General features: G+C 41.6%; 3 protein-coding genes, 3 long non-coding RNA genes, 10 other non-coding genes and 2 pseudogenes across 20 annotated transcripts; 10 read left to right on the top strand and 8 right to left on the bottom strand.

The window, feature by feature from the left end:
- The first annotated feature begins 24,201 nt into the window (after nucleotides 1-24,201).
- Nucleotides 24,202-26,275, top strand: LOC116680977 (uncharacterized). Its single transcript, XM_032509556.1, has 5 exons — nucleotides 24,202-24,304; nucleotides 24,473-24,747; nucleotides 25,203-25,393; nucleotides 25,566-25,701; nucleotides 26,122-26,275. The coding sequence occupies exons 1-5, from the start codon at nucleotides 24,215-24,217 to the stop codon at nucleotides 26,273-26,275; spliced, it is 846 nt and encodes a 281-aa protein (XP_032365447.1). The 5' UTR covers nucleotides 24,202-24,214.
- A 4,805-nt stretch (nucleotides 26,276-31,080) lies between these two features.
- On the top strand, nucleotides 31,081-32,978 carry LOC116680976 (uncharacterized). The gene is made up of 4 exons (XM_032509555.1): nucleotides 31,081-31,270; nucleotides 31,753-31,900; nucleotides 32,404-32,608; nucleotides 32,698-32,978. The coding sequence occupies exons 1-4, from the start codon at nucleotides 31,119-31,121 to the stop codon at nucleotides 32,976-32,978; spliced, it is 786 nt and encodes a 261-aa protein (XP_032365446.1). The 5' UTR covers nucleotides 31,081-31,118.
- A 7,429-nt stretch (nucleotides 32,979-40,407) lies between these two features.
- Nucleotides 40,408-88,043, top strand: LOC116680978 (NLR family CARD domain-containing protein 3). Of its 5 annotated transcripts, XM_032509557.1 has the most exons (16): nucleotides 40,408-40,425; nucleotides 41,340-41,462; nucleotides 41,542-41,676; nucleotides 42,504-42,605; nucleotides 57,475-57,579; nucleotides 72,932-73,054; nucleotides 73,150-73,296; nucleotides 74,028-74,129; nucleotides 74,297-74,375; nucleotides 74,487-74,715; nucleotides 74,871-76,632; nucleotides 80,654-80,827; nucleotides 82,059-82,232; nucleotides 82,487-82,660; nucleotides 87,246-87,292; nucleotides 87,416-88,043. In XM_032509557.1, exons 2-16 carry the CDS (start codon nucleotides 41,374-41,376, stop codon nucleotides 87,955-87,957), a joined length of 3,984 nt encoding a protein of 1,327 aa, XP_032365448.1. In that variant the 5' UTR covers nucleotides 40,408-40,425; nucleotides 41,340-41,373; the 3' UTR covers nucleotides 87,958-88,043. The 5 variants fall into 5 exon arrangements, with proteins under 5 accessions (XP_032365448.1, XP_032365451.1, XP_032365452.1 ...); XM_032509560.1 differs by lacking the exons at nucleotides 40,408-40,425; nucleotides 41,340-41,462; nucleotides 41,542-41,676; ... (1 more) ...; nucleotides 57,475-57,579; nucleotides 72,932-73,054 and adding exons at nucleotides 54,602-54,622; nucleotides 56,263-56,385; XM_032509561.1 differs by lacking the exons at nucleotides 40,408-40,425; nucleotides 41,340-41,462; nucleotides 41,542-41,676; nucleotides 42,504-42,605; nucleotides 57,475-57,579 and adding an exon at nucleotides 54,611-54,622.
- On the bottom strand, nucleotides 42,782-46,315 carry LOC116680981 (uncharacterized). The gene is made up of 3 exons (XR_004329937.1): nucleotides 46,229-46,315; nucleotides 46,056-46,057; nucleotides 42,782-42,792 (listed from the first exon to the last, which is right to left on the bottom strand). It is a non-coding gene; the product is annotated as an uncharacterized LOC116680981 (long non-coding RNA).
- On the bottom strand, nucleotides 48,080-59,769 carry LOC116680980 (uncharacterized). Its single transcript, XR_004329936.1, has 3 exons — nucleotides 59,639-59,769; nucleotides 57,840-57,846; nucleotides 48,080-48,106 (listed from the first exon to the last, which is right to left on the bottom strand). It is a non-coding gene; the product is annotated as an uncharacterized LOC116680980 (long non-coding RNA).
- On the top strand, nucleotides 57,977-58,453 carry LOC116680979 (uncharacterized). The gene is made up of 2 exons (XR_004329935.1): nucleotides 57,977-58,161; nucleotides 58,313-58,453. It is a non-coding gene; the product is annotated as an uncharacterized LOC116680979 (long non-coding RNA).
- A 10,317-nt stretch (nucleotides 88,044-98,360) lies between the features above and the next one.
- trnaq-uug (transfer RNA glutamine (anticodon UUG)) lies at nucleotides 98,361-98,432 on the top strand. Its single transcript has one exon. It is a non-coding gene; the product is annotated as a tRNA-Gln (tRNA).
- A 1,658-nt stretch (nucleotides 98,433-100,090) lies between these two features.
- trnat-agu (transfer RNA threonine (anticodon AGU)) lies at nucleotides 100,091-100,164 on the top strand. Its single transcript has one exon. It is a non-coding gene; the product is annotated as a tRNA-Thr (tRNA).
- Nucleotides 100,165-102,335: 2,171 nt separating this feature from the next.
- Nucleotides 102,336-102,417, bottom strand: trnas-uga (transfer RNA serine (anticodon UGA)). The gene has a single exon. It is a non-coding gene; the product is annotated as a tRNA-Ser (tRNA).
- A 1,359-nt stretch (nucleotides 102,418-103,776) lies between these two features.
- Nucleotides 103,777-103,858, bottom strand: trnal-aag (transfer RNA leucine (anticodon AAG)). Its single transcript has one exon. It is a non-coding gene; the product is annotated as a tRNA-Leu (tRNA).
- A 7,526-nt stretch (nucleotides 103,859-111,384) lies between these two features.
- trnal-aag (transfer RNA leucine (anticodon AAG)) lies at nucleotides 111,385-111,466 on the bottom strand. The gene has a single exon. It is a non-coding gene; the product is annotated as a tRNA-Leu (tRNA).
- Nucleotides 111,467-112,210: 744 nt separating this feature from the next.
- On the bottom strand, nucleotides 112,211-112,332 carry LOC116680994 (uncharacterized; annotated as a pseudogene).
- A 14,185-nt stretch (nucleotides 112,333-126,517) lies between these two features.
- Nucleotides 126,518-126,589, bottom strand: trnac-gca (transfer RNA cysteine (anticodon GCA)). The gene has a single exon. It is a non-coding gene; the product is annotated as a tRNA-Cys (tRNA).
- Nucleotides 126,590-129,416: 2,827 nt separating this feature from the next.
- On the bottom strand, nucleotides 129,417-129,488 carry trnaa-cgc (transfer RNA alanine (anticodon CGC)). The gene has a single exon. It is a non-coding gene; the product is annotated as a tRNA-Ala (tRNA).
- A 3,498-nt stretch (nucleotides 129,489-132,986) lies between these two features.
- LOC116680996 (uncharacterized) lies at nucleotides 132,987-133,108 on the top strand (annotated as a pseudogene).
- A 727-nt stretch (nucleotides 133,109-133,835) lies between these two features.
- Nucleotides 133,836-133,917, top strand: trnal-aag (transfer RNA leucine (anticodon AAG)). The gene has a single exon. It is a non-coding gene; the product is annotated as a tRNA-Leu (tRNA).
- A 7,211-nt stretch (nucleotides 133,918-141,128) lies between these two features.
- On the top strand, nucleotides 141,129-141,210 carry trnal-aag (transfer RNA leucine (anticodon AAG)). Its single transcript has one exon. It is a non-coding gene; the product is annotated as a tRNA-Leu (tRNA).
- Nucleotides 141,211-142,572: 1,362 nt separating this feature from the next.
- On the top strand, nucleotides 142,573-142,654 carry trnas-uga (transfer RNA serine (anticodon UGA)). Its single transcript has one exon. It is a non-coding gene; the product is annotated as a tRNA-Ser (tRNA).
- The last annotated feature ends 1,525 nt before the right edge of the window (nucleotides 142,655-144,179 follow it).

Raw genomic sequence — 144,179 nt, 5'->3', positions numbered from 1 at the left:
CTCGTTGGTCCCTGAAGAGACATCAGGTGGAGGCAGTATAAACAGTATATACATCAGGTGAAGGCAGTATAAACAGTATATACATCAGGTGGAGGCAGTATAAACAGTATATACATCAGGTGGAGGCAGTAACAGCAGATACGTTTTAACATTAGCGTTACGCCACTCATAACGTTACCTGCAGACAATCAGCTGATCGCTGTTTTGCTGAGCTAACGCTCACATCAGATTGTGTCCAACTTGTTAAGATCATACATCTAACACTAAAATCGTCTACAACGGGACGAAAGTTTAACACAAACAACAGTATACTACAACACATGTAACGTTAGCTTATAACTTATTTGCCAATATGGTTAAACTGCCGCTGTTAGCTAGCTAAGGTTGGCTTGCTAGCACGTCAAATTACGGTACTAATAAACGTTATAATTCGTGGTACAAAAATTATTATCGACTGTAAAATTAACCAAGTATACATATACAAGTGGCTTAGCGTTATATGTATAGCAAAAAGACTCATGTTCAACTTTGTATTGCTCCGTCGGTCTCGCTGTCGCGTCTTCGGCCGCCGCTATCTAGTTTTTCAACGGTTGTTAGCTCCGCCCCTTCCGCTACGTAGCCAAGATGGCGACCGTTGAGTGTGGAAAGTGTCCATCCATCTACACTTAACTCTGTGACCGGTTTGAGTGCACCATCCGGGTATTTTAAGTGCACTGCATTTGACCGCACTTCGACAATGTGAACGCACTATGTACTCAAATAGTTAGTATTTAGTACAGAAGTGCGCGATTTGAGACACAGCCATAGACAGGTAAAGACATGGACCAACAGGTCCCGTTGTTTCCATGGAGACCAGTGAAGTCTATTAGAAGCTCTGGGCGTTACTGCGCAGCCTCCAACTGAGCTTGAAGACGTAGATGTGACGTGAGCAACCTGTCTGAAAGCTGTAAGTCTTCTGGTAGCTGTGCAAGAGAAATCTCAATCATTCCCAATCAGCAGAGACGGAGAGGTAGGTATATGTTAGGAGATAACATAGGTACAGGCTAATTACTGCTAACTAACATGCTAGGTAACATTAAGGTGACCAGATTTCTCAGACAAAATCCGGGGACATTTTCTGCTCAGAAGCGGATTTACCTCCAAAACACGTCATGTTTTTACTTTAAAAAAAACTTAAAAAGGAGACACTAAACCTAGAGCTGCCCCCCCAGGTCTGATCCTAGACTCCCCCCTGCTGCTACTTCATACTCCACTCCACTCCACCTCAGACGGGAATGTTTCAAGATAAAAAGTCTTAATATTTCAAAATAGAAAGTCCTAATAGTCCTAATATTTCAAGATAAAAAGTCTAATATTTCATAATGTTGTAATGTTTACTGAACTACATTTATCTGACAGCTTTTGCTTTATTGCCCAAGGCTTGTTTCTGCAACAGCTCATTGAGAATCAGATACAATAAAAACTATTGAGGACATATTTCCCTTTGACATTGATGCAGTATTAAACGAGATCGCTGCAATGGAAGTTAATAGGATAATTGTCCAGCTTGTATTTACGTTCATAAAAGTGCTTGTTTAGCTGCTAACAGACTCAGATTAATATTCTAAGTGTCTGACAACACAAAGGATTTATAAGGAGGTAGACCTTTCTGTTAAAGATTAAGATCCTTCTTTAAACCTGAAAGTCCGCGAAATTGCTTGGCTAAACCCACCAGACTCCATGTAAATAATCAGTGATTTTAGCATCGTAAAACCCGGTTTCTAAAACATCCTGAGCTGTCTGGAGCGACTATCGGCTCCGTTTTGTCAGTATTTTCTTTTCTTTCATTCCATTTCGGGTCTGTCAGTCACAGTGAAAACCGGGGACATTTCTGGGGACAGATCCAGCCGGGGACAGATCGCCAAAATCGGGGACTGTCCCCGGAAACCGGGGACGTCTGGTCACCCTAGGTAACATAAACATAGGCACAGGCTAATTACTGCTAACTAACATGCTAGTTTCCATTAACATAGGCACATGTTACTGCTAACTAACATGCTAGGTAGCATTAACATAGACACAGGCTAATTACTGCTAACTAACATGGTAGTTAACACTAACATAGACACAGGCTAATTACTGCTAACTAACATACTAGTTAACATTTAACATAGACACAGGCTAATTACTGCTAACAGGCTAGTAAACATAAACATAGGCACAGGCTAATTACTGCTAACTAACATGGTAGTTAACACTAACATAGACCAGGCTAATTACTGCTAACAGGCTAGTTAACATTAACATAGACACAGGCTAATTACTGCTAGCTAACATGCTAGTTAACATTACCATAGACACAGGCTAATACTGCTAACTAAATGCTAGTTAACATAGGGTTGTGTGTGTGATTCTGGGTGCTGGTGCTTCATTCCCTGTAATGAGTTATTTTGTGGTTTTTAAACGTATCCTGACAGGATTGTTAATGTTAAAATGTTGTTTAACTCTTAAAGGGGAGTTCCTCCTAAAAACTCTACAGAGTATTATAAAAGGAATGTATTATAAGTTGAACTATTATCCCAGGGTATGATGGTTCATGTTTTGACTCTGAAGTTGTTTGAATATTTTTCCAGCCAAAGAGGGTTTATGATTTCCATGATGACATTAGTATAATGGGGGAGTTTTGGAGGTAGAAAGAAGAGATATATATATTATTGAAACGGTACAGTAAGGGTGATATTTATTTTGGTAAGGACGAGACTATTTCTGGGAATTTGAGTGTGGAAGATTTTGCCCACTGAAAAATGGGGAGTAAAGAAAATGGTGTTCCGGTTCTTAAATTGAAGTGAAACATGTTTCCACGAGGGGAATGTTTGTTGTTGAGGACTGTTTTATGCTTTGTGTTTGGGAGAATTTGTAATAAACAGAGATTTGGAGACGAGGATGGCGGTTCGTTCTCTCACTCACTGACTCCGTGATTCTGCTTTCCAGGGTTTCTCCTATGAGAGTTAAGTAGTGAACCCCAATCAAGGAAAATCATTTGTTACCCCGGTTACTCAATTTGAAACCACCGCCTTGGGGCAGACGTCAAGCTGGAGACCGGAGCAGGAAAGAAGGAGGAAGAGGAAGAGGAGGAGCAGCCTGCAGCAGTGAAGGAGGAAGAGGAGGAGCTTGCATCAGTGAAGGAGGAAGAGGAGGAGCTTGCATCAGTGAAGGAGGAAGAGGAGGAGCTTGCAGGAGTGAAGGAGGAAGAGGAGGAGTATGTGGTGGAGAAGGTTTTGGACCGCAGAGTGGTGGAGGGAAGAGTGGAGTTTCTGCTGAAATGGAAGGGGTTCTCAGAGTAAGTATGAGGTAGAATAATAATGCTTGGTGTTCTGGTCTGAGATATATAATATATATTTACATATTGCAAATAAGTGTCAGCATGGTACAGAGGTGGGTAGAGTAGCCAAAAATTGTACTCAAGTAAAAGTACTGTTACTTCAGAATAATATGACTCAAGTAAAAGTAAAAGTAGTCATCCAAAATAATTACTTGATAAGAGTAAAAAAGTACTTGATGAAAAAACTACTCAAGTAGTGAGTAACTGTTGAGTAACGTCTGTATTTCTTAACACAAGCATCAATTAGACATACAAGATATAAAAATAATCATCTTTAGGCAAATTATAGTTCATCCAATCAATAAAATTAAGTTAAATTAATTTATAATTACAAAATAGCTTACTTAAGAGACTTGTCCATCAAATTTGGAGGATACTGCATGTGTAAAACATACTTTATGTAACCTAAAAGACAAACATCACTTTTCCACAGCAAAAACTAAAACCACCGCTACGTCTCCTCAGGTTAGAGGTTGAGTTGTTGACCGGTCACATGACGTTTGATTGTGAGTCTTTGCTTTGCTACGACTGTAAGCTAACCTGTCCCGCTGCTGAAACGAGTATGGTCACGTGACTGCACACAACGTGTGATTGGTTAAGCACAGTCACGGGTAGAGCCTTCAGCGGAAGACTCTCTCTGTCAAAATAAAACATTAAAATGAGACGTACGCTGGGGTAAAAACAATGAAGCGTAGTAACGAGCTCATTGGAGCTAATGTAGCGGAGTAAGAGTACCGGTTATTTTCACTAATCTACTCAAGTAAAAGTAGTGATTTAAAACTACTCCTAGAAGTACAATTTTTTCAAAACTTACTCAAGTAAATGTAACGGAGTAAATGTAAACTCGTTACTACCCACCTCTGGCATGGTATCATGCCCTCAAAGTTAAAGTTTTGGTATTATGACACTACGTTGCCAGACCCACAAATAACCTTACAAGATGGCAATAGAAAAAAGGAAAATAGGAATGATAATTAGCGTGAGAATGGATTGTCTAAAAACAAAGTGTGAGGAGAGTTCTTCTGTCTGCACTCACCTTTCCAGTGAGGAGAACACAATGGGAGCCACAAGACAACTGGACTGGACCTTATCACCGAGTACATGCAGAACCACAAGGAAAGGAGGAGAAGAAGAAGAAGGGGGCAAGAGGAAAGGTGTCAGGGAGGAGGAGGTGAGTGAAAGAAAAAAGGGTACTCCAGACTGAAGAGTCCCAGAAATCTAATCTCAATATAACAAATGTACACAGAGGGTTTCACAAATGTCTTTTAGGATTTATATATATACCGTTATTTCCTCAAAGAAAAACCGGTAGTCAATTAAACTGCGGCCCTCTGATAGTGGCCGGGGGGGCAACATGGATAAATAAAGGCCGGGGAAAAATCAGTGAGGATAATCTCCTCGGTGCCTTTCTCATAATGTGCAGTCAAATTTATCGTAATGTACATTTCTACCAATTTAACTTAACAGATTCAACAATATATTCACACTTTCTTTTTCTGGATTATGGTTCTCATGTAAAGTATTTTTTGACCCAATTTAGATTTTTGATCTTATTAAGCTAATTAGCTTGATTTCAGTGCAGGGGGGTCGGAGGACAAACTGTCCCCGGCTCCTAGACCCAAAAAGAACAGTTTCTCTCTCATCAGTCCCAGAATGTTTGCTCCATTCTCCGTTGGCCAGTCAATGTGTCCTTTGGTTGTTTCCCACGTCGGTCAGGCTTGGATGCCATTTCAAGGCATTTGAAATGATTTGGCAGAGCAGCTTATAATCTTCTGCACTTCTGTTTCCCTCTCATATCAACTTTTTAATCAAAGTCTCTGTTCCTCAGAGCAATGTCTGGAACGAGCCATTTTGCTGAGTATTTCAGTGTGAAATGCACCAGCATGCACAACATGTTCTTCCTTCCTTCCTTAAATATGTATATACAGTATATAGATTAAATATGGGCCATAACTGACACCTGTTTCTTCACAGCTCACTAATTAAACACAAGACTGCTATTATTTTGAACATGCTCCTTTCAATTACAGGTTCAATTCCACAGAATGAGCAGCATTCATGTCAGGACTGTTGGTTTTCTAGGACTCTACAACACTTACTAGTAAATGATTTGCCATGTAGAAATATCACTTTTACCAAAAAATAGGTTTTATGAGTTTAGTGATGCTTTTATTTTGAACACAACTGTACATCAAAACTATTTTTCTAAACATCCATGACCACGACATATGCGCCTGTGTTTTTCAGAAGCGTCAGTGATGCTCAGCAGTTTTATTCCAGAGCACAGCAGAAAGCTCTGCTGAGCTTCAGAATACTTGAGGAAATGGAGCTTGTGTGGACAATACCACATTACACTACCATATTACTTATTTACACCATACAAGTTTGATTTATCAAAAACAACAACCTAAAACAAAAGCTCAACTGGTGCCCCTCATTGCTAATGCCTATCAGGAACAATGGTTCCAATTTACTTTACTGGAGAAGAGCTGTTCCAGCAACATGAAGACAACACGGTAACCCCTACAGATTAGATTAGATTCAACTTTATTGTCATAACACATGTACAGGTACAAGGCAACGAAATGCAGGTTGGGTCTAACCAGAAGTGCAATAGCAGTAAGTGCAGGATATACAATGGTTCATAAGTGCAGGACATGGATATGTACTGAATAAAATAGAAATGAATACTATTATAAACAGAATTTTACAGATAGATTTTTCCTATGACTATATATATAGATAACAAGTATTGTGAGCAAGATTTACAGCTGAATATACAGGTGGATATTACTATAAGTAGAAATTGTACAGATATACAATGAACATAATATACTAATGGTTTACAGAGTTACAGGTGAATATACCATGAATATATATAGACGGCTATTATGGACAGAATTTTACAGATAGTATATATAATAGTTAGGCTAAAATGAGCTGTATAACAATGTTTAAAGGTAGTGCAAATAAAGTTTGGGCAGAAACTATCCGAATTAAAGTGCAGTGGAAAGTAATTTCATATTACAGTTAAAGTACGGTATTGCAGATGTATATGTAAACAATTGGTACTGTAATAAACAGTCAGCAGTGCAAATTGAAATACCAGTCAAGGTAAGTAGTGCAAAAAAGATGCATATATAACAGTTGTTACTATAGTAACAGTCAGCAGTGCAGGTGAACATATAGTATTGCAGATAACAAAATGGAGGCAGGTGTGAGGAGGGAGAGGAGAGTCTATCAGTATATGAGGGGAGTGGGATCAGTGAGGATTAGAGTTCAATAAAGAGACTGCTCTGGGGAAAAAACTGTTCTTTAGTCTGCTGGTCCTGGTCCGGAGGACCCTGAAACGCCTGCCGGAGGGCAGGAGAGAACAGTCTGTGGGCTGGGTGAGAGGAGTCCTTCAGGATGCTGCGAGCTCGATGCAGACAGCGTTTCTCTGGATGTGCTCGATGGCGGGTAGTGGAGTCCCAGTGATGGCGGTAGTGGAGTCCCGGTGATGCGCTGGGCGGTTTTCACCACCCGCTGCAGTGCCTTGCGCTCTGCCACAGAACAGCTCCCATACCACACTGTGCACAGTGGTCAGGATGTTCTATAGCACAGCGATAGAAGTTCACCAGGATAGTTGAGTAAAGCTGATTCTTCCTCAGTGTCCTCAGGAAGAAAAGGCGCTGGTGAGCCTTCTTGACCAGGCAGGAGGTGTTGGTTGACCAGGACATGTTCGCCGAGATGTGGATCCCCATGGCCCCAGTGCCATGGAAACTTCATCCTCTGTGCTCCTATTGCTACGGTCGGCAAACTGGTGTGAGTCCAATGTTGATGGTAGCGAGTCTTTTAGGTGTGCCAGGACCAGCCGCTCAAAGCACTTCATTACGATGGGTGTGAATTCTACATTGCCGTAGTCGTTAAGACACTTTGGGCTGGAGTGTTTTGGCACTGGCACAATGGAAGTGCATTTAAAGCATGTTGGTACAGCTGCTTGGGCCAGAGACAGGTTGAAGATGTCTGTAAAAACCCCAGGGAGCTACTCCGCACATGCCCTGAGTACGCGTCCAGGGATGTTATCCGGTCCAGCAGTCTTGTGCGTGCTGATCCTGCTCAGTGCCTTGCGACATCTGTGGAGGAGAGTGTGATGGGGGGGTGGTCGGCTGAGGGTTTGAGCTTGTTGGCAGTTTCTCTGTTGTCTCTTTCAAAGCGAGCATAAAAGTCATTAAGCTCGTTCAGGAAGTCATTGACATCAGTAGCTGCGGGGTGGAGGAGTGGGTTTGTAGTCATGATGGCCTGAAAGCCCTGCCCATGCGTCAAGGGTCAGCGTTGGAAAAGTGTCCTCTATCTTCAGCTTGTAGCAGTGCTTGGCCTCTTTGATGCCCCTTTTCAGATTTGCTCTGGATGTGCTATAGGCCTGTGCGTCTCCTGATCTGAAGGCAGTATTGCGTCTTCAATAGGAGTCGCACTTTCCAGTTCATCCATGGCATCTGATTTGGGTATGTGGTGATCTCCTTCTGGGTTGTAACTTGTCTATGGTGGTGTTATATAATCCAGTACAGAGGAGGTGTAGCAGTCAATGTCCGTGTGAGAGCCACTGGTGGCTTGAGTAGCAAACGTACTCAGTCTGTGTGTTGAAACCTTTCCTGAAGTGATGAATCTGCTCCGGCAGGCCCAACCTTGATGGTCTTCACTGATGGCTTCACGCGATTGATGAGGTGCATATTTGGGGTGAGGAACCAGATACCAGTGAAAGCTAAAAATCTGTGGGAATATGTTATATTTACAACTTTTCCAGTACTAAAATCCCGGATGATCCCCATTTGTTACCGGCTGGCTAAAGGTTGGCAACAAAATGGAGGCCACACATAAATTGATCTTCTGCTTCTGGCGAGAGCAGACGGTTTTTTCCTCCTCTCCCCTCTTATCTTAGCTTGGCTCCTTCCCAGTCTGTCTACCCTGTCTTGTGGAATCTCTTTTTCTCTTTTCTCTTTGTCCCCTGCCCGCTGTTTTCCTGAAACATTCGAAATGGAATGATTAACTGGTCACTCAGCGCCATTGACAAGATTTTTTTCATCTAAACATGCTTCTCCGGGGGCCACAATGTCCGAGTGGAACGTTCCCTGCAGGCTACGCTCGCGATTCCTGGGGGATTGGCAGGTGGTCTGCCTGGACGTTCTCACTGTGGAAGACGTTGAAGATATTTGGATAATTGGAATTCTGTTGGTGGGGCTCCTGATCATCGGCCTTGGGGTCTCGCTGACCTATCGTAAAATTGGTAACACAGCCGCCAGCAAATTACCCACAAGCTGTCTGGGGAAACTTATGACGCTGAGGTCGGTGACAATGAGTGATGGACATTGATTCGGATAATTCTACCGAGTCAACCTAATTGGACTGCAACTGATCAACTACCCGCACCCCCCTCCCCGAAACCCTTCAACCGAGCAGGAAAACCACCAGCAGCTGGCCATTCTATTTCGTCCGTGCTCTGGTTATCTCTTCAAGGCCACGCCGATGAACTGAGCTTTTAACAACACAGACAGTTTGATGCTCACATTGGCACCAAAACTCATTATCTCACACACCCACATACACTCCCTCCCCATCCCGCCCCACATCCATATGTCTGCCTCAATTTTGTGTATCTCACACCCCCTCTATATGCCACTTCAAAAAATTCCTTCATGTATCCACATGAACTGTGTGTTGTCTTGTGCATTACATTGTGATGTTTGTATTACCATGTTGCTGTCAGCATATATCGTTTTCAGGGGTGCATGTGGCGGCGCTTGTATTAGCAGTATTGCATGCTCCGAACGGTATTTTGTTGCCTTGTACATGTGTAATGACAATAAAGTGATCTATCTATCTATCTAAAAGTAGTTTATCACAACTAACGAACACCGGATGTTACATTTTTAAGAAGGTAATTAGTCAGTCAAACAATGTTCCATAGACATGCTCTAAATGTTGTTTCTAGTTTAAGATGGAGTTCTACAGCATGGCACCTCACTAACGCACTCTCTTGGTTTTTCTCTGTTGATAGAAACGGAGAGGAAGAGGAGTCAGACGTCACCGCTGTCAGCACTGTGACAAATCATTCACAACATCAAGATATTTAAAGATTCATCAGAGAGTTCACACTGGTGAGAAGCCTTACAGCTGTGATCAATGTGGGGCAGCTTTCACACAACAGAGTGCCCTGACAAGACATCAACGCATTCACACTGGAGAGAAACTGTACAGCTGTGATCAATGTGGGGAAACCTTTCTCGTGGTGATGCCCTTAAAGCTCACCAGCGCATTCACACTGGAGAGAAGCCGTACAGCTGTGAACAATGTGGGGAAACCTTTTCTCATAGTAGTTACCTTATAATACATCAACGCATTCACACTGAAGAGAAGCCGTACAGCTGTGAACAATGTGGAAAACCTTACTAATATTAGTCACCTTAAAAGACACCAGCGCATTCACACTGGAGAGAAGCCGTACTGGTGTGAACAATGTGGGGAAACGTTTTCTCAGCATAGTAACCTTAAAAATCACCAGCGTATTCACACTGGAGAGAAGCCGTACAGCTGAAGAATGTGGGGAAACCTTTTCTTTGAAGCGTAACCTTGAAACTCACCAGCGCATTCACACTGGAGAGAAGCCGTACTGGTGTGAACAGTGTGGGGAAACCTTTTCTCAGAGTGGTAGCCTTAAAAGACACCAGCGCGTTCACACTGCCTCGTTGTGAACATGTTTCAGAGCCAAGCTGTTTCCTCCTCCTCATGCCCTGATAGCTGTGTTGTTATATTCTGATCTTCTCTCCACATTGAAGGCTGACCAGCAGTAACTTTATCTTCTGATCAACATGTATGTTATTGTGGATCAGCTGGACTGTTTTCTGCCTGTCCTCAGAACCCTTTACCATTTAGGCACCAGAATCGGCGCCTGAACCCGTCATGTTAAATATATTTTTTAAATGTATATGTTTAAATAAAAAAAAAGGGAGCACAACAAGACAGCCAGCAACATTTAAGAACAGCTTGTTTATTTCTATATGGTCCAAATTAAATGTAAAAAAAATTGTAATAACAAATTTCTCCAGTAAATTGCTGCTAAATGACAAAAACAACCACTAGATGGAAAAACGCAGTGCTGGTGTTTCAGTAGCACCGAAATCCCCGTTACTATTCGGTCTGATAGATACCGGGTGTTAAGGCTCCAGTGCCGTACTAGAACCAGGTTTCAGTACCCAACCCTAACCACAATGTACCCACCGTGGGAAGGAGAAGGCCCAAAGGAGAAACATTAAGACGTTTAAAGATGTTTTGGTTGGAAAACGTAGACATGTTTGAAACTTTTTGATTTTGTAAATTTTCTTCTCATCTCTAGAAACATACTTTTTTTTGGCTGACAGGAAGTCAGTGTAATTTTTATTGATATTGGGATTTGGGACGCAACTATGAAAAGTTGGAAGTTTACAAAAAAAGCAAATAAAATATTTGTGTAAATTGGTCCTCTCATCATTACCAGCAACACGAAGTTGGCCATTTTTAATTGTACGCTCTCAAGTTATTGTTGTTTTGTAGTTAAAATAAAATAAATTAAACGAGGCATCATACTGATTATTTGTGACTCGATATGGTGGATTTATCCTTCCTGCCGTTTCTGTGTTTAAACTCCTTGATAAGAGAACGTTTCCATCCACTAAAAGTGCTGAAAGACTCAGATTATTATTCTAAGTGTGTGACAACATTATGGGATGGATCCCTACAGAGTTAGAGCATTTAGTTAGAAAAATAAAGTGATATAGCAAATTGTCTCAATGATTATTTTATCAATAAAATAAATAATCTTAAAAATACTACACAGCTACACAACACGGATTTGTCAAAAACATTGATAAATAAGATCATGGAAAGTAAAACATGTAGCTTCTGATGAATTGTAAAACAAACCACCTGGTGGGGACTATGTTGAATATAAGTGGATTAAGCCAATAGTTTCAATCATTGTTCCCACTATTGCTCATATAATTTTATATGTGTTTTATGGAAAATATATGTCTGCAAGCATGGAAGATATGTAAAGTTGTGCCAATACCAAAGAATAAGAAAATGCCTTTCTCTGGATCAAACAGTAGACCAATAAGCTTATTACCAATTCTCGGTAAAATAATGGAAAGAATTGTTTATGAACAGATTCAGTTTTATTTTTTAAATAATTTAGTTAGTTTTTCAGCTTGCATACATACAGAGGAAAACACTCAACTGCCACTGCCCTGGATCAGATGGTTTATGACTGGTTTAAGGATATGGACGAGAGGAAAATAATAGGTGTTGTGGTGCTTGATTTTACTGCAGCATTTGATATAATTGACCACAACTTACTGTTAAAAAAATTGGAATATTATGGTTTTTAACAAAACGTATTATGGAAGGAAAGTTATTTGACTGATAGGAGACAATTAGTTTACTTTAATGGAAGTTTTTCAGGCTTGTGGAACATGGAGATCCTCAAGGAAGTTGTCTTGGGCCACTCCTTTACACAATCTTTACTAATGATTTACCATCTGTTTTAGATAAAGCGAGCATTTCAATGTTTTGCTGATGAGTCTACTATATATTTATCAGGAACTGATATTGGTGATCTAAATACTAAACTACAGAGAGAGTTACAGTCAGTGGTGGCCTGGATCAGGAGTAACAAACTGATTCTCAATAGCTCTAAAACTACTAGTTTAGTGGTTTGAACTTGTTTTTTTTTTATGTTCCAAACCGAAACTTGAACTCAGTATAGAGCAAACTTCTGTAGAGCAAAGAGAAGAGGCTAAACTTTTGGGTGTGATAATTGAATATAGATTGTGTTGGGACAAACACATTCAGAAGCTGGTAACTAAAATGGGCAACACCTTGTCAGTTATTAAAAGGTGTGCAAACATCTTCACACCACAGATAGGTAAAAAAGTCCTTCAGGTTTTGTTTTTTTCACGTATGGATTACTGTTCAGTGTTGTGGTCCAGCACTTCAGCAATTAATAAGAAAAAATTACAAATGATTAAGAATAAAGCTGCACGTGTGACTCTCTTGTGTGGGTTTAGATCAAATCTTGATAACATGCATGAACAACCCTCATGGTTTAAAGTTAAAAATATATTTGTGTATTCGGTAATGTTTTTTTTTACATAACGTTATAACAAAAAAAACACCTTACTTTATACAGAAACTATCCTTTAGTACTGTTACCAGTGGTGTAGTGGTAAAAAAAGAGGTGGGTATACTATAAATTCTGTGATCTGGTGGACCATGATCACCGCTAAGGTGGGCCACGGCCTACCGGTGCATCCTGATGACATTGCTATAGGTAATTTATCACTGGTGGTTCCCTCATAGGTTGCACAATCAGTATTCAGTTCATACATTAACTGAAGTTCTTGTTAAAAAGACTCAAGAAGGAATTATATGGTTGAAATCTATAAAGTTACTAAATGACAAAACAGAGACAAAAATAAACAAAAATATGTGTAAAATATTCACATTTAACAATCTGGAATCAAAGACCTTGTTACTTTTGTCTTAAAAAAATTACTCAAACCCACTAATCGATAATCAAATAGTGGTGATTACGTTTATTATATATATATACTATATATAATTATATATATACAGTGGTGTGAAAAAGTGTTTGCCCCCTTCCTCATTTCCTGTTCTTTGCATGTTTGTCACACTTAAGTGTTTCGGAACATCAAACCAATTTAAACAATGTCAAGGACAACACAAGTAAAACAAAATGCAATTTGTAAATGAAGGTGTTTATTATTAAAGGTGAAAAAAATCCAAACCATCAGGGCCCTGTGTGAAAAAGTGATTGCCCCTAAACTAATACTGGTCGGGCCACCCGTAGCAGCAACAACTGCCAACCCAAGCGTTTGCGATAACGTGCAATGAGGCTTTTACAGCGTCCTGGAGGAATTTTGGCCCCCCTCATCTTTGCAGAATCGTCCTAATTCAGTTAATTAGAGGGTTTCGAGCATGAACGGCCTTTTAAGGTCATACAACAAAAATCTCATAGGGATTTCAGGTCAGGACTTTGGCTAGGCCACTCCAAAGCTTCATTTTGTTTTTCTTCAGCCATTCGGTGGTGGACTTGCTGGTGTGTTTAGGATCATTGTCCTGCTGCAGAACCCAAGTTCGTTCAGCTTGAGTACACAAACAGATGGTCGGACATTACTTCAGGATCTCTGGTGGACAGCAGAATTCATAGTTCCTTTTATCACGGCAAGTCTTCCAGGTCCTGAAGCAGCCAACAGCCCCAGACCCATCACAACTACCACCACCATATTTACTGTTGGTATAATGTTCTTTTTATGAAAGCAGTGTTCCTTCTACGCCAGATATACTTGGACACACCACTTCCAAAGAGTTCCACTTTGTCTCATCGGTCCACAGAAGTTGTCCCAAAAGTCTTGGGGATCATCAAGATGTGTTGTGGAGAAATTGAGACGAGCTTGATGTTCTTTTGCTCAGCAGTGGTTTTCTCTTTGGAACTCTGCCATGCAGGCATTTTTGCCCAGTCTTTTCCTGATGGTGGAGGCATGAACGCTGACCTAAACTGAGGCAAGTGAGGCCTGCAGTCTCTTGGACGTTGTTGTGGGGTCTTTGTGACCTCTTGAGGAGTCGTCGCTGCGCTCTTGGGATAATTGGGGCGGCCGGCCACTCCTGGGAAGGTCACCACTGTTCCATGTCTTCGCCATTTGTGGATAATGGCTCTCACTGTGGTTCGCTGGATTCCAAAGCTTTGGAAATGCTCTTTAAACCCTTTCCAGACTGATAGATCTCATTACTTTCTTTCTCAATTGTTCTGAATTCTTTGGGTCTCGGCATGATGTGTAGCTTTTAAGGATCTTCTGGTGGAACTTACTGTGTCAAGCATCTATATTAAGTGATGCCTTGATTGTGAACAGGTGTGGCAATAATCAGGCCTGGGTGTGGCTAGAGAAATGAAACTCAGGTGTGGACAACCAGTTATAGTATGTTTTAACAAGGGGGGCAATCACTTTTCACACCAGGGCCATGATGGTTTGGATTTTTTTCACCTTTAATAAGAAACACCTTCATTTACAAATTGCCTTTGTGTTTTACTTGTGTTGTCCTTGACTATTGTTTAAATTGGTTTGATGTTCCGAAACACTTAAGTGTGACAAACATGCAAAGGAACAGGAAATGAGGAAGGGGGCAAACACTTTTTCACACCACTGTATATATATATATATATATATATATATCTATATATATATATATATTAATATATATATATATATATAAAAACCCCATTAATTTCTCCAAGAATTTAGATTATCAGCCATAATGTATAAACCATCCGAGGTAGACTGACCCAGTTTCTGCTCCTGATGAAGCTAGAAGTCTGTATGATTTCAACCTTTTAACATTATAAGGAAAACCTACATTACCCACAATCCTAAGCATAACAGCAACGTTTCTGATGGCACAACTTGCTGTTACCATAGAAACGTTTACCGTACCCGTAAACCGTGAACAGCTAGAGCGACAACAATAACTAGCTAGCTGACTAGCAAAGGGAGCTTCTTGTCACTAACTTTCAGTGGCCAGAGAATGAAATAACATCCAGTTATTTATCAGACAATATATCCTGAATTTCACTAATGGGAAAATGTAGCTAGGTAACCTGCAACTTCATGTCTGAAAGGGGTAGGCTAACCTAATCAATGCCGTTGCTTTTTGAGTCAGTGGAACATTGAGAAAACAGAAACATTCAGTTGAGTACTGTTTTCCGAGCTCACTCACTTTCGGCTTCTGTCCGAGACCGTTTGCTGGCATCAGGAGGAGGGCTGCTGTCTTGGCAGCGCTTAAAAAAATGACGGATATCCATTTTTAAAACCCATTCATCATTAACTACATGAGACATGTAGCCTAATGTAGGAAAGTGTGAGTGACAAATCTTTGACTTTTGCTTCCTACTTGATGTTCTAAGCCCCCAACGTCGACTTCAAGGTAGCGCTGCAACCGGGACTTCAAGGTACCCAACCATTGCCCAATCCTAGTACCTTCCAGGTAGCGCAGCCTGGAAGGCAACGTTGGGGGCTCTATACCCCAAACACCGCAAGAGATCGGCCATGCGATTGACAGACGATCTGCCCCAATACAGCCACATTATACGGTGCAGAACTCAGGCATTTCCACTCTCTAAAACACAACCACCCAACGTGGGGCTTGAATCTACGACCTTGAGATTTAGGCTGTGTCTCAAATCGCGCACTTCTGTACTAAATACTAACTATTTGAGTACATAGTGTGTTCACATTGTCGAAGTGCGGTCAAATGAAGTGTACTTAAAATACCCGGATGGTGCACTCAAACCGGTCACAAAGTTAAGTGTAGATGGATGGACACTTTCCACACTCAACGGTCGCCATTGGCTACGTAGCGGAAGGGGCGGAGCTAACAACCGTTGAAAAACTTTTGACAGCGGCGGCCGAAGACGCGATAGCGAGAAGACGGAGCAATACAAAGTTGAACGGAGTCCTTTTTGCTACCTAAATAAAGCCACTTGTAAATATATATTTGGTTAATTTTACCAGTCGATAATCATTTTTGTACCCGAATTATAACGTTTATTAGTACCGTAATTTGACGTGCTAGCAAGCCAACCTTAGTTAGCTAACAGCGGCAGTTTAACCATATTGGCAAATAAGTATAAGCTAACGTTACATGTGTTGTAGTATACTGTTGTTTGTGTTAACTTTTGTCCCATTGTAGACGATTTTAGTGTTAGATGTATGATCTTAACAAGTTGTACATAATCCGACGTGAGCGTTAGCTCAGCGAAATAGCGATCAGCTGATTGCCAGTAACGTTAACAGTAGCGAATGTTAAAACGTATCCACTGTTTCTGCCTCCACCTGATGTATATCCTGTATATACTGCCTCCCCTGATGATTGTCCTGCATAACCCGTCTCTTCAGGGACAAACGAGGAATAGAGGGCCGTCATTTAGGGGTGACGATGGCCATCAGACCGTAGAAGGATCCCCTGGAGAGTCTGGAATCCCCCCTCATATCCCTGTCCCCATCAGACTACGGCCTGGGGGGAGCCTGCAGAACTACAAGCACATTTTAAATAAAATTATATTAAACAGTATTTAACTTGTTTCTTTTGTATTACACGTGCATGACTGTAGCAAACAATAATGAATATAAAGGAATGGGTCTATTTAAATGTCAATTCTGTTACCTCTGCTTTCACTATTGTATTGTCACTGTATGAAGACCATTTAGAACAAAAATACAACTTATATAAAAAGATGTAATGATGGTTTGTCTATTAGGTAAGTTGTAAGGGGTAATGCTTCATAACAACAGTCTTATCTATGGGCAACAATGTCCTCATGAAAACGTTGAGATTAAAATGAACAGTAACGTAATGAATGAATATTTACTTATTTTTTAGAGCAAAACATAAGCACTAACAAGAGAGACTTAGACTTAGACTTAGACTTCTCTTTATTTATCCTTTTGGGATGACTCCCGCAAGGAAATTGAAAATTCCAGCACCAGTTTTAGCAAGAAAGAAACAAATTAAAAAAATAGATTAAAAAAAAGAAAAGAAAGAGTATAAAGACAACAAAATAACAATAATGATAATAACAACAATAAGAACATTTGTCAAATAAAACAAAACAAAAGACCATAAATATTATTAAAGTGTCAGTGTTGAGTCCAGTATTGAAGTGATAAAGTGACTAGGTGTGCGTGTATGTATGTATGTATGTTTACTGTGTATGCATGTATGTATATATGTATGTATATATGTATGTATATATGTATGTATGTATGTATATATGTATGTATATATGTATGTATATATGTATGTATGTGTGTATGTATGTATGTATATATGTATGTATGTATGTGTGTATGTGTGTATGTATGTATGTATGTATTGTCCTCTCTGCCTATTTCCTCCTCCCCCCTAGTGAGGAGTTGTAGAGTCTGATGGCATGAGGGACAAAGGAGTCCTTGAGTCGTTGGTCCGGCTTGGGAAGGAGCAGCCTTCCAATGAACCGGCTCCTCTGGGTGCTGATGACGGTGTGCAGGGGGTGGCTGGATTTCAGTAATAGCCAGCAGTTTGTCCAATGTCCTCTTCTCTGCCACCGTCACCAGTGAGTCCAGCTTCATGCGACCACAGAGCCGGCCCGCCTGATCAGTTTGTCCAGCTGTGGGGTGTCCTTCTTTGATATGCTGCCCCCCAGCACACCACGTGTAGAAGAGGACACTGGTGACCACAGACTGGTAGAACATCCACAGCAGTTTGCTGCAGATGTTAAAGGAGCGCAGCCTCCTCAGGAAGTACAGCCGGCTCTGGTCTTCCTGTACAGGTGGCTGCTGTTTGTTGTCCAGTCCAGTTTGTTGTCCAGCCACAGCCCGAGGTATTTGTATGATTGGGACTGCCTCCACCTCAACTCCCTCCAACAGGACTGGTTGCGGTTTTGGTCTGGACCTCCCAAAATCAACGACCAGCTCCTTGTTTTAGAGGTGTTGAGCTGTAGGCAGTTAGTGCGACACCAGAGAGCAAAGTCCCCCACCAGATCCGATACTCCTCATCCCCTGTCCCCCGAATATTACGATACAGTTGTGTGTACTGTTTTCAGCTAATGGGGGGGTGACATGACGGCGGTGTCGCAGTTGTCATCCTGGCGTGACACGGAGCAAATATATCACATTTACTTTTGTTAAAATATCAAAAACAAAGCAGAAATTATTTTTCGCCAAACACAATAGCAGACTGGAATGCTCTCCCTGGTGAAATTCCCAATTGTACAGAAGAAGAAGGGATGAAATGTGATCGTCATTTCCGGTAAGTGCACATGGAAGTGCGTGATTTGAGACAACACTCCTCTGTCAAAATTTACGCACTATGCAAGATAGTACGTAGTGCACGAAGTGTACTTCTGTAAGTGCACTAAGGGAAGTGCGCGATTTGAGACACAGCCGTAAATTCATTTACATGTTAGGGGGAAAGACTAAAAATAGAATCTGGATCTGTGAATTCTCACAGAATCACAACGGAATTCATATCTTGCTAATGAGTCAGAATCTTAACCTGGAGTCCCAGTCTGTCATAATAATCATATATATGATGTTTTAGGCCTATTGGCAGACATCCATTTAAAATGTAGCCATTACCATATAAAGACGTGTTCTCCATGTTCACTGAAGTTCCTCAGCGTGCTCCAGGTAGCTTTGCATAAAGAATTCGCAAGGCTACTTTTATACTTTAATTTCCAAGCCTGTAGCCTTTGTTACTTTTAGTTGAGTAAAGAAGTTTAATCAGTACTTCCACTTTTACCGGAGTATTCTTTAACACAAGTATCTGTACTTCTACTGAAGTACGGAAAGTGAGTACTTTTGCCATCTCTGCTTAAATTTGACCAATAACCGGAGTCTCCCACGACTTCAACTAATCCTAGCAGTCCCATGTGCCAGACTTTGTCTCAGTATGTGACACAATTGGTGGATGCAGGAAAAACTGAAGATGTGACATACAGGATGACCTAAACTGAAAACAGCTATGCTCATGTAAGTGCAATGATACATTGAATTCTAACAAATACTTTAGCAAACTATAGGAATGTGCCTGAGGCCAGGTGAGGAATTAATATAACAAGCCACATGTTGAAATTTGAGTCATTCAATAAATTGTCTTACATCTTCCAGCCATTTTATACCAACAATCGCAGCATCTTGAGACTTTTTGGTAAAGTTACTAGGAAAATTTAGCTTAGCGTAAATTCTCTTTAGCTCAAACATGTCCTTTTAATTTTTAAAGGACTTAAAAAGATATTGCAAGATAATTTTTTTTTATACAAAAGCTCCCATAGAAATAAGGCATTTTGGGGCTGCAATACTTGCCCAAAAGACCAAAATTCTGGAGGGACTGATGTGTGCCTCTGCTTAAAAGTACAATATATGACCCATTGCCCCACATGTTTATACTGAGCACAATGTGATATTTTGCAGGTCTATGGTACTGTGTGCACTTCCATGTGTTAAAGCACAATGTTTGCATTACTTGAGGTAGTTTGCAGCTGCCTTTTGTATGATTTTTTAGTGGGGGGCTGTGTATGTGTGCAGGTTTTTTTAGTGGGGCTTCATGTGTGCTCAGCTGCTGTAAAGCATAATAATGCTCATTGCACCACCAGGTCATAATTAACCCAGGAATACCACATTCTAAGAATTTAAACCCCATAATTCAGTTAAATTAGTAATTTTACTTGCAAAAAGCATCATTGAGAAAACACCCATGTTATTTTTAATAGAAACTCATTTTCTGATAAAGAAACCTAGTCAAATTTGATTCTAAGACATGGGGAAAACAAGCTTTAAACTGAGACTCATCGCCCAACGTCAGGTTGGCAGAGGGCACAGACGTCAGGTTGGCGGGCTGATCGCCCAACGTCACGTTGGAGGAGCGAACAGACGTCAGGAGAACAGGGTGATCGCTCAACGTCAGGTTGGTGGAGGGAACAGATGTCTGGTTGGCGGGCTGCTCTCTGGAAATCAGGTTGATTTTGAGCTTTTTGAGTTCATTCCGGACCAATTTTACATCTGCAAGTTTGTGAATAGCTGCCTCAGCTTCCACTTCATTGGTTTCCAGTTGTGCTGAAAAATATGTGGAAATTGTTAAGTTCCAACTACCCTTGACGTTAATACTGTAAAGAATTTACCATTAAGGCTGTTTTTTATTAAAAGTAAAGCAAGTATTAAGACTACCTTGTAAGACTTGATTGCCCAAAACATTTAATTGGTAATTAGTCCAGTGGAGTTAATTTACAACATTACAGACTAATGAGATTAACCTAGCACAGCAGTTGTATTCATGTGCTGCATTTACTTGGTTTGAGAAATTCCACGATCTCTATAGAGCTACCTTAGCTGTTCTGTTGCCTTTAAGAGCAAATAGCCACACAATATAAAAACAGTTTAATTTTAAGTTATTTTTTGGTTAACTGTTGGACACTTGCAATATTAGACAATACGGTGTGAGTGATAGGCCGAGATCCGTAAGCACCAATTGTTGTATTCTTTAAATATATAAATGTCTGAATAATTTTAGAAGCCAGCTGTATGCCCACTCAATATAGCTTAAACATGGGTTGAATCCCCAATCCAAAAGCCAGACATCTTAACCTTAATTTACTACATTGTGCCACAAAGAACCTCAGCTGTAAACACAATTGCAGCATTTTCCCACTAGGGTTTCATAGAACCTGCTCACCTTCTTTAGCAGCTTGGATCAACTCGGACTCCATTGACTGGAGAAGTGCAAAGGCTCTCTTTGTGGAGATATCATTGAGAGACACATCTGTGGCACAAAATAAATTCAGTTAGTGTCCGTAAGTAGCTCTTGAAATATTCTGTGACTAACGTTCTTACCTCTAATCATTCTCCTCTGCAGCTCATCATCATGTCTTTCATTTGTGCCGCCAACTGGCAAACTCAAGCCTAAGGACAATGCAATTGCTGTTAATCAAATGTATCTGCTGTTTGACGCCACATGTCATGAACTTGTTCCAGCTAAATTTCATTTCAGTAATTGACCCTACTCTTTACATTTGCTATACTCAACTACATATTTGAATACGAGCTTCAAACAGAAGAAATGTAACAACCTTTGTTAATCCAAACAGTCAGCACACAAACAACAAAGACCCAAACAGCTGCCATCGCTCCAGTCACCAAGAGAAACTGGTTCCTGTGCTACATGCCAGGTTAAAACCATCATGCAGGTAGCACAGCTGTTGCTGATCAGCTCTAATTGGCTCTCTCTGCAGAGTCAGTGCTAGTTGAGATTCAGCCCATGAAAAATGGAAATTTGGAAGCAAAGGACAGTTATAGACTACATTGTAAAGAAAGTCCAGGAAGTTGTGTTTTTTACAAGAAAGAAAGTCAATGATGTTTGTCTGAAGTTGTGTAATCAAAGATTACAAGGGGAAAAAACCTTTACATTTTGGGATCTTGGTTATAATATATCATATCAATAACACTGAAGATGAATGTATTGAATACCATGAGATGTCTAAGAGGCACTGTTTGGGGAGCTGGGCAGTTGCTATAAAGAATTTTACTTTAATGAGAAGAGTACTAGATTGAATATAATGAAATGAAAAACTTTCAACTAAAAAAAATCAACAATAATAACCCCTCTTAAGGTATCAATGTTGCAATGGCCATTTTTGGTCTTTATTTATAGAGGACACGATCATTGTGTTTGATACGTCCAATTCAGTTTGTATGCAGTTACCTTATGTAGGCCTGTGAGAGCGTTTCAGTAGTGTGTGTGAGAGAGTTTCAGTAGTCTGTGAGAGTGTTTCAGTAGTGTGTGTGAGAGCATTTCAGTAGTGTGTGTGAGAGAGTTTCAGTAGTCTGTGTGAGCGTTTCAGTAGTGTGTGTTAGTGTTTCATTAGTGTGTGTGTGTTTCAGTAGTGTGTGAGAGCGTTTCAGTAGTGTGTGTTAGTGTTTCATTAGTGTGTGTTAGTGTTTCATTAGTGTGTGTGAGAGCGTTTCAGTAGTGTGTGAGAGGGCGTTTCAGTAGTGTGTGTGAGAGCGTTTCAGTAATGTGTGTGAGAGGGCGTTTCAGTAGTGTGTGTGAGAGCGTTTCAGTAGTGTGTGTGAGAGCGTTTCAGTAGTGTGTGTGAGAGCGTTTCAGTAGTGTGTGAGAGCGTTTCAGTAGTGTGTGTGAGAGTGTTTCAGTAGTGTGTGTGAGAGCGTTTCAGTAGGTGTGTGAGAGCGTTTCAGTAGTGTGTGTGAGAGCGTTTCAGTAGTGTGTGTGAGAGCGTTTCAGTAGTGTGTGTGAGAGCGTTTCAGTAGTGTGTGTGAGTGTTTCAGTAGTGTGTGTGAGAGTGTTTCAGTAGTGTGTGTGAGAGCGTTTCAGTAGTGTGTGTGAGAGTGTTTCAGTAGTGTGTGTGAGAGTGTTTCAGTAGTGTGTGTGAGAGTGTTTCAGTAGTGTGTGTGAGAGCGTTTCAGTAGTGTGTGTGAGAGTGTTTCAGTAGTGTGTGAGAGTGTTTCAGTAGTGTGTGTGAGAGCGTTTCAGTAGTGTGTGTGAGAGCGTTCAGTAGTGTGTGTGAGAGCGTTTCAGTAGTGTGTGTGAGAGCGTTTCAGTAGTGTGTGTGAGAGCGTTTCAGTAGTGTGTGTGAGAGCGTTTCAGTAGTGTGTGTGAGAGCGTTTCAGTAGTGTGTGTGAGAGCGTTTTAGTAGTGTGTGTGAGAGTGTTTCAGTAGTGTGTGTGAGAGTGTTTCAGTAGTGTGTGTGAGAGTGTTTCAGTAGTGTGTGTGAGAGCGTTTCAGTAGTGTGTGTGAGAGCGTTTCAGTAGTGTGTGTGAGAGTGTTTCAGTAGTGTGTGAGAGTGTTTCAGTAGTGTGTGTGAGAGTGTTTCAGTAGTGTGTGTGAGAGCGTTTCAGTAGTGTGTGTGAGAGCGTTTCAGTAGTGTGTGTGAGAGCGTTTCAGTAGTGTGTGTGAGAGCGTTTCAGTAGTGTGTGTGAGAGCGTTTCAGTAGTGTGTGTGAGAGCGTTTCAGTAGTGTGTGTGAGAGTGTTTCAGTAGTGTGTGTCTCCCCCCTTCACATCTTCGGCTGTCCTCTCCGTCTAATAAAAGGATGAAAACCCTGAAAAAATAAATTAAAAAAAAAGATGTTCATAATGGTAAAATTGTTAAAAAATTCAAATAAAAACCTTTGAAGGTTCAGTAATTAACCTCCAACTGTCAGCCACTGGTTTCTGGTGTAAATGCGCCCTCTGGTGGTGATTAACAGGAACTACAAGAAGAGCTAGAGACACGTTATGTCAAGTTAGTCCTCTAATTTTATTTTAAATGCATCAACTTAAAGATAATTAATCTATTAAAGTAGTAAAATTTTAATATTACCCTTTTGATATGTTGTTAATGGCAAAATCATTACTTAATTCATAAAATAAAACCTTTGAAGGTTCAGTAATTAATCTCTAACTGTCAGCCACTGGTTTTTGGTGTAAATGCGCCCTCTGGTGGTGATAAACAGGAACCACAAGCAGAACTGCCACCACATTTATTTAGCCTAAAATCGATCAACTAAAAGATTTTGAATATAATAAAGTAGTAAACGTGTAATATTCGTCATTTAAGATGTTCAAAATCTTTTAATTGATCGATTTTAGGCTAAATAAATGTGGTGGCAGCTCTGGTTGTAGTTCCTGTTTATCACCACCAGAGGGCGCATTTACACCAGAAACCAGTGGCTGACAGTTGGAAGTTAATTACAGAACCTTCAAAGGTTTTTTTTATGAATTTTTTAACAACTTTACCATTATGAACATCGTTTTTTTTTTAAAGTTTTTTTTTCAGGTTTTCATCCTTTTATTAGACGGAGAGAACACCCTAAAAGATGTGAAGGGGGGAGAGAGAGAGGGGGAGAGACATGGGTCCGTGTACTTAGCGGCCAACGGATTTTCGTTTTGAAATGAAAAAAACAAAAACAAAAAACAGCCAGAATCCGTGTATCATTCGTTCTTTTCATATTCAATTGAGGTTCCAAAATCGGAAAATGAAAACATGGTTTGTTATTTCGTTATTCGTATATGAATCTGAAACAAAAAACGAATAACGGGTTATTTCGATTTTTTGCCCAGATCAAAAATAGGAAATTAAATAACGGGCCCGGACCCGATTTTGATTTTTATATTTAATTTGTTCGAGTTGTGTGAACCGGAAGTTATTATTGTCTCGTTAGCTTGATTCATTTCTTCAGGTTAACCAAACGTTAGCCTCATAGTCCGTTAACGGTCTATGGTTAGCCTTCAAAACCATCATGGAGAGTTTCATCTTGTTCAGAGGAAGTAAACGGGTGACTGTCAAGGAAAACGACATGACTACAGAAAAAATCGCCAGGATCTTCCAGGTAACTTATTGTTTGCATCTAATAAGTTGTATTTATTCTGTAAAATCCCACTGACGTAACGTTAACTGTTAGCTAACGTGACATTTTAATTTATGACAAACGTTAGCTTAAGCTATGCCCTACTAACGTTGTACTGAAACCCTTCCTTCATTGTTTACATTTGCAAAGGTACATGGCCCCAGTCTCTATATTACTGATGACAGTAATATAGCTCTATTTCCTGGGCCTGATGGCCATTTTAGCACTTTAGACCTTACAGTAAGGGGGCATTACGAGGTGCACGGCGGGAGCAGCGTGGAGGACTCAGCTCCCGGCGTCAGCAGTGTGCCAGTAACACACAACCCTACCCGCTTTTCTTTCCACCGCCCACCCAGCGCTGCCACAGGTTCTGCTGCACGGGCTTCAGCAAATCCACGAGCTACTCTGACAAAAACATTCCAAAGGTGACAAATAAAACTTAGCAACACACCAATATTAAGAGTATGTTATACGATTACAGTTGTGTCCGAGGCAATGCTCTGCTTGTTATGCTAGCTAAAACTACGTGCAGACTTATAACATTTATTTCACAAGTGTGACTTTAGCATATTTGAGACATTTTGCAGATAAGATTTATTGTACAGCTCAATAAAATGTACAAAGTCTTTGTCAATAAGACTCCCCAAAGTACACTAAGATTTAGGAGTGCACCGATTAAAAGTTAGGTCTTCCTGAAAGAATTTACACTGAGCTACATATCTGCAGAAGAATGAGCTTTCAATGGAATGTTTACATTATGTTATCAAGTCACTGTACTATATTTGCATAATTCACTTGGATGCATTTGATATACTTGTCTGTATTATGAATATGGCCTAAACAATGAGTAAAATAATTGTGTTCTATTATCAATATACAGGACCATCTTCATCGCTGAGCTTGTTGATGGCAAGTTGGAGACTAGCACAACACTGACTGTGCGTTTCTCGGAATTTGAGGCTTCTGTTATGTGCATCCAAAACAAAGTCAATGACGCCCTTGAACAAGAGGATTCACGCATCCTCACTGACGGCCAGGGAAACAAAATCTTGGACTCGGAAGGAACCAGAGGTATAGCTGAAGACTTTGTATTGTTCATATAAAAGAAATTTGAAATAGTACATATAAATCCAGCATGCTTTTTTGCCTCAAATAAACTTATTTGTAGTAGGAGTTATTGCCCATCTGCTGAGACATGTCATTCCATTTGCACAATTAATGGACTATACTTTTTTCTATACAGGATCATCATTTTGGAAGCAAAATGCAAGGAAAGTATTTGCTGTGCAGGAAGAACACTTCTTGCAGTTACAAGCTAGTAAAAAGAGGAGACTGAGTTACTTGATTTGGAAAATGCACATTATTATGGTTGCATATTTGTATGTTCTCGTAAATTCATAGGTGAGGAGTAACTGTAAGATTTTTTGCCAATTTAGGCCTCATTACAAATAGTCACAAATTGTTCCAGGGAAAGACTTTATAGAGAATCTCATACACAACAATTTACTTGACTGATTTTGGTGTAGATGTTGCAATTCTTCTGTCAAGTTTCTAGGACTGCATGAGATTTAGGGTCGATATTATTGATGTATTTGGATTTTGTTTAATGTGTTAATCAAAGATAATTCTGAATAACAAATTAGAATCCCAGATTAATGGAAGTAACAGCAGGTAATATTGGGCATAAAACCATCTGGCTATTAAACACAAGGTCTACAATGACCATAGTAGCTATTGACAGGGTTAAAATGGTTGCATTTATTGGATATTTAATTTGCTTTTTGTATATTCTGCTTTAGTTGCAGTCGACGAGAAGATACAGGCCTCGATGGCGTTTTTGACAGAATTGAAGAGGTGGTCCTGGCAGCCCAGGGACTGCAAGAAGTGTCCACTACAATGAAGGAGCTGGTGGAGTTTGCAATTCCACCGCAGAACAAAACTGTCCCTGACTGAGGCCAAGCATCAGCTGTTAGAGATGCCTTTGCCTGTATTGTCTGCAAAAGTACATTTTACTTATATTTATATTGTTTTCTTTAAAAAACTGTATTACCCATAATTCAGAAGTTGTTAAAAAAACATACACTTTGCATTGTCTTATTTAGCAACAAATGACATTGATAATTAGATAAATATGGAAAATCCCAGGTCAGGTGTTCTACAACCACAAATGTGGATACAGTAAATAAATAGATGATACCATAGACAAAGTTTAGTCTATATACACATATATAAGTACAACTAATTAACTCTTTCCATGATGAACATAGACCAAATATAGCAATTCATTTCAATCAAATACTGTAGTTTTTACAACTGTTTTCTGATTTAAATTGGCAGGTCCAGTGGTTGAGCCCATGGTTTCATTGTGCTGCCAAAGCCTTGTTGGTTGTAGGAGCTGCATTGAAGAGTGGCAGAATAATTCTACCTTTTGCCCAAAATGTCGAGCTGATGATTTTGGTGACAACATTCAAAAACTAAGTGGACTTTCTGATGCATTGGATGCATTGGGAAGCATACTGTGGGAGTAATACTGTGCAATCATGCATAATTGAACTGTTCTTTGTGTTCAATTTCAATTCAGTTGTGTAACATGTCAATTCTACAGCTTAACCTTTTTTTTCTACAGCTAAAACCTTTTTTGCTCATATTTCAATAGTGTGAAAGCTAAGGTAGAATCACAGATTTGTACTATTTCATGTTGTATATTTTCCTAAATTGTTTGCATTTGGAGACTCTTGAAATATTGTACATTAATTAGGCTATTCACAATAGTGTAGTTTTGTCACTTGTGTTCTTTTTCTCCTTGAATGTTGTAGACATGTTGAGTCTACAGTTAAAGCACTTTCATGCATGTACTTTTACAAGGTTATTTTAGTTTTCATACCCATGTTTCAATGATGTGAAAGCTAAGTTACAATCTCAAATTTGCACTTTTGTTTTATATTTTTCAGAATTTAAGTTACCATAGTTTAAATTAAGCATAAAAAGTCTGTCCTTTTGGCAATACTGATGCAATACTTTGTCATTGAATGCAATATATTATTTCAACCAAAAAAGTTCAATACAACAGAGTTTAAAGCAAAGGTTTATTGTCAAATTATTCAACTGGCAAGTTGTGGGTACAGTGGCAGCTAAATACGATTTTTAATTAAATCTGTATGCCTAGGGTTTTTTTTTTTTTAATGGTTAGGGTTATCATTTTTTGCCTTTACCCACTTAGTCATATCTACATTACTGAAGATTATTTATCTTAAATCTTATTGTAAAGATATTTTGACAAAGCACCCATTGTCAACCCTATAATATCGCCACATTGTCATTGAGGTATTAGTACAAGAATATTGCGATATCTGATTTTCTTCATATTGCCCAGCCCTAACATTGCAATTCAGTTACTTTTTTCAGGCATATCTTTGGGTAATATTTATGAGGTACAACAAGGCATCTTGGAAAGGTGTATAGTCATTGTTACCACATGATTAAAAAGAAGAGAGATGTCTGGGTAGTTTTCTGCAAAGTCTTGTTCTGCATGACATCTATCCTCCTCAGATGAAAATGGGTCAGTTCCAAAACTGACACCCAAGTCAGCGAGGATCCAAACTCCTGCTCATACATGTTTGCCACAACAGAGGCATTGGGCAGCAGCTCTCCAGAGATTTTAGCAGGACAGCCACCTGCTGCAAGTTCATTGGTATCCCACGTCCTAAAACAAGGAAACAAATAAAGCCATGCCATTTATGCTGTATGTGCTTGGAGTGTGAAAATAATTGCTTCAAAGTGTTGTACGTATTCCGTTTAGCATACTTGGGATCCTGTGTGCATTCCACGATTGCACCACTCTGCCTAGTCCAATTTGGCTTAATTGACATGTCAGGTTTGAAATGCAGAATTTAGTCATATTGTCCTCCATGTTGAGGACTTCTTGGTCCAGCAGATGTACCAGGGCCTGTTTCAATGGGTAGTTAACGCGATTGTTCACTTCAGGCCAAATCCTTTCCACTCGAAGATTCTGTTAAACACAAAACACGATTTCAGATGGAATGAAAATGTAATAGATTATAGATTAGTTTGGGAAATGAATTCCCATTTTAAATGCTTTCACTCCTTATTTGCTAAAAAAATAAATGTGTTTGACTATATTAGTTGTACTGTTTGTCCATATGTACAATGATGTACAAAAACCTCACCCTTGTAGATGTTGTTTGAAGGTATGGTGGGGGTTTCGGTCAACCCTGCTAGGGTTGTGTCTATGTCTTGACAGCATCTCTTGCATGTACAAGCACATGTAAAACTCCCTGCCATGGTCGACTCTGAGTTGGTCCCACATCCCATGGTTAACCACTGCAGATCTGGGATAAAACAATGTGTACATGTGCAATGGGCTGCACTGAACTTAACTGATCATTACATTCAATGAAGAGAGAATATACATTGCACAGAAAATATGACAAAAACATTGGTTCTGAATGTATTCACCTGTAAACTTCCTCATATATGACAAGGTTGTTTTTTACTGGCATGGTGGCATTGGCAACAATTTTGCTGCTGTAGCCATCAACTGCCACTACGTGTGTCGCTCCAAACATCACAAGCTTCTCGTTTTGGTCCAGGTGAAATTTATGGCCCATATATTCCGCATGATACGGGATGGGATTTAGATTACGAGCACCCTGAAGACATTTTTCATATTTTGAGCGCAGAATATTCATGTACCATTTCTACATCAAAGAAATTCTTGCAGTATATGTATGCAACATCATGTACTGTAGGCCTACTTCATTCTTAGCATATAACTTACCTGGCGTCGGAATTCGTGGTATGGCTGATGAATTTCTCTGAGGATTTTGCCAACTCGACATTCTCCGGCGTGCACTCCCATTGAAGACAGATAGCCAGTCATGAACTTGCGGCCATATGATGGGCCTGTCTGTTAAGAAAAATACAGTTCGCTACAACATTTGAAAGACGGGCAGGATATATAATGTGAAAACCTAAATATGAAAAAACTTACTTCATATATTGATCCAACCACAGCCCTCTCCAGTTCTGTTTCCGATACATGTCTTTTTCGCTTAAGGTTGTGCTGAACACAGAATCTTCTCACACTCATTTCAGAACATCGCTGGATACCCATCTGCTGCAGCTTTGTGGAAATCTCTACGTGTGTCTTGCCAGTTTCAAATAAGTCTTTAATTAAATCAGCATATGGCTCCAGTGCGGCCATGGTGTCGATACGAAATTACTAAAGAAATACTGAGTCATTAACTTACAATCACTAAGGTTTTCCAGGCTTCTTTTAACAGTTTTTCAAATTGCGGCAAACTTCCGAGGGCAACACACGAAGAAGACAATAATAACTTCCGGTTCACACAACTCGAACAAATTAAATATCAAAATCGGGTCCGGGCCCGTTATTTAATTTCCTATTTTTGATCTGGGCAAAAAAATCGAAATAACCCGTTATTCGTTTTTTTGTATCAGATTCATATACGAATAACGAAATAACGAACCATGTTTTCATTATCCGATTTTGGAACCTCAATTGAATATGAAAAGAACGAATGATACACGGATTGTTTTCGGTGAGTGTATGTTTTGGTCATTCGATTTTCATTTCATGAACAGGTATTAAAAAACAAAAAACGATTGGTTATTTGATTTTTGTTTTAAAAAACAAAATTGAAAATTGAAATATAAAGCATTTTTCCTTTTCATGGTCAAAAACGGATGAGCGAAATTAAAAAAATATGTTTGATTTTAATTTTCTATTTCCTACAACAAAACACATATTCACTTGAAAACAGAAACAAAAAAAGGCCTGTTTTTTCATATTCTCAGACCGGATGTTTTCATACGGCAAGAACATTCGCGCGAAAACAGTCTAATTGCTGGTGTAACGTTACCAGCGTTGCTTTTAGCCCACGCTAAAATGGCTTTGGATCCATACGCTGATGTAATTTTAGACATGGCGAAACAAGGCCTGTCATCTGCAGAAATCTCTGCACGCATACAACAGGAGAGTGGGGACGCAAGAGGATTTTCTGCAAGAAATGTGAGGAGATTTTGCGCTGAAAATGGCTCAAGCTTGATGGGACTCCCAGACGAACATTTGGAGTTGGAGGTGGCAAAAGCTATAACCGAGGTATGAACCTGCTATATTTTCCTTTTGCTACTGATTTGTGTGTGTGTGTGTGTGCGTGTGTGTTAGCGCGCGCGTGCGTGCGTATGTGTGTGCGTGTTTGTGTGTGTGAGTGTGTGTGTGTGTGTGTGTGTGTGTGAGTGAGTGAGAGAAATGGATGGAGAGAGTGATTGAAAAAAGAGTAGGCCTACTTGCATACACATAAACAGCACTTATAAATCCCATCACAAGAACACCCACATGCATATTGCATACCTATTTTAATGATAAACATATCAGCTAATATGATTGTGGAATATTAAAATCATGTTAATTTGTTATTTTCTAGACGGGACCCACATATGGAAGAAGGATGTTAAAGGGGTATCTTGCCATAAAAGGAATGAATGCTGCTGAGACACGAATTGGATCAGTGCTCAGAACTATACATCAGCCTTACCATGAAGCAAGACGACAGGTATGTTACAGCCTCAGCCGTAACATTTTATATCTTCAAACTTGTGGAATTTATGTGTGTTGTTTTAGTGTTTGTTTAATTGTCAATATTTAGTTTGTATAAGAAAAAATATACTGTCCACAGTATATGTATATAATGTGATTGTCTTCCTCTTTTAGGGTGCCCGCAATCTCAACCCCAAACCATATCAAGCTGACTACATGGGTCACAAGGTTCATTTGGACCAAAATGAAAAACTTGCTATGTTTGGGGTCACCCATGTTTTAGCCATCGATGGCTTCAGCAAAAAGGTCGTTGGTCATTCTACAATGCCTATAAAAAACAACCTTGCCATTTATGAAGATGTTTTCAGGTAATAGCCAATGTTCTTTGCGGGCACTAAAGGTTATGTAATTTCTTCAAGACAGTGTTTGTTGGGAATTTTATCAATATTATGATATGAGACTATAAATGGTCTGGGACTTGGATATTGTAATAACCATGATATGACATAAGTGCAGTCTCTTTTGGGTTTTACAGTAAGAGCATGGTTCAATCACACATTTTTCACTAGTCATTTACCTTAAACCCACTTATCAAATTAAATTATGCTTTTCAGAAATTGGAGAGAAAAGAGTGGCTGCAAATAATGTAACAAAATAACAAATATTGCTCCCAAATAAATTAAGACTATCCCTTAAATAGTTGTAAAATATTGCATTTAGTCAATATGTCTAAATGAGCATTGCTGGAAATCTACATTGTTATGGACCGTATTATAGTGTGAATAAATTATTTGTATAATGAAGCTTGAAAAGTTTTGCACAAATTAGAACCCACTCTTCCATCCATTAGGCCTGCTGTACTTACCTATGGGATGTGGGACCAGGTGCGAGTAGATCATGGAAAGGAGTTTTATTTGACCCTCTTCATGCAGGAGCTGCTGTCTTCTCATCGCCACAATCAGGAGAGAAGACCTTATTTACAGACTTCATCCACAAGGGTACAGTTCAATTGTTTGTGTGGTTGCTTCAGTAACACACTACTTGTACTTTATACATTATTGTATGATTACTATTGAGTTTGCTTCAGCAGCAAATTCTAAATTTTAGGGTAAACATAGCTTTAACTTTGGCCCAGAGCAGCTTTCTTTTTTTAAATGTGGTTACAGCTCAACACTAAACTACTGCAGAAGGAACCACATTGGAGTTTATCCAAACTTTAGATTGTAGATACTTCATGAGCCTTGTTTTTTGTGAGTCCATTTGGGAAAAGGTTCTTTTAAGCAGAACTGGTAAGACTAAATTGACTAGATCAGCGGTCAATTTGCATGTCCAGTTAGGTGGACGGTATGTTTATGTAAGTATAATGACAACTGAGTTGGTAAATATACAGATTTCCATCTCCATAATAAACATATTTTAAGCAATGGGACTTAAATATTGTATCAATTTTTCTTTAACCCACCAGAACAAATTGACTGACAAATTGTTGTGGCAATTTTAGAACCATGTAGTTGAACGAGTCTGGCCTGAGGTGAACAATCGTGTCAATTATCCCCTGAAGACAGCCCTTCTGCAGTTGGTGGATCAAGAGGAACTAGACATGGAAGACAACCTTGTGAGATACTGTGTGTCCAGCCTGACTGGCCAGTTGTGCCAGATTAGTCTTACAAGAATGGTTGAGTCATGGAATGCTCACAGAATTCCAGGTAATATAAACCAGTGCTGCAAAGATTAAAATAATTACAACAGACATTCACAAGTTTTAAGACTAACAGTATGTTCTTTTATTTTACAGGTAAAGGTATACCGGATAATTTGGCTGCCAGTGGGTGTCCAAAAAAAATACCACAGGAGCTGTTGCCTCATTCAGTTGAAGCAGCAGACCTCTACAAAGAACAGCTGGGATCTTCACTGACAACCCATTCTACTTTTGGAGTTGATCCATTTTTAACTGAACAGGACAAACTTGCAGTCGAGAATCAGTTTGCAGAGAAATATCCAGACATTTCAAACTTGTTCTCTAGAGCAGTTAACATGATTTTGCTCCATACAAAGAGGCGTTGCTCTATCTCGTAACAATACTCAGCGTAATGTGTGAAAAAACTTTGCTCTATTTGAACTACAGAATGTAATTACTGACAAGAGCAATGACTTGGTAGCAATGGGTGTTTGGTAACAACTGTTTAAATCAGTAAAACAGTGATGTCTATAAGAACAGTAGTCACATTTTCAACAAAAACAATTTCACATCACTTGTACAAGAACTCTGACCGACACATTGAATTGATAAAACAAACGTAAACACAACATTCCTATTTGTGAGTATAAAGTGTAAAATCTTACTCCTCTTCAAAAAGGGATCTCAGAACAGAAAATGCCTCTGACAGACCATTAACCTGAAGTATGTTGTTGCCTGCTGTGTTCTCTCTGCATTTAGCACAGTGCACAGACGTCTCCTGCCACTGTTCCACACACGCTTTGCAACCAATAATGCTTCGACAATACAGTGTGAAGACTGGCTCCTCGATGAACTCTAAAAAACAAAATATTTGTCTTTCTCATTTATCCCGTCTGTCCTCAAAGTTTTCGTGATGTATTGAATGATCGCGTTTTATTTTTACTGAACAAGTGAACAACTTTAGTGTTTAAACATTACACTTTGTTTTTGTAACATTATACCATGAGCTGTTACAAAAAGGTTTGCATCAGTAGATGCAGATGAGACAGCTGATCTTGGGTAGAGAATGTAAAAAATGATTTGTATTTGGAAATCTCAAATTCTGTCACACAAAATAAAATGGATCCAGAATTATCTTTCATGTGGGACAATCTCTTTTGCATACTTACTCATACAAACAACACAGCAGAATCCTTGCTTGATGGTCTGTAGCTGTGGTTGATTCAGGATTACTCTCTGAGTGGCAGCCAGGTTGGTGAGCTCTCTGATTGCTGCAGTGACATCTGGTAGGCTCTGGAATGCCAGCACAAGCTCTTCTAATTTCTCAGTGACCTCTCCAATACCTGTAGCTTTGTCATCTTTTCGGCTGTTACAAGGGAAAAAATGTTAATAAATATGTACTGGTTGTTTTATTGCAGCTTTGGTTGACTGTGGTGGGGTGGAAGCCTAACCTTTTGTTTGAAAAAGTTAGAAAAGGGGAAAGAAACAACAACTTAATAACAAAAGCAAGGGTTTTATTTATGAATGTCGCTTGGCAAAGTCAGGGCAGCTACTTATGTAATTCATCTGTTCAAAACAAGACACTTGTCTAACACAAAACAAAAAGCAGAGGGTTGGGGATGAGCTCAAATTCTATCTCAGATTATTGGACTAATAAAAAAAAGTTGACAGGCTCTCAGACACCCTGATAGCCAATAAATCTCTGGCCCAAACATTATAGAAGTCACTGTACAGAAGTGGATAGGGTAGGCCAACGGGTTGATTTAAAAAAAAAAAAAAAAATGTAATAGTCACAATAGTAACAAAAGGCAAGAGTAAGTGTACATTAACATTTAAAAACACAATGCATTTCAATGTTTGTACAAAAAGATTAATATTATTGTTTAAAGTAACATGTCAACACGTTGGGACTTTAGCTTATTCACTGTTTCCCCCAGATTATTATTTTGTCACTTATTGGAAGCGTAGGATAGATGGAGCTGGTTACCTCCAGGATCTGTGCTAAGCTAGGCTAGTGGTGGGGCCGTCAGACAGAGTTGGCACACGCACAGAGATGAAAAGGTATATATACCCTTATCTAACTCTGGTGGATACGGTGAATAGACAAAGTCCCAATAAGTCACTGTGTTCCTTTAAGATTACCTCAGTCGCCTCCTTTTTTACCCTGCAACTCCTGGAATTCCTGTTCTTGCACAGCAAGAATCTTCCGTGCATTCTGTTTCCAGTAGTGTGAACCTTTTGAAATAGGTGTGGAAACCAGGAAAACACACATTACAACTTAGGTGGATAGTTCAGTCATGTGTAATTATGTATCATCTAATCTTCAAGAAACTAAATGTCACCCACCGGTTGTTCCTTCAGACTCCAAAATAGCATTACCCTGGGCATCAGTCAGTACCATAGGGTCATAGCTTCCAATGGCATCTTGTACTTTTCCTATGATCCCTTGAAGATTAGCCTCACATTCCAAAAACCTGACCACCACCATTCTGCTGGGAATCAACCTCCCACCAACGACCTCAGCCAGGTACAGTGATCTGGAACAGGTCATTTATAAACCTGGCAATGGTTAATGGTCATGTATTTTGTTACCAACAATAACCATATTGTCACTTGAGAGAGTCAGGGGGAAAATTAATGTACATAATGTAAATGAAATGCGAAAGTACTATTCAATGCTATTACAAAACAGCTACAAAGGAGACAAAGAATGGCAACTGTAGTTGATATGAGCATATCAAATGTTAAATAACTATGGGTGTTTTTTAATGAAATTACATTTACATGTTTATTTATTTCCTATCCTGTCACCCAATTAGAACATTATAAAATATAAATCATACCACTGTTATTTAATAACCAATTTAGGACAAACATTACCTTTGAATGTTTTAGTGACTGCTCTGGGGAGGCTGAGACAGTTGAACTCGCAGTAGTCGAAGGTGTTCGCATGAATGCGAAACGTTGGCCCGTGCTAACATTAGTTGAGCTGATGAGGCGTCCTCGTCCTCACCGTGAACCTCATAATGACCTCTTGCAGTAAGGTCGAATGAGCTGAACACGCCAGATGCTCCCGGAAACAACGCCACATTTGCATCGTTAGTTAGGTACAAACTACGAGTTGAGACCTGTAAGAAAGTGTACATTACAAAACCCTCAGTGTATTTTCTTCAGTGAATGCTGAAAGTAAAACTTCTCCAAATTCTAAATGTCTAAATTACGTTTAAATAAGGCTAACGATTAGCGTTAACGATCGAAACAGCTCGTCTAAGGTCAGGTTAACAGGCTAACCCTCAGAGACTGATGTCATAGCCTAGAGAACATACAGTGGTGTGAAAAAGTGTTTGCCCCCTTCCTCATTTCCTGTTCCTTTGTATGTTTGTCACACTTAAGTGTTTCGGAACATCAAACCAATTTAAACAATAGTCAAGGACAACACAAGTAAACACAAAATGCAATTTGTAAATGAAGGTGTTTATTATTAAAGGTGAAAAAAAATCCAAACCATCATGGCCCTGTGTGAAAAAGTGATTGCCCCCCTTGTTAAAACATACTATAACTGTGGTTGTCCACACCTGAGTTCAATTTCTCTAGCCACACCCAGGCCTGATTATTGCCACACCTGTTCACAATCAAGGCATCACTTAAATAGGAGCTGCTTGACACAGTGAGGTCCACCAGAAGATCCTTAAAAGCTACACATCATACCGAGACCCAAAGAAATTCAGGAACAATTGAGAAAGAAAGTAATTGAGATCTATCAGTCTGGAAAGGGTTATAAAGCCATTTCCAAAGCTTTGTGAATCCAGCGAACCACAGTGAGAGCCATTATCCACAAATGGCGAAGACATGGAACAGTGGTGAATCTTCCCAGGAGTGGCCGCCGCCCAAAATTACCCCAAGAGCGCAGCAACGACTCATCCAAGAGGTCACAAAAGACCCCACAACAACGTCCAAAGAACTGCAGGCCTCACTTGCCTCAGTTAAGGTCAGCGTTCATGCCTCCACCATCAGGAAAAGACTGGGCGAAAATGGCCTGCATGGCAGAGTTCCAAGGAGAAAACCACTGCTGAGCAAAAAGAACATCAAAGCTCGTCTCAATTTCTCCACAACACATCTTGATGATCCCCAAGACTTTTGGGACAACATTCTGTGGACCGATGAGACAAAAGAACTCTTTGGAAGGTGTGTGTCCAAGTATATCTGGCGTAGAAGGAACACTGCATTTCATAAAAAGAACATTATACCAACAGTAAAATATGGTGGTGGTGGTAGTGTGATGGTCTGGGGCTGTTTTTGCTGCTTCAGGACCTGGAAGACTTGCCGTGATAAAAGGAACTATGAATTCTGCTGTCTACCAAGAGATCCTGAAGGAGAATGTCCGACCATCTGTTTGTGTACTCAAGCTGAAACGAACTTGGGTTCTGCAGCAGGACAATGATCCTAAACACACCAGCAGTCCACCACCGAATGGCTGAAGAAAAACAAAATGAAGACTTTGGAGTGGCCTAGCCAAAGTCCTGACCTGAATCCTATTGAGATGTTGTGGTATGACCTTAAAAAGGCCGTTCATGCTCGAAAACCTTCTAATGTAACTGAATTAGGACAATTTTGCTAAGATGAGTGGCCAAATTCCTCCAGGACGCTGTAAAAGCCTCATTGCACGTTATCGCAAACGCTTGGTTGCAGTTGTTGCTGCTAAGGTGGCCCAACCAGTATTAGGTTTAGGGGGCATCACTTTTTCACACAGGGCCATGATGGTTTAGATTTTTTTTTCACCTTTAATAATAAACACCTTCATTTACAATTGCATTTTGTGTTTACTTGTGTTGTCCTTGACTATTGTTTAAATTGGTTTGATGTTCCGAACACTTAAGTGTGACAAACATGCAAAGGAACAGGAAATGAGGAAGGGGGCAAACACTTTTTCACACCACTGTACGTATCTTTTACCTGAAATATGCGACTAAGTTTTTCTCCAGTCATGTCTTCTTCCCTGAGACACACTCGTTTATTGTTCCTGAAAACTATGTACTGGTCCATTTCTATCTAACGTAGAAAGTAACAATTTTTAATTTGAACAGAAATATGTGTCACGCTAGCTAGGTGAGCGTTACACATGAAGCAGCCTCTTCTCACTACACGGCGGCATCAGTCTCATTGGCCCTTTTGCGACAACATCCGGTCCGAAAATATGAAAAAACAGGCCCTTTTTTGTTTCTGTTTTCTAGTGATTATATGTTTTGTTGTATGAAATAGAAAATCAAAATCAAATTTTTTTTTTAAATTTCGCTCATCCGTTTTTGACCATGAAAAGGAAAAATGCTTTGTATTTCAATTTTCAATTTTGTATTTTAAAACGAAAGTCAAATAACCACTCGTTTTTTGTTTTTTAATACCTGTTCATGAAATGAAAATTGAATGACCAAAACATACACGGACCTTTAATGTTTTGTGAAATGTGTCAATATTGTATTTCATCATTAGTAAAACCAAAGATTAAGTTCATTATGCTTAAATCGCTGCATTTCGCCACATCCATTAAGGTTTCTAGTCCCTCTTCGGACATCGTATTAAATGAGTTGGGTAGTGGACGGTTGGAGACTGGGTGGAGTTAAACGTTTGACCCCGCCCCTCAACGTTTAACCCCGCCCACATTGAGGTCTTGAGGTCAGTCAGGGGTACATGCAGCCAGCAGCCAGATATAGGAAACTTACTCAGTGTGTTGTCACACAGAGCCCAGAGAAAAGAAAACTGCTGAAACAATTCTGAACACTGGATAATCTGATTTTGTCTCACAGGGATTTTTTCTAAATATGTCTAGCTCATTATTTTACACTTTGGCCATGTTTAACATAAACATCTGGCATTGTAACATCATAGATATGACAGAAAACACAGAAAAGCTTAAAAGGTCTCCTTTAACAAATAGAATAAATCAAAAGGGTTTCTGGGCTCCATTCTAACATAAATTAATAGTATATACTGTAATATAAAATGTCAATGTGGAAATTTAAGCAAATCCATATAAAATTACTGAACGAATATCTTTTGCTGTCAATTGTCACTAATTGCACCTACTTTTAGTCATCTTTTTACCGTATCAAACCTTAATACTTAGATTTAGCTTTTAATAATTCAATATTTGTGAATATATGATACATTCTGATAGTGTTTTTACAAACTCATGTGAAAACATACATTTTCTTTTGTGTGTGTAATTACAGTGATTATGGCTGTTTTAAATGACAGAAACTGAATTTTTACAGTTTAAAAAATGCTTATAGACATTTTTACACTGACTAAAAAAGCAATTTTCCAAGGTATTTGTTTTCAAAATAATGAATTTTTCCATAATTTTACGAGGTATTCGTATTCTATGTAACATGACAGAAAAAATACTTTTTGTTGCTGTTAATTACCACTAATTCTATCAACTTTTAGCTGTGTTTTTACAGTAGAAAACTTAAAAAAAAACAGTTTTATCTTATTAACTCAACACACAGGGTGAAAAGAGGAGCTGCAGTAATGTGCAGTAAAACAAATATATGGTGTTTTCTGAAAATTAAACCATGTAAACCTCTTCTGATATAACCTCTAAATACAATTATGAACCTGAACATGAGCAGAATATGAGCACTTTAAAGGTGTTTGATTGAGAGGTGGAGCAGGGACCGAGAGAGAAGCCATTACATGTTGGAGAGGACCCAAATAACGGGGAGCAGTTCTTTACTTTCAATAACATTGTGAGATGAGAGAGCATTTGTGCTGCATTCATGTGGTGTGGGAATAATAACCAGTGTCCCCCACTGGGAAAGTCATGTGAACTTCCCCTCCAGTGGGTTAATATTGTGAAATAGATCCCGGCTTGGCAGAGGTCTGAGGTCTCCGAGGCTCCTTCTGCTTTAATCATGTGTTAGTGGGCGCGCCCCAGATGAAAAGAGGGAACTGAGAATAAAACCTCCATTTGGATCTCTGAGGGAAACACGACACACCTTAAAGCACCGGAGAGACGGCTGTTAACTGTAAGTACTGCTTCTCACCTTTTCTCTTATATTACAGTACATCTCATCATTGTTCTTTAGCTACATGTCACTTAGTTGTAGTGGGGCGTCATTTCACAGAGCTTTCATAACAAAAATAAGAACAGTCATACCGGAGTTGAAGTGGAACAGAACTAACTGCAGACAGGCGTCCAGCAACGTTGATTAATCACTAAAATGATCATATATCAGTGTTTCCTGTTTTGTTTAAAATAACTGTTTCTGAGACATTCTCAGTGGCAATAATAATTAACTCTAACTTTAACTCTATCCATAAGTAAGACAATGACAAATGTATGACTCTTATGGTTATGGGTTTCATACCCGTTCTGTAATTTAACACCTAAAAGCTAAAATCCTATCAGTCAGGGTCTAACTGATGTTAGTTTAGGGGCCTTCATGTGAAAAGGTTAGTGAACCACAGCATGAGGCAACTGTCTGCGGTTAGTTCACGTGTCAACAGTGTGATTCCAGAAGTGAAAGTCCCATTAATGTTCTCTGTAAGGATTTAGATCAGCAGCCATGATATCTCAACCAGCAGAGGAACTCTACCAACGAAGCTAACCCGACCACCTCCAGCTGATTTCTGAGGCCCCGTTTTTCATTTGATTTTATTCTTTTAATTCATCCACGTTAAGATAAAAGATGGCCGCCATACAAGGTAACATCCATACAGAGTGAAAGACATGGACACAGACACAGAGACCAGTGAAGTCAATTAGAAGCTTTTCATGTGATGGCTGTCCCGCCTCCAACTGAGCTTGAAGACGTAGATGTGACGTGAGCAACCTGTCTGAAAGCTGTGCAAGAGAAATCTCAATCATTCCCAATCAACAGAGACGAGCTGTCCATGAGCGTAGGAGCAGGAGCAAAACATTGCTGAAAGATTTTGTTCCGATGCTTTTCATGGACGCTCTACGGCCTTCTCCCTTAACTGTATGCCTCCACGTCCCCCCGATTGCCTTCAAGCTTCTCCTGATTATACGGTAATTTATCAGTGGGTACATTTTTAGAAAAACGTCTGCTACGGCGCAATAATGTGAGATACAAGGTAACGGAGCCTTATTACATTGTTGTGTTTCTTTAGAAATATACAATGGAAAAAAAAGAGTCTTTAAACGCTTGAGATGTAAAGTTTTTTGCTGTCAAAGTGACACCATAATGAATGGGAGTTAATGGGTTGCTAATGGCCGGTGATTGCTTGTTAACCTCAGAATCTCCCCATAGGAGATTTCTGGACGCTCGCTTACCCTCTTGGTGACATCCAGCTCTGATTCCCATGAAGCAGTAAAATCCTCCAAACAGCTCCATGAGGCCATCTAGTGGACTGATAGAAGTAGAGCAGCTGGTGGCAGCATCCTCTGCTCTGATTCGTCCTCACCACTGACCAATGAGAACCAACAGCATCTTCTCTGTCCAATAACAAACCACTATTGATCCATGTGTTGATCAGTTCTCTGTGTTGAGTGAATGAAATGGGATTATGTGATGAGAAGAGGTCTCAGTAAATCCCAGAGTTCATCATATTTTCTAACTACTTCTTTAGTCTGAGCAACAGTCCAACGAGCCAAAAGGATTCAACTGACACTGATATGACTCAGAGAGAAGCAGCCAATCGGAGGACAGCTGCTGATATTTGGCTTTTTTCCAGGAGTAATGATGTGAGGGATGAATGAGTGATGTTGTGCTGATGAGTGATTGGACTGCTGCTCTCAGTGTTTCCTCTCCAGATGAAGGTGTGGACTCTGCTATGAGTCAGTGTGAGGACAGAGAGGAGGGAGTCCCTCCCCCTAAACCCCCTCTGTGGGGGGACCATGACAGGCAGACCAAAGCTCAGAGGTGAGAGGACCATCTCTAACTGTCCACCCATCCATCCATCATCATTCACACTCAAAGCTCTGTGTGTGTTGTGTTTCAGCCCAGAGAAGCAGCACGGACCTGGACCTGGTCCTGGATCCAGACCCGGAACTGGACCTGGACCCAGCTGTGTGTCCTTTAAGAGTGACGACTCAAATATATTGTATATTAACTTCAAACAAAGATATGACAATAAGTACGTATTTTTATTTGATTTGATTAATTTAATAGTATTGAGAATGCCTTATGAACAGACATCATATCCAATCGAGGATAAAAACACAATAAATTTAGGACTTATTTCCATTGTAGTCCTCAATGTGGATCTAAGTTATGTTCAGTAACACGTCCATCATGTCAGTTATTAAGAACATTTTTGCATAGTATGCAAAGATTTTTAAGTTAGATATTATTTCACGAAGAATTTTCCTTAAATACCTTACTAACTTTATTTTCATAGCACAGAGTACCGGGACCGTTACAACTAAATGTCATTAAGCTTCTAACCACAAGAGCAAAAATCAGTAAAGTGCAGCGTGATGTCCAGAATATATACCAATGAGAGACGCTAATAGTTTAAAGCACTGGACCAACGGGCCACCAATGCTCTTAAATTCTATGTTTGGGGGGACATTTGGGAGCTTACATTAGCTAACGTCGATGGAAACACACATGTATCAGAACATGTTTAGACAAATCTTGAGTAGCTCCAACACTGTCGAGGGCTACCGATCTAGTTCTGCCATCTGGAAGTGCTCGTACATATGATCCCAATCTGACATTAGCATTATTATTCGACCATCACGGTCACCCTCCAGCATCACGTTCAAGCCTGTGCTGCACACGACACTGAATACAACTTTAAGACATGTCTAAATTAAATATTGATCATGGATCATACACAACGTTAACAAGAACTTCCTGGATACAACTATACTGTACAGTAGGTGTAACACACCACTGACAGGTTTGGTTTCAGTGTGTTATGGGTGCAGTGCAGAATTCATCTTGTGTTTCTATCAGGAGGAGTCTGGAAGTACCTGAACCCAGCTGTGTGTCCATGAAGAGTGACGGGTCTATGGATGAACCTTTTTGCTTCAAAGACGGACGCTCTGTTGATCAAAGGTGAGCAGAAGTTACATTTTAAAGTACAGTTCATTCAAGTTATTCATTTTGCAGTTACTGTACACCGGTCTACTACAAACATAATATCTATTTAAACTTAACTGCAATATATACTGCTTCACTGGAATTGTGCATTTGACAATACATAACTTTAAAGGTAAAAATAGAAAAGGACTCTCAGCTGAAACTCACTGCTCTGACATGACATCTCTTCCTCTTTTTATTAGATTTGAATCAACTTTATTGTCCTAACACAGAGGACAGGTACTGAGACAACTAAATGTACTTTAGCTTCTAACCAGGTACCCAGGCCGCTAGATTTGGGGCCAAAGAACATTTTTGGTGGCCCGAAATGCAAACTTATTTAAAAACAATGCAGACAATGCAATTCTCTGGCTTTCTGACTCAAGTACACGTTAACAGTCTGCATTTATTAGGGGGGTGATCACAGGATACCTTACATCACGATGCAGTATACGGCTCACCATACTGATAATATCACTATATACAGCAATTCTGCAATAATCAATATATTGCTGACAATTCTTTCATGACACATCAAGATATCGGTCTAGCAAATGGTTAAATGATGATTAGATGTAGGCTAACACTAATCTGTAGCTAGCTTATTCACTACGGACATTAAGCCAACAGGTTAATACCACTCAGACTAGAGGCTACCCCTCTTTCTTTGTGAAAAACTGGCTTACAGTTTGACCCCCTTACCTTTGTCTTTCTTCTCTCTCTTTACTTTTTTGAAAACCCGGTTTTGATTTAACTTTAATTGGCAACATTGCCCTTGCTGTAGTTCTGGGGCATCTGCCACTCCCAGATGTGAGTCAAGTGCAGATTTGAGTCACACATGCTGATATTTAAACGGTTTACGGCATAACTGTCATACTGAAATTTGTGAAATCCATGAAGTAAGAAAATGTTCTCATTACAAACAATAACAGAAGATGGAAATCCTTTCAAAAGAGTTGTAGCTATCTATGGTTGTTGACAACCTTGTTGTGTTGGATGCTAGCTTGTAGCCAGCAGTGAACCAACGTCATTAAGTAGGTCCATTTTTACTGTGTTGACATTGACAAAACTCTCGTTAGCATCTTATATGCTACTCGTCGCAAAGTGATTCATGCACGCCCCAAATCTGATGAACTGAGGGCGCTGAGGCAGGAACAAATCATTTCATGCAGCTAAAGGGGGGTGGTCGGTCAATATGGATGTTTACATCATCTTTGGTTAATGGGGATATTTAACTTTTACTGCCAAAAACAAAGAGATCATTAAATTCATTATATTTGAAACATGTATGTATGTGTGTGTATGTGTGTGTGTGTGTGTGTGTATATTTATATATGTACGTATTAGGGGTGATCCGATCCCCCCCCCCGCCTACAAACACGCTCGGATCAATCTCACACACACAGAACAAGGAGAAATGCGCTCTCTCTCTCTCTCTCTCTCTCTCTCTTTCTCTCTCTCTCTCTCGCTCGCTCGCTCTCGTGCTCCCGCTCCGTCAGGCAGGCAGTCGGGTCTGCGGATCTGTTCCGTTAACGTGTAGGGTTTCTTCAGCTTCAGGTTTGTTTTTATCTTTGGTTTGTAGTACTTACATAGTAACCAGTAGATTTCTGGTGAACGTGGGGTTTGTAGTCCTTACATAGTAACCAGTAGATTTCTGGTGAACGTGGGGTTTGTAGTCCTTACATAGTAACCAGTAGATTTCTGGTGAACGTGGGTTTAAGACATGCTGCTTGGTTTAAATGCAACTCCTGTTGCGTCTCTGCCATCGGAGATTTTTTATTTTTTTTACTGTCAGCTACCCCCCGCCCCCTCTCTCTCTGTGTCTCTTTTTACTCTCTCACACACACACACACACACACACACACACACACACACACACACACACACACACACACACACATATACCTGGTGTGGAAATAAAAAAATCACACTGATCATAAAAAAATAAAAAGTTAAAAAAAGAAAGTTATATTGAGTATGAAAACTCTTGTTCATTACATTTTACTTCATAATTGCAACCGCATGTGTTGTATTCATTGTTGCAAAACTTTCTGTATATAGTTTGTTTGTTACCATGACAACACCATTGATCTGAAGCTCGATGCTGTCATGTAAATAGTTTTCAAATCAGCAATAAATATAACAATTTCTGATCAACTCATATCAATTGCATGCTTAAATAACATACCGGTTAAAGCCCCGCCCATTTCAAGAGAACCCGACCCACTTTCGGGTTAAATCTGACCACTTCCGGTTTAGGCCCCGCCCAGTCCGAGTACGGATCCGGATACAGATAATTCATGTGGTAAACAGATACAGATAATGCTGTACTCGCTCATCCCTAGTATGTATATATATACACACACACACACACACACATGTCCCATCTGGGACATTTTCAGCGTCAAAGACTTCATTTTCTTCATTCTGATAAACTTTAATCAACAAATTTACTGTGGAAATACCTTTATTTAGCCATTGCAGAGATAGAAAACAATTCTAAATTTATCAAAAATATAATGGAAAGTGTGTAGATGTGTGTCATTGGGCATATTTAAGTGGCTATAAGAACTGTGGATATACCAGACACTTTGAATATCATAAAGAGTTAATATACTGACATATAGGTTATTAGCACCTAAGTATAAATCTGTTGAGCAGAAAGGGAACAGCAATCCAAGGAAACAAACAAGTACATCACACATTATGCATTTATATAGAAACTCTCTCAAACAGACCTTAATGTAATACAGCAGACAGAAAAACAGGGAAAAGTAATTTTTCATTTTAAACTGCTTTTCAGGATGCAGCAGCAGAAACTAGTTTCCCCTGGACCTGGACCTGGACCTGCATCAGGACCAGGATCTGGACCTAGCTGTGTGTCCATGAAGAGTGACCGGTCTAAGAGTGCGATTATTAACTTTAAAGTTGGACAACCTGCTGATGGAAGGTTAGTATCTGACTCTTAGAAGATGGATTTGCTGTCTAACTTCATCTTTTCCCATGTTATGTTGGTGTAAAGCTTTTCCAGCAGATGGTAATGTGATAGCTGTGTTCAGGGTGGTCCTGTCAGCAATGTAGGCGCGTGTATGGGAGGTAGCCGCTGTTCAGACCGCAGCCGTTCTTGTCTAATGACCCATCTGGAAGCTCAGAGGATCAACTCCATTGCCGTGGTCAAGGCAGTCTTGGTGTTTTAAGCCTTACCCTACAGGATAATATATGACATCATCCTTAATGTGTTGTGGTGTGGACCTTTGTTCAGGTGGCCCAAACACCCTTGATCAGACCCCTTAGATAAATCCCTTCTGGTCCACCAGCATCTGGATCTCTCAGCTGCCTCTGATCTGATCCTGAAGCCAGCCATTAAAGCCTCTTCATCCTACATCCACAATTACACAACGAGTTTGCCATCCCCTCCTCTGAGACAGCTCTAACATCTCATGAGGTTTCATAACATCAACAGTGCCTGCTGCATCCATTTCAAATGGAAGTCTCTGTTACAAGTTTCAGGTTGATTCTAGGCCTTACTGACACCAAGTTACAGAGGCTAGAATGGAGGTTTGAGACATTAAATGTTTCTAAACATGACATTCCTCCACAGAGTGGACCAGGAGAGCTCAGAGGGTTCCAGTGGTCCGTCTGCCCGGCAGCATCAAACCCACCTGGACTCCATCTTTATGGTCTGTACATGGACAACAACTACTTTTACATCTATTCTGTCCAACATGGATCTGATGTGTGCTTCCATGATTTCACTTTGATTTGGTCATTGATATAATCTTCTGTTCCAGCTGCTGGAGGACAACATCATCACTTTTGTGAAGAACGAGCTGACAAAGATCCAGAAGTTTCTCAGTACAGATTACCCAAAATGCTTATCGAGTCAGAGAAAGGGTGAGGAGGTGTTGGACGTTGAGGATGAAGAGCAGAGGAGGAGGAGCAGAGGGGCATTTCTGAAGATCACACTGCACTTCCTGAGGGGAATGAAGCAGGAGGAGCTGGCTGAGCGTCTGCAGAGCAGTAAGAGGATTTCTCTAAAGAGTTAACATGCTGGATGAACGGGATATTTGTCTCAAAATATTTAACAAATATAATCATGTACTCATTCTCTGAGGAAATGTTGAATAATGTTCTTTGTCTGAATGATCTTCTTTGTTGTGTGTTCATTCAGGAAGTTATATTGGAGTTTGTAAGCGTAAACTCAAATCTAACCAGCAGAAGACGTTCCAGTGTGTGTTTGAGGGGATTGCTAAAGCAGGAAACCCAACCCTTCTGAATCAGATGTTCACAGAGATCTACCTCATGGAGGGAGGGGCTGCAGAGGTCAATGATGAACATGAGGTCAGACAGATTGAAACAGCATCCAGGAAACCAGACAGACCAGAAACAACAATCAGACAAGAAGACATCTTTAAAACCCCACCTGGAAGAGATGAACCAATCAGAACAGTGATGACAACGGGAGTGGCTGGCATCGGGAAAACAGTCTTAACACAGAAGTTCACTCTGGACTGGGCTGAAGGCAAAGCCAACCAGGACATCCAGTTCATATTCCCATTCACCTTCAGAGAGCTGAATGTGCTGAAAGAGAGAAAGTTCAGCTTGGTGGAACTTGTTGATTACTTCTTTAGTGAAACCAAAGAAGCAGGAATCAGCAGGTTTGAAGAGGTCCAAGTGGTCTTCATCTTTGACGGTCTGGATGAGTGTCGACTTCCTCTGGACTTCCTCAACACTGAGATCCTGACTAATGTTACAGAGTCCACCTCAGTGGGTGTGCTGCTGACAAACCTCATCAGGGGGAAACTGCTTCCCTCTGCTCGCCTCTGGATAACCACACGACCCGCAGCAGCCAATCAGATCCCCCCTGGGTGTGTTGACATGGTGACAGAGGTCAAAGGGTTCACTGACGCCCAGAAGAAGCAGTACTTCAGGAAGAGATTCAGAGATAAGGAGCAGGCCAGCAGAATCATCTCCCACATCAAGAGATCACGAAGCCTCCACATCATGTGCCACATCCCAGTCTTCTGCTGGATCACTGCTACAGTTCTGGAGAAGGTGTTGAAGACCAGAGAGGGAGAAGAGCTGCCCAAGACCCTGACTGAGATGTACATCCATTTTCTAGTGGTTCAGTCCAAAGTGAAGAACATCAAGTATGATGGAGGAGCTGAGACGGATCGAACCTGGAGTCCAGAGAGCAGGAAGATGGTGGAGTCTCTGGGAAAACTGGCTTTTGAGCAGCTGCAGAAAGGCAACCTGATCTTCTATGAATCAGATCTGACAGAGTGTGGCATCGATATCAGAGCAGCCTCAGTGTGCTCAGGAGTGTTCACACAGATCTTTAAAGAGGAGAGTGGACTGTACCAGGACAAGGTGTTCAGCTTCGTCCATCTGAGTGTTCAGGAGTTTCTGGCTGCTCTTCATGTCTATCTGACCTTCACCAACTCTGGAGTCAACCTGCTGGCAGAAGAACAAACAACCTCACGCCAGTGGTTTCTTTTTAGAAACAAACCCGATCCAACATGTTTCTACCAGACTGTTGTGGATAAGGCTTTACAGAGTCCAAATGGACACCTGGACTTGTTCCTCCGCTTTCTCCTGGGTCTTTCATTGCAGACCAATCAGCGTCTCCTACCAGGTCTGATGGCACAGACAGGAAGTAGCTCAAAGACCAATCAGAAAACAGTGGAGTATGTCAAGAAGAAGATCAGTGAGAATCTGTCTGCAGAGAGAAGCATCAATCTGTTCCACTGTCTGAATGAACTGAATGATCGTTCTCTAGTGAAGCAGATCCAACAGTCCCTGAGTTCAGGAAGTCTCTCCACAGATAAACTGTCTCCTGCTCAGTGGTCAGCTCTGGTCTTCATCTTACTGTCATCAGAAGAAGATCTGGACGTGTTTGACCTGAAGAAATACTCTGCTTCAGAGGAGGCTCTTCTGAGGCTGCTGCCAGTGGTCAAAGCCTCCAAAAAAGCTCTGTAGGTGCACTCACAGCAGTCCAGATTAACTGGAGTTTTCCTCATTCACAAAAAATCTCTAATTTCTTTTCATATTTCTATTTTTTATCTTCAGACTGAGTGGCTGTAACCTGACAGAGAGAAGCTGTGAAGCTCTGTCTTCAGTTCTCAGCTCCCAGTCCTCTAGTCTGAGAGCGCTGGACCTGAGTAACAACAACCTGCAGGATTCAGGAGTGGAGCTGGTGTCAGCTGGACTGAAGAGTCCACACTGCAGACTGGAAACTCTCAGGTTAGTGTACTGGTCTTTAACAATGCAACATTATTATTATTATTATTCTGTTTTAATTGTGGTAACAATATTGTACAGAAAGGGTTACCTGACTCAGCTGCTTGTCAACAGTATGTCTTGGCTCACGGCCCGTAAACTTGACTTGAATATTTGTTTTTTGCCAATGATACAATAATTATTTTGAATCTTTACCTCACTTGAAATTATATCCAGTTCAATATGAGGGTTATCGCAACTGTGTTGAATAGACTATGCAGGAATTACTCTGTATGTGTGTGTTGTGTGTGTGTGTGTGTGTGTGTACGTGTGTGTACATGTATGTGTAGTCTGTCAGGCTGTCTGGTCTCAGTGGAAGGCTTTACTTCTCTAGCCTCAGCTCTGAGCTCCAACCCCTCCCATCTGAGAGTGCTGGACTTGAGCTACAATCATCTAGGAGACTCAGGAGTGAAGCTGCTGTCAGCTGGACTTAAGGATCCACACTGGAGACTGGACACTCTCAGGTATGGACAGATGGACAACACTGTCCCTCTGTCTCTAACTGATGAACTCTGGCTGGTTCATGTTTAATGGAGGATTTGAGCAATTTTCTAATTTTCTCTCCGTCTCTTAAGCCAGTGATAGCAAGGGACAAGAATCAGCTCAGCCAACCCAAACAAGAGAAATAAGAAAGAGAATAATTAGAAAATGTTGTTAGCAATGATAAATAACACAAAAATATGAATGTCATTTCTAACTTGTGATTGGGTGTGCAGCCTAAACACTCACACTCTGACAGACCCAAGTAGGCTTAAGTGAGGTGAATAAGTGCCACATGTAATTTGAAAGAGAAGGGAGAGATAACAATAAACGAGAAATTAATCTACAGGTGGATACATATCTGAGACCCTTTTACATTTTGAATTGTCACATATGGTTACTAGTCCTGTCATCCATTCATCCATCTTCATCCGCTTATCTGGTATCGGGTTGCAGGGGCAGCAACTCTAGCAGGGAACCCCAAACTTCCCTTTCCCGAGCCACATCAAGCTCCGACTGGGGGATCCCGAGTCGTTCCCAGGCCAGGTTGGAGATATAATCTCTCCACCTAGTCCTGGGTCTTCCCATAGGCCTCCTCCCAGCTGGACATCCCTCCACCTAGTCCTGGGTCTTCCCCAAGGCTTCCTCCCAGCTGGACGTGCCTGGAACACCTCCCTAGGGAGGCGCCCAGAAGGCCTCCTTACCAGATGCCTGAACCACCTTAACTGGCTCCTTTCGACACAAAGGAGCAGCAGCTCTACTCCAAGCTGCTCTCGGATGACTGAGGTTCTCACCCTATCTCTAAGGGAGATGCCAGCGGAAAGGAAACCCATTTCGGCTGTTTGTACCCTGGATCCCGTTCTTTCGGTCATGACCCAGCCTTCATGACCATATGTGAGGGTAGGAACGAACACTGACTGGTAGATCGAGAGCTTTGCCTTCTGGCTCAGCTCCCTATTCATCACAACAGTGCGATAAACTGAGTGTAATACCGCACCCGCTGCTCCGATTCTCTGACCAATCTCACGCTCTGTGGTCCCCTCACTCACGAGACCCCAAGGAATTTAAACTCCTTCACTTGGGGTGAGGACTCACTCCCTACCTGAAGAAAGCACTCCATCGGTTTCCTGCTGAGAACCATGGCCTCAGATTTAGAGGTGCTGATCCTCATCCCAGCCGCTTCACACTCGGCTGCAAACCAAACGAGTGAGTGCTGGAGGTCACAGACCAATGATGCCATCAGGACCACATTATTTGCAAAAAGCAGCGATGAGATCCTGAGACCACCGAACTCCAACCCCTCCCCCTTACTAGTACTGGTTATTACTTATTGATTAGACTGACTTTGTGTTTATGGTCAAGTAGGCTTAAATGATTTGGTCATCCCATAGAGGGACAAGTCACCGTTATATCTCCAGAATAAAAGTAATACATATTGTGCTGCTACAAACGTGGACATTACATATTTTTGTTATTCATAGTATGAGCTTGGGTGGGGTGTAGGGTGTCACGCAGTGAGTGAAGGTGTATGAAGTTGATTCTGACTTTGTTTCTTCCTGCAGGACGGACCATGGTGGACCACAGAGACTGAGACCTGGTCTGAGGAAGTGTGAGTATGTTTAAAGTTTGAGACCCAGCTAGAGTTTTTCACATTTTGCCCTGGTCAATGAAAACTAGCTTAAAGCCAGTTGGTGGACCCACAACCCTCTGATGTTCATTCACACTCAGTTACCTTTGAGATTTGATGATTAAAGGTCTGAACTGAGTGCTAAATGTCAGCTATTTGGTGGGGGGTTAAATGACTTTCTCCCTTGATGGACACAGCTGTCAAACCTCTTTCAACCCTGCAGTCACTTTCCATCACTAGACAGACGATTGTGTTTTTCAGTAAGTAGAAGACAGCAGGGCTGCACCATTATGGCCAAAATGCTAATCATGATTATTTTTGATCCATATTCAGATCATGATTATTTGTTTATTTTAACCATAACACATTTTATTGCCACATAAAGCAGTTTTAATAGTCAATAGTCTATTTTTCATTCGTGCTTACTTGCTTGTGTGTTATTGTCTTTTTTATTGCTGTTGCTGCTATGCTGCTACTGTAACGACAGAATTTCCCCGTTGTGGGATGAATAAAGTATAATCTAATCTAATCTTATAATTTAAATGCAAAACAGGGTTTCCTTCCCAGATTGAAATATACAGCTGCAATACATGTTAACATGGAAATAAATAGCCTAGGAATTATTTAAAAAAAAATTATCTCTCTCTTTTGCTCTCTTTCTTTCCCTCCCTCCCCCCTCTCTTACGCTCTGTCTCTCTTTCTCACTCTCTCTTTTATTCCCCATGAGGAAATAAAGCAGAATATTCCTGACATGCTGACTCTCATGTTCAATAACTGGATTGTTGAAGTTAAAGTTTGTTAAACATCAATCACAGCTCAACAAGAAATGAATATTTTAATGATTTTCTTTCAGTTATTGTCAGTAAAGTTGTTAATAAATGATCAGATGATAACCTGCAGCTGTATTGTGTCTTGTTCTCTCCATCAGATGTCTGTGAACTGGAACTGGACACAATCTCAGTAAACAGAAGACTCAAACTATCGGACAACAACAGGAAGGTGACATATGTGGAGGAGGATCAGTCATATCCTGATCATCCAGAAAGGTTTGAGTCCTCGTATCCTCAGCTGCTGTGTAGAGATGGTCTGACTGGTCGCTGTTACTGGGAGGTCGAGAAGAGAGGAGGGGTTGATATATCAGTGAGTTACAGAGGAATCAGAAGGAAAGGAAACAGTAGAGACTGTGTGTTTGGATATAATGATCAGTCCTGGAGTCTGAGCTGCTCTGATGATGGTTACTCTGTCTGTCACAATAACATAGTAACAGTCCTCACGTCCTCCTCTGTCTTTGGTAGAGTAGCAGTGTATGTGGACGTTCCTGCTGGCTCTCTGTCCTTCTACACAGTCTCCTCTGACTCACTGATCCACCTCCACACCTTCAACACCACATTCACTCAGCCTCTCTATCCTGGGTTTACGGTCTGGTCTGGTTCCTCAGTGTCTCTGTGTCCTCTGCTGGACTGAGAGTCTCTCCTGGGGACGTAAACCCTGACTGAAGATCATCTGCTGAAATCAAAGTTCAGTCTGTTCACACTCCAGACCAAACATGAAGACTTTGTGCCTATAAATCACATGCCAATTTAACCCTTGGAGCCCATCTATCTCTACGCTCCTTTTCACACCCAATCCCAAACTTTCACTTGTTTAGTCGTCCACAACTGGTTGGTTCTCTGCAGATTTAAAAACAAGCCAACCAATAAAAAACTTAGCAGAAAGTTCTGGTTGAAAAGAAAACATTCACTACTTCTGAGTGTCAGCCTGAAAACGGTAGAAGCTCGGCTCCTTAAGAAGTGAATTAAGTTGTAAACAAACAGAAGTTTGAGTAGTAAAGGGGCTGGGAAAACATTTCATAACAATGACAATAACATTTTTGATATTGCATGGTGGAGAGAAAGTGCCGGTCCCTGAGTGGCAGAACGGACAGTGGCTCCATCTGGAGAATGCAGGTTCTGAAGAGATCGCAGTGGGAATGCTAGAGCCTATGAAAGATGGGAAACTTTGGAAAGTGGGATTGGAGTTTCTCAGAAAATGCATGAATGAGCAGCTAGCAGTTGGAAATGTATGAACATTTGTCAACTTTGAACATGTAGTCCATCAGTTCTGTAAGTGGGACAGCAATGCCTGCTAAACGGTGAACGTTTAAAATAATGAATTCATTTGATACCATCTTCTATTTCATGTGTAGTGAATGTTTGTCATGTAGAAATCTTCAGGATTGATCTAATTTGGACTCTGACAGGGAGCAGCATGGATCCAGTCCGCTAGCAGCTGTTGCTGTATTATGCTTTGTGTCTTATTGTGTCTTATTGTCTTTGTCATATCATTTCATCATGCTGTTTCATTAAAGCTTTTGTTGATTGTCAACTGGACCTCTAGCCTCTCTCCTTCCTCATCACATCAAAGACCACGTGGTAGTTTTTCAGAGACGAGGGAGACAAACCAGACTAGATCCAACGTGCTGTTTGGTTTAAATTTGCTGTCTCATTATGAGTCTCTTGCTGAGTCAGGTTAACTTCAGCTCAGATTCATTAGTCTTCTTCCTTACTCTTCAGTTTTTCTCCTAGTTTTCCAAATTATTTTCCCATCACTACACTACATGACAACATGAGGGTTAAAAGATTATCTTTCTTGGTTTTTGAGAGGTGGCGAGCCGAGTCCCTTGCTCCACATTTGCATACAGTAGCCTGGATTCATCTTTATGCAGATGGATCAAATATTTCAACCCCAAAATGCATCAAACCACTGAGCAGCTTCTAGAGAATCTACCGGTATATGTGGGGGTGGAACGGCATCAAATGGGACACACACAGTTTTTCTGATGCACACCCACATTAGCTTTTTCTGGCTCCACTAGTGGTCCAACCAGTCAGAATGCTTACTTTATTAATGAAGCAAGGACACGCACGCACACACACACACAAACACACACACCCTCTGGTTAATGATGAGAAACTGCGTCACTTCACTTTGTCTGTTGAAGTTGAAGCTCCTTTTCTACACAGACCTGCTGAGGACAGAAGACAGCTGCACACTGATGAAGTCCATGGCTGAAAGTTCAGTAAGTGGAGTTGTGATTGGTCGAGATGACGTCTTTGATTGTTGTGGTTGGAGAAACGGTTGAATTGATGGTGAATGTGTGATTGTTTAAAGCTGGGAGACAAGATGGCCGCCTGTGTGAGCGGGCAGAGAGAAGTCCAGATGAAGGAGAAGGAGGAGAGTTGAGTCTGATCTGGGGTCTGTTAGGCCGGGTGGGGGGGGGGGGGGGGGGGGGTTCAACACTGAGAGAAAACAGCTGAGGATAAAATCTCACCTGCTATTATCAATCCTTTCCCTCTTTATTTGACCCAACTTTCTCTAGTGGTTGGATGTGTTTGTGTTCATGTTTTCTCTCATTGGTCAGCACCTTGGAGTAGAGTTTGGGCTTTTTTATCTTCCACAACATGTCTTCTTTCAAACGAGTGGAGAGAAACCATTTATCTGATTCCACTTTGTCCATTTGTCTGTAGATTTCCCCTATATTCACCAAAATTTAGCATTAGATAATGGCTCATTTTCATGTTGAAACACATGGGAGAAAACCTGGAATCCAAAACCTAATAGTGTTAATGTGAGTAATGCGCTGGGGAAGTTTTCTGTTGATATGTTGAAGTAGTGTCTCCCCTTAATGACAGCAGCCATTTCAACAGGCACACAGCTTTCTATCTAGTATTATCTTGCACCTTTCTACATGTTTTCTAATAAGAAAAGAATATTACTTGTAGTTGAGCTGTCAAATTCCAACCAGTGTCTTTGTTTGATGGTATTTTATTGTAGAATATTTTCTATTTTATTGTAATTTAATGAGAACTGTTTTGAGTGTGTTATTTTCATGGTGAACATTAATCAGCAGATTGTAGTAGATATTTTATTAATTCAGCTGTTGGAGCCACTTTTCTCCTTTAGGCTGTTCTGTGTTAAAGAGGAGCTCAGCAAGAGACACGGTGTTCAGAAAACATGATTCCTCGTGTGCTTCGAGTCCTCGCTGTAGAAACAACCAAAGATAAAATTACAGTCTAAAGGTTGGTTGGCTTTAGTCAGTTGTGGAACGAAGGAAAACCAGTTTACAGGAGGGAGGGGAAGAGAGAGATGGAGGAGAGGAGAGAGGAGGAAGAAAGACATTGAGAAGGGTAGAAGGAGTAGAGGAAGGAGGAAGGAGGAAGGGAGAGGAGGGAGGAGGAGAGACAGGGAGGAAGGGAGGAGAGAGGAGGAAGAAAGGGAGGAGGGGAAGATGAGGAGGGAGGGGAGGCTGAGGGAGATGAATGGAGGAGGAGAAGAGAGAGGAGGAAGGGGTGATCAGGCAGGAAGAGGAAATTAGTAAGAGTGAGGACCTCCGGTCAAAAGATGGCCGTCACCCAAAGTGACATCAGAGCCGTCTCCGGAGAGCCTGTTCACTGCCTATCTTACTCCCTATTAAGCCCCATTGTACCAACCCGGAAGTTTCCCCAGAGTGGACGTTCTCCCTTTATTAGAGATTCTCTGGTGACATCCAGCTCTGAGTCCCATGAAGCAGTAAAATCCTCCAAACAGCTCCATGAGGCCATCTAGAGGACTGATAGAAGTAGAGCATCTGGTGGCAGCTTCCTCTGCTCTGATTCGTCCTCACCACTGACCAATGAGAACCAGCAGCATCTTCTCTGTCCAATAACAAACCTCTATTGATCCATGTCTTGATCAGTTCTATCAGAGTTCATCATGTTTTGCAACACCTCTCACCCCCTACATGACACTGTGGGGTCCCTGAGCAGCTCCTTCAGCAGCAGACTGATACACCCATGGTGTAAGAAGGAGAGGTACCGCAGGTCCTTCATCATGGCCGCTGTCAGACTCTACGACACCTGCACTACCTGATAATGTTGTAGTTTCTGTTCCTTTTTTTCTCCCATCTACACCACACACTTTCTGTTTATCTTTATTATCGATATTTTTTTTTTTGCTGTTATTGAAGAAAATGCTGCTGCTGTAATAAGGAAATTTCCTTGTTGTGGGATGAATAAAGTATAATCTAATCTAATCTAATCTTTTCTAACTGCTTCTTTAGTCTGAGCATCAGTCCAACGAGCCAAAAGAATTCAACTGACACTGATATGACTCAGAGAGAAGCAGCCAATCAGAGGACAGCTGCTGATATTTGGCTTTTTTCCAGGAGTAATGATGTGAGGGATGAATGAGTGATGATGTGCTGATGAATGATTGGACTGCTGCTCTCAGTGTTTCCACTCCAGATGAAGGTGTGGACTCTGCTATGAGTCAGTGTGAGGACAGAGAGGAGGGAGTCCCTCCCCCTAAACCCCCTCTGTGTGGGGACCATGACAGGCAGACCAAAGCTCAGAGGTGAGAGGACCATCTCTAACTGTCCGCCACTTAGATTACTCCACCATCCATCCATCATCATTCACACTCAGAGCTCTGTGTGTGTTGTGTTTCAGCCCAGAGAAGCAGCACGGACCTGGACCTGGTCTTGGACCTGAATCTGGACCTGGACCCAGCTGTGTGTCCTTCAAGAGTGACGACTCAAAGGACCTTGTTACTGATTTTAAACAAAGATATGGCAAAAAGTAAGTAGTTTTATTTTTATATTATTTGATTAATTTAATTGCTAGAATTAGAATTAGATAGAAATTGTAAGAATGCCTTACACATAAACAGACATCATATTCAATCGAGGATAAAAACACAATAAATTTAGGACTTATTTCCATTGTGGTCATCAATGTGATTGTAAATTGTGTTCAGTAACACATCCATGTCAATAATTTAAAAAAAAAAGTTTTGCGTTGTATTCAAACAATTTAATTTAGATATTATTTCACAAAGAATTTTCCTTAAATAACCTACTAATTTTAATTTCACTGAGTACCGGGACCGTTACAACTAAATGTCACTAAGCTTCTAACCACAAGAGCAAAAATCAGTAAAGTATAGAGTTATGTCCAGAATATATACCAAGGAAAGATGCTAATAGTTTAAAGCACTGGACCAACGGGCCACCAATGCTCTCAATTTCTATGTTTGGTGGGACATTTGGGAGCTGACATTTGCTAACGTTGATGGAAAAAAACCATATGTATTAGAACGTGGTTAGACAAATCTTGAGTAGCTACAACACTGTCGAGGGCTACCTAGTTAGCTATCTTGTTCTGCCATCTGGAAGTGCTCGTACATATGATCCCAATCTGACATTAGCATTACTATTCCACCATCACGGTCCCCCCACAGCATCATGTTCAAGCCTGTGCTGCACACGACACTGAATACAGCTTTAAGACATGTCTAAATTAAATATTGATCATGGATCATACACAATGTTAACAAGACCTTCCTGGATACAACTATACTGTACAGTAGGTGTAACACACCACTGACAGGTTTGGTCTCAGTGTGTTGTGGGTGCAGTGCAGAATTTATCTTGTGTTTCATCTGGAGGAATCTGGAAGAACCTGAACCCAGCTGTGTGTCCATGAAGAGTGACGGGTCTATGGGTGAACCTTTATGCTTCAAAGATGGACGCCACTCTGTTGATCAAAGGTGAGGATTTCAAACTGATACGCAGCAGGACTAGTAAAGGTGGACCACTACAGGGAGTCCTCTAATTCACTGTTAACATCCAAACATCACTTAATGGACCTTTACCTTGTGTGTGTCTCTTTGTGGACAGACATGATGTGAGCTAATTCTTCCTGATTTGTCCACAGAGTGGACCAAGAGAGCTCAGAGGGTCCCAGTGGTCAGCCTGCCCAGCAGCATCAAACCCACCTGGACTCCATCTTTATGGTCTGTATATGGACAACAACACTTTTTTACATCTATTCTGTCCAACATGGATCTGATGTGTGCATCCTTGATTTCACTTTAATTTGGTCCTTCATATATCTTCTGTTCCGCTGCTGGAGACGACATTGTCACTTTTGTGAAGAACGAGCTGCAGAAGATCCAGAAGGTTCTGAGTCCAGGTTACCCAGAATGCTTAAAGAGTGAGAGGAGGATGAGGAGGTGTTGAACTGTGAGGATGAAGAGCAGAGAGGAGCAGCAGAGAGGCATTTCTGAAGATCACACTGCACTTCCTAAGGAGAATGAAGCAGGAGGAGCTGGCTGACCGTCTGCAGAGCAGTAAGAGGGTTTCTCTAAAGAGTTAACATGCTGGATGGACGGGATATTTGTATCAAAAACATTTACAAAATATATTTATGTACTCGTTCTCTGAGGAAATGTTAATCATGTTCTATGTCTGAATGATCTTCTTTGTTGTGTGTTCATTCAGGAAGTCATTGTGGAGTTTGTAAGCGTAAACTCAAATCTAACCAGCAGAAGACGTTCCAGTGTGTGTTTGAGGGGATTGCTAAAGCAGGAAACCCAACCCTTCTGAATCAGATGTTCACAGATCTACATCATGGAGGGAGGGGCTGCAGAGGTCAATGATGAACATGAGGTCGACAGTTGAAACAGCATCCAGAAACCAGACAGACCAGAAACAACATCAGACAAGAAGACATCTTTAAAGCCCCACCTGGAAGAGATGAACCAATCAGAGCAGTGATGACAAAGGGAGTGGCTGGCATCGGGAAAACGTCTTAACACAGAAGTTCACTCTGGACTGGGCTGAAGGCAAAGCCAACAGGACATCCAGTTCATTTCCCATTCACCTTCAGAGAGCTGAATGTGCTGAAAGAGAGACAGTTCAGCTTGGTGGAACTTGTTGATTACTTCTTTAGTGAAACCAAAGAAGCAGGAATCAGCAGGTTTGAAGAGGGGCCAGGCTGTCTTCATCTTTGACGGTCTGGATGAGTGTCGACTTCCTCTGGACTTCCTCAACACTGAGATCCTGAATGATGTTACAGAGTCCACCTCAGTGGATGTGCTGCTGACAAACCTCATCAGGGGAAAACTGCTTCCATCTGCTCACCTCTGGATAACCACACGACCTGCAGCAGCCAATCAGATCCATCCTGGGTGTGTTGACATGGTGACAGAGGTCAGAGGGTTCACTGATGCACAGAAGGAGAAGTACTTCAGGAAGAGATTCAGAGATGAGGAGCAGGCCAGCAGGATCATCTCCCACATCAAGAGATCAAGAAGCCTCCACATCATGTGTCACATCCCAGTCTTCTGCTGGATCACTGCTACAGTTCTGGAGGACATGTTGAAGACCAGAGAGGGAGGAGAGCTGCCCAAGACCCTGACTGAAATGTACATTCACTTCCTGGTGGTTCAGGCCAAAGTGAAGAACATCAAGTATGATGGAGGAGCTGAGACAGATCCACACTGGAGTCCAGAGAACAGGAAGATGATCGAGTCTCTGGGAAAACTTGCTTTTGAGCAGCTGCAGAAAGGGAACCTAATCTTCTATGAATCAGACCTGACAGAGTGTGGCATCGATATCAGAGCAGCCTCAGTGTGTTCAGGAGTGTTCACACAGATCTTTAAAGAGGAGAGTGGACTGTACCAGGACAAGGTGTTCAGCTTCGTCCATCTGAGTGTTCAGGAGTTCCTGGCTGCTCTTCATGTCTATCTGACTTTCATCAACTCTGGAGTCAACCTGCTGGCAGAAGAACAAAAAACCTCCAAGCTGTCTAGAGTCTTCAGAGACAAAACAAGTTTCTACCAGAGTGCTGTGGACAAGGCCTTACAAAGTCCAAATGGACACCTGGACTTGTTCCTCCGCTTCCTCCTGGGTCTTTCACTGCAAACAAATCAGAGTCTCCTACGAGGTCTGCTGACACAGAAAGGAAGTAGCTCAAAGACCAATCAGAAAACAGTGGATTACATCAAGAAGAAGATCAGTGAGAATCTGTCTGCAGAGAGAAGCATCAATCTGTTCCACTGTCTGAATGAACTGAATGATGGTTCTCTAGTGGAGGAGATCCAACAGTCCCTGAGTTCAGGAAGTCTCTCCACAGATAAACTGTCTCCTGCTCAGTGGTCAGCTCTGGTCTTCATCTTACTGTCATCAGAAGACGATCTGGACGGTTTGACCTGAAGAAATACTCTGCTTCAGAAGAAGCTCTTCTGAGGCTGCTGCCAGTGGTCAAAGCTTCCAACAAAGCTCTGTACGTGCACACCAGCTATTCAGATTAAATGGAGTTTTCCTCATTCTCAAAAAAGTATCTGTAATTGTTTTGTCATTTCTATTTTTATCTTCAGACTGAGTGGCTGTGAGCTGTCAGAGAGAAGCTGTGAAGCTCTGTCCTCAGTTCTCAGCTCCCAGTCTCTAGTCTGAGATATTTGGACCTGAGTAAAACACCTGCAGGATTCAGGAGTGGAGCTAGTGTCAGTTGGACTGAAGAGTCCCACTGTACATTGGAAATTCTCAGGTTAGTGTACTGTTATTTGAAAATTATGACCACTTTAGTTCTTTCTTTTTCTTATTTTATTAACCTCTTTAGAAACACTTAAAAAATACTGCTTTTCTTGGCTAAATTTTACCCCCAAAAAAGTGATACAGTTCTCACATCCTTTTGCCCTCTGGGATGACCCTGAGGTCATTGGGAAGTTAACACACTCATTTTTTGTTTCTAGTGTCAGGGTGACACTAGCTCTTACTGACACAGAGCTAAAGAGGTTAGATAGAGAATTTCTATTTCCGTCCAAGTAAATCATCTGTAAAATTATAAAAAAAAACACAACTGTAAGCATATTACATGGGCTATATACAAAAATAGTACCATAGCACACGTTTCAACTTAAAACAGAAAAATAATTTTTAAAATTGCTTTTATATGAATTTATTTCTACAGATATGTCTGTGCGTTTTTCTTATTTCTAAAAAAGCCAAAAAAGTGCAAAATAAAAACTTCTGAAATACCAAAACACATCCATATCACTCACACACATACATGAAAATATACATACGTAAATTTTAGAAATAAGTTATTATAATTTAATGAAAGGGTCAAATGCCGTAAGAAGGCCTTATTTTTGCTTTGACACAGCTGGAGCCATCACAGGGTAAATATTTTCTGGTCAAGTTAGGTATCAATCAACTTGTCTTCTTATTGGCTACACAGGGAGGCCGGTTTCATAACATTTAGTTGTAATTGGATGGAATAGCTGTCAATCTTTCCCAGGTTCCTCCTCTGTAAACCCTGCGACTTGATTGGCTTCCATAAGGGATAACTCAGGTTACAGTAAATGGATTGGCTGAAAAAAGCTGTCACTCAATTCCTTAGGATTCAGCCTATTCGGCTGTCTAAAAAGATACAGTGTGGCAGCCTCAGGGCAGACGGCAGGAGCGATCAAAATCCAAACATTATGGACTGTTCAGCTTTGTTTAAAAGGAAACTCGGACAGAATCTACAAGATTGTGAGGGGACCAGCTCGTTTTGGATTAAAAGGATTGGATGTACTTATTCTTTGAACTGTTGGCGATGTAGGAAAAAAGTTTATGGCAATTTCACCGCTGTGTATAAAGACACGAGGAAACAGGTAGGGATGCACGCTTGACTTTAGACAGAAACGGTGCAGAATTTTTCTGTTTCTTACTTCATAACGAAAGTGTGTGGGCTTAATGGAATCATGAGACTTTAAACTTCTAATGAGGTGCTGCATGAGCGTGTTTATGAAGATTTAATGCTTGCAATTTATGAGTGAAGAAAATGTTGTCTCCTAAAAATGGAGAAAACGTTCTGTCAGCGGGACCGTGCTGGCAAAGTTAATAATAAAATGGACTGGCTGAATATTATTTCAGACTGAGTGGCTGTTACCTGTCAGAGAGAAGCTGTGAAGCTCTGTCCTCAGTTTCTCAGCTCCCAGTTCTCTAGTCTGAGAGAGCTGGACCTGAGTAACAACAACCTTCAGGATTCAGAGTGGAGCTGGTGTCTCCTGGACTAAACAGTCCACACTGTACACTTGAAACTCTCAGGTGAGTGTACTCTTATATGCATATTAATGTCTCTACCTGTGAGAATACCTGTTAGACTCTCAGGTTAGTATACCACTATTGAAAAGGATGACCCTCTGATCTGTTATTTTTTCATATTAATAATTGAATAAACTTATTATCTGATTGATTTCAGACTAAGTGGCTGTAACCTGTCAGAGAGAAGCTGTGAAGCTCTGCCCTCAGTTCTCAGCTCCCAGTCTCCTAGTCTAAGAGAGCTGGACCTGAGTAACAACAACCTGCAAGATTCAGGAGTAGAGCTGGTGTCAGCTGGACTGAAGAGTCCACACTGCAGACTGGAAACTCTCAGGTTAGTGTACTGCTCTTTAAAAAAGCAAATTTAACATTTTCTTATGCTGTGTTAAATGTGGTAACAATATTGCACTGAAAGGATTAGCTGACTCAGCAACTTGTCAACAGTATGTCTTGGTTCACAGCACGTAAACTTGACTTGAATGTGCCGTTTTGGTAAATGACACAACATGATTATTTTTTAATCTTTACCACACTTGAAATTGTATTCAGTTTAATTTGAGGGTTATCACAACTATGTGAATATACTGTGCAGGAATTACACTGTGTGTGGTGTGTGTGTGTGTGTGTGTGTGTGTGTGTGTGTGTGTGTGTGTGTGTGTGTGTGTGTGTGTGTGTGGTGTGTAGTCTCTCAGGGTGTCTGGTCTCAGAGGAAGGCTGTACTTCTCTGTTGTCAGCTCTGCGCTCCAACCCCTCCCATCTGAGAGTGCTGGACCTGAGCTACAATCATCCAGGAGACTCAGGAGTGAAGCTGCTGTCAGCTGGACTTAAGGATCCACACTGGAGACTGGACACTCTCAGGTATGGACAGATGGACAACCCTGTTCCTCTGTCTCTAACTGAAGAACTCTGGCGGGTTCAAGTTTAATTGAGGGTTTGAGCAATTTTCAAATTTTCTGTCCGTTTTCTAAAACCAGTGATAGAAAGGAACAAGAATCGGCTCAGTCAACCCAAACAAGAGTTAAGAAAATGTGCCAATAGCCAATGAAAAAAAGGCAGAACATGAATGGTGTTTCTAACTTGTAATTGGGTGGGTAGCCTAAACACTCACACTCTGACAGACCCAAGTAGGCGTAAGTGAGGTGAATAAGTGTCACATGTACATTGAAAGAGGAGAGAGAGATGTGGTAGGCTGAGCCCAGATAGAGGGACAAGTCACCGTAATATCTCCCAAATAAAAGTAATACATGTGCTTTATAGACGAATGTGGACATTACATATTATTGTTATTCATCGTGTGAGTGTGGGTGCGGGGGTGTAAGGCCTCACACCGTGAGTTAAGGTGTATGAAGTTGATTTCGACTTTGTTTCTTCCTGCAGGACGGACCATGGTGGACCACAGAGACTGAGACCTGGTCTGAGGAAGTGTGAGTGTGTTTAAAGTTTGAGACCCAGCTAGAGTTTTTCACATCTGGCCCTGGTCACTGAAAACTGCTTTTATTTTATTTTTAACTCTCTCTCTCTATCTTTCTCCCTCTCCCTCTCTGTCTCCCTTCCTTTCTCTCTCCCTTTCCCGCTATTTCTTCCCCACCCTCCTCTCCTCCTCTCTCTCTGCCTCTGTCTTTGTCTCCTTCTCTCCCTCTCTCTCAAACCTTTTTAGTAAAAATTGTGCTATATAAATGAGTGTATTGGATTGAAGGAGGAAATCAACTAAATCTTGTGATATAGGCCACGCCCATTTCCGCCTAGACTTTTATGTGTGAAAAATTACGATATATTGAAAATCAACTTTTTCAAACTCCTCGTAGACCGTGCAATGGATCTGCACAAAACTTGGTGTATATCATCTCCAGACCGACTTGACAAAAAGTTTTATAGAATGGAAAGTGTAAACAAATTTGTGTAGTGTGGTGGAAGTTTCTTGTACAGCGAGGGAGGAATTTGGTTTGAAGATGAGACCTTGTTTAAACAGAATAAAGACAGGCTGCAAACTGAATCAAAGTTTAGTCTCCGATGAAAGTTTAATTGTTTTCTGCAGAGAACAATCAAAATGACAAGAACAGCTCTCACAATGACAAAGTTACAGAGTGACAACAGTTCTGTGTGAATACAATCAGTAATACACTTCTTTATATCCATTGCCCCCAGAGGAAAAAATAAACTTGTTTGGAAAAGAGTTTAATCTTAAACATAACGATTAGTGGGACTCAGGCAGACAGTTGGAGCTCTTACGTATTTCTGAATCTAACCCTCATGCGTCACGTTTCTTGACCGGTCATTCTATCTTAGCTGAGAAAGAACATCTTGTCTCTTTGGATAGGCTATGGTCTCGACCTGGGACCTGGGACCGGACCTGCTATGATAAACACCGTTCTAGGCAACTGTTTCTGTCAGACCTTAGGCTATTTGTCCTTGGAGGACAAATGCAAAGTCATAACATATCAAGCTGTCTCTACAAGAAGATCACACTGAGGACAGATACAGAAGTCATACACTCTCAGAGGCATTGGAGAAAAATTAAAATGAAAATCATTGGTTAAATGTAATTTCCATTACAGTAGCTAACTATGAAAACACAGACTTTGCCATATCTCGGCCAAAATAAAAGCTGTCAAAGCCAAACTTTAGAATTTTCCTTGCTATGACTCTCCGAAACAAAAACTCCAGGCTCTAAAACAAATTTCACAAGAAATTGACCACTAGGGGGCGCTACAAACACAAAAAGTTTATTTCTCATGAACCGCTCATCTGAACTTTATAAATTTGATAGGTACCATCTAGGGCCAATCTTGAGGCGGTCCTTACAGTGGGATACTGATTGGTTGAAGTAGGAGTGGCCTATGGGCCCCACGTTTCGATTAACCACTGACACTAAAGTGATTTACTTGAAATTAACAGGGTAGATGTACAATGGGTAGCTGACCTGACTTACCAAATATTACACATGGTGGCCTACAATGACGTCAACATGTTTTTGCCTGTAACTCCCGCAATTCACATCACACATTAAAAATCTTTAGATTCAAGTGTCACTGAATCTCCTGATATAGGCCACGCCCATTTCTGATCACAATTCTTTTCACAATAAATGCGAAACCAACTTTTTTAACTTGTGCTAGGCCGTGCCACTGATCATTTACAGATGGCCAGTACAAAAAGTTATTCACAGAATTTTGCTACGTTAACATATGCGCATTTTATGACCAAACTTTCTGTAGCAAACCAACAAAAAACATATCATATCTCGGCCAAATAAACAGCAATATTATTATTATTTAATTACATCAACACATAACTGGGGTGGGTTCACCATGCCTCCCAATGCTCTGTACCAAATTTGGTAAAGATTGGCCATTAGGGGGCGCTATAATCAACGTTTATGGTTTGTCTAAAAACTCATTGCATTGCAATATCTCTGCCACAGTAAATGCTATCAATACCAAACATGTGATGATTGTTTGACATGCTGCTCGGAGGCTCTGTACCAAATTTGGTAAAGATAGGCCATCAGGGGGCGCTTTAATCAACGTAGACCATTTTGGGCCATTTTATCCCTTCTGAGGTCGAGTGCGTTGTACGTGACGCCAAACGGCACTTCTGATTCATAATTTATAACTTAATAATATAACTAGTAGAAACATACTTATGATTCAAAAATGTATAACTTAATAATATAACTAGTAGAAACATACTGTCTTTTGGTGCTAAAAGCTAACAGCGGCCCCGTTCTGCCGATGTCTTTGTTGTCTTCCCATCCCTTACAGAAGGTTTTGTATCGAGCCTAGAAGCCCAGAGTCGTTCGGGGTCATTGTGCTATTAATCCGTTACTGTGCGCCTCTCCATATTTCCTGACGTTTTTTCCCCCCCCCCCCCCCGCCGGTTTCACTTTGGGTTCCACTTTCGTGCGCTCCCCGGGTTGTTGGGGACGACTTGCGTGGACCCCGTCGTAACTGCTTGCAGTTCTAGTTTTGTTTCAAATCTTTTGATTGAAGATGAAGAACTTAGAAAAGTTCAAAAAGTTCTCTCCGTCTCTCTCTCCCTCTGTCTCTCTCTTCCTCTCTCTCTGTCTCTCTCTCTCTCCAAAGTCTCTCTCTCTCTTCCTCTCCCTCTGCCTCACTCTCTTTCTGTCTGTCTCTCTCTCCCCCTTCCTCTCTCCCTCTCTGTCTCTCTCTCCCCCTCTCTCTCTCTCTCACTCTCTCTCTCCCTCTCTTTCTGTCTGTCTCTCTGTCTTCCTCTCTCCCTCTCCCTCTCTGTCTCTGCCTCTCCCTTTCCCTCTCTTTCTCTCCCTCTGTCTCTCGCTCCCTCTCTCTTTCCCAACTCTGCGTCTCTCTCTCCCTCCCTCCCCCCTCTCTCTCTCTTTCTGGCTCTCCCTCTCTGTCTCTCTTTTATTCCACACAAGGAAGTACAGCACAATATTACTGAGTTCTGAATATCTTGTTCTCTCCATCAGATGTCTGTGAACTGGAACTGGACACAAACACAGTACACAGAGGACTCAAACTGTCTGACAACAACAGGAAGGTGACATATTTGGGAGAGGATCAGTCATATCCTGATCATCCAGAGAGGTTTGAGTGCTGGCCTCAGCTGCTGTGTAGAGATGTCTGACTGGTCGCTGTTACTGGGAGGTCCAGACCAGAGGATGGTTTCTATAGCAGTGAGTTACAGAGGAATCAGAAGGAGAGGAAGCAGTAAAGACTGTGTGTTTGGATATAATGATCAGTCCTGGAGTCTGATCTGCTATGATGATCGCTACTCTGTCGGTCACAATAACTTAGTAACAGACCTCACGTCCTCCTCTGTCTCTAACAGAGTAGCTGTGTATGGGACGTTCCTGCTGGCTCTCTGTCCTTCTACACAGTCTCCTCTGACTCACTGATCCCCTCCACACCTTCAACACCACATTCACTCAGCCTCACTATCCTGGGTTTGGGGTCTGTTCTGGTTCCTCAGTGTCTCTGTGTCCTCTGCAGGACTGAGAGTCTCTCCTGTGGACAGAAACCCTGACTGAAGATCAGCTGCTGAAATCAAAGTTCAGTCTGTTCTCCATCACACACTCCAGACCAAACATGAAGAATTTGTGCCTATAAATCACATGTCAATTTCACCCTTGGAGCCCATCTATCTCTACGCTCCTTTCACACCCAATCCAAACTTTCACTTGTTTAGTCGTCCACAACTGGTTAGTTCTCTGCAGATTAAAAACAAGCCACCGATAAAATTACTTTTGTTTACAGGAAGAGTTCCTTGAAATTGACACGGCCTCTAAGTTAAGGAAAAGGTGTGGGGTGGGCGGGACAACAACGGGTTAGGTTCAGGAAAAGAAGAACGGGACACGATCCCCGGTCCCCTCTGTGAAAGTCCTGTGTTGTTTGACCCATCCACCCCCCCAAAACAACCTCCCAATGCAGATTTCAGGCTTTCATACTACTGGCTACCGTTGTGGCCCATCACACTACGCCTTCTTCTCCTTGACTTTCCTTTGGCGTTGTTTTCCGTGGGGCCACCACCACCTAATGCGCTGGTAACAGTTCTGTGAGACCAGGCTTGATTGTGTTGAAACTTGAGACAAATTGTCTGATTAGATAACGCTGTTTGAGAAACAATGATTGATGGCAATCTAATGGAAGACTGATTCATATCTTATTGGAAATTTATAGTTCTCAGTTAATATATTAATACCATATTGTTGGTGAACTTGAGGTTATCTTTGTTTGTCTGATGTTGCTGGGAGAAGCTTCTCCTTATATTGCTATTCATAATGTGCTAACGATGACTACAATGAAAATTAATTTGAAAATGTCCTTACTTAGAGTAATGGAAATTTCCTTTTGGGTTTTTTCTTTTAAAGGTTATCAACCTATTAGTAATTCTTCTACTGCTTATACATACCATCACCTATGAACTGAAATCCATGTTAAACACACTAAACTGGAATTAAATAAAGAAATCAGAAGATATTTGAGTTGTCCCTTGAGTCCTTCAGTCCTTAAATAAGCCTTTTTCAGGTTTGGCCAAAGAGCCGGGGTGGGAACTTCATAACTTGACATATATATTTTGTAGAGCCATCTGGTGAGTATACTTTGCTTTCGTCACCTTTGAGCTCCCTGGCTGTGTTCTCAGGTGTTTCCAATCATCAGACGTTTGTAGTCATGATGTCAACAAAGGAGCCATTTTGTGCCGATACGCGTGGGTTGCTACCCAGTTCTATTTGGAATGTAATATTTTGATATGAAATAGCCAATGCAATAAAGGTTTTTTAATTGTTTGAAAAGAAGAGTGCCTTGGAGCCTTTCTTTTAAATAGGATGCCAACTGTGGTGTTGACCAATGAAATGACCCCCGCCCCGTTGAGGGTGCGTTCGCTTTATGTTAGAACGTCTGCTGTGGGCGGCTGCTCTGTAACATGGTTTATTTCCCCTCTCTGTCCATTGATTTATTATTATGTCAACAATATGCACAGAATGGTGGACAGACTTTCACTTGCACCCATCAGGAAACAGGAGAAAACTTTGAAGTGGAACGTATGAAGTTATGTCTACAACTACGAGAGTGAAGAAAATGAGTAACATAACTTAGCATATGATGCTAGCATATAGCTTAGCTTGATGTTAATGAACAAATATTGTAAATATATATAATATAATTTTTTCTTTATTGTTTAGCTAGATTGAACGACAGATGATGGACAGTATGTGTATATGTGATGTCTCCACTTTGTATTTTTTCCTCATTTCAGTAACCATGTTCCTGGGATTTGTCTAATTTCATGTTAGAGACAGTGGTAAAACCTAAACTGTAATATAACTGAAAGAACACAAGAAACTGGATTGTTTGTCAGCTTTAGCATCACTGTTGTGTGTTCATCAGAATTTAGTCTTCATTACTTCAAAATTGAATACCCAATTGAAAGTGTTGAAGGTGATAGGTCAAAGCAGTTCTGTGAGCTTGTCTGTATGATTGCATTATGCTGGTACTGTATGTGTGGAGCTTAAAAGCCTGAAAGAGGGTCCTAGGCCGACAGGGATGGGGGACCCGGGGATCTAGCGTTTGAGTGGCGTGCCCTGAGTCCATTTGAGACGGATGGTAAAAAATGTTAAATCTTAAAGTCATTAGTTGGTGAAAGAGTTGACCGGGTAAACTTGTATAAATGTTGTTTATGAGATGTGAAAGAGTCAACCAAGTTTTAACCTGATACATTAAAAATGGAAAGAGATTTTGAAAGAGTCGACCAGGTTACAGGAGAAAGTGTTGATGAAATAGTTGACCAGGTTTAGAATCCTGATGACAACAGAGTTTTAGTCCCGGGGGGGGGACGGAGGAGGAGAAACTAAGACTTTTTGAAAGCCAGGGTACCAACTGGGAGGGAGTAGGGCCTGGTAAACTCACTATGCTGCCACGGGGGACGTGAGTCCCATGGAAAGACCCCTCAGTCTTTTCTCCTGGCCATAGTCTAGAAATATAGGAAATAATTTGATAGCCTATAGTCACGTTGTGGAAAAAGTTCCACTAAGGACATTGTACAGAAGCCTGATGTAAATAATTTGTTGTGGTGGTGGAATTTGTGTGTTTTGGGATTGGTAGCATGAAATAAGATAACTTCCATCCATCCATCCATCTTCATCCGCTTATCCGGTATCGGGTCGCAGGGGCAGCAGCTCCAGCAGGGGACCCCAAACTTTCCTTTCCCGAGCCACATCAACCAGCTCCGACTGGGGGATCCCGAGGCGTTCCCAGGCCAGGTTGGAGATATAATCTCTCCACCTAGTCCTGGGTCTTCCCCAAGGTCTCCTCCCAGTTGGACGTGCCTGGAACACCTCCCTAGGGAGGTGCCCAGGAGGCATCCTTACCAGATGCCCGAACCACCTCAACTAGCTCCTTTCAACGTGAAGGAGCAGCGGCTCTACTCCGAGCTCCTCTCAGATGACTGAGCTTCTCACCCTATCTCTAAGGGAGACGCCAGCCACCCTCCTGAGGAAACCCATTTCGGCCGCTTGTACCCTTGTAAATAAGATAACTTCATTGTAAATAATTAAACAAACAACTAATTTAACAAAAGTTGAAATTGGGAGCTTGTAGAAGGCGGTTCCAGCAGTGGTGATTGGGACTTTAAATAACTCATTGGATGAATATTTGATTTGTTGAATTGGGAGCAAGCAAGCTCAAGTAAAGTGGTTTTAAACAGAAAAAGCGTTCAGAAGCCTATTCTGTAGTAACTGGATAATGTGGGGGGGATGTTTTAACTTAAAAAACTTAGCAGAAAGTTCTGGTTGAAAAGAAAACATTCACTACTTCTGAGTGTCGGCCTTAAAACGGTAGAAGCTCGGCTCCTTAAGAAGTGAATTAAGTTGGAAAAAAACTGTGGAACGGGGCTGGGAAAACATTTCATAACAATGACAATAACAATTTTTGATATTGCATGGTGGAGAGAAAATGCCGGTCCCTGAGTGGCAGAACAGACAGTGGCTCCATCTGGAGAATGCAGGTTCTGAAGAGATCTCGGTGGGAATGCTAGAGCCTTTGAAAGATGGGAAACTTTGGAAAGTGGGATTGGAGTTTCTCAGAAAATGCATGAATGAGCAGCTTGCAGTTGGAAATGTATGAACATGTATGAACACTTTAAACATGAAGTCCATCAGTTCTGTTGTGGGACAACAATGCCTGCTAAACGGTGAACATTTAAAATAATGATTTCATTTGATTCCATCTTCTATTTCATGTGTAGTGAATGTTTGTCATGTAGAAATCTTCAGGACTGATCTAATGGGACTTTGACAGGGAGCAGCATGGATCCAGTCCGCTGTCGGCTGTTATTATGTTTTATGTCTTATTGTCTTTGTCATATCATTTCATCATGCTGTTTTATTAAAGCTTTTGTTGATTCTCAACTGGACCTCTAGCCTCTCTCCTTCCTCATCACATCAAAGACCACGTGGTAGTTTTTCAGAGACGAGGGAGACAAACCAGACTAGATCCAACATGCTGATTGGTTTAAATTTGCTGTCTCATTATGAGTCTCTTGTTGAGTCAGGTTAACTTCAGCTCAGATTCATTAGTCTTCTTCCTTTCTCTTCAGTTTTTCTCCTAGTTTTCCAAATCATTTCCCCATCACTACACTACATGACAACATGAGGGTTAAAAGATTTTCTTTCTTGGTTTTTGAGAGGTGGCGAGCCGAGTCCCTCGCTCCACATTTTCATACAATAGCCTGGATTCACCTTTATGCAGATGGATCAAATATTTCGACCCCAAAAAGCATCAAACCACTCAGCAGCATCCAGAGAATCTACAGATATATGTGGGGGTGGAACGGCATCAAATGGGACACACCCAGTTTTTCGAATGCACACCCACATTAGCTTTTTCTGGCTCCACTAGTGGTCCAACCAGTCAGAATGCATACTTTCATAGGGAAGTAAGGACACACACACACACACACACACACACACACACACACACACACACACACACACACACACATACTCTGATTAATGATAATAAACTGCGTCACTTCACTTGGTCTGTTGAAGTTGAAGCTCCTTTTCTACACAGACCTGCTGAGGACAGAAGAGAGCTGCACACTGATGAAGTCCATGGCATCCAAAAGCTCCTAGTGTTAATGTGAGTAATGAGCTGGGGAAGTTTTCTGTTTATATGTTGAAGTAGTGTTTCCCCTTAATGACAGCAGCCATTTCAACAGTCACACAGCTTTCTATCTAGTATTATCTTGCACCTTTCTACATGTTTTCTAATAAGAAAAGAATATTACTTGTAGTTGAGCTGTCAAATTCCAACCAGTGTGTTTGATGGTATTTTATTGTAGAATATTTCCTATTTTATTGTAATTTAATGAGAACTGTTTTGAACGTTTTCTTTTCATGGTGCACATTGATCAGCAGATTTTAGTAGATCTTTTATTAATTCAGCTGTCAGAGCCACTTTTCTCCTTTAGGCTGTTCTGTGTTAAAGAGGAGCTCAAAAAGAGACACGCTGCTCTGAAAACATGATTCCTCGTGTGCTTCGAGTCCTCGCTGTAGAAACAACCAAAGGTCAAATTACAGTCTAAAGGTTGGTTGGATTTAGTCAGTGGTGGAACGAAGGAAAACCTGTTTACAGGAGGGAGGAGGGAGAGGAAGAGAAAGATGAAGGAGGGAGGGAGGAGGAGAGACAGGGAGGGAGGGAGGAGGGAGGAGGGGAAGATAAGGGGGTAGGGGGGAGAGAGGAGGAAGAAAGAGATGAAGAGAGGGAGGAGGGGAAGATGAGGAGGTAGGGCATGATGAGGCTTAGAGATGGTGGAAGGGAGGAGGAGGAGAGAGAGGAGGAAGGGAGGATCAGACAGGGGGAGGAGATTAGTAAGAGGGAGGACCTCCAGTGGTCACTGTGAGTAACTACACCTCCTCCAGCTGATTTCTGCAACTTCTCTGGTTTCATTCTCTTGACTCATCTGAATATCAAGATCAAAGATGGCCGCCACCCAAAGAGCTTGTTCACTCCCTATTAAGCCCCATTGTTCCAACCCGGAAGTTTCCTTAGAGTGGACGTTCTCCTTTATTAGACATTCTCTGGTGACATCCAGCTCTGAGTCCCATGAAGCAGTAAAATCCTCCAAACAGCTCCATGAGGACATCTAGTGGACTGATAGAAGTAGAGCATCTGGTGGCAGCTTTCTCTGCTCTGATTCGTTCTCACCACTGACCAATGAGAACCAGCAGCATCTTCTCTGTCCAATAACAACAATAACAAACAACTATTGATCCATGTGTTGATCAGTTCTCTGTGTTGAGTGAAAGAAATGTGATCATGTGATGAGAAAAGGCCTCAGTAGTTCCCAGAGTTCATCGTGTTTTCTAACTGCTTCTTTAGTCTGAGCAACAGTCCAACGAGCCAATAGGATTCAACTGACACTGACATGACTCAGAGAGAAGCAGCCAATCAGAAAAAGCTGATAATATTTGGCTTTTTTCCAGGAGAAATGATGTGAGAGATGAATGAGTGATGTTGTGCTGATGAATGATTGGACTGCTGCTCTCAGTGTTTCCACTCCAGATGAAGGTGTGGACTCTGCTATGAGTCAGTGTGAGGACAGAGAGGAGGGAGTCTCTCCCCCTAAACCCCCTCTGTGTGGGGACCATGACAGGCAGACCAAAGCTCAGAGGTGAGAGGACCTTCTCTAACTGTCCGCCACTTAGATTACTCCACCATCCATCCATCATCATTTACACTCAAAGCTCTGTGTGTGTTGTGATTCAGCCCAGAGAAGCAGCACGGACATGGACCTGGTCCTGGACCTGGACCCAGACCCAGACCCACACCTGGATCTGGACCCAGTTGTGCGTCCTTCAAGAGTGATGACTCAAAGGAGTTTTTTATTGATTTTAAACAAGGATATGACAAAAAGTAGGTAGTTTTATTTTTATATTTTTTGATTACATTTTATTGTATTAAGAATGCCTTACACATGAACAGACGTCATATTCAGTCGACGATAAAAACACAAATTCCAGGATTTATTTCCATTGTGGTCCTCACTGTAATGTAAATTGTGTTCAGTAACACGTCCATAATGTAAGTAATTAAACACATTTGTTGCACTGTATTCCAAGAGTTTTAAATTAGATATTATTTCAAGTGCAAAGTGATGTCCAGAATATATACCAAGGAAAGATGCTAATAGTTTAAAGCACTGGACCAACGGGCCACCGATGCTCTTAATTTCTATGTTTGGTGGGACATTTGGGAGCTGACATTTGCTAACGTTGATGGAAATAAACCATATGTATTAGAACGTGGTTAGACAAATCTTGAGTAGCTCCAACACTGTCGAGGGTTACCGATCTAGTTCTGCCACCTGGAAGTGCTCGTATATATGATCCTAATCTGACCTTAGCATTACTATTCCACCATCATGGTCCCCCCCACAGCATCATGTTCAAGCCTGTGCTGCACACGGCACTAAATACAGCTTTAAAACATGTCTAAATTAAATATTGATCATGGATCATACACAATGTTAACAAGACCTTCCTGGATACAACTATACTGTACAGTAGGTGTAATACACCACTGACAGGTTTGGTTTCAGTGTGTTCTGGGTGCAGTGCAGAATTTATCTTGTGTTTCATCTGGAGGAATCTGGAAGAACCTGAACCCATCTGTGTGTCCATGAAGAGTGACGGGTCTATGAGTGAACCTTTGTGCTTCAAAAATGGACGCCACTCTGTTGATCAAAGGTGAGGATTTCAAACTGATACCCAAGAGGACTAGTAAAGGTGGACCACTACAGGGAGTCCTCTGATTCACTGTTAACATCCAAACATCACTTCATGGACCTTTACCTTGTGTTTGTCTCTGTGTGGACAGACATGATGAGAGCTAATTCTTCCTTATTCCTCCACAGAGTTGACCAGGAGACCTCAGGGGGTCCCAGTGGTCAGTCTGCCCAGAAGCATCAAACCCACCTGGACTCCATCTTTATGGTCTGTATATGTACAACAACTACTTTTACATCTATTCTGTCCAACATTGATCTGATGTGTGCTTCCATGATTTCACTTTGATTTGGTCCTTTATATAAACTTCTGTTCCAGCTGCTGGAGGACGACATTGTCACTTTTGTGAAGAATGAGCTGAAGAAGATCCAGAAGGTTCTGAGTCCAGATTACCCAGAATACTTAGAGAGTCAGAGGGAGGATGAGGAGGTTTTGGAGGGTGAGGATGAAGAGCAGAGGAGGAGCAGCAGAGAGGCATTTCTGAAGATCACACTGCACTTCCTGAGGAGAATGAAGCAGGAGGAGCTGGCTGACCGTCTGCAGAGCAGTAAGAGGATTTCTCTAAAGAGTTAACATGCTGGATGAACGGGATATTTGTATCAAAATATTTAACAAAATCTATTCATGTACTCATTCTCTGAGGAAGTGTTTAATCATGTTCTTTTTCTTAATGAACTTCTTGTTCGTTGTGTGTTCATTCAGGAAGTCATTGTGGAGTTTGTAAACGTAAACTCAAATCTAACCAGCAGAAGACGTTCCAGTGTGTTTTTGAGGGGATTGCTAAAGCAGGAAACCCAACCCTTCTGAATCAGATGTTCACAGAGATCTACCTCATGGAGGGAGGGGCTGCAGAGGTCAATGATGAACATGAGGTCAGACAGATTGAAACAGCATCCAGGAAACCAGACAGACCAGAAACAACAATCAGACAAGAAGAAATCTTTAAAGCCCCACCTGGAAGAGATGAACCAATCAGAACCGTGATGACAACGGGAGTGGCCGGCATCGGGAAAACAGTCTTAACACAGAAGTTCCCTTTGGACTGGGCTGAAGACAAAGCCAACCAGGACATCCAGTTCATATTCCCATTCACCTTCAGAGAGCTGAATGTGCTGAAAGAGAGAAAGTTCAGCTTGGTGGAACTTGTTGATTACTTCTTTAGTGAAACCAAAGAAGCAGGAATCTGCCGGTTTGAAGAGGTCGTGTTCATCTTTGACGGTCTGGATGAGTGTCGACTTCCTCTGGACTTCCTCAACACTGAGATCCTGACTGATGTTACAGAGCCCACCTCAGTGGGTGTGCTGCTGACAAACCTCATCAGGCGGAATCTGCTTCCCTCTGCTCGTCTCTGGATAACCACACGACCTGCAGCAGCCAATCAGATCCCTGCTGGGTGTGTTGACATGGTGACAGAGGTCAGAGGGTTCACTGATGCACAGAAGGAGGAGTACTTCAGGAAGAGATTCAAAAATGAGGAGCAGGCCAGCAGAACCATCTCCCACATCAAGAGATCACGAAGCCTCCACATCATGTGCCACATCCCAGTCTTCTGCTGGATCACTGCTACAGTTCTGGAGGACGTGTTGAAGACCAGAGAGGGAGGAGAGCTGCCCAAGACCCTGACTGAGATGTACATCCACTTCCTGGTGGTTCAGTCCAAAGTGAAGAACATCAAGTATGATGGAGGAGCTGAGACAGATCCACACTGGAGTCCAGAGACCAGGAAGATGATGGAGTCTCTGGGAAAACTGGCTTTTGAGCAGCTGCAGAAAGGCAACCTGATCTTCTATGAATCAGACCTGACAGAGTGTGGCATCGATATCGCAGCAGCATCAGTGGTCTCAGGAGTGTTCACACAGATCTTTAAAGAGGAGAGAGGACTGTACCAGGACAAGGTGTTCAGCTTCGTCCATCTGAGTGTTCAGGAGTTTCTGGCTGCTCTTCATGTCCATCTGACCTTCACCAACTCTGGAGTCAACCTGCTGGCAGAAGAACTAACATCATCAACACAGTTCTACCAGAGTGCTGTGGACAAGGCCTTACAGAGTCCTAATGGACACCTGGACTTGTTCCTCCGCTTCCTCCTGGGTCTTTCACTAAAGACAAATCAGACTCTCCTACGAGGTCTGCTGACACAGACAGGAAGTAGATCAAAGACCAATCAGGAAACAGTGGAGTACATCAAGGAGAAGATGGATGAGGATCTGTCTGCAGAGAGAAACATCAATCTGTTCCACTGTCTGAATGAACTGAATGATCGTTCTCTAGTGGAGCAGATCCAATGGTACCTGAGATCAGGAAGTCTCTCCACACACAAACTGTCTCCTGCTGAGTGGTCAGCTCTGGTCTTCATCTTACTGTCATCAGAAGAAGATCTGGATGTGTTTGACCTGAAGAAATACTCTGCTTCAGAGGAGGCTCTTCTGAGGCTGCTGCCAGTGGCCAAAGCCTCCAAAAAAGCTCTGTTAGTGGGATTTATGTATCTCTAAATAATCTGCTATCTTTCAACAGGTGTTAAATATAAACTAGTTCTGTCGTATGATTCAAATATTTTATCCTGATTAATTGCATTAAAGGAGAAATCCAGTCAATTTCAACATGTAGCTCGATTATTTTTAATGTGTAGTGCTGTCAGTAGCGAGACAAATGAAAACAATCGGTGCAGTCTACACAGAGTTATCCTCCTGCTAGAGTTAGCATCCAACAGGCTTAAACATGACATGTTTTTATCCTCTACACACGCTTAACATGTCACTACCAGTGCCTAGCCATGTGGTGTTATTGCTTCCAAAAAAACACAGGGAATTTGACTGCAGTAGATGTGACAGAAAGGCATAAATGTTGTGACAATGCTCTTCACCAGAAAACTGGAAATGAACAGAGGTGTGTGCATTATTATTATTATACTGAATTAACAGAACTTTCATGCCTTTCTGTCACATCTACAGCAGTTAAATTCACTGTGATCATTCTGAAGGAATAGCTGCACGTGACTAGGCAGTGGTAGTGACATTTTGAGCATGTTTAGAAGCTAAAAACACATTTAGAACTTGACATGTTAAAGCCTGTTGGTGCTAACTCTAGCAGGAGGATAACACGGTGTACACTGCACCGATTGGTTTCATTTGTCTCTACTGACTGCACTACACTTTTTTTTTTTAAACACCGCTACATGTTAAAATCAACTGGAATTCTCCTTTAACATCATAGTTATCTCAACATTGATGTCACATGTTTATCTATTCTACATGTCATTTGATTTATTTTTGTTCCATTATTTCTTCTCATTTTAATGCTCTTATCAACATGGAAAAGTGGATTGGCTCGCTTTGTGCAAATGATTTTTTTAAATTGAAAACAACATTGGCATATAGCCTACTGTAGTGTTCAATTTCACACTAACATTCCCACTTAGAGGCAAGGCAAGGCAGCTTTATTTTGTAGCACATTTCAGCAACAGGGCAATTCAAAGTGCTTTACACAAAAAAGTAAAAAAAAAAAAGTTAAAAGATAAAAACAGATAAAACACAAGAATAAACAGTTAAAAATAAAAAATGAAAACCGATAAAACACAAGAGTAAAAGTTACAGTGCAGTATAAGAAATTAAACATTTAAGAAATTAACATAATTTAAAGAAAGGCAACATCAAAAAGAAAGGTCTTCAGCCTTGATTTAAAAGAACTGAGAGTTGCAGCGGATCTACAGGTTTCTGGGAGTTTATTCCAGATATGAGGAGCATAGAAACTGAATGCTGCTTCACCCTGTTTAGTTCTGACTCTGGGGACAGAAAGTAGACCTGTCCCAGATGACCTGAGAGGTCTGGGGGGTCATAGTGTAGTAGCAGATCAGAAATGTATTTTGGCCCTAAACCATTTAGTGATTTATAAACTAGCAAAAGTACTTTGAAATCAATTCTTTGAGGTACAGGAAGCCAGTGTAAAGACTTCAGAACTGGAGTGATGTGATCCAGTCTCCTGGTCTTAGTGAGGACCCGAGCAGCAGCGTTCTGAATCAGCTGCAGCTGTCTGATTGATTTTTAGGGAGACCTGTAAAGACCCCGTTACAGTAGTCAAGTCCACTGAAGATGAAAGCATGGACAAGTTTTTCCAAATCCTGTTGACACATAAGTCCTTTAACCCTTGATGTATTCTTAAGGTGATATCAGGCTGACTTTGTAGTAAAATTCAGGTCTGAGTCCATGACTACACCAAGATTTCTGGCTTTGTCTGTTGTTTTTAACATTGTTGTTTGAAGCTGAGCGCAGACTTTTAATCGCTCCTCTTTTGCTCCAAAAACAACCACCTCAGTTTTTCCTTCATTTAATTTAAGAAAGTTCTGGCACATCCAGCCATTAATTTGTTCAATGCACTTAGTCAGTTTTTGGATTGGACTATAGTCCCCTGGCGATAAGGTTATGTAAATTTGTGTGTCGTCCGCATAACTATGGTTACTTATTTTGTTGTTTTCCATAATCTGGGCCAGTGGAAGCATGTAGATGTTAAACAGAAGAGGCCCCAGAATGGAGCCTCGGGGAACTCCGCACGTCATATTTATATGCTCAGATGTATAATTACCTATTGACACAAAGTAATCCCAATTCTGTAGGTAGGATTCAAACCAGTTTAGTACTAAGCCAGAAAGGCCAACGCAGTTTTCCAATCGGTCTAGTAATATGTCGTGGTCGACCGTGTCAAATGCAGCACTGAGATCAAGTAATACTAAGACTGAAATTTTGCCATTATCTGTGTTAAGGTGGATGTGATTAAAGACTTTGACAAGAGCCGTCTCAGTGCTGTGGTGTGGTCGGAAACCTGACTGAAAGGTATCAAAACTGTTGCTTAGTGACAAGAAATGGTTGAGTTGTTGAAAAACTGCGTTTTCAATGATTTTACTTAAAAACGGAAGGTTTGATATCGGCCTATAGTTGCTCATTAGTGACGTGTCTAGATTGTTCTTTTTTAAGAGTGGCTTGATTACTGCAGTTTTCAGGGCCTGTGGAAAGATACCTGAAAAAAGAGACGTGTTCACAATCTGTAGAAGATCAGAGGCCAAACAATTCAAAACATTTTTGAAAACACCCGTTGGTAGAATATCAAGGCAACAGGAGGAAGTTTTCAGATGTTGTACAATGTCCTCCAGGTTTTTATGGTTGATTGTATGAAATTCTCTCATATTGGAACTAGTTTTGCTTGAGCACTGTGACAACACATATCCTGTACTTGATATGGAGGCACTGACTGTTTGTCTAATCTTGTGAACTTTGTCTTTGAAGAAGGATGCAGTCATTGCAGGCCTTGGTAGATAACAGTTCAGATGCTACGGGTACTGGAGGGTTTGTTAAACTATCGACAGTAGCAAACAAACCACATGAATTTTTATTGTTTCTAGAGATAATATCAGAGAAGAAGGACCTTCTTGCATTCCTCAGTTCCAAATTATAAATGCGAAGTCTCTCTTTATAGGTGTTATAATGGACCAGGAGGTTATTTTTTCGCCACCTTCATTCAGCTTTTCGACACTCTCTTTTTTTTGTTCTCACTAGGAAGGACATTTCTCCATGAAGATCTTTTCTTACCAGAGACAACTGTGTCCCTTATTGTGCGTGGGCTCTGTCACATGCTGAGTCAGTCCATAGTTCTCAAAAACACAACACAGTTTTTTGGTCCCCCTGTCCTGGGGGTTGTCAACATGAATGTTAAAATCACCCGCAATGATTACACAATCAAAGTTAGTGCACATTATAGACAGCAGTTCAGTGAAGTCATCAATGAAAGTCGCACAATATTTAGGTGGCCTGTAGATGTTTAGAAATATCGCTTGAGGGGAAGACCTTAACTGAAGAGCCACATATTCAAAAGCAAAATTTCCATAACATAGTTGCGTACAGTGGAATGAGTCATTAAACAAAATGACGACTCCACCTCCTTTCTTATTCACTCTATTTACGCTCATAAAACTGAAGTTAGGGGGAGCTGACTCGATGAGAACAGCAGCGCTGTTGTTATGGTCTAACCAGGTTTCAGTTAAAAACATAAAATCTACATTGTGATTAATAATAAAATCGTTGATTAAAAATGATGTTCCTGCCAAAGACCTGACGTTTAGTAAAGCTAGTGTTAGTGTGTTTTCATTTTTTAGGACAGGATGTGGCTGACGAGGAATTGATGCTAAATTTGCTAAGGTTGCAGTTAAGTGCTTATTTGCCATTCTTTTCCTATTACCTATCACAACATAAATTGAGGAAGAATTGAATCCACAGGGCCCGGGCTTGTCTTGGAAAGAGTCATGAGTGTCACTAGTCGTGCAGCCTAGGCCCGGCACATATCAGAGCAAAAAAACTACAAAGTTTGCTAGGCCAAAAATAAAGTTAATCTTGCGATATAATAACTGACGCCGTTAAAATGGGTTTGCGTTAACAAATAATAACGCGTTTAACTGACAGCACTAATGTAAACAATTTGTTTCCTTCCTGTGGTCTCTCCAGGCTGAGTGGCTGTAACCTGTCAGAGAGAAGCTGTGAAGCTCTGTCCTCAGTTCTCAGCTCCCAGTCCTCTAGTCTGAGAGAGCTGGACCTGAGTAACAACAACCTGCAGGATTCAGGAGGGAAGCTGATCTCTGATGGACTGAAGAGTCCACACTGCACAATGGAGACTCTCAGGTCAGACCAACAACAATAATCTTTGAAAACACAGTACTGAAAATACTTTGGGACAACAAGTGAATGTTTCCAAAGGATTTTATTTTGATTCAGAATCATTTCATAAAGAATGAATAATGAACTGTGGCTGAGATCCAGAAATCATTCATTTTAATATCATGTGACTTTGTTTATTCCTGATTATACACCAAGTAGATCCAACCAGACAATCTGATTGGTCATCTACACATTTAGAACATACTCAAATCAGCATGACAACCCACCCAGAGACATTGGAGCACACCTGGTGCATCACATGAAATATTACTTTGCCATTTCCATGGCAACATTGTAACTTCCAGAGCTGAGTCAAAGAAACAGTAACGTTAGCCCACAACATTGATACAAGGTATTGTTTTGTTGTTATTTTGATTCAAATGGAGGACTTTGTTTTGATGAATGGTTGGAAGAAGATGATACGTGAATCATTGGATGAAACAACATTTTAACACTCTGGAGATAACTGTTACTGGAATAGTTTGGATCACATCAGCTGTTGGATCACATCAGCTGTTTGATCACATCAGCTGTTGGATCACATCAGCTGTTGTACCACATCAGCTGTTGGACCACATCAGCTGTTGATCACATCAGCTGTTAGGATCACATCAGCTGTTTGATTACATCAGCTGTTGGACCACATCAGCTGTTTGGACGACATCAGCTATTTGGATCACATCAGCTGTTGGGATCACATCAGCTGTTGGGATCACATCAGCTGTGTAGATATTTTAGTTATAACCAGATTAAGTTAACCAAGCAGTTTGGTGTTCATATGTGCGGTAGTTATTACATTTTGGAATATTCCACGATATCTACAGTTACAAAGCTAACGTTAGCTTAAGATGACTGGCTGACTAACGTTTAACACGGAGGGACTACACATCCTCTTTGTTGGTTTTCTTTATTTTGAGAGTGAATTGCCCCACAATATGAATCCAGTTTGATAATAACTTGTATTTAATTGGTAACCGTTGTTGTTTAATCTCTTCTTACATAAAAGGGTTTGATTTGATGTCATTAATCTTGTTTAGTTTGAACAACAGGCTTGCTTATTCTTGTTAATACATTTCCATCTACACATGCCACCCTTCCAAGACCTCTAGTCCACCCCCCTTGCCCCCCCCATTTAATAGTTTCTACATCCTCCACTGAATATAAACAACTTGATTCCTTCCTGTTGTCTCTCCAGGCTGAGTCTCTGTAACCTGTCAGAGAGAAGCTGTGAAGCTCTGTCCTCAGTTCTCAGCTCCCAGTCCTCTAGTCTGAGAGAGCTGGACCTGAGTAACAACAACCTGCAGGATTCAGGATTGAAGCTGATCTCTGATGGACTGAGGAGTCCACACTGCACACTGGAGACTCTCAAGTCAGGATTCATTAACCCATTCAACTGATGACCATTTAAACTCTGACTAACTTTAGTTGGTAAACAGTTGACGTGTAGCTTTGTGTCTGTTGATATGATAAACTTTAGCAGTAGTTTTGAGACTCAATAATTAAATACCACAGATTATTCTAAATCTGGACTAAAATGTACCTGGACAACAAACAAAGAAAGAACTAGCTCATGGCTCCACGTGTTGACAGAGGCTTCCTGTGTGTTGTTCTGTGTGTTTCCAGTCTGTCAGGCTGTCTGATATCAGAGGAAGGCTGTTCTTCTCTGGACTCAGCTCTGAGCTCCAACCCCTCCCATCTGAGAGAACTGGACCTGAGCTACAACCATCCAGGAGACTCAGGAGTGAAGCTGCTGTCAGCGGGACTGAAGGATCCTCTCTGGACACTGGACACTCTCAGGTACACACACTGATCAACAAGAAGGAGATATTAGTGTAGGAAGTTTTAAAGGAGAACATCTCCAGGAACTAAAATTATAATTCCCTTTGTTAATAATTGATGTAGTTTGGACAGATACTGGACTGTGGTTTTAAGGAACATCCTTTTTCCCTCTTTCCTGGAATCAAATCAGTTTCAACTCGACAGAGAGAGGTCCAGGACAGGTTAAGCGTAGCTTAGCACAAAGCTAAATGTGCTTTCTACACTGTGAGCAGAGTGTGTGGATGAAGCATTAATCTCCTCTTTAGACAGACTAGTTAGCTAGAGGTTTAAAATGTCAGTTGCCGGTGCTGTATGGCTCATGTGATCGATCAGAGACGTACTCTGACGTCTGGACCAATTATTTCTCTAAATTCCTCTTGTCCTGGGAGAGTACGGCTCTACGTTCTAAAAGTCTCTCAAAACGCTCTTTCCTAGTCCCTGCGGTGCAAAGACGATAGATGTTTCTCTACAGAGAAACGTCCACTGTTGCACAAAATGTTTGCTCTTAGGGTAATTGTTGGGTCTCTGTAAATGAAAAGCCGTAATCCTGTCCACATTCAGGCTGTAGAGTGGTATTCGTATTATATATGTATTCGTAGAGTGGTCTAGACCTGCTCTATCTGTAAATAATAGAGCGGTTTAGACCGGCTCTATCTGTAAAGTGTGCTGAGATAACTAATATGTTATAAATAAAATGTAATTCATATATTTGCAATTGGCTAGTGTGAACAAACTATGAGAAATAAATGTTTTGTTGATAGTGTAGATAGATAGTTAGATCGACTTTATTAAAGGGTAACTACTTTAGTCTTTTTTTACCTGGACCCTATTTTACTATGTTTTTGTGTGTAACCCTTTAGAGTTACCCAACGTAACTGTTACGTGTGAAACTAGTGAGCCCAGATGAAAACAGTACGTAGACCGTAGTGGTATACAAACAGGTTTATTCCAGTCCAATGTTGGGAATGCAATGATGAAAGAATAAGTCCTAAACAAATCCAAGGTGATCCCGAGTGCAGAGCATGAGTGGTATCGTGTCCGGTAATCCAGTAGCCAGGGTGGAGAGCAGGAGTGGTGGATGGCTGGAGTGAAGGGTGAAGTAGGAGTCAGGTAATGAGAACTGTGGCAGACAAAGAACAAATAAGAACAAGCAAGGTAAACCAACAAATCCAAAAGTAAAGTCAGCAAGGAGACTAACGTCGTGTCTAAACTATGATCTGACACGGAGTGGTAGGTTGACCGGGTATTTGAAGCAGAGGTGAGTGGATCGGATGGGCTGCAGCTGGAACCCTGACTTCCTCACACCAGGCTTCACTCCTGCACTCAAGAACAGACAGAGGGGGAGGGGAGCAGAGACAGGGTGCAGCTAGCAACAGCCCTAACAGTAACCCTAAACAAAAACAAATAAATTAGTATTTTACGGCTCTAAAGCACAACCCACCAATGTTCCTTTACATTGTAGGAAGAAAACTCCAATGAAGAAGAAGTAGTTCAGTTTAAATACCAATGCAGCAAAAATAAATGTACTGGGTAGTGCTTCCTTAGTGCGGCCTTTCAGATACTACTCCAGGAGCCTCAGGGTACCTACATTATACTTCATCAGATTAAGCCACACACAATTTAAAAAAAAAACCTTGACTGAACAGGTGTAAATCTGTTACGGGCAGCTTAATTGCTTGTTAACCACGGTGTTGTCGTCCACCACTAAACCCCAAAAGGAAGTTGAGGCAATGTCCTGGGCATTGGAAACAGCATATCATCCAAAATAGTTTGTTAGTTATATAGTAAGCTAAATAGTTGTAGTTTGAAAAATACCTTGTTATATATTTTAGATATAACAGAGGTTGGTAGTGTAGAATTCTGGATACCGGCCACTTTATTAGGTACCCCATGCTAGTAACGGGTTGGACCCCCTTTTGCCTTCAGAACTGCCTCAATTCTTCGTGGCATAGATTCAACAAGGTGCTGGAAGCATTCCTCAGGGAGTTTGGTCCATATTGACATGATGGCATCACACAGTTGCCGCAGATTTGTCGGCTGCACATCCATGATGCGAATCTCCCGTTCCACCACATCCCAAAGATGCTCTATTGGATTGAGATCTGGTGACTGTGGAGGCCATTTGAGTACAGCGAACTCATTGTCATGTTCAAGAAACCAGTCTGTGATGATTCCAGCTTTATGACATGGCGCATTATCCTACTGAAAGTAGCCATCAGAAGTTGGGTACATTATGGTCATAAAGGGATGGACATGGTCAGCAACAATACTCAGGTAGGCTGTGGCGTTGCAACGATGCTCAATTGGTACCAAGGGCCCAAAGAGTGCCAAGAAAATATTCCCACACCATGACACCACCACCACCAGCCTGAACCGTTGATACAAGGCAGGATGGATCCATGCTTTCATGTTGGAGACGCCAAATTCTGACCCTACCATCCGACTGTCGCAGCAGAAATCGAGACTCATCAGACCAGGCAACGTTTTTCCAATCTTCTATTGTCCAATTTCGATGAGCTTGTGCAAATTGTAGTCTCAGTTTCCTGTTCTTAGCTGAAAGGAGTGGCACCCGATGTGGTCTTCTGCTGCTGTAGCCCATCTGCCTCAAAGTTGGACGTACTGTGCGTTCAGAGATGCTCTTCTGCCCACCTTGGTTGTAACGGGTGGTTATTTGAGTCACTGTTGCCCTTCTATCAGCTCGAACCAGTCTGGCCATTCTCCTCTGACCTCTGGCATCAACAAGGCATTTCCGCCCACAGAACTGCCGCTCACTGGATGTTTTTTCTTTTTCGGACCATTCTCTGTAAACCCTAGAGATGGTTGTGCGTGAAAATCCCAGTAGATTAGCAGTTTCTGAAATACTCAGACCAGCCCTTCTGGCACCAACAATCATGCCACGTTCAAAGTCACTCAAATCACCTTTCTTCCCCATACTGATGCTCGGTTTGAACTGCAGGAGATTCTCTTGACCATGTCTACATGCCTAAATGCACTGAGTTGCCGCCATGTGATTGGCTGCTTAGAAATTAAGTGTTAACGAGCAGTTGGACAGGTGTACCTAATAAAGTGGCCGGTGAGTGTACATTGGGGTTTTCGGGATGGTGAACACACAGGTGTCATCAGTTTTTGAAAATCTAATTGTTAAATAGGTGAAAATGGCTAATGAGGTTATGTCACATGCGTGCAATATACATATGTCATATTCATGTTCACCTATTTAACAATTAGATATTTCCAATCTAATTACACAAAGGTATTTACCTGTATATTAAAATCCATAAATTAATTTAATAGTTACTTTCCTTTCAATGAAAAACACTATTATATTTTTTAAACTACAGTTCCCTACAGACGCGCCATGCGCCATGTAAGAGGCTTTGGGGAGATCTTTGGCGGGTATGACAAATATGTACCACCAGCTTTTCTCCTTCCTTGAAAGTGAAGGAATCATTGACTGTACAAATGAGCTGCACTTGTGGGCATTGCACATGTTTACCTGCCATGGATTAACCGGGACCTGGATCTTTTTAGCCAACAATGGAACAACCATGGCTTGCGCAATGTTGGCCACCACACACCATATCAGATATTTGTCCAAGGATGTCTTCAAAGGCAAACACAACCACTCACAGCCATGGCAGAGATTTTAGATCCAACACTGCTCAACAAGGTGCACCTGCTGCACTTCCTGCTCTGAACTGGAAGAAGTAGATAGATAGATTATACTTTATTTACTTAAGTAAATTATTAAAGTAAATTTATTACTACTTAAGTAGTAGCAGTTCCTGCTAACCAGTTCAGTCCAAGCCATGCACAGATGCAACAACTCCAGGATGTGGATATTCTGGCAGGACCTATTGGTAGTCTAGCCATAGATACACTCCAAAGTGTAACTGGCATTTTGGAACAGTAATTTCATGTTCCGGTCACAGCCACAGCTGTTTCTCAGTTTTGTTGCCTTTTGATAGAAAGCCATACTGGGCATAGAGGCACTTTACTTGAGTCTTTTTGTATCGTGCCACCATCTACTGCTACACTACATTTCACTTTTTACCTCAATACATTAATCTGAAAGCTTTAGTGAATTTACACAATAAGATTGTTTTGAACCTTTTCAGTTTTTGAAATGTGTGGATATTTATGCAATAGCTGAACACACTGTCTCTCTCTCTCTCTCTCTCTCTCTCTCTCTCTCTTTTTCTTTTTCTCTCTCGCTGTCTGTCTGTGTCTCTCTCTCTGTCTCTCTCTCTCTCTCTTTCTCTGTCTCTGTCTCTCTCTTTCTCTGTCTCTGTCTTCCAGCTGATGTCCTCATTATGTAACATGTAGTCTATGATGAAGACATCATTTTATGGGTGGTGGACACCTCAAATGTCCCGATGTCCTAAAGAGTAAAAGGTTAGATCCCAGGGAAGACGTTAAAGGAAATTAAACTGAATGAAAGATTAGAATTGATTGAAGGTCCAAATATGAATATAAAATGAGGAAATCCCAGCACTCCATTAGATCAAAACCAACCTGTGTGAGAGAGTGATGTAATGCCCCCCCCCCCCCCCCCTGCTTTCAGGGTGGAGCCTGCTGGAGTCAGATGGTTGACACCAGGTCTGAGGAAATGTAAGTGTGTTTTTAATGTCATTCATCAGACTGTGACATCACTCATTCAACCCTGTGATGTCATCACCAAAGAGCTGATTGGTTAATAACTGCAGCTGTGTTGTGTCTCGTTCTCTCCGTCAGATTCCTGTGAACTCACAGTCGACACAAACACGGTGCACAGGAAACTCAAACTGTCTGACAACAACAGGAAGGTGAAATTAGTGGAGGAGGATCAGCCATATCCTGATCATCCAGAGAGGTTTGATTCCTGGTGTCATCCTCAGCTGCTGTGTAGAGATGGTCTGACTGGTCGCTGTTACTGGGAGGTCGAGAGGAGAGGAGGGGTTGAGATATCAGTGAGTTACAGAGGAATCAGAAGGAAAGGAAGCAGTGATGACTGTTTGTTTGGATGTAATGATCATTCCTGGAGTCTGAGCTTCTCTGATGGTCGTTACTCTGTCTGGCACAATAACAGAGAAACATTCATCTCCGTCCCCCGTGTCTCTAACAGAGTAGCAGTGTATGTGGACTGTCCTGCTGGCTCTCTGTCCTTCTACACAATCTCCTCTGACTCACTGATCCACCTCCACACCTTCAACACCTCATTCACTCAGCCTCTCTATCCTGGGTTTAGGTTCTGGTCTCCTGGCTCCTCAGTGTCTCTGTGTCCTCTGGAGGACTGAGAGTCTCCTCCTGTCTCTCACTGCTGATCAGCTGAGTCTGGACAGGATCACACTTCCAGAAATATGTCAGCTTATTGTTATGAACTTTGTATGAGATAATCCAAGATGATGGACCAGATTCCTCATGAACATTATAATCTTCTTCCACTTACAGTCCTTTAAAGACGGAAGCTGTGATCATGAAATTGTAGAAAGGCCATTGACTCGTGTCATGTTTAGTTTGGAGTTCTTTAGCGACGCTAGAACTGACGTCGCTAATGTCATGTCGCTGTTGTGCTTGTCATGTGACAAGTAGCATATAAAATGCTAACGAGAGACTTCTGTAATGTCTGAAGTAGCCTCCGAAATGCTAACGAGAGACTTCTGTAGCGTCTAAAGTAGCCTCCGAGATGCTAACGAGAGACTTCTTTAGCGTCTGAAGTAGCCTCTGAGATGCTAACGAGAGACTTCTGTAGCATCTGAAGTAGCCTCCGAGATGTTAACGAGAGACTTCTGTAGCGTCTGAAGTAGCCTCCGAGATGCTAACGAGAGACTTCTGTAGCTTCTGAAGTAGCCTCCGAGATGCTAACAAGAGACTTCTGTAACATCTGAAGTAGCCTCCGAGATGCTAACGAAAGACTTCTGGTACGTCTGAAGTAGCCTCCGAGATGCTAACGAGAGACTTCTGTAACGTCAACACAGTAAAAATTGACCTACTTAACGAAGTTTGTTCACTGCTAGCTTAGCTACAAGTTAGCATCAAACACAACAAAGGCTGTCAGTTGAATGGTGTTTTGAGCTGAACGTTGGCATCAATCAACCATAGATAGCTAGGTTTCTGAAATGATTCACCATTCTGTTGTTGTTTGTAATGAGAAAACTTTTATTATTTTATGGATTTCACTCATTTCAGTATCCATTTATGTTATGAACCGTTTTAATCTGAGCATCAGGCTCACATAGGGGAGTGACAGCGCTGCTGGGTCTCTGGAGGAAAGCAGCTTCTGCTCAGACTGGGGGGGAATAATTTGAATAAAATGTTAAATATTTTCAGTTTGTCTTTGTACCTTTTTGTAATCCTTTGAATCATAAATGAAGAGATGAAAAACATCTTTAAAGTTATGATAATAATAATAATAATAATAATACATTTTATTTATAATGCCTTTTACATTTCAAAAAGAAATCTCAAAGTGCTACAATTAATAGGGAGTTAAAAACAGTTTGCAGAGTACGATACAATTGACAAGCAATAATAAAACACCATAAAACTAAAATTAACACAATGACTGTTTAAAAGGCCTTTTGAAATAGTAGTGTCTTTAGGCCCTTCTTAAAAGTCTCCACAGTTTGTGGGGCCCTTAGGGTCTCTGGGAGGGTGTTCCAGAGCCGTGCGGCGACTGCCTGGAAAGCCCTGTCTCCCATCGTAGACAGTTTGGTCCTTGGTTGGAGCAGGCGATAGTTGGAGATGGAGGAGCGGAGGTTTTGTGAGGTGGTATGTGGGGTGAGGAGTTCACTGAGGTAGGTAGGGGCATTTCCATAAATGCACTGGTGGGTAAGTAGACAGATTTTGTATTGAATTCTTTAGTTGTGGATCTTGGTGTGGATGGCCCTTCTCAAACATGATGATGGGGGGGTGATGATGCAGTGGATATGACACATGCCCCGGGTTCAATTCCCACTGCAACACATCAACTAGACATCAACCAATGTCCCTGAGCCAGGCACCGAACCCCTAGTTGCTCCAGAGGCGTGGGACCTCTGACGTATATAGATAGCAATTGTAAGTCACTTTGGATAAAATTGTCATCTAAATGACATGTAGTGTAATATCAGACAGCTGATGGTTTAGGTTCTGTGTGCACTGACTGGTTCTGGCTCTGGTTCAGGTCTGGCTCGGTCCAAGTCCATCCCGAGCCAGAGCTTCTCCTCCAAGGTGGTGATGCTGTGGTACATTTGCTTATTCAGTGTTCTGCAATAGCAGCAATCAGTTGTTTCTCATACTTATTATTCTTCATTTGCCAATGTTATTCCCACTACTAGTCCTGGAGCGTTGCCAGCACATGCAATACATCAAAACGTGTGTAATGATCGGGCATGGGGGGCTATGACTTTTCAAATAGATTTGCCGCGCGGTTTTCATGAAATCGGCAAAAAACGAAGAAAGATTTCTCATAGACTTTAATGGGAAATGTTTGGGAAATCGCTTAACATCGATCAAAACCCCCTCTCTTTGGGACCGTGCTGTACCGCCATACTTTAACGTAGAAACATGATTAAAAGTTTAAACCGAAGACAAGACTTTGGTGTTTATTGGGCTTAATGGACGTTCAGATATCAAGCACGGTTTCTCCCAAATCACAGTTTACATATCGTTCCGTTTTCAGACCGTCTCAGATTTTCCAATGTGTGTGTATGTGGTGGATGGTGAGAGATAGAGGTGGGCTGCAGTATGATTCTCTAAAAGTTTTTCAAACAAATTCCTCCAGTTTCAGTCTTTATACATCATTATTGGTCAAAATGTAGGAAATCTTGTGCCGGTCGCAGACATGTCTATGGAGTCCATCGAACGTAAACTTTTCGCTCTATTCGCACCAACTGCCGATAGAAAACATAGAAAAAGAAATATCTGGATTCTTCACTGTAGAAATCACCATAGCAACAAGGAGAAGAGGTGTTATTGGTCAGCTGAAATGATGTCATGATGGACTAACTGACCAACTGACTGACTCCTAACTGACCGACTGACTGACTCCTAACTGACTTCAGGCCTCAACACCAACAGATGTTTGATAGAAGACAGACTGGGAGAGGAGGAGGATAGGAAGGAAGGAGAAGAAGAGTTATCTGTCAGCTAACATGATGTCACGATGGACCACACCCACCAGACTCCATGTAAATAATCAGTCATTTTAGCATCGTAACACACACTTCCTTTATGTAAATAAACGCGCTAAAAGTACTGTTTTTTAAATGGAGTCTGGTTGGTTTAGCGCTAGCTACTTCATAGCTTTTCCTGGTAATCAGAAAGGTCTTAAATAGGTTTTAAAAAGGTCTCTGAAGGGTGAAGACACATAACACTTTTATTATTTGTAGTTTATTTTTAGGATGTGCAAGTAGTAGGCACATTGTTAAAATGTCTGTGGAATTTTCAAGTTTAATCTCTTGTCTTTCCTCCTTTTTCATAACCTATATGGCCTGTCATTGCTTTATTACTTTTATATATCTGTCAGGCAATGTTACGTAAAATGATTAAAATGTTTAAATAAAATGTTCAACAACAAAGAAAATGGGTCTGGTAGAATTAAAGACTGCACAATTACTTTATAAAGCACAAAATAAACCACCTTCAGAAGGAAAAGCAATGATCTATGGGATCTGGGGATGTCGGGGGGGCGGGCTGTATCTCGGTGGAGATGCAGTAATTATCTTGTCTTATCTTGTGAAGAGTAATGGTTGAAGGGAACCATCCACCTTATTGGTTTTCTAAATTTGGTTGAAAGAAACCCAAATTTATGATATATAAACTTTTTGAAAATGTGTCAAATGTGACCCGAGGACAACAGGAGGGTTAAACGGTGATTTATTTGATAGAAAATGACATTTTAAAGAGTTTTTGGGATGCAATACTAAATGGACTGAGGGCTTTTTAAGACGTCTTTTTAACCAAATATCTTTAAAGGTGTTGAGTGTTAATAAAGTGGAGCCCTTCCAGACCTCCTCCTGCTTTACTACTGGAAAGTCCATCTTTCTTTATCTTATGGGACTTATTTTTCCAAATCCAAAGCTTTTTGTTCCATCAGTGGCTGTTGAATCATTTCCAAATAAGAATAAAACGAGATATAGGTCGTCTGTGTTGGAGCTAAATCCTGCTCCGGTCTCAGGGTTCAGTCAATTAGTAGACAAAATCTCAGATGTTGATGTTTGAATCCATTTTATTACATAGGATTTACTGTGACAAATACAGAGTCAAGCTAACAGCTCTCCCCCAAATTTGTCTGGCTCTTTGACTCTTGGACCCCTAGTCTTATCCACAAAGGCTGTGGTCTCTAGACAGTGATGTGTTTGTGTGCTTATTTGTTATCTTTCAGTTGGAATGTGACTGAAAGTTTTTGACCCTCAGTTTAGGACCTGCAGAGCAAAAGAACAGTGGACGTAAAAGAGGGACTGAAACCAAATTCAGGATGGTCCCTAACAATCAATTTAGCTTCTGACACATCTGACACAGGAGAGCTGGATTCTAATGGAATATACCAGAACATCTTATGTTCTAGAACAGAGTATTGCAAAACAACTTAATGCAACAAACAACAAACTATATACTTATAACAACAAACTTAATGCATGACCAACATGTCTTCATTTATGTTGAAATAATGCTTTTACCTTTTAGCTAAAATGTATAATACAAATCACACAATGTTTAAACACATATGACATTTTAAATTCCAACATCTGTCATGATGGGGGTTTTCTGTTGTAGTTCTTTATGTTATATTTTGTAGTTTTTCTGTTCTCCCATGTTATGTCTTGTTTAACTTCCTGTCTCCTGCTTTCCCACCTGTGTGATCACCTGTGTCCCCCCCCGCCCTGACCCCCCCGCCCTGTACCCCCCCCCCCACAGGTGTTACACCTGTGCCTCATTGTCTCCCTATCTTGTGTATTAAGTTCAGTCTTCCCTTTCCTCCTGTGGGGGGGCGTCTGTGGTCCTTCCAGCGGTTTTTCCCTGTTTCTGTGTTCCTATGTTCCTGATTCTTGGGGATTTTTGACAACTGCCTGTTTTTCCCGTTGCCGGCCGTTTCCTGGACACTGTTGCCTGTAAGTTTTTTTAGTGCTTTAATAAAACCATTGGCTCCATCTCCTGGTGTGCTTTGGAGAGGAGAGAAAAAATAATAATAATACATGTTTATTTAATACAATAATGCATCTTTAAAAATGTAGATGTTGTCTAGCAATAAGGATTCAAGTTCTTCATATGCACAGATCCTTACTAAAATCTTTAACTGGGGTATTTCACAATCATCACAACTATGCAGAGATAAGATTTGGAAATATTCAATCTTAAACCTCAAGCCTTGGAAAATTGGTTCTATCGAGGTCATAGAGGAAAAACACTGGTTATTGTCCTTTAAAAAAAAAAAGTGTAATGTCATCTGCAACTTCTGTCTCTGTTGTGTCAATGTGTATTATAATTATTTTTTACCCTAATGTCAGTAATAGCTGATAATTGCTAATAGCAAACTTGTACATTGTATTTCTCAATGGAGTTTTATCTGTTTTATTACTTTTTATATTTGGATTGTTGACTGTAATCTTGTTTTTCTTAGGGAGACAATTTTAAGATGTGTCCCAGGACAACGGATGAAAAATAGCCTTTTGGCTAGTTCTGGTGCATTTCCAACGATGTTAATTAATGAACACTGTCCCTGTCTAATAAATCACATTAAACTGGGACATTTTAACGCTTTACCAAACTTGAGATTCCTTCAAAAATTCTGTCGTATCATTTTAAATGACAATAATTTTGACTGAAATAAATAAGAAGTGGGAGATAGGGCTCCCCCCCCCCCGCCGGACCCTTCTATTAATTCAAAATATGATGGAGGTGTTGAGATGAATATGAATATGTTGGAGATGTTGTGAGGACGTGGAGGAAGCTGTTAGCAGCCTGGAGTCGGTCGGCTCTCTGCATCAAACACCATGAGAGCACACAGCAGCAATGCTGCAGCTTTGGTCCTTCACTTCATCTCAGAGGACCAGATTCTCCCAGCTCCATCACCTCCACCTGCTGCTGCACATCACTACATCACAGTAATATGGAAACCATTCAGACAAAGGGATGTGGTATTACCACATTAACACATTACATGGAATAAAGTCTAATTTAAACAGTGGGATGAGTGTGTAAGATAAAAACTTAGAAATGAAACTACTAGAAAAGCTGGGAACATGTTTTAATATGTGAAGATGTTTGGCGTTCTGCTTGTAGTTCCTGCTGACGTCACCAGAGGGCGCCATGTTACCAATGAACCACACTATTACCTAGGCAAGGCAAAGCTTTATTTGTATAGCACATTTCAGCAACAGGGCAATTCAAAGATCTTTACAAAAAATCAGTTAAACAGATAAAACACAAGTAAAAACAGTTAAAAATCATAAGCATTAAAAACCGGTAAAACGCATGAATAGACAGTTAAAAAAATAAATAAAAATAAAAATAAAACCGGTAAAACACATGAATAGACAGTTAAAAAATAGACACATAAAACACAAGAATAAAAGTTACAGTGCAGCATAAGAAATTTAAAGAAATGAGCAGTCATTTAAAGAAAGGCAGCATCAAAAAGGAAGGTCTTCAGCCTTGATTTAAAAGAACTGAGAGTAGCAGCGGATCTACAGGTTTCTGGGAGTTTATTCCAGATATGAGGAGCATAGAAACTGAAAGCTGCTTCACCCTGTTTAGTTCCGACTCTGGGGACAGAAAGTAGACCTGTCCCAGATGACCTGAGAGGTCTGGGGGGGTCATAGTGTAGTAGCAGATCAGAAATGTATTTTGGACCTAAACCGTTAAGGGATTTATAAACTAGCAAGAGTACTTTGAAATCAATTCTTTGAGACACAGGAAGCCAGTGTCTAAAGCCAAAATCTAGATTGTGCTTAATAATAAAATCGTTGATTAAAAATGATTTTCCTGCCAAAGACCTGACGTTTAGTAAGGCTAGTGTTAGTGTGTTTTCATTTTTTGGGAGCTGACGAGGAATGGATGCTAAATTTGCTAAGTTTGCAGTTAAGTGCTTATTCGCCATTCTTTTTCTATTACCTATCACAACATAAATTGAGGAAGAATTGAATCCACAGGGCCCAGGCTTGTCTTGGAAAGAGTAATTAGTATCACTAGTCCTGGAGCCAAGGCCCGGCACATATCAGATAGTGCTTGCGAGATTTTGCACACAAGCGTCCTTATCAGTCTGGGGGGAAGGAGTTTTCTGACATCCTGGTAGTGGTGCTTGGCGTTTTACTTTTGCCCGGGGTTGAGCCATGGGGGTAGGAAGGGGTGTATAATTGATGGGGGAAAGGGAAAGGGTGTGTGGAGACATCAGTAGAGACAGCGATGAATCCTCAGAAGGTTCGGGGTTGGGAAGGTTTGAGGGGTGCTGGACGGGTGAAGAGGGGAGTGGAGGTTTCGTGTCTCTGCTCTCTGGTCTCCCAGGGTCAAATCTTTGCACAGGTGGGGGCTGTGCTGGATCGCTGCCGCACTTTGTTGTGTCTTCCTTTTGTTTTGATTTGTCTTGTCTCGTGTCCTTGGCAGAGGGAGCAGATGTGTAGCGCAGAAAGTAAAGCAGATTAGAGGTGAACAGCTTTACTCCTGGGTTGTTAAGGGAAAGTCTATCTGCTTTAAAAAGATGTCTGCGCTCCCAGAAAATGTTAAAATTGTCAATGAACTGCAGAGAGTGGACGGTACATTCAGTTGAAAGCCATTTGTTTAGTGCCAACAGTCGGCTGAATCTCTCATCTCCTCTTCTGACTGGCGGTATAGGACCACTGATAAACACATCTGCGTTTAGGGGGCTGACACTGTCCAGCAGTTCCCTAAACTCCAGTTTCTGCAATTCAGACTGTTGCTTTACAACATCACGTGACCCTATATGCAGAATAATGTTCTTCACAGTTGCTTATTTTCCCTTTTGCAGCTGTCCACGGCTGTGTCCTACTAGGTAGAGGGGTTGAAGAGGCGCTCTGCCCGGAAGATAATGCAGGCCAGCCGGTCACATCACAAATCTCAGGGCGCTGTGCCCTGCCCGTTAGTCGTCCTCCCATTTCCCAGGAAAATTATTTTTTGATTTTTTTCTTAGGTTTCGCACCAGATTTGATCCAGGGAGGAGTACCACTTGTTGATTTGTTACCTGTTCCACAGCCCTCCTGTTTCTTTGTAGCTTTGTTGGTGCTAATTAGCCGTGTGTTAGCATGCTTTTGTCCATTGTTATGGGTCCATGGTAAGGTGGTGTCATTTCCACAAGATCCGTTAACTTCCACGTTCACTTCTAGTAGGTGAACCTTGGTTTCCAGAAGTGCAATCTTCTGAAGGAGTTTGTAGTAGTCATCCGTGGAGAAAGGAGGCATCTTGCTGCTAATTAGCTTTTAGCTACAGTCACTGTAGGACATGCTTGAGCTATTGGTAGGCCACACTCACGCAGAAAAATGTTAAAATATGGCAATAGCCTACTATGTCTACAAACAATGTATAGTCCAGTGTTTTTTAAGTGTCCAAGAGCCGCTGCTCATAGTTTCTCTCAGAGGAAAAGCAAGATTATCAGCAAAAATATGCAAGCAGAGGCAGGAGCAAGCAGCAAAGCGTCTGCACTGTAAGAAGCAGGAAGCAAATAGCACAGAGACAGCACTTGTGAAAATGACTAATGATCTCCTAATTGCATCAGACAAAGGACTTATCTCTGTACGGGTGTTATTAGATCTTAGTGCTGAAAAAACAGGATAATTCATTAGTTAAAAAATAAAAAATAAAAAATAAATAAAACACAAGTTAGCGGTGATTACATGTTTGGTTAGCTCTAAGCCACAACTTTACCTCAAGTGATAAAAACAGTTTGTCAACTATACCACCATCATTGGGCAATGCACTGTTTACTGCAATCTTGCATTACATCTGGTCATTAAGACTGACTTTTGCATTAATTACCATGAACACAAGGAGATTGCCTTTGATTGCTTTTCTCTTTCAGAATAAGGGCTTTTGCAGTACACTTGTTGGAGATGCCAGGGATTGAACCCAGGCCCTCATACATGCAAAGCATGCACACTACCACTGAGCTACATCCCCTTAATGAGTTCAGACTTTTTACTTTTTTCTGAGATCATTGAATAACAGAAGAAACCTAGGTGAAATATGTAATATTTATGTTGCATATGGTTTCAAAACATGGCGGTGATGGAGCAGATTTACAGCTATAGACTTTGAGAGACGTCTCTGGAGACGTGAGTTCAAATCCCACCACTGCCATTTTCCTATATTACATAGCTAGAAGCCAAGGTGATGTCTTACAGCTGTGTCATTTGGGCTGAACTTGGTGAAGTAACTAGAATCATCCATCAATCACCTTGCTGAGATTGTTCCTTGTTAACCTGAGGTTCAACAATTGGTGAAACCTTCCTTTCCAGGACTTTGGAGTAGAAAATCAACAAATTATTGTGATAAGTAATTGTGATCTCCATATTGATCAAAGTAATTGTCATTATCATTTTGGCCATAATCATGCAGCCCAAAGAGATCTAATGTTTTATCAAACCAGGTTGGGCAAGTAACCTTTCTGCTGACTTCTTGTTAAAAAAAACAAGTAACATCACTCAGAGAAAGCTACTGCGATGGCTGGGAATCGAACCCAGGTCAACTGCTTGGAAGGCAGCTATGCTCACCATTATACCACCATTGCTGGGAAATACAATGTCCACTTCAAATCTTGTAATACATCTGGGCATTGAGACTGTGAAGTGCGCTCTATCACTGAGCTAAAGCCCCTGATGATTCCGAAATTCCCTCCAGGGGGTCCTGTGTTATCACATTAACAAGAATGGGAAGTGCGTTCAAAACCATTGTTGACCTTCAATAGCTCAGTTGGTAGAGCGGAGGACTGTAGAGGCACAAATCCAAAATCTTTAGGTTACTGGTTCAAATCTGGCTCAAAGAAGCAGTCTCTTCCAGAGTTTCCCTTCACGGATCAATCAAGTATTTCTGATTCTGATGTAGAGATGGACAGACGACCCAAAAGCATAGTACTTCTTGCCGAGACAAAAACAAGAAGGGCTCATTTATTGGTTTTATTGCTTACTTAGCCATATAGTTGTAACATTATTTATTAATATAACATTAAAAATAATCACATGTTAGTCATATTTTTTATGAATTAATTTATTAAAAAAACTATTAAAGAAGCTAAGGAAAAACAAGATAAAGATAGGATGGCTGAGCGTTCCAAGGCGCTGCGTTCAGGTCGCAGTCTCCACTGGGGGCTTGGATTCAAATCCCACTTCTTACATGAATTGTTTCCTTCTAGAACTAATTTCAGAGACATGGTATTGGGAAGCTTGAACCCAGCTATTCTCTGCATTATAATGGACATTAATTTGCGCAAGATACTGAATTAAAAGTACAGCCGCACCTTTTGTGAGCATCTGCATTATCAACCCATGTAAAGTTACCATGTGTACACAGCAGACCTATCTACTGCTGTATTCATTGTTTGTGGCAAGAGCTTTAAAACCTGTTCTTGACTTGCCTTGTTCCACATCCTGTGTGAACGCTTAACTTACTAAATGACTTAAGTTAGTAATTGTTGTGTGTCTTCAATAGCATAAGTGTTAAGATTATGGAAGAAGCTGCCTGGCAAACCAATGTTGCCTTTCAGAACAGTGGTTCCATGGTGTAATGGTGAGCACTCTGGACTTTGAATCCAGTGATCCGAGTTCAAGTCTCGGTGGAACCTGGTTTTAAGCCAGAGTACTGGTGGAATAAAAAAATCAACCTCTACACTGTCCACATCTAGGCTAATGGGTAAAATATTCTTGGCTGTTTGACTGAAAACAGTATGTTGGTGGTGGCATGTTGAGCTGTGACCTGTACTTCATGTTAACTTAAAAGAGCTCCAAATTTAGAGTTAGTTGAACATATTAAAGATATTTCCACAATGTTGACCCAAATGTCAGTCTATTTCCCATCTAGTAGGCACATGTCTGAACACAGGAGGACATTTTGGACAGACACAATGGTGGATCTCTATTTCCACCACATGATTTGCACATTGGGGTACAGAGTCGGTGAGATGCCTTCACATCCCGCAAATCCAGTGTTGCCATTGTCAAGCACATTTCCACACTGGTGACTTTCTTCCATGTCTCCATAAACACCCATATATTTGGGCTGACAGTAGACCTTCCTTTGATAACTATGACCTGGATGACTGAGAACCTACTTTATCAAAACATAATTGACTTACCATATTATTATTTCTGTGAGAGATCCTACTACACGCTGGAATATTCAGTCAGGATGGCCGAGCGGTCCAAGGTGTTGCGTTCATGTCGCAGTCTCCACCGGAGGCGTCGGTTCGATTTTGGGGATATTGTTTTTGTTTTGTTTTTTGCTGTTTGTTGTGGTGGTGTAGCTTTGGGGGGAGGGGGGGGGTGATAAGATAAGTCGCTTGCAAGGGTTGCACAGTCATCAGCTCACATTTGCACACCGACTTTCAACAGAACATTCCCTTACCTACTTCACATACGCTCCTTTGGTTTCTTGGCCATTCTTATCAAATATGGCTGCCAGAAAGGGATGGGGACGAAGATGGTGCATCCTGTTTAATTAGTTACACAGTTAAGCAGTTACACTTATATTCCATGGTCTTCTTTTAATTTTATTGGTATGTTTATTGAGCTAAATTAGAGGCAATTAGGGTGTTTGTGGGGTTGAGGGTATTCTGGGGTTGTGTAAATAAAGTAGGCAGGACTAGATTATAGTCGATAGATATCAGAGATCCACCCATTACCTTAATTTTTATGCGTTGTACTTTTCCCTTGCCGGGTGAGCTAGGGAAACTGTTACAGCATAGCGGAGTATTCTGTCCACCTCCACACGCGTAGTCTTCTCTTCAAGCAGACTTACTGCCTCCTGGTCTTGTCTTGACCTGGTTACCACTTTCTCATTTTTGTATAGCAGCACATCCAGCTGCTAGAGATTCTCAACAATCTGGAAGAGCTCCATGTTGGAAGGAACAGTGGACGTCAGAAGGTACTGTTGCATCCGTAGCTGTTGCTCCACGATCCGTGCTGGGCCCTGAAACGTTCCCCCCCAGTCTGGTTAAAATGGTGAGTGGTCCACCTGGTAGACCGAGCTTCACTGGCTCTATGGGGGTGATATGTGGATGATCAGCACCAATGAGAAGGAGTGGGCTGGCGTTCTCAAACTGCTGAAGGGAGAGGCCTGCCATGTATTTATTCCTCTTCTGCAAACTATCTACTGGATAGGATTGATCCGCCATGCCTAGGTGAGCTAAGCCGTTACTCCCAATACTGCCAGTCAGTATACTGTATGTTTAGCTTATACAAGGTAAAAGACAAATTAAGACTTAATAGGGTTGTTGCTCGTGGAGGTGCTGTGGCTTAGTTGGTTAAAGTGCCTGTCTAGTAAACAGGAGATCCTGGGTTCAAATCCCAGCAGTACCTTGTTGTTGGAAAGATTACCTCTTTTGGCGTATCATCATCATGTCAACCCAACCCCTTTGAAAGTACCCTGGTAGTAAATGAAAATGGCATGTTACATTTACACAGAAACACCAATAACATACCCACCAGGTGTTCTATTTGCCTGAGAACTAATGAAATTAATTAATAAATGCCCTACTTTGGCTCCACTACAGTTCTGTGTCAGTCAGCTGCTCCATTTCACTCACCACTGAGTCAGACTTAATGCCCCGCCCACAACAACATCTGATTAGCAGGCAATTTAAAAACAAGTACAGGTAATCTCTGCAACAACAAGGTGCTGCTGGGATTTGAACCCAGGAACTTCTGCTGACTAGACAGACACTTTTTTTTTTGCAACTCTGCAACTCTAGTGTGAAGATTATAAAGTTTTTATTATAATGAATTCCTTCAGTCTTACCTTGGAAGCTTAGGGCTCCTGCACACTGCGTGCGTGGCGTGAGCGTGTCAGCTGAGGTTAGAATGCCCACCGTATTGGTCAATACTGTTAACATGGGAGGAATAAAAACAGACACGCCACAAAGCAAACGTTATGTTGACTGTTGAGGAGGACTAAATTAGGACTGTGTTTTAAGCTTTTCATGGCTTTCCATGAAACATGGCCTGCCTGGAGGGAGTGGTTAATGACCTTTGTGATGAGGGGACTTATGGCATGGAGGTTGGATTTTACCAGGGCTTTGGGGAAAGGATCTCTCATCTCTCAAAGACATTGCATAGTTAGGACTTATGATGTTCTGGGTAGGCCTGCCTATGAACAGCGAGTCATGAGGCCTTAACACGTCCAGCTGTCAAGGACACGTCCAGCTGTTTTCATTTGCTGGAGTTTGTAGGGGTCCCCTGCTGGAGCTGCTGGATGAAGATGGATGGATGGAAGCAACCGTGTTCATTAGCTCATTGTATTCTTGCAAGACAGGCTCATCTGTAGAAGGCGCTGTAGCTTAGTGGTTAAAGCGCCTGTCTTGTAAACAGGAGATCCTGGGTCCAAATCCCAGCAGGAAACGTTATAACCAGGAGGGAACGTTCCCTAAACGTTAGTTTGGTTCGAACTAACCTTTAGAGAACCAAAAACTAACGTTCTCTAAACGTTCTGTGTTAGTGGGGTAATTATCGCTGTCAAAAGGTATGGTGTTATGTCTGACAATGATACTCAATACAGGAAACATGACAATGCATAATATTTTTTTTTATTCTTCAGGTTTGTCTTTTTGTCGTTAATGGCCAGAAGTGAACAGTTCCTTTCTGCCTTTGACCGACATATTTCGGCTTGTTTGTCCAGCCCCTAAGTATGAACAGCAGAGCAGAGGGGCGCAGCGGAAGCGTGCTGGGCCCATAACCCAGAGGTCGATGGATCGAAACCAACCTCTGCTAATCCTTATACTTTGCACCAGCAGTAAATATATTTCCAGTCTGTTGTTTAACACAGCGTCTGTTGCTGCTAGTGTCTGAAGTGAAATGTCTCCGCCGGCTGAAGAGTTAACTTAATAGTTTGTCAAGTTCATTTCTTCCATAAATATAGAAACTACAGTGCTCATACCTGCTGTAACACCCATTCAAACTGGAGCATAAAACAATAAATACATTACACTACAGTTAATAAATACTGTAAATAGAAACATGTACGTTTAAAGTGCTTGTTGTGCTGTCTACCAGTCAGATTACCACAGGAGGTAATATCTTTGCAGCTCTTTTAAAGACTCTACCATAATACCTGCTGGAGATGCCAGGTCCTCATACATGGAAAGCATGAGCTCTACCACTGAGCTACATCCCCTGAAGATTTTCAGAGTTTTTTTTACTTTTTTCTGAGATAGACTTAGACTTATCTTTATTAATCCTTTTGGGATGACTCTCGCAAGGAAATTGAAATATGTTGTGTATAGCTTTAAAACCTTAAAACCTTAAAACCTGTAAATGGCTGGAAATCAAACCTGGGCAAAATGATTGAACTGCTATACAACGTTCACTGCAAATCTTGTACCACAGACTGAAAAGACATACTTTGGTGGAGACTGGTGGCTTCTAGTACCTGTGAGATAACACAATATTGCTCACAAAGGTACATCTGCAATTCGGTAATGTGTGATTTACCATATTGTGTCATTGGTTTGCTGCCAATCTTAAAGAATGCCTCTCGTTGTCAGCAGGATTTGAACCTGCGCAGGGAGACCCCAATGTATTTCAAGCCCATCGCCTTAACCACTCGGCCACGACAACCTGAAATCCAGCGGTATACCTGTTTGCACATACGTTCATAAACTTTCAGTTGGTTACTAGTAGTTACCAGACACGGGCAAATTGCAAATCGTAGTGCACTGCCTGTGTCTGTGGATCCTCGTGGAGGCAGCTTGATTGATTGATATGCTCTCTTATTTGTACCATAACAGAGATCTAATATTTTATCAAATTGGGTTGGGCAAGTAACCTTTCTGGTTACTTCTTGACAAATAAAGCAAGTAGCTACACAATGAAAACTACTGCGATGGCTGGGAATCGAATCCAGGTCAACTGCTTGGAAGGCAGCTATGCTCACCACTATACCACCATCACTGGACAGTGCAATTGGTGTCCTTAAAGGTTGGATTTTTCCTTTTCGTTAAATTAAGGCATTAAGATCAATTACCAAACAATGATTTTTTAATTCCTCTTTTTAGTCAACTTGGGTTCCTAAACACATGCACACCACTGTATGCATGTATACCTGCATGCATTTAAAAATGTAGGCTTAAAAAAAAAAACAGAGCCGTATTGACACAAAAAAAGAATTTGACAGCAGAAAGCACCATTTTAAGGACACACAGTAGACCTACAATGAAATTGTAATTGCACTGCTTTGAAAATAGTAAGAACCTTCTTCATCACAAACCTGATGGTGCAGTACTTGATCCACATGGATCCACTTGCTGTCCCTCTGGCTGTTCCTCTCTCTGTCCCATTTATGTTTCTTCATCCACCTCACCCTCTTCTTCATCCTCCTCACCCTCTGGAATATCCCTCTCTGTGTCAGAGCCCTCACTTTGGTCACATGCCCTCTCTCCAAACTCCAAGAGAGGAGACCTGGGTGAAATATGTAATGTTAATGTTGTGTATGGCTTCAAAAAGTGGTGCTATACCTGTTTGCAGTGTTCATAACCTATTCAATTGGATTAGTAATACCAGACACGGGCAAAGTGCATATTGTAGTCCACTGCCTGTGTCTGTGGATCCTCGTGGAGGCAGCTTGATTGATTGATATGCTCCCTTGTTTGAACCATAAAAGAGATCTAATGTTTTATCAAATCAGGTAAAAGAACTCCACAGTGGCCCCAGGGATTGATTAAATTTGTTGAGAAATATTGTAAGGAGAGGCTGTCTTGGTTGACACACCTCTTCAACATTGCGTGGAGGTCTGTGGCAGTGCCTAAGGAGTGGCAGACCAGGGTGGTGGTTCCCCTCTTCAAGAAGAATGGCATCTGCCCATTACAGGAGTATCACACTGCTCAGCCTCCTTGGTAAACTCTACTCCAAGGTGCTGGAAAGTCAGGTTTAGCTAATCCTCAGCAAGGAGTGTGCCAATGTATGTAACATTTCAGCAAATGGCAGTGGTGGGATTTGAACCCACGCCTCCAAAGAGACTAGAGCCTTAATCCAGCGCCTTAGACCGCTCGGCCACACTACCTGCAAATATCACTTCCCCAAAATAAAAATACAGTGACTTGCTGGTGGTCAACCACTTGCTCAAGCACATGAATGGAAGTTGTGATTCTATGGTTATTTCTGAGATCAACATTCTCAGACAGGTGTTTTATAATCAATAGGTTAAAAGGGAAACGCATTTGCTCTATAAGTAGACTTCCAGAGTATTTGCATAACAAAGGCACAAGATTGGACGTTGTGATACAATGTGGTTGTCAGATGTGCCTTCATGAGAAATATTGTGTTATCTCCAGGCCCGGCCCTAAACAATTTGGTGCCCTAGGCAAGATTTTAGGTGGCGCCCCTTTGCATCACTGTACAGTACTTGCATGTCTGCTAGTGTACATATACTCACAAGAAACTAAAAAGATTTGTCTTGGACATTTTTTATTTACATAAAACAATATTCACATTAAAAAAACTTAAAAATAATTAAAGAAACAAAACAAATGAACTCAATATCTGAAATACAATATAAATAGCTTATATAAAGTATTAAATTAAAATACTACCAAAAAAGTTTAAACAAGTGACATTAACGTAAATACAATATAAATAACCTATAGAAATTATTACACTTCCATGTTGCCATGTGAGCATTATGCTCCTGGCTATCCTCATGGACCTTGAGCAAGTGACTTGCATTTTTCCAGTCCTTTAGTCCTTCCCTGTTAAGTTTGTACTCTCTTTTAGAGAAATGTTTGCAACAGAAGCAGTGCAAGCTATGGTCTTTTGTAGAGTACATAAGCCAGCTTCTTCTGACTTTTTCTCCATTGATTAAGAGTCTGTTAAAATAGTCATGCTGACACCTTCGTCCGTCTTTTGTTTTAGGGAATGTAAAGCTATTTTCTACTTGAAATGGACCTCTGTGAACCAACTCTGTTCTTCTTCAGTGCTGGGTGGTGCTGCTGAGGTGAGATGATTTGCAGGGGTTTGACTGAGAAACCTCAGCAGTGCATCTGTAGACAGAAGAGGAATATGTGACCCCAGTCTAATAATAAACATTATTTCAAGAATAAAGTAAAATTAAATTAAATAATATAAACAAAAAAGAGATGCATGCATGATGTACACTATTGTTTATAATATACAATATACATTTTGGATTACAAAAATTATTACTGTAATTTATTGTTATTAAAGTGAAATGCTAATTAGAATAATGCAATGGATCGGTAAACTGCAGAAGAATATACTATAGCATGTGGGAATGCTAACTTTGCTGTAACATTAATGATGTACATTTTAACACTAACATAGTTTAACATGATGAACACACTTAAGATAATATGAGCTATAACACAGCTAATAGCTAGGCTTATAAGTAGGAAAAATTAGTAGTACTTTGAACGACTATTACCACCTGGGAAAAGGTAAAATAACCATGTCAATGCAATTAATATTATAATATCTGCTTAATAAATCTAATATATACACATTTGCCTGAGGATGGCAAGAGGGGGGGCATTTAAATCACTATTTTCCAACAACCCTTCCATAACATTAACTGATGTTAAAACTAACAGATAGCGCTCGCTATTTATTGATTAGCCAACTATGTCATGCTAACGGCTAATGCTATTATCGATCATTGTTCTGCAACAGCAAAATAATATCATTATCATCATCACCTTTACTGTAACATTACCTCTGTCTTTGTCACGTTTTTCCTCCTCTTCTTTTCTTTTTTTCCTCCCCTGGGCACCAGACAGTTTAGGACGCTTTGACATTATGAGATTTAGATGCAGGTAAAGGAAGTCGGGCTTATTTATTTTTAATTAAGGTGACGTTATACAGGTACAGGTACAGGTACAGCACAGGCCGGGCGCCCCCTGGTGGTTTGCGCCCTTAGCATTTGCCTATACTGCCTAAACCACAGGCCGGCCCTGATGGTGCTGATATGATTGTAGAAGCTGATTACACAATACTTAGCCTTTATTATTAGACTCCTGGTCCATAAAACAAAAACTAAATAAAAAGACAAATACACAAGAACAGGCACCAATTAAAGATGGCCGCTCTACCAGTAATCCCATCAGGGGACTGGTATCACAAAGCACCGGACCTCGGGCCAGTCTCTGCGTCGAGGCATAAACCTCAAAATACACGTGTGCCCGCTCTCCCCCCATGATCCACCCGGCCACAGACCAATCCAGTTCTACATCAGATTCCTCAGTAAAGCAGAGCATGGAATAACTCCTTCTGGACAGAACTACACCTGCACTACACCACCTGGGTTTCCTGAGTAGAAGACACCAGCCGTCATTAGAAGGGACCCACACATACACGTATATATGTATATATATATATATATATATATATATATATATATATATACAGCCGTCATTAGCATAGACCCGCAGCTTATTGGAGCTCGTCTTTTGGAACTTGAACCACAAGGCAGCAGGGTAAAAAGCAGAATAATATGGTTTAAAGAGGTTTATCTCGACAGTGTCAGAACACCAGGAGGACTTCCAGGCGACCATGTTACACACACACACACACACACACACGTACACACATATACACTCTCACACACACCCACATACATTATCACGTACACACACACAAGCACACACAGAAACATATATACACACATACAAAGACACACAAAGACGCATACACACACACACAGACAAACACACACACATACAGTCTCACTCACACACATACACTATTGAGGTCATAAGTGTGATTTGGAATTGAATGTGCAGCCTTCCCATTGTATTTATGTTATGGAATTAAAAGTTATTCTAAGGATGATTTTGAGCATTATTCACTGTTTTATTCACTATTAATCTGAACATAACTGTGTGTGTCAGTCCCTCCAGCATTTCGCAATGTCGTAATTGTACAATTCACACAAATTCAACCAATCACCGTGACTTTGGTGCGACCCCCAATTTTGACCAATCACTGGAACTTTTCTGTAAATTTGACCAAGAACCGGAATCTTCCGCGACTTCAACAAATCCCAGCAGTCCCACGTGCCAATCTTGTCTCAGTATGTGACACATGAGGGATGCAGGAAAAACTGGAGAAGAGGCGTACAGGATGACCTAAACTGAGAACAGCTTCACTCATTGTAAGTGCAATGATACGTTGAAGGCTAACAAATACTTTATCAAACCATAGGAATGTGTCCGAGGCCAGGTGAGGAATTAACGTAAAGATAAACAAGCCACAGACACATATGTTCAAATTTGATTAATTCAACAAATTGTCTTAAATCCTCCAGCCAGTTTCTTATTACGCCAACATTTGCAGCATCCTGAGCCTTTTTCAGAAGGTTAGTACAAAAACTTAGCCTAGAGTAAAGTTATTTTTAAACGTAAAAAAGACATTGCAACTTTTATTGCAAGACAAAAAAGCTATACAAAAGCTCCCGCGAAAAAAATCTGGCATTTTGGACTGCAATTCTCACAAAAAAAAAAAAAGGCCCAAAAATTCTGGACGGACTAATGTCTCCGTCTGCTGAAAAGTACAATATATAACCATTTCCCCAGGTGTGTGTGCGTGCATGTTTAGGCTGAGTGCACAATGTGATCTTTTGCAGGTCTCTGGTACTGTGCACTTCCATGTGTTGGAAAGCTCAATGTTACCATTACATGAGGTAGTTTGCAGCTGCTGGTTGTATGATTGTGTATTTGTGGTGGGCTTTGTATGTGTGCAGGTGTTTTGGTGAGTCTTTACATGTGCTCATCTTCTGTAAAGCACAATAGCGCTCTATTGGACCACCAGGTCAAAATTGACCTAGGAAAACCAAACACTATGTATTTAAAGCCCTAAAATTCAATGAAATCAGTAATTTTACTAGCAAAGATCATTGATAACCACCCATGTTATTTTTGGTTAATAGAAACTCATTTCTGATAAAGAAACTTAAGTCAAATTTGACCCCAAGACAAAAATGAAAAACAAGTTTTAAACTAAAAAAAGACTCAAGCCTACTAGTGGGTACTTGCCATGCTGACTGTTTTAGTTCATCTAAACTGCAACAGTGTTGATCCCAAAGTGATCACCTTTTCCTGCAATTGTTTTAGTTTGGAAGCATGCATAAAGTAATGGCAAAGGGAAACCATTGTGCTTCCTGGCAGATGAAATCATTCATTGCATAGAATTAATCCGAGAAGTTGGTAAAATCAGTTCAGTTTAATATCACCACAGATATAAATAGATACATGCAGAAACATGTCAAAGGCGCGTCAGAATGGCGGCCTGGTCGCCCAGCGTCTGGTTGGCGGCCTGGTCGCCCAGCGTCTGGTTGGCAGCCTGGTCGCCCAGCGTCTGGTTGGCAGCCTGGTCGCCAGCGTCTGGTTGGCAGCCTGGTCGCCCAGCGTCTGGTTGGCAGCCTGGTCGCCCAGCGTCTGGTTGGCAGCCTGGTCGCCAGCGTCTGGTTGGCAGCCTGGTCGCCCAGCGTCTGGTTGGCAGCCTGGTCGCCCAGCGTCTGGTTGGCAGCCTGGTCGCCCAGCGTCTGGTTGGCAGCCTGGTCGCCCAGCGTCTGGTTGGCAGCCTGGTCGCCCAGCGTCTGGTTGGCAGCCTGGTCGCCAGCGTCTGGTTGGCAGCCTGGTCGCCCAGCGTCTGGTTGGCAGCTGGTCGCCCGCGTCTGGTTGGCAGCCTGGTCGCCCAGCTGGTTGGGCAGCCTGGTCGCCCAGCGTCTGGTTGGCAGCCTGGTCGCCCAGCGTCTGGTTGGCAGCCTGGTCGCCCAGCGTCTGGTTGGCAGCCTGGTCGCCCAGCGTCTGGTTGGCAGCCTGGTCGCCCAGCGTCTGGTTGGCAGCCTGGTCGCCCAGCGTCTGGTTGGCAGCCTGGTCGCCCAGCGTCTGGTTGGCAGCCTGGTCGCCCAGCGTCTGGTTGGCAGCCTGGTCGCCCAGCGTCTGGTTGGCAGCCTGGTCGCCCAGCGTCTGGTTGGCAGCCTGGTCGCCCAGCGTCTGGTTGGCAGCCTGGTCGCCCAGCGTCTGGTTGGCAGCCTGGTCGCCCAGCGTCTGGTTGGCAGCCTGGTCGCCCAGCGTCTGGTTGGCAGCCTGGTCGCCAGCGTCTGGTTGGCAGCCTGGTCGCCCAGCGTCTGGTTGGCAGCCTGGTCGCCCAGCGTCTGGTTGGCAGCCTGGTCGCCCAGCGTCTGGTTGGCAGCCTGGTCGCCCAGCGTGGTTGGCAGCCTGGTCGCCCAGCGTCTGGTTGGCAGCCTGGTCGCCCAGCGTCTGGTTGGCAGCCTGGTCGCCCAGCGTCTGGTTGGCAGCCTGGTCGCCCAGCGTCTGGTTGGCAGCCTGGTCGCCCAGCGTCTGGTTGGCAGCCTGGTCGCCCAGCGTCTGGTTGGCAGCCTGGTCGCCCAGCGTCTGGTTGGCAGCCTGGTCGCCCAGCGTCTGGTTGGCAGCCTGGTCGCCCAGCGTCTGGTTGGCAGCCTGGTCGCCCAGCGTCTGGTTGGCAGCCTGGTCGCCCAGCGTCTGGTTGGCAGCCTGGTCGCCCAGCGTCTGGTTGGCAGCCTGGTCGCCCAGCGTCTGGTTGGCAGCCTGGTCGCCCAGCGTCTGGTTGGCAGCCTGGTCGCCCAGCGTCTGGTTGGCAGCCTGGTCGCCCAGCGTCTGGTTGGCAGCCTGGTCGCCCAGCGTCTGGTTGGCAGCCTGGTCGCCCAGCGTCTGGTTGGCAGCCTGGTCGCCCAGCGTCTGGTTGGCAGCCTGGTCGCCCAGCGTCTGGTTGGCAGCCTGGTCGCCCAGCGTCTGGTTGGCAGCCTGGTCGCCCAGCGTCTGGTTGGCAGCCTGGTCGCCCAGCGTCTGGTTGGTTTTGAGCAGTTTTGGTCCGTTCAGGGGCAATTGAACATCTGCAAGTTTTTGAATAGCTGCCTCAGCTTCCACTTCATTGGTTTCCAGTTGTGCTGAAAAATAATATGTAGAAATCATTAAGTCCCAACTACCCTTGACATCAATACTGTAAAGAATTACCATGAGGCTTCTTTGTTTTTGATTCAATAAAGCAAGTATTTAGACTTCCTTTTAAGACTTGACCTCTCCAAAACATTTAATTGGTAATTAGGCCAGTGGAGTTTGTTTACATTACAGAATCTGTATTTAGATTTAGCTAGCACAGCAGTTGTGTTCATGTGCTGCATTTACTTTTTTGGGAACTTCCACAATCCCTACAGAGCTACCTTACCTTAAGTTGGCTGACTGACTATAAATGTCTGAATAATTTGAGAAGCCAGCTTTATACCCACATTGTATGGTCAAAATAGCTTAAATCAAACATGGGTTGGAATCCCCAATCCAAAAAGCCAGACAACTTAACCTTAATTTACTACAGTGTGCCTCAAAGAACCTCAGCTGTAAATACAATTGCAGCATTTTCCCCAATAGGGTTTCATAGAACCTGCTCACCTTCTTTAGCGGCTTGCATCAACTTGGACTCCATTGACTGGAGAAGTGCAAAGGCCCTCTTCATGGAGATATCATTGGAAGACACATCTGTAATACAAAATAAATTCAGTTAGTGTCCGTAAGTAGCTCTTGAAAGATTCTGTCACCAACGTTCTTACCTCTAATCGTTCTCCTCTGCAGCTCGTCCTCATGTCTTTCATTTGTGCCGCCAACTGGCAAACTCAAGCCTAAGGACAATACAACTGCTGTTAATCAATATTTCTGCTGTTTGACGACACATATCATGGACTTGTTACAGCTAATTTTATTTCAGTAATCAAGTAATTTACTCTACTCTTTACATTTGCTATACTCCACTACATATTTGAATACAAGCTTCAAACAGAGGAAATGTAACAACCTTTGTTAATCCAAACAGTCAGCACACAAACAACAAAGGCCTAAACAGCTGCCATCACTCCAGTCACCAAGAGAAACTGGTTCCTGTGCTACATGCCAGGTTAAAACCCATCATGCAGGTAGCACAGCTGTTGCTGATCAGCTCTGATTGGTTCTCTCTGCAGAGTCATGCTAGTTGAAATTCAGCCCATGAAAAATGGGAATTTGGAAGCAAGGGACAATTATAAACTATGTTGTAAAGAAAGTCCAGAAAGTTTGTTTTTTACAAGAAGAAAGTCAATGAGGTTTGTCTGAACACTGTTAGACTTTTTTTTGTAAATTTGCGTTAACTACTGGCAACGTGCTGTAACTTCCTAATTACAGTATCATAACTGTACATGTTTTTTTTTTACAGTATAATACCCTTACTGTAACTTAGTTTTACAGTAGTAAAAATACCCTTAGTTTTACTGTTTAAAGAACTCCACAGTGGCAAGCCCCAGGATTGATTAAATCCGTTGAGAAGTATTGTAAGGAGAGGCTGTCTTGGTTGACACACCTCTTCAACATTGCGTGGAGGTCTGTGGCAGTGCCTAAGGAGTGGCAGACCAGGGTGGTTGCTCCCCTCTTCAAGAAGAATGGCATCTGCCCATTACAGGAGTATCACACTGCTCAGGCTCCTTGGTAAACTCTACTCCAAGGTGCTGGAAAGTCAAATTTAGACAATCCTCAGCAAGGAGTGTGCCAATGTATGTAACATTTCAGCAAATGGCAGTGGTGGGATTTGAACCCACACCTCTAGAGAGACTGGAGCCTTAATCCAGCGCCTTAGACCGCTCGGCCACACTACCTGCAAATATCAGTTCCCCAAATCGTGACAAACACAAGGAACGTAACTAACGGTATGCTTGTTAATGTTATTGGAACAAAACGTTTGCAAGGAAAAAGCCAATACTTACATACTAAAAAATGTTAACACTCTTTGTCATTTTTCTCTGGCATTGTTGATTTTAGAATATTGTAACCAGCATTAAGTGAGTAGGTTTAGGTCTGTGTGAATATGGGCTGAGCGTTTACCTGGGCTGAATTTGTGAACATCTTCTTTTGCATATTCACTGTAAAGAGCCATTACTCCTCCAACTGCCAACTATTGTTCCAGAGACAATAGGATATACAGTTTTAGATTGCAAGGTAACTGTCCAAGACCAAAGACTTCACTGAAATACCTCAAGTGTTCAAAACAGTTTGTCAAAATGGGAAAAGTCATGTTTTTGATCACAAATTCCAGCACAGTTGTTCATTTACCATTCAAAAACAAAAGTGAAAACATGAAACACACTACTTAGATATTGCAGCCATCCTGATCACAGTCACGGGGGGGATCTGCATGTGCTTTCTTACCAGGAAGTTTCTGGAGGTCCAAATTTTATCTTTCATGGTGGCCAGGGTGAGACACTGATTTGCAAAGTCACATCCTGGTATCTGTTTCTTTGGCCTCGCCCCATATAGCACTAGCTGTGCTGTGAGGACACTGAGTCTAGGTAAGACTCTGAGTCTAGTTAAGGACAGCATATTTGTTTTTCACAAGTACAAAAGGCTCGGCCATACAGCAAAGCCCACCAAAACTAGTTTTAGCTCATCTTTGTTCCCCTCCAAGGAAGTCTTTAGTAAAAGGCAAAAGACGTGTGTTATGTGTTATGAAGAGAAACCAGAGTGAGTACAGCCGTCTGCTCGAGAGCAGCAGAAAACCCTAGTCGACCCAGTTCAAACCGTCGCGGTAAAACTGACTTGGTGTGCCACTTTCCAAACTAAAATGATAAGAGGCAACTTGGTAGACTCCTTACTGATGTTTATATCTGTACTCACTATGCCCTGTTTTTAAAAAACCAGACAATCACAGGTGTTACATGTCAATAATCAATGTGTGAGTAATCAGGAAGCTCACATAAAGGATAGTTGCAAGGTCTACCAAATGTTAAACTTTGCAACCTGTAAACTGTTGGAACCTTGGTTGATTCAGATTACTACAGCAGAGTGGCGCAGCGGAAGCGTGCTGGGCCCATAACCCAGAGGTCGATGGATCGAAACCATCCTCTACTAATTTCTATATATTCTATATTCTTTGTATCAGCATGAAGTCTACATATCCATGTTTAACAAAGTGTCTGAAGTGAAATGTCTCCACCTGCTGAAGCGTAAACTTAATTGCATGACAAGTTGATTTTCATCCATAAATGTGGAAACTACAGTACTCATACCTGCTGTAACACCCATAAAAACTGGAGCATTACAAAATAAATATACTGCACTACAGTACAGGCACATAACAAACTGGAGTGTGATGCCATATACTACACTACAGTACATAAGTACATAAATACAGTGAAACTGTAAAACATGTACATGTAAAGTGCTTGTTGGGCTGTCTGATAGCCTGAGGTATAAAAGACCACTGAGCTACATCCCCGGAAGATTTTCAGTTTTTTTTTTATTGTTTTCAGAGCTATACTTAGACTTATCTTTATTAATCCTTTTGGGATGACTCCCACAAGGAGATATAAATATCACTGAATAAAAGAAGAAACTGTGGTAAAACATGTAATGGGAATGTTGTATATGGCTTCAAAACCTATGGTATAAATTATAGTCGAAAAGTAACACACCTGTTGCCTTTCTGCTGGACAATACAACGTTCACTGCAAATCTTGTAACACAAACTGAAAATAAATGCTGAGAGATGCATTGGTGGAGACTGGTGGTATCCAGTAACTATGAGACAACACAATATTGTTCATGAAAACAAATCCCCAGCTTGGTATTCTGTGATGAGTCTTTGGTTTGCTACCATTCAAGTTATCGGCAGGATTTCAAGCTGCGCAGGGAGACCCCAATGGATTTCTAGTCCATCGCTTTAACCACTCGGCCACAACAACCTGTACAGCAGTGCTATACCTGTTTGCATAAATGTTCATAAACTTTGGGAATCAAACCCAGGTCAACTGCTTGGAAGGCAGCAATGCTCACCGCTATACCACCATTGCTGGACAAACTTGGATTTTTCCTTTTTGTAAATTAAGGCATTAAGATCAATTTCCAAAAGATGATTGTTTTAATTCTTCTTTTTAGTCCACTTCAGCATGGGTTCCTAAACGCATGCATCCAACTGTACGCATGTACTGTATACCTGCACACATTTAAAAATGTAGTCCAAGTATGTACTTAAAATGAAAAGAAACAGAGCCGTATCGACACAAAAAAAAGAATTTCACAGCAGACAGCACCATTTTAAGGACACACAGTAGACTTAAAATGAAATTGTAATTGCACTGCTTTGAAAATAGTAAGAACCTTCTTCATCACAAATCTTGGTGTAGTCTTGGACTCTGACAACAGCCACATTAAGACAATTACAAAGTCAGCCAATTATAACTAGGGTTATCGTTGGGCTGCTCTATGGTCTTCTGCAGAAGGATAAATCCCAGAGATTGCTCCATCCAGGTTACTTAAGCAACAAACGTCCCTGGGTGGACTTGAACCACCATCCTTTTGGTTAACAGCCGACTGCACTGTCCTATTGCGCAACAGAGACTGCGCCTGTCTGATGTTTTATGAGCGGGAGCTCGATCTTTAAGCCACAAGCATTTGCATCATGGCTTTTTGAGGTTGAGCTGCACATGTATGCTTATCAGGATATTTTCCTGTTACTCAGAAATTGGGGAAGCTGACTCATGTGTAAATGTAGAAGCTGGACGTGCATTGTATTGTTCGTACATGTCAATTGGATTCTGACTTTTAATTCAAGTATTTGGCATCCAACAAAATTTCAGAACTGATGATGTATCAGTCATTTTGCTGGTGGTTTCTTGGTCACAGCAACAAGCTTGATCTTTGACATACAGTTGCACGCCACGTATCACAAAACTGTTGGGGGGGGCCTTATGTATTTGCATGTATTACATCAAGTGACCGGCATATAAATGACCATCAGTGATGGCAAAATTACTCACTGCCGTACTCAAGTAGAAGTACAGATAATTGTGTTAACAAATACTCTGGTAAAAGCAGAAGTACTGATTAAACTTCTTTACTCAACTAAAAGTAACAAAGTACAGGCTTAGCATTTACTTAAAGAGAGTAAGAAGACTCGCCCCAATGGTGCTATTAAAAACCTCCTTCACCATTCTGGCGGGGACAATGTCTAAGGGACAGTTGGTAGGTTTCATGTGTTGTACAACCTCACTAAGTTACGTCAGAGAAGCGGGCTAAAAATTCCTCAAACACAGCTGAGTGTGTAGGAGAAGCAGATAAAAAGACCTTAAAATTAGCACTGGTAATTTCCCTGATAGATGCTACTTTGTCAATAAAATAAGCAAGAAATTTCTCACGTGTACTAATTGACACATCTGTCGGAGCAGAGGAGCATTGATTTATGACAGAGTTAATAGTATTAAATAACAATCTAGGTTTGTGGTGATTGCTAGCTATGACAGAAGAGAGATGCTGCATCTTCACCACCTTCACAGCATTCTGGTATGTGATAGACTGTCCCTTAATACACCCAGTGACACATGTAGATTGTCTTTCCATCTTTGTTCAGCTTGTCTGCAGTGTTGCCTAAGGGCCCTTGTGGTGTCATTTAGCCAGGGGTCCTCCTTAGGTTTAACAGCTTTACTCTGGGCCCTGAGGCCATTTTTACAGTTTAATTTTCGTCTGGATTTATTTTATAAAAAAGCTTGTAAAACATCAACCCTGTTGTCTACAGTCAAGATATCAACATCATTTTTTTCAGGACAAACTGGGTTATTGGAATATTTGGTCACTTGCATGTTAAAAATGGTTGTAGGGCCTTAAAAATAAATGAATAAATAAATGAATCTTCCAGATATGTATTGATATCACAGACATATAAGTAAAACCTAAGCCATTTTCCATTCTAAAACACTTATCATATGTCTTGGGAGTCACTGTGAAGAAATAATCATTATAACTTATACAGTTGACAAAATACATGCATTTTTCCAAAAAAGTCAAGACGTTTTGCTCTCATGACATTTACTTATGCCAATAATAACATAATAATGTCATATTTATTGATATTACCCACAGCAATGTTATACAAGCAAATATGTGTCTAAATATAGCATTATTTTGCCTTCAACAGAGTATAAAGGCATTTTTGTCCCCTCTGGCCTTCCATACAAAAGAGGTGCCTTATCTCCCATATATGGGCATGTACTTCCTGAAACAATAGACGGGACAGACAGGGCAGACGCTGAGGAGCGATCTAGCGGCGGAAAATGAGCCAAACGCGATGATTATGGATAAAAGTGGATCAATCTTTGATATAACAGTATTGATTTAAAGCCCAAAGAGGCTGAAGTTCCAGGCTGGATAGAAAACCCCCTGTAGAGGCTAGCGCCAGGATTCAAACAAACCGAAAGTGAGTAAATCGCTTGTATGGTTCAAAAGTTATTAAACTATGAATCAGAGGTACTTTTTTACTCGTGGGCGAGTGTCTCGGCTCAGAGGGCTAACGTATCATTGCACTTACAATAATGATCGTAGCTGTTCTCAGTTTAGGTCATCCTGTATGTCACATCTCCAGTTTTCCTGCATCCACCATGTGTGTCACATACTGAGACAAAGTCTGGCACGTGGGACTACTGGGATTAGATAAAGTTGTGGGAGACTCCGGTTATTTTTCAAATTTACAGAAAAGTTCCAGTGATTGGTCAAAATTGGCAGTCATACCACAGTCATGGTGATTGGTTGAATTTGTGTGAATTGTATAATTGCAAAATGCTGAAGGGATTGACATACGTATAGTTATAATAGCAGTGTTTAATAAAAGCAAATAATGCTCAACATGATCCTCAGAATAGCTTTTATTTCGATAATATCAATGCACAGTAAATACATGTAGATATATTAGGTTCACTACATATTCGCTGCACATTCAATTCCAGATCAATTCCAAATCACACTTACGGTATGAACTGAAAAATGTCACAAGGTTTGCTTTACTTTCAATCTCTGCACCAATATTAAGCTGCATAACCATTATTTCTGAGAACAGTTTTTCATCTGTGTTGAATGGAGTCGACCACCGTCTGAACCAAGGTCTAGACTACCACGGGGATTTTCTTCCATTGATACACTAAGCTGCTTCTCCTCTTCCTATCCATTTGTGTGCATTCCATCCCAGAAATGCTGTTACTAACCTAGTTATGGGAGTTTACTCCCCTGAGTCCTTATGTTTCCTTTTCGCCCAGCATATTACCTTGGATTAGGATTGCATCAAGATCTTGGTTGCAGCTGTCGCTGTGGTCCTGCTATGCCCTGCTGTTCCACGCTGCATACTGTAACAGCTTGCAGCATCCTGCTAAGACATGAACTACTACTACTACCATTTCTAGTCACTGTTGCATTTTCTTTGTCGTGATTATTTTTGCCACTGTGCATCACATCCCCAACCTGCACCGTCAGACACTGCCCACCAAGAGCCCGGGTCTGACCGAGGTTTCTTCCTAAAAGGGGAGTTTTTCCTCACCACTGTGCATGGTCGCACTGTCGCACCATGCTTGCTCTTGGGGGAATTGTTGGGACTTTATAATTATAGAGTGTGGTCTAGACCTACTCTATCTGTAAAGTGTCTCAAGATAACTGTTATGATTTGATACTATAAATAAAACTACTACAACTATAAATTAAATCGAATTGAATTAAGGGCTTGGCAGAGGGACTTTCAGACTTGTGACGTGAACTGGGTCAGTGGGATACCGTAGAGGCAGAAGACGTGGTGGACAGTTTCCATGGACGTAGGCAGCTTTGACAGTGCACAATGTTCATGTAAGCTTGCAAATTGAATAGTGGATTCTGGTCAGGAGTTCTCCTCCCATGCTGAACACAGCCTGAGCCAAGGCCCGCTTTCCCCTCATGAATAGTCCAACACATTTGCTGGGACTTCCTCGAGGCCTAAACTGGTAGAAAAAGCTCCCAAGCAGGGAATCGAACCCCAATCTTCCGCGTGAGAGACGGAGATACTGTCCATTATACTAACGAGGAACGCCGTAGCTTGATTTTTGGCACATCAATCGATAGGTGCCGCTATTCCAGCATTTATGCCACAGTAAATACATGTAGATATATTTAGGTTCACTACATATTCGCTGCCACTCAAATCCATGACAAAGCATCTGTGACTGAATCCAGTTTAAAATCTCTATGTGTCAAAAATTAACATGTCTAACAGCGTTTTAAACATTTACAGTAAAATATGAATGGTGCATTTCCCCACAAACATGTGTGATGGGAAAATTACATAGACAATGATTCTCTACATAGGCAAGGACTGCTTATCTGTGTGTTTATTCACTTCCTACGCATTCGTAAAAGTCATCTGTGTTTTAGGTTAAATCACCACAATGTCTCCTTCATGTGTCTCCCTAGTTCACCCTTGCCTCATAAACAATGTGACTGCTTCCTACGACACCTCCTCCTGTTTTAGGGCCCTCAGTCCCCAGGGACAGCAACCAGTGTGACTCTGTTTATCACCGGAATAAACAAATGGTAAAAGTTCAGGCTGCCCAAACTTTAGGTCAGAAATGGAACTAATCTATGAAAAGATAAATCTCTAACTTCTAAGGTAGAATGACAGCGCCGGCCATCTGCTGACGCAATAATCATTAGGACAGAGACAGCAGCTGGCTCCGTCAAGTCTGAAGAATGAGATGAAGTGTTTTGTTTAGGTTCAAAGTGTTTTCCCAAAACATGATAGGGTTTTTCTGTTGGGGCAGAGGAGGATATAAGGAGCTTTCCAGTGTTACACGGCACCAGAATGTGTAATGTCACCTTGTTACTCTGTTGCATTGTGAACTCTCGTCATTTTTGTTTGATTGTTCTCTCGAGAAAATAATTAAACTCTTTCACCAAATATCTAAACTTTTAACCCAGTCTTCAGCCTGTTTTTATTTTGTTTCAACAAGGTCTCTTCTTCATTTTACAAATTCCTCCCTCGCTGAACAGAAACTTCCACAACAAACTTGGCGTTGTCGGCAGGATTTCAAGGAGGGATCAGATCGGGACTCCGCTGGTGACTGATGACAGCTAGCACCCAGGGATCTGAGGATCACCTGCCTCTAAACCTCGCCAAAACATCTTTGAGAGACAGAGGGTCAGAACCGCGGAGGGGCTCGCTGATTCCACTCTGAAATCCAAACGAAAAGGAAGCAATTTCAACAGCGGGGGTAAGTTAGAATTTCAATTTTAAACAATTTGAATTGGATACCGAGACACCGTGTGAGACAAAGACTGACCAAGGTTTTCACTGGGATTATTTGGTGAAAGTTTTATCTTTTGTTTTGGGAAATTTTAGGTTTTTACAAAAACAAGAGAAAAAGGGTTTTATTCGTGGGTTTAAACATCCAGGTTGTTGAACAGAATAAACCACTAATTTGACATCATCTCATCAAACAAGGGAGTAGGACGGGGTGAAGGATAGATTTTGAAATCATACAGATAAACAGTCATCGTAGCTGCCTATCTGGATTTTCATCGAGCTAAAATCTATCACAGATAAACAGTCATTGTAGCTTAAATTAAGTTACAGCTGTTTTCAGGTTTTTTCGCAAAGTTTACCGAGAGACTAAACTGGGCGTATAGTGACGATTATACGAAAAAGAAGTACTTCAATTAGCCTGCTCATTTCATATTTAGACATGGGCAATAAAGGCACAAAATCACACGTTCCTTCAGGCCCGTTGGTTGATGAGATGGTGAAACGATATGGTCCACAAACCTTAGATTGTTTGGCTTATTGGACCACTAAGCATGGCTTCCCTGAGAATGGCTCTTTGAGCACAGGGAAGCTTAGGATGCTAAAGCAAGATTTAGAAGAAGAAGAAAAATTATTGAGAGGGGGTAAAACACCTCCACCCATTAACAATAAGCACCCAGGATTTAATTCAAATAGAGAAAAACAAAGAATGTTTTAGTCAGTGGATGGAAGAAGCCACTTGTAGGGAAAGAAAACAGATGAAAAACTAGTAACTAAGGAGGGAACAGATAATGCTGTTGAAACACAGAGAGGAGAAATGAACACTGTCACTAATGCATTTTCCCTCTATCCGAGTCTTAAGATGGCGATCAGCTGCTCAAACCACCACCCTACCCTCCTCCAGCACCCAGGCCGAAGGGAGAAACACCGTCCGTGTCTCCCCAGAAGCAAGCACCAGGAGCGGACCAGATCCCACACAGCCCCCACCTCGCTGCAAGCTCTCTCTCTACAAGCAGCCACGGCCTCTCCCCCACCTACATCTGACAATAACAGCAGCATCGGGTACCGTCATCCAATGCTACAAATCAGCGGAGCAGGCTGACAAGAAGAGAAACAGAAGAAAAAATAACTTTGACAGTGTCAACGTTGGCTGAACAGGGGGGGGGCAGAAGCAGAGGCAAAGCGAGAGGAAGAGGCAGAAGACGAAGTGGAGGGCAGGGGCCAGCAGTGGACCGAGACACATGTTTCAACTGCGGAGGAAGAGGTCACTGGGCAGACAAATGCCCATCCCGAAATACAGAAGGGAGACGACAACCGAGGGGTCCCCCAGCTGGGGACTCGCACCTACAGCCAGAACGGGTGGATGAAAGGGAGGAGGGGACGGGGAGTGGTGTGGAGAGTCTGAGCCAGTCTGCACCGGATAAGGGAAGTAAAAATGCAAAAACACACTAACTAATACCTGCTTGCAAAGAAGTAAATGCTTTCACACGCTACAGCCCATAAACATCACACTCTTCCTCACACGATAGGGAGAATTCTAGACGCAATATTGTCACCTAGAACAAAAAACATTTAGAAGGTATTCCTACTTATGTAATGTTTTTATCTAGGGGTATAAATGGCTGCTACAATTTTAAAAGGTGCATGGAAGGGATGTAGAGTTGGTTTAGAGGCATAATCTGTGGTTTGGGTTTGTGTTTAGAGTGTATGTATGGGTTTTTTCGGTGCAACAAATTATGTGCTTCAAAAATCTCTATTTTTGAATCAAAAGCTTTCTGGTGGAATTGTTCTGTGCCAGAGTGCAAGTGGAAGCAGTTGTTCCAGAAAGATTTTTAACCTCCTGATGTGTGTACATAGGGATCTAATGTTCGGCAGAGGAGTTTTCTCAAACTCCTACAGGTCTCAAGGTTGTGAGATTAGAAGTCACAGCCAGCCTGACTCATTGTTTTCACACACACACATCTCAGCTGATTTTTTCAGTGGTGAATCTCTCTCTGGGTCATGCTGCAGGCCTGCTGCATGAGGCCAGAGACGTGATTTAACCCCTTGCTGACTTCATGTCAGAACTAAACCTACATGGCACTTATTTTGTCTTATCAGGAAAAGATGACATGTTTGTTGAAGATTTTTTTTTTCCAATGAAGAAGCAGATGAGCTTGAGTGTATTACTTATACTGGCATGAAAACAAATGTGCAGTAGCTGTAAACTTGACTGAAAAACAGAGAGTGTTTTTCAGAGTTCAACATTCACGTGCTCATATTTCTTTGTCCAAATCTCCTACAGATCAGTGGAGAAACTTGGGACAGTTTGTCCGGGACTGTGACCAGCTGACTGACTGACTTTACTGGAACCGTGGAAGGGAATGTGTACCTCCCCCTCCACGGGAGCTTATCGGAAGCTCCTGTCACATCGGGTGACAGCCACACGCAGTGTGTTCCAGCGGAAAGAAGCTGAAACACACACACGCACGTTTTTGAATAATTCTGTGATTGTTCACCCTCAGATATCTCTCCGCTGCTGTCCCAAGTGCCGAATCACCTGTGGGCAGCGCATAAGTATGACGTGGGGCTCATAAAAAATTGTCAGCCTGTCGTCATCACTCCTCGCTCAGACTTCAGGCCCAAAAAACTCAGTACCCACTGAAACAAGAAGCAATCAATGGAATCAGGCGGGTTTTAACTCTCTTTTAAAAGCAGGGTTATTGTTCCATGTCCTGATTCACCTGTTTCGCACGCCTATTTCCTGTCAAGAAAATTCGTGATAAGGGAAAAACGGTCGACTGGCGTTTTGTTCAGGACCTTAAGCAGTAAATGCAGCGGTCCACGCACGTGCTCCCAATGTGCCAAACCGTACACTAAATTCAAGGAATTCCAGGGGGGCACAATATTTTTCTGTTGTTTATTTGTCTAACGTTTTTTTTCAGTTGTCCAGTGAACAAAGACAGCCTTTCTGGGTTGCCTTCTTATGTGATGGTAAGGCTACACATTCACACGTTTAGGATAAGGATTTTTGACAGCCCAACTGTCTACAACAAAGCACTGAGAGAGAGCCTTGAAAGATTAACTATTACACTATTGCACTGTTGTGCCACCTGGCAGCAGAAGGGCACAGAGCTAGTTTAGCCAAACTGCAATTTGTGAAAAAAGAAGTGCATTTTTTTTTGGGTCATGACATTTCAGCGTCAGGGAAAACATTGTCCTCATCTCGAATTGAGAAATAGTTTTTCTCCCAAACTTGAAACAAAGAAACTAATTATGTCATTTCTAGGATGTGTTCCTATTGTTGTGTTTTCATCCCAAATTATGCTCAGTTAGTTCAGCTGACATAATACATGGTAACAACTTGTCTTCAGATGACCAAGGGGGACGGCGTTTGTAAGTCTTAAAAAGCTTTTCAAAGCCCTCCAACCTTAGGTTTGCCAACCCTAAACTTCCATTCACTCAGACAGTGGGTGAACATTTGGGCTGCATGACGTTTGTTCTCTTGCAGCCTCACGGTGACAGGCTCAGGCCTGTGGCCTATTTTAGCTCCATTAACATTGTTAGTGCCACATGTAGTTTCTCTGATCCTATTGGAGCAACGACCTTCACATTTATCTGCAGCACGATATCTATGGTATCACACATGTCTGCTTGATGTGCCTAATGTCACTGTTAAACATTTTACAGTGCTTAACCCTGCTTCTCTTATGCCTGTGCCAGGAAAGGGAAAGCCGCATGACTGTTTGGCTGAGTTGCAACACACCTGTGCTCCGCGCCCAGATCTGACTGACACACGGTGCCAAACTCAGATCTGGTTTGTATGTGGATGGGTCAGCCTCACGCTGCCCTGACACCGGACAGGGACAGGTAGGGTTGCTGTAGTATCAGATTCAGACCTTAATTGCTAAACCTCTTCCCAAACACTTCTCTATGCAGGCGGCTGGACTCATTGCTCTCACTGAAGCATGTAAACTGGCGAAGGTTCGTCTGGTACAACCTACACAGACTCCAGGTACGCCTTTTGGGGTTGTACATGATTTTGGGGCATTGTGGAAACACCGAAACTTCCTAAAATCTTATGGTAAGCCCATTTTGCATCACCAATTGATCTGTGATCTTATTTCCATCTTAGCTAGGCTAATACAAATGTTCTGCACACACACAGTGCAGCTGACTGATTTTCTACTTACAGAATCAGTAGCTGCAGAATACAGTGGAAAAGGGCAGAGTGCACCTTTAAAGAGGATGTCTGGCCGGGGCGGATCCAACACCTTGCCTTCCACACCATTTGTTCACAGTTTTGCAAAGTTGACACATGGGCCCATGGGACCATGTGTCAAAGGGGCGAGTGCTAGTATTGTTAAAAAAAACATGGTACACAAAGGCCTTCACATCATTTGCAGAAAAGGAAAATTTGTAAAGCGGGCATTTGAACATATCATGATGAAATTTGTTGATTTCACACCGTCACAGGAAAAAAAAAAAAAAAAAGTTTTGTTTGGTGATGGTTGATCAAATGGGTGGAGGTGTTTCCCGCTTCAAAACAAACTGCTTCAGTGTTAGCAAAAGCTCTAAATGACAGAAATTATTATTATTATATATTATATATTTAAATTATATATAAGTCGGTTGTCAAGTGATAACGGCACGTTAAGAACAAAACTATGTACATGTGAATGAAGGTAAGAACGCGCAGTAACCTCAGTCCTTTTGAAATTCTCTTTGGCAGACCACCCAGTGTGGGGGTTAGAAGCTTCTAGAGCACCCCTTCCCTCATCAGCTCTGTGCGAGCATGATATGTTAGGGTAGTGTGTACAACTGTCTTTGCTCTCTCTGCCATAAGAATCCAGGTTTCTGCTGCCCTGCCCCACCCAGCTGAAGGACCGCTCCACACGCTGCAGCCAGGAGATTTGTGGTCGTAACAAAACTACAGGAGGAAAACTGCAATCCAAACGCTGGCAAGGTCCCTTCCAGGTTCTTCTGGTCACCACAGCAGTGAAGGTTGCTGAGAGGGTTCCGTGGATCCACACATCACACTGCAAGAGGGTTCCAGGACCAGGGGACAAGCCAGTCCCGCCAGACCCGGAAGTCCGTGGCCTGACAGACTAAGTTCTGTGCCACCAACGCTGCAAAACACAACTCACCAGAAACGAGGCAGTGGTAAAGACTGACTCCGACGGTGTGTCACGTGCTGGTGGGACGAACCCTGACACCAGAAGAAATCCATGGCACCAGAAGCAAGACCGCCTGATCTACAGCCTGGTACTGCATACCCAGCCACCCACACACACAGCACACCCTGAAGGGCACAGCAGACTCGCTGTGACAATGGAAGAACACAGGAAGAGAAAAACATGGTGTATGACACAAATGTATTCTTGTTCTCTGTTTCTGTCTGTGTTTGTGGGGGTAGCATTTTTGTTGTTAGACAGATATGATAGAGATAAATCTGACATCATTTATTCTAACACCACTTCTTCTCCCATTAATGTTACTACAGATGCACGGTAAACTCGCACACTCAGTTTTCAGTCATCAAATAAAGGGTTAAAATGAGCAGAGCGCTCTTCACCTTTCTCTAGACAGTATTGCAAACTGAGAAATATAAACAAAGCAACAACCTTAAGACAACAGACTTCATGGTAGTAGCTAATGCATCAACTACCTTTCTGTTGTAACCATGCGATCACTTTCAGTCCGAAAATGACAAAATCAACTCAAATGATTAACATTGTGTAAAATAAATGAGTTCTTTCTTCTGACAAAGACAATGCATTCATATTCCAACGTATGACTAGGCTCAATCAGCAAATTTACACGCGATGTAGGGATGATTAATGTTGATTAATGATTAATTGTTTCCCCACTCACAGAAAACGGGCTTCACCCATAAAACCACTCGTGCTAAACCTAATTAACTATTTGTACATTGACTGCATTTTACTTAAGAGCTTAATGTAAATGATGAGTTACAGTAGCAATTTGTTTCAGGAATTCTTCCGTGGTAGGGTTTAGTTATAACACACATGATATTGATAAGATACATGAAGTTTGGAAAATCTGACCGCCGTCATGTTTGCGGGGTTCAGCGATTTTCCTAAAGCCTTGGGGCTATGCGTAACATGTTACTTCAGAACCAGATGGGTCTAGATTTACTGTTAGCAGCTCAGGCTCTGTCATGTATTAGGTGATCAATGCTGCCACATTCATCCCAGACATTGCAGGTAACCTCACTGACACCGTCCATCAGCTAAACCAACTCGCCACTAGTCTTAGGGCTCAAGATGTCCCTCACACTTATTCAGGGGCGATTGGGGCACTTGGATAATTGGGGAGGGGTGGAAGGCTTGGATGGGGAATATTGTGATTCCAGTAATCTCTGTGATCTGTTTCTGTTTTTGAAGTATTTGTTGTATTATCCATTAATATGAATGATTATTTCTTTGTTTACTCTTGAGAAAGTTCAGTATCAAGCCTTACAACTCAAAGATGATGGTCCTGAAGTGTTTCATTGGCCCTCTTACCATGAGGACGGTTGCAACTCGGACTCAGCTTCCGACTTTGAGTAGTTCCTGATCATAGAATGCATTTGACTCCTCATCTTTCTTTAGACTAGATGTAGTGGTGGCTTGTGCCCAGAGGTTAAAATCCCTCACAGAAAAGTGTTTTCCTTTTCTTTTTATTACATGTATGCTTTTGGTAATTTTCAAATGTATGATGATTAAGGTTGTAATCAAAAGTGTGGAATGTGATGGGAAAATTACATAGACAATGATTTCTACATAGGCAATGACTGCTTATCTGTGCTTATTCAGTTCCTTTACATTCGTAAAAGCAAATCTGTGTTTTACCCCCACATTGTTTCCTTCATGTGTCTCCCTAGTTTCACCCTTGCCTCATAAACAATATGACTGCTTCCTACAACACCTCCTGTTTTAGGGCCCTCAGTCCCCAGGGACAGCAACTGGTGTGACTCTGTTTATCACAGGGATAGACAAATAGCAACCAGATGCGGTTGCCCATGAGATAGGCGAAAGGTCACGATGCCCAAACTTTAGGTCAGAAATGGAACTAATCTATGGAAAAGATAAATCTCTTAACTTCTAAGGTAGAATGACAGCGCCGGCCATCTGCTGACGCAATAATCATTAGGACAGAGACAGCAGCTGGCTCCGTCAAGTCTGAAGAATGAGATGAAGTGTTTTGTTTAGGTTCAAAGTGTTTTCCCAAACATGATAGGGTTTTTCTGTTGGGGCAGAGGAGGATATAAGGAGCTGTCCAGTGTTACACAGCACCAGAATGTGTGGAGTCACTTGTTACTCTGTTTCATTGTGAACTGCCATTCTCGTCATTTGTTTGATTGTTCTCTCGAGAAAATAATTAAACTCTTTCACCGAATATCCAAACTTTTAATCCAGTCTCTAGCCTGTCTTTATTTTTGTTTCAACAAGGTCTCTTCTTCATTTTACAAATTCCTCCCTCGCTGAACAGAAACTTCCACAACATCAGGTACCACCACAATCCAAGTAAATGTGAGACGGGACAAAGCACAAGGGCTTCTGAAAAGAAGCAACATTAGTTACATACATGCTTTTTTCAAGTATCAACAGCAATCATAAAGATGGTAGCCTACACACATCCTTGCAGGGGGCACCCAGATTTGAACTGGGGACCTCTTGATCTGCAGTCAAATGCTCTACCACTGAGCTATACCCCCACAAACTCTACGTTGGATATGATTATGGTGCAGCAAAACAATGGCTGGGCCTCCACCATGTGGTTACCTTCACAGTCTGAGAAAGTATCCAAATCTCATCTACTGTATGAAAGGGAGTTACAGTTTTTTACAATTGCTATGACAGATTTTTCAATACATTAAACAAGTTTCCTAAACTCTCAACTCACCAACACACACAAAACACGTAACTGGCAAAACAGTTAATTTCATACTCAAAATCACACATTGTAAACTAAACTCCAAAACTAATTTTCAAAATACAATAATACAATAACACTACACACTATGTCTAACAAAACACTGCAAACATGTTTCAAAATCAAATAATTATTCCAAACACATGTTCTCCTCCAACAGGAACATTTAGTCAATCATAACACAATGACAAAAAAACACTATCATCAGCTGACATTACAAAAACTTCATTATTTCAGATGTGTCAGGTATGCCCTTATACAATAGACAGTATATTGTATTGATCAGAGATGGTGTTTTGCACATGCATTTTCAATTCAATTTTATTTATAGTATCAATTCATAACAAGAGTTATCTCGAGACACTTTACAGATAGAGTAGGTCTAGACCACACTCGAGAATTTACAAGGACCCAACAGTTCTAGTAGTTTCCTCCAGAGCAAGCAACAGTGCGACAGTGGAGAGGAAAAACTTCCTTTTAGGCAGAAACCTCGGTCAGACCCAGGCTCTTGGTAGGCGGTGTCTGACGGGCCGGTTGGGGTTAGAGTGAAGAGTTGAAATAACAAAAAGTAGAAAAAATAGTAGTTTGTAGTAGTTCTTTGTAGTAGTTCATGGCATAGCAGGGCACTGTGGGCTTTACAAGGCACAGCAGGACGTAGCTGGGCACCACAGAGTGTAACAGATGAACATGGCATCGCAAAACGTGTAGCGGGACCATGGCGACAGCTGCTACCCTGATTTTGGAGCCTCCCTGATCCGAGGGAACATGCTGTGGAAAAAAGAACATGAGGACTTGTTCCCCAGCTTTGGCGCAGAGGAAACGTGGTGGGCCCATAACCCAGATGTCGAGGGATCAAAACCATCCTCTGCTAATTGCTATGCATTGTACTGGCAGTAAGTCTATTTTGAGTCTGTTGATGTTTAACAAAGTATCTGTGTCTGAAGTGAAATGTCTCCACCTGCTGAAGAGATGTCTCCACCTGCTGAAGAGTAAACTTAATGGCATATCAAGTGTATTTCATCCATAAAAATGGAAACTACAGTGCTCATACCTGCCTAACACCCATAAAAACTCGGCATAATACAATAAATATACTACAATACAAATACATAAATACAGTGAAACTTGCACATTTAAAGTGCTTGTGCTGTCTGATAGCCTGAGGCATGAAAGAGAGAGCATACTATTTATGTATCACAGGAGGTCTTAGTCTACCACTACGTTCACCCTACCAGTCAGATTACCACAGGAGGTCTTAGTCTACCACTACGTTCTATAACCCTACCAGTCAGATTACCACAGGAGGTAATATCTTTAGCAGCTCTTTTAAAGACTCTACCATAATACCTGCTGGAGATGCCAGGTCCTCATACATGTAAAGCATGAGCTCTACCACTGAGCTACATCCACTGAAGATCTTCAGAATTTTTTTTACTTTTATCAGAGATAGACTAAGACTTATCTTTATTAATCCTTTTGGGTGACTCATTGCAAAGAAATTGAAATAAAAAAAAAGAAGAAACCTGGGTAAAACATGTAATGGTAATGTTGTATATGGCTTCAAAACCTGTAAATGCAACTGTGGTGGATGGAAATCAAACCTGGGCAAAATGGTTGCACTGCTAATGGTATAAATCATAGTCAAAAAGTGACACATCTGTTGCCTTTCTGCTGCTCTCTGCTCTGTTGATAAACTTTTTTAATTGGTTAGTAGTAGTTACCAGACACGGGCAAAGTGCAAATCGTAGTGCACTGCCTGTGTCTGTGGATCCTCATGGAGGCAGCTTGATTGATTGATATGCTCCCTTCTTTGTACCTTTTTCAGAGATCTAATATTTTATCAAATTGGGTTGGGCGAGTAACCTTTCTGGCTAATCTTCTCAAATAAAGCAAGTAACCAGACAATGAATGCTACTGCGATGGCTTGGAATAAAACCCAGGTCAACTGCTTGAAAGGAAGCTATGCTCACCACTATACCACCATCACTGGACAGCACAGTATTCACTGAAAGTCTTGTAACACATCTGGGCATTGACACTCAAAATGTGCTCTATCACTGAGCTACAGCCCCTGAAGATTTTCAGATTTTTTTGACTTTTTTCTGTGAGATCACGGAATAAGAGAAGAAACCGGGGTCGAATATGTAATGTTAATGTTGTATATGGCTTCAAAACCTGGTGTTGGCTGGAAATCAAACCACTGCTATGGTATAAATCAAAGTTGAAAAGTAACATCACTCAAAGAAAGCTACTGCGATGGCTGGGAATCCAACACCGGCCATTTGCTTGGTCATTAGCAATGGTCACCACTATACCACCATCACTGGACAATGCAATGTTGACTGCAAATCTTGCAACACATCTGGTCATTGAGACTGATTTTTGCATTAAGTACCATAAACACAAGGAGGTCACTACAACCCACAACACTGTGCTATACAAAAATGCTCAAATCCTTCTCACTTGTTGAGTAAAGGAGGACATGGGTAAAGTGCAGAGTTGGTAGACACTTGTTAAGTTAAACATCCACTTTATTGTTTTGTAATTCCTGCTGCATTATTTCCATTTTCAGAATAAGAGATATTCTATAGTCAGGACAACAACACTAATGGAGATGCCGGGGACTGAACCCGGGGCCTCATACATGCGAAGCATGCGCTCTACCACTGAGCTACATCCCCTGAATGATAGTTGATCTGTTGTGAGATTTGTGTGGCTTCAATATCACACATGTGGATATTATGAAAGAAACTGCCAAGCAAACACTAGCAATACTTTTAAAGGTTCCATGGTGTAATGGTTAGCACTTTGGACTCTGAATCCAGCGATCTGAGTTCAAATCTCAGTGGAACATGTTTTTAAGCCAAAGCACAGGTGAAAAAGATCAACCTTTCAACTTTCCACATCTAGTTTAAAGTGAGCTTACAGGTTCCAAATGGAGCTGAACACGAAGGAGGATTCCTCCCTAATGGCCGCTCTGCTCTGCTCCGTGCCCCCGCTGTCCGGTAATAGTTAAAGCAGATAAAAACCTAGAGAACACTCAAAAGCTTCAAGATAAAACTTACTTAAGAAGCTTCTTCATGTTCAAGAGAAGGCCTGTTTCCAGCCAGACTATGAATTGATTCATGAAATCCCTGTTATTCACAAGTCTAGTGGTTAGAATTCCTGGTTTTCACCCAGGTGGCCCGGGTTCAACTCCCGGTATGGGAATTGGTATCTAGCCGATGAAGGTCTGCAGCAAGATCTGTAACATCTGTTTCATTGGTCCTGTATTAAATGAGAGCTTCCTGGCATATCTATGGATGTATTCATAAAATCACTGTTGTTATTATTCAACGTGTCAGTCCCATATGGTCTAGCAGTCTGGATTCTGCCTAAATAACCTTTACACACATTATTAAGGAGTCCTCTGGAGACTACAATCAGTAGATCTGAGAAAGCTTTCAGTTAGTTTGATTTTACATTCATTTGGCCTAAGTGGTGTCCAAAAGGTCTTGGTTTCTGCTCTTAAAGACTTCTAATAGTAAGGAAAACCCTGGTTTTCACCCAGGTGGCCCTGGTTCAACTCCCGGTATGGGAATTGGTTTTTAGCTGGTGAAAGTCTGCAGAAAGATCTGTACGATCTCTGACATTGGTCCTGTATTAAATCAGAGCTGTAGTTACGTACGTAAAAAGGCAAAAAAGTGGAAGATTAACTCAAGAAGTGTTTAATAAAGATGAGCAAGTACAGCTGTATCTGTATCTGTTAACCATATGAATTACCTGCATCGGTATCTGTTAACCATATGAATTATCTGTATCTGTATCTGGCGGGGCCAAACCCGGAAGTGGACAGGATTTAGGCTGAATCCCATTCCTCTGTCTTACCCCTACCCCTTGGCCCTTACCCCTACCCCTTGGACCTTAAAACCAAGGGGTAAGGGGTAGGGGTGAAAACACACCTCTATGAAATGGGACACCACTTGGTTACAACACCGTACAGTATTGATCACAAACTTCCAAGATGCCGTCTCTGTCTGTTGATTGTAGGTTTTGACAACAGTGTCATATGCATGTATATATTTATATATTTTATAGTTATTTTAAGTTCACTTTGGTGGTGCAGAGGCAGATGTTCTAATCTGTGTAGTACTTAGGTCTGTTTGCAATCTGTATACACATGTTTCATTTATACATACATATACAACCTGTCTACATGGTGTGTTGTATATGGGTTTCAGTTATGACCGTTTTGAATGTCATTGATGTTCACAAAAACATTTTGTTGACAAAAATCTGTCTTTATTGCTGATAAATTGAACATAACAGGCAAAAACATTACATAAAATTATGTTACAGAACCATTATCAAATATTAGAACCATAACTAACATGTCACACACATAAAAAGGCACTCATGTGTGTAAAACTAAAAAAATACACACAAGACCACAAACAAACAAATTAACTACAGCTGTTCTGATATTCCAGACCAGTCTGAAGCCTGTTGGCCGGTAACCCCCCCCTCACATATCATCAATGTCCCGTATCAAAACAAACAACAATATACAAGTGCATGAACAAGAATTAATTACAAATTATTACAATAACACAGTACCAATGCAATAATGAATGGGTACAACATGAACACAGGACTTAGGAAACTTCTGCGTTTTCAGCCCCAAAGTGGATCAGCTGCTGTTTCCTCCTGCTTCAAGTAAGCTCGCGTCCTCCCTTGATTTTGTAATTCACTGTCTATGGTTCCAAGGGCCATACACCCCTTTTCCCTTGTTCAAAAAGTTTATTGGGACAGCACTAGGTTTCACGTGAACGCGCAAAACCAAGGGGAAGGGGTAAGATAGAGAACTGAGATTCAGCCCAAGACCTCCTGTAACACAAACTAAGTGGTATGCCCCCTTTTTAATACCTCAGAGTATCAGACAACACAACAAGCACTTTAAATGTACATGATATACAGTTTCTACTTTACTATTTATCTATTTACAGTATTGTACTGTAGTATATTTATTGTTTTGTGTTTATGCTGCAGTTTTTATGGGTGTTAGATCAGGTTTGAGTGCTTTAATTTCTGTTTTTATGGATGAAATAACCTAACATACTATTATGGACAACCAATGCATCTCTCAGCATTTATTTTCAGTTTGTGTTACAAGATTTGCAGTGATCGTTGCATTGTCCAGCAGAAAGGCAACAGGTGTGTTACTTTTCGACTATAATTTATACCATAGGTTTTGAAGCCATATACAACATTCCCTTTACATGTTTTACTACAGTTTCTTCTTTTATTCAGTGATATTTATATCTCCTTGTGGGAGTCATCCCAAAAGGATTAATAAAGATAAGTCTAAGTATATCTCAGAAAACAATCCAAAAAAACATGAAAATCTTCCGGTGATGTAGCTCAGTGGTCTTTTATACCTCAGGCTATCAGACAGCCCAACAAGCACTTTAAATGTACATGTTATACAGTTTCACTGTATTTATGTACTTGTACTGTAGTGTAGTATATGGCATCAAACTCCAGTTTGTTATGTATCTGTACTGTAGTGCAGTTTATTTATTTTGTAATGCTCCAGTTTTTTTTTCCAGTGTTACAGCAGGTATGAGTACTGTAGTTTCCATATTTATGGATGAAAATCAACTTGTCATGCAATTAAGTTTACTCTTCAGCAGGTGGAGACTTTTCACTTCAGACACTTGTAGCAACAGATGCTTTGTTAAACATGGAAATAGACTTCATGCTGATACAAAGCATAGGAAATAGCAGAGGATGGTTTCGATCCACGGACCTCTGGGTTATGGGCCCAGCACGCTTCCGCTGCGCCACTCTGCTCTGGAAACCTGTCCCAACCAATCTGTGTTTCACATTGTGAGGGAAGGCGGCAACCAAGGTTCCAACAACTTACGGGTTGCAAAGTTAAACATTTGGTAAACCTTGCAACTATCTTTTATGTGAGCTTCCTGATTACTCACACATTGATTATTCACATGTAACACTTGTGATTGGCTGGTTTTTTAAAAACAGGGCATTGTGAGTGCAGATATAAACATCAGTAAGGAGTCTACCAAGTTGCCTCTTATCATTTTAGTTTGGAAAGCGGCACACCAAGTCAGTTTTACCGCGACGGTTTGAACTGGGTTGTCTAGGGTTTTCTGCTGCTCTCGAGCAGAAGGCTGTACTCACTCTGGTTTCTCTTCATAACACATAACACACATCTTTTTGCCTTTTACTAAAGACTTCCTTGGAGGGGAACACAGATGAGCTAAAACTTGTTTTGGTGGGCTTTGCTGTATGGCCGAGCCTTTTGTGCTTGTGAAAAACAAATATGCTGTCCTTAACTAGACTCAGTGTCCTCACACAGCTAGTGCTATATGGGGCGAGGCCAAAGAAACAGATACCAGCATGTGACTTTGCAAATCAGTGGCTCACCCTGGCCACCATCAAAGATGCCATTTGGACCTCCAGAAACTTGCTGGTAAGAAAGCACATGCAGATCCCCCCCGTGGCTGTGATCAGGATGGCTGCAATATCTAAGTAGTATGTGTTTCATGTTTGCACTTTTGTTTTTGAATGGTAAATGAACAACTGTGCTGGAATTTGTAATCAAAAACATGACTTTTCAAAAAATTAACAAACTGTTTTGAACACTTGCGGTATTTCAGTGAAGTCTTTGGTCTTGGACAGTTACCTTGCAATCTAAAACTGTATATCCTATTGTCTGTGGAACAATGGTTGGCAGTTGGAGGAGTAATGGCTCTTTACAGTGAATATGCAACAGAAGATGTTCACAAATTTTGCCCAGGTAAATGCTCAGCCCATATTCACACAGACCTAAACCTACTTACTTAATGCTGGGTACAATATTCTAAAATCAACAATGCCAGAGAAAAATGACCAAGAGTGATAAAAATTTTTAGTATGTAAGTATTGGCTTTTCCCTTGCAAACGTTTTGTTCCAATAACATTAACAAGCATACCGTTAGTTACGTTCCTTGTGTTTGTCACGATTTGGGGAAGTGCTATTTGCAGGTAGTGTGGCCGAGCGGTCTAAGGCGCTGGATTAAGGCTCCAGTCTCTCTGGAGGCGTGGGTTCAGATCCCACCACTGCCATTTGCTGAAATGTTACATACATTGGCACACTCCTTGCTGAGGATTGCCTAAACCGTCCTTTCCAGCACCTTGGAGTAGAGTTTACCAAGGAGGCTGAGCAGTGTGATACTCCTGTAATGGGCAGATGCCATTCTTCTTGAAGAGGGGAGCAACCACCCTGGTCTGCCACTCCTTAGGCACTGCCACAGACCTCCACGCAATGTTGAAGAGGTGTGTCAACCAAGACAGCCTCTCCTTACAATATTTCTCAACGGATTTAATCAATCCCTGGGGCTTTGCCACTGTGGAGTTCTTTAAACAGTAAAACTAAGGGTATTTTTACTACTGTAAAACTAAGTTACAGTAAGGGTATTATACTGTAAAAAACATGTACAGTTATGATACTGTAATTAGGAAGTTACAGCACGTTGCCAGTAAGTTAACGCAAATTTACAAAAAAAAGTCTAACAGTGTTCAGACAAACCTCATTGACTTTCTTTCTTGTAAAAAACACAACTTTCTGGACTTTCTTTACAACATAGTTTATAATTGTCCCTTGCTTCCAAATTCCCATTTTTCATGGGCTGAATTTCAACTAGCACTGACTCTGCAGAGAGAACCAATCAGAGCTGATCAGCAACAGCTGTGCTACCTGCATGATGGGTTTTAACCTGGCATGTAGCACAGGAACCAGTTTCTTTTGGTGACTGGAGTGATGGCAGCTTTTTGGGCCTTTGTTGTTTGTGTGCTGACTGTTTGGATTAACAAAGGTTGTTACATTTCCTCTGTTTGAAGCTTGTATTCAAATATGTAGTGGAGTATAGCAAATGTAAAGAGTAGAGTAAATTACTTGATTACTGAAATAAAATTTAGCTGTAACAAGTCCATGATATGTGTCGTCAAACAGCAGAAATATTTGATTAACAGCAGTTGTATTGTCCTTAGGCTTGAGTTTGCCAGTTGGCGGCACAAATGAAAGACATGAGGACGAGCTGCAGAGGAGAACGATTAGAGGTAAGAACGTTGGTGACAGAATCTTTCAAGAGCTACTTACGGACACTAACTGAATTCATTTTGTATTACAGATGTGTCTTCCAATGATATCTCCATGAAGAGGGCCTTTGCACTTCTCCAGTCAATGGAGTCCAAGTTGATGCAAGCTGCTAAAGAAGGTGAGCAGGTTCTATGAAACCCTATTGGGGAAAATGCTGCAATTGTATTTACAGCTGAGGTTCTTTGAGGCACAATGTAGTAAATTAAGGTTAAGTTGTCTGGCTTTTTGGATTGGGGATTCCAACCCATGTTTGATTTAAGCTATTTTGACCATACAATGTGGGTATAAAGCTGGCTTCTCAAATTATTCAGACATTTATAGTCAGTCAGCCAACTTAAGGTAAGGTAGCTCTGTAGGGATTGTGGAAGTTCCCAAAAAAAGTAAATGCAGCACATGAACACAACTGCTGTGCTAGCTAAATCTAAATACAGATTCTGTAATGTAAACAAACTCCACTGGCCTAATTACCAATTAAATGTTTTGGAGAGGTCAAGTCTTAAAAGGAAGTCTAAATACTTGCTTTATTGAATCAAAAACAAAGAAGCCTTCATGGTAAATTCTTTACAGTATTGATGTCAAGGGTAGTTGGGACTTAATGATTTCTACATATTATTTTTCAGCAAAACTGGAAACCAATGAAGTGGAAGCTGAGGCAGCTATTCAAAAACTTGCAGATGTTCAATTGCCCCTGAACGGACCAAAACTGCTCAAAACCAACCAGACGCTGGGCGACCAGGCTGCCAACCAGACGCTGGGCGACCAGGCTGCCAACCAGACGCTGGGCGACCAGGCTGCCAACCAGACGCTGGGCGACCAGGCTGCCAACCAGACGCTGGGCGACCAGGCTGCCAACCAGACGCTGGGCGACCAGGCTGCCAACCAGACGCTGGGCGACCAGGCTGCCAACCAGACGCTGGGCGACCAGGCTGCCAACCAGACGCTGGGCGACCAGGCTGCCAACCAGACGCTGGGCGACCAGGCTGCCAACCAGACGCTGGGCGACCAGGCTGCCAACCAGACGCTGGGCGACCAGGCTGCCAACCAGACGCTGGGCGACCAGGCTGCCAACCAGACGCTGGGCGACCAGGCTGCCAACCAGACGCTGGGCGACCAGGCTGCCAACCAGACGCTGGGCGACCAGGCTGCCAACCAGACGCTGGGCGACCAGGCTGCCAACCAGACGCTGGGCGACCAGGCTGCCAACCAGACGCTGGGCGACCAGGCTGCCAACCAGACGCTGGGCGACCAGGCTGCCAACCAGACGCTGGGCGACCAGGCTGCCAACCAGACGCTGGGCGACCAGGCTGCCAACCAGACGCTGGGCGACCAGGCTGCCAACCAGACGCTGGGCGACCAGGCTGCCAACCAGACGCTGGGCGACCAGGCTGCCAACCAGACGCTGGGCGACCAGGCTGCCAACCAGACGCTGGGCGACCAGGCTGCCAACCAGACGCTGGGCGACCAGGCTGCCAACCAGACGCTGGGCGACCAGGCTGCCAACCAGACGCTGGGCGACCAGGCTGCCAACCAGACGCTGGGCGACCAGGCTGCCAACCAGACGCTGGGCGACCAGGCTGCCAACCAGACGCTGGGCGACCAGGCTGCCAACCAGACGCTGGGCGACCAGGCTGCCAACCAGACGCTGGGCGACCAGGCTGCCAACCAGACGCTGGGCGACCAGGCTGCCAACCAGACGCTGGGCGACCAGGCTGCCAACCAGACGCTGGGCGACCAGGCTGCCAACCAGACGCTGGGCGACCAGGCTGCCAACCAGACGCTGGGCGACCAGGCTGCCAACCAGACGCTGGGCGACCAGGCCGCCAACCAGACGCTGGGCGACCAGGCTGCCAACCAGACGCTGGGCGACCAGGCCGCCATTCTGACGCGCCTTTGACATGTTTCTGCATGTATCTATTTATATCTGTGGTGATATTAAACTGAACTGATTTTACCATACTTCTCGGATTAATTCTATGCAATGAATGATTTCATCTGCCAGGAAGCACAATGGTTTCCCTTTGCCATTACTTTATGCATGCTTCCAAACTAAAACAATTGCAGGAAAAGGTGATCACTTTGGGATCAACACTGTTGCAGTTTAGATGAACTAAAACAGTCAGCATGGCAAGTACCCACTAGTAGGCTTGAGTCTTTTTTTAGTTTAAAACTTGTTTTTCATTTTTGTCTTGGGGTCAAATTTGACTTAAGTTTCTTTATCAGAAATGAGTTTCTATTAACCAAAAATAACATGGGTGGTTATCAATGATCTTTGCTAGTAAAATTACTGATTTCATTGAATTTTAGGGCTTTAAATACATAGTGTTTGGTTTTCCTAGGTCAATTTTGACCTGGTGGTCCAATAGAGCGCTATTGTGCTTTACAGAAGATGAGCACATGTAAAGACCCACCAAAACACCTGCACACATACAAAGCCCACCACAAATACACAATCATACAACCAGCAGCTGCAAACTACCTCATGTAATGGTAACATTGAGCTTTCCAACACATGGAAGTGCACAGTACCAGAGACCTGCAAAAGATCACATTGTGCACTCAGCCTAAACATGCGCGCACACACACCTGGGGAAATGGTTATATATTGTACTTTTCAGCAGACGGAGACATTAGTCCGTCCAGAATTTTTGGGCCTTTTTTTTTTGTGAGAATTGCAGTCCAAAATGCCAGATTTTTTTCGCGGGAGCTTTTGTATAGCTTTTTTGTCTTGCAATAAAAGTTGCAATGTCTTTTTTACGTTTAAAAATAACTTTACTCTAGGCTAAGTTTTTGTACTAACCTTCTGAAAAAGGCTCAGGATGCTGCAAATGTTGGCGTAATAAGAAACTGGCTGGAGGATTTAAGACAATTTGTTGAATTAATCAAATTTGAACATATGTGTCTGTGGCTTGTTTATCTTTACGTTAATTCCTCACCTGGCCTCGGACACATTCCTATGGTTTGATAAAGTATTTGTTAGCCTTTAACGTATCATTGCACTTACAATGAGTGAAGCTGTTCTCAGTTTAGGTCATCCTGTACGCCTCTTCTCCAGTTTTTCCTGCATCCCTCATGTGTCACATACTGAGACAAGACTGGCGCGTGGGACTGCTGGGATTTGTTGAAGTCGCGGAAGATTCCGGTTCTTGGTCAAATTTACAGAAAAGTTCCAGTGATTGGTCAAAATTGGGGGTCGCACCAAAGTCACGGTGATTGGTTGAATTTGTGTGAATTGTACAATTACGACATTGCGAAATGCTGGAGGGACTGACACACACAGTTATGTTCAGATTAATAGTGAATAAAACAGTGAATAATGCTCAAAATCATCCTTAGAATAACTTTTAATTCCATAACATAAATACACTGGGAACGCTGCACATTCAATTCCAAATCACACTTATGACCTCAATAGTGTATGTGTGTGAGTGAGACTGTATGTGTGTGTGTTTGTCTGTGTGTGTGTGTATGCGTCTTTGTGTGTCTTTGTATGTGTGTATATATGTTCTGTGTGTGCTTGTGTGTGTGTACGTGATAATGTATGTGGGTGTGTGTGAGAGTGTATATGTGTGTACGTGTGTGTGTGTGTGTGTGTGTGTGTAACATGGTCGCCTGGAAGTCCTCCTGGTGTTCTGACACTGTCGAGATAAACCTCTTTAAACCATATTATTCTGCTTTTTACCCTGCTGCCTTGTGGTTCAAGTTCCAAAAGACGAGCTCCAATAAGCTGCGGGTCTATGCTAATGACGGCTGTATATATATATATATATATATATATATATATATATATATATATATATATATATATATATATATATACGTGTATGTGTGGGTCCCTTCTAATGACGGCTGGTGTCTTCTACTCAGGAAACCCAGGTGGTGTAGTGCAGGTGTAGTTCTGTCCAGAAGGAGTTATTCCATGCTCTGCTTTACTGAGGAATCTGATGTAGAACTGGATTGGTCTGTGGCCGGGGTGGATCATGGGGGGAGAGCGGGCACACGTGTATTTGAGGTTTATGCCTCGACGCAGAGACTGGCCCGAGGTCCGGTGCTTTGTGATACCAGTCCCCTGATGGGATTACTGGTAGAGCGGCCATCTTTAATTTGTGCCTGTTCTTGTGTATTTGTCTTTTTATTTAGTTTTTGTTTTATGGACCAGGAGTCTAATAATAAAGGCTAAGTATTGTGTAATCAGCTTCTACAATCATATCAGCACCATCAGGGCCGGCCTGTGGCTTAGGCAGTATAGGCAAATGCTAAGGGCGCAAACCACCAGGGGCGCCCGGCCTGTGCTGTACCTATAACGTCACCTTAATTAAAAATAATAAGCCCGACTTCCTTTACCTGCATCTAAATCTCATAATGTCAAAGCGTCCTAAACTGTCTGGTGCCCAGGGGAGGAAAAAAGAAAAGAAGAGGAGGAAAAACGTGACAAAGACAGAGGTAATGTTACAGTAAAGGTGATGATGATAATGATATTATTTTGCTGTTGCAGAACAATGATCGATAATAGCATTAGCCGTTAGCATGACATAGTTGGCTAATCAATAAATAGCGAGCGCTATCTGTTAGTTTTAACATCAGTTAATGTTATGGAAGGGTTGTTGGAAAATAGTGATTTAAATGCCCCCCCTCTTGCCATCCTCAGGCAAATGTGTATATATTAGATTTATTAAGCAGATATTATAATATTAATTGCATTGACATGGTTATTTTACCTTTTCCCAGGTGGTAATAGTCGTTCAAAGTACTACTAATTTTTCCTACTTATAAGCCTAGCTATTAGCTGTGTTATAGCTCATATTATCTTAAGTGTGTTCATCATGTTAAACTATGTTAGTGTTAAAATGTACATCATTGATGTTACAGCAAAGTTAGCATTCCCACATGCTATAGTATATTCTTCTGCAGTTTACCGATCCATTGCATTATTCTAATTAGCATTTCACTGTAATAACAATAAATTACAGTAATAATTTTTCTAATCCAAAATTTATATTGTATATTATAAACAATAGTGTACATCATGCATGCATCTCTTTTTTGTTTATATTATTTAATTTAATTTTACTTTATTCTTGAAATAATGTTTATTATTAGACTGGGGTCACATATTCCTCTTCTGTCTTCAGATGCACTGCTGAGGTTTCTCAGTCAAACCCCTGCAAATCATCTCGCCTCAGCAGCACCACCCAGCACTGAAGAAGCAGCATCAAGTGCCCCTCCTGTTGCTCCAGGAGACCCGGCTGACTGGCCACATCCGTTAACTGATAAGGTACGAACAGAGTTGGTTCACAGAGGTCCATTTCAAGTAGAAAATAGCTTTACATTCCCTAAAACAAAAGACGGACGAAGGTGTCAGCATGACTATTTTAACAGACTCTTAATCAATGGAGAAAAAGTCAGAAGAAGCTGGCTTATGTACTCTAAAAAAGACCATAGCTTGCACTGCTTCTGTTGCAAACTTTTCTCTAAAAGAGAGTACAAACTTAACAGGGAAGGACTAAAGGACTGGAAAAATGCAAGTCACTTGCTCAAGGTCCATGAGGATAGCCAGGAGCATAATGCTCACATGGCAACATGGAAGTGTAATAATTTCTATAGGTTATTTATATTGTATTTACGTTAATGTCACTTGTTTAAACTTTTTTGGTAGTATTTTAATTTAATACTTTATATAAGCTATTTATATTGTATTTCAGATATTGAGTTCATTTGTTTTGTTTCTTTAATTATTTTTAAGTTTTTTTAATGTGAATATTGTTTTATGTAAATAAAAAATGTCCAAGACAAATCTTTTTAGTTTCTTGTGAGTATATGTACACTAGCAGACATGCAAGTACTGTACAGTGATGCAAAGGGGCGCCACCTAAAATCTTGCCTAGGGCACCAAATTGTTTAGGGCCGGGCCTGGAGATAACACAATATTTCTCATGAAGGCACATCTGACAACCACATTGTATCACAACGTCCAATCTTGTGCCTTTGTTATGCAAATACTCTGGAAGTCTACTTATAGAGCAAATGCGTTTCCCTTTTAACCTATTGATTATAAAACACCTGTCTGAGAATGTTGATCTCAGAAATAACCATAGAATCACAACTTCCATTAATGTGCTTGAGCAAGTGGTTGACCACCAGCAAGTCACTGTATTTTTATTTTGGGGAAGTGATATTTGCAGGTAGTGTGGCCGAGCGGTCTAAGGCGCTGGATTAAGGCTCTAGTCTCTTTGGAGGCGTGGGTTCAAATCCCACCACTGCCATTTGCTGAAATGTTACATACATTGGCACACTCCTTGCTGAGGATTGTCTAAATTTGACTTTCCAGCACCTTGGAGTAGAGTTTACCAAGGAGGCTGAGCAGTGTGATACTCCTGTAATGGGCAGATGCCATTCTTCTTGAAGAGGGGAACCACCACCCTGGTCTGCCACTCCTTAGGCACTGCCACAGACCTCCACGCAATGTTGAAGAGGTGTGTCAACCAAGACAGCCTCTCCTTACAATATTTCTCAACAAATTTAATCAATCCCTGGGGCCACTGTGGAGTTCTTTTACCTGATTTGATAAAACATTAGATCTCTTTTATGGTTCAAACAAGGGAGCATATCAATCAATCAAGCTGCCTCCACGAGGATCCACAGACACAGGCAGTGGACTACAATATGCACTTTGCCCGTGTCTGGTATTACTAATCCAATTGAATAGGTTATGAACACTGCAAACAGGTATAGCACCACTTTTTGAAGCCATACACAACATTAACATTACATATTTCACCCAGGTCTCCTCTCTTGGGAGTTTGGAGAGAGGGCATGTGACCAAAGTGAGGGCTCTGACACAGAGAGGGATATTCCAGAGGGTGAGGAGGATGAAGAAGAGGGTGAGGTGGATGAAGAAACATAAATGGGACAGAGAGAGGAACAGCCAGAGGGACAGCAAGTGGATCCATGTGGATCAAGTACTGCACCATCAGGTTTGTGATGAAGAAGGTTCTTACTATTTTCAAAGCAATGCAATTACAATTTCATTGTAGGTCTACTGTGTGTCCTTAAAATGGTGCTTTCTGCTGTCAAATTCTTTTTTTGTGTCAATACGGCTCTGTTTTTTTTTTTAAGCCTACATTTTTAAATGCATGCAGGTATACATGCATACAGTGGTGTGCATGTGTTTAGGAACCCAAGTTGACTAAAAAGAGGAATTAAAAAAATCATTGTTTGGTAATTGATCTTAATGCCTTAATTTAACGAAAAGGAAAAATCCAACCTTTAAGGACACCAATTGCACTGTCCAGTGATGGTGGTATAGTGGTGAGCATAGCTGCCTTCCAAGCAGTTGACCTGGATTCGATTCCCAGCCATCGCAGTAGTTTTCATTGTGTAGCTACTTGCTTTATTTGTCAAGAAGTAACCAGAAAGGTTACTTGCCCAACCCAATTTGATAAAATATTAGATATCTGTTATGGTAAAAATAAGAGAGCATATCAATCAATCAAGCTGCCTCCACGAGGATCCACAGACACAGGCAGCGCACTACGATTTGCAATTTGCCCGTGTCTGGTAACTACTAGTAACCAACTGAAAAGTTTATGAACGTATGTGCAAACAGGTATACCGCTAGATTTCAGGTTGTCGTGGCCGAGTGGTTAAGGCGATGGGCTTGAAATCCATTGGGGTCTCCCTGCGCAGGTTCAAATCCTGCTGACAACGAGAGGCATTCTTTAAGATTGGCAGCAAACCAATGACACAATATGGTAAATCACACATTACCGAATTGCAGATGCACCTTTGTGAGCAATATTGTGTTATCTCACAGGTACTAGAAGCCACCAGTCTCCACCAAAGTATGTCTTTTCAGTCTGTGGTACAAGATTTGCAGTGAACGTTGTATAGCAGTTCAATCATTTTGCCCAGGTTTGATTTCCAGCCATTTACAGTTTTAAAGCTATACACACATATTTCAATTTCCTTGCGAGAGTCATCCCAAAAGGATTAATAAAGATAAGTATAAGTCTATCTCAGAAAAAAGTAAAAAAACTCTGAAAATCTTCAGGGGATGTAGCTCAGTGGTAGAGCGCATGCTTTACATGTATGAGGACCTGGCATCTCCAGCAGGTATTATGGTAGAGTCTTTAAAAGAGCTGCAAAGATATTACCTCCTGTGGTAATCTGACTGGTAGACAGCACAACAAGCACTTTAAACGTACATGTTTCTATTTACAGTATTTATTAACTGTAGTGTAATGTATTTATTGTTTTATGCTCCAGTTTGTATGGGTGTTACAGCAGGTATGAGCACTGTAGTTTCTATATTTATGGGAGAAATGAACTTGACAAACTATTAAGTTAACTCTTCGGCCGGTGCAGATATTTCACTTCAGACACTAGCAGCAACAGACGCTATGTTAAACATCTGACTGGAAATATATTTACTGCTGGTGCAATGCACAGGAATTAGCAGAGGATGGTTTTGATCTATCGACCTCTGGGTTATGGGCCCAGCACACTTCCGCTGCGCCACTCTGCTCTGCTGTGCGTGCTCAGGGGCTGGACAAATAAGCTGAAATATGTCGGTCAAAGGCAGAAAGGAACTGTTCACTTGTGGCCATTAACGACAAAAAGACAAACTTGAAGAATAAAAAAAAGTATTATGCATTGTCATGTTTCCTGTATTGAGTATCATTGTCAAACATAACACCATACCTTATGACAGCAATAAGTACCCCACTAACACAGAACGTTTAGAGAACGTTAGTTTTTGGTTCTCTAAAGGTTAGTTCGAACCAAACCAAAAACTAACGTTTAGGGAACGTTCCCTCCTGGTTATAACGTTCCCTAAACGTTAAGAGAACCAACCAACTGTAACGTTCCCCTGCGGTTGCGCCGTACCTTCACACAACGTTCCCGTTTGGTTGGTTTTGGTTCTTAATTAGTATTGGCCGTTTTTAATAAAGTGTTGGCTTTTTTTTTTGGTTTTTTTTCCAATAACATTAACAAGCATATCATTAGTTACGGTGCCTGTGTTTGTCACAATGTGGAGAGCTGACACTTACAGGTAGTGTGGCAGAGTGGTCTAAGGCAGTGATTCCCAAAGTGGGGGTCGGGACCCCCAGGGGGGTCGCGAGCCAGAGAGGGAGGGTCGCGAGTTGATTTCCAGAAATAAAATAAAAATTTAAAAACGATTAGAAATAGCATGTTAGCCATGATTTTAACACAAGATAAAACTAGTGGCTAA

This window comes from Etheostoma spectabile, unplaced genomic scaffold (assembly GCF_008692095.1).
Source record: "Etheostoma spectabile isolate EspeVRDwgs_2016 unplaced genomic scaffold, UIUC_Espe_1.0 scaffold00018528, whole genome shotgun sequence".
NCBI classification, from domain to species: domain Eukaryota; kingdom Metazoa; phylum Chordata; class Actinopteri; order Perciformes; family Percidae; genus Etheostoma; species Etheostoma spectabile.
Note: the sequence above shows the minus strand (reverse complement) of the source record. Positions and strands in the feature narration are given on the sequence as shown.

Coding starts and splice junctions, on each gene's coding strand:
- LOC116680978 (XM_032509557.1), top strand. CDS start 41,374: ATGAGTCAGTGTGAGGACAGAGAGGAGGGAGTCCCTCCCCCTAAACCC. Junction 41,677..42,503: donor AAACAAAGATATGACAATAA/GTACGTATTTTT, acceptor TGTTTCTATCAG/GAGGAGTCTGGAAGTACCTG. Junction 57,580..72,931: donor CGCCACTCTGTTGATCAAAG/GTGAGGATTTCA, acceptor TGCTGCTCTCAG/TGTTTCCACTCCAGATGAAG.
- LOC116680976 (XM_032509555.1), top strand. CDS start 31,119: ATGGGTCACAAGGTTCATTTGGACCAAAATGAAAAACTTGCTATGTTT. Junction 31,271..31,752: donor ATTTATGAAGATGTTTTCAG/GTAATAGCCAAT, acceptor TCCATCCATTAG/GCCTGCTGTACTTACCTATG. Junction 31,901..32,403: donor TACAGACTTCATCCACAAGG/GTACAGTTCAAT, acceptor TGGCAATTTTAG/AACCATGTAGTTGAACGAGT.
- LOC116680977 (XM_032509556.1), top strand. CDS start 24,215: ATGGAGAGTTTCATCTTGTTCAGAGGAAGTAAACGGGTGACTGTCAAG. Junction 24,748..25,202: donor CTGACAAAAACATTCCAAAG/GTGACAAATAAA, acceptor ATCAATATACAG/GACCATCTTCATCGCTGAGC. Junction 25,394..25,565: donor GGACTCGGAAGGAACCAGAG/GTATAGCTGAAG, acceptor TTTTCTATACAG/GATCATCATTTTGGAAGCAA.